The sequence below is a fragment of the Schistocerca serialis genome, unplaced genomic scaffold (assembly GCF_023864345.2).
Source record: "Schistocerca serialis cubense isolate TAMUIC-IGC-003099 unplaced genomic scaffold, iqSchSeri2.2 HiC_scaffold_849, whole genome shotgun sequence".
Classification (NCBI taxonomy): domain Eukaryota; kingdom Metazoa; phylum Arthropoda; class Insecta; order Orthoptera; family Acrididae; genus Schistocerca; species Schistocerca serialis.
In genome coordinates this window covers 4,347,622-4,491,800 of record NW_026048462.1, presented here as the reverse complement: position 1 = coordinate 4,491,800, position 144,179 = coordinate 4,347,622, and positions in this window count along the sequence as shown.

The window sequence follows — 144,179 nt, the reverse complement described above, 5'->3', positions numbered from 1 at the left end:
TGAACCTCTCCTGTGAGTCCAGTTTCAGATTTCGATGCTTCACCTCAGGTTTACTGTATACCTAGCACCTTCTTATTGACGATGAAACACAGAAATTGCATCCGAATTTAATACAAAAGGCACAATGCCGACTTAAGTGCAAGAGGACTGACATTCTAACTTTGTATGATTTGAACCTCTCCTGTGAGTCCAGTTTCAGATTCCGATGCTTCACTTTAGGTATACTGTATCCCTTGGACCTTCTTATTGACGAAGAAACACAGAAATTGCATCCGAATTTAATACAGGAGGCACAATGCCGACTTAAGTGAAAGAGGACTGACACACTCACTTTCTATGATTTGAACCTCTCCTGTGAGTCCAGTTTTAGATTTCGATGCTTCACTTCAAGTTTACTGTATACCTTGCATGTTCCTATTGACGACGGAACACAGAAATTGCATTCGAATTTAATACAAAAAGCACAATGCCGACTTCGGTACAAGAGGACTGACACTACCACTTTCTACGAATTGAACCTCTGCTGTGAGCCCAGTTTTTGATTCCGATGCTTCACATCAGGTTTACTGTTTACCTTGCACCTTCTTATTGACGATGAAACACAGCAATTGCATCCGAATTTAATACAAAAGGCACAATGCCGACTTAAGTACAAGAGGACTGACACAATCACTTTCTATGATTTGAACCTCTCCTCTGAGTCCAGTTTTAGATTCCGATGCTTCACTTCAGGTTTACTGTATACCTTGCAGGAACATATTGACGATGAAATACAGAAATTGCATCCGAATTTAATACAAAAGTCCCAATGCAAACTTAAGTACAAGAGGACTGACCCTCTCACTTTCAACGATTTGAACCTCTCTTGTGAGTCCAGTTTTAGATTCCGATGCTTCACTTCAGGTTTACTGTACACCTTGCACCTTCTTATTTGACGATGAAACAAAGAAATTGCATCCGAATTTAATACAAAAGGCACAATGCCGACTTAAGTACAAGTCGACTGACACTCTCACTTTCTATGATTTGAACCTCTCCTGTGATGCCAGTTTTAGATTCCGATGCTTCACTTCAGGTTTACTGTATACCTTGCACCGTCTTATTGACGATGAAACACGGACATTGCATCCGAATTAAATACAAAAGGCACAATACCGACTTAAGTGCAAGAGAACTGACACTCTAACTTTCTATGATTTGAACCTCTCCTGTGAGTCCATTATTAGATTCCGAGCTTTACTTTAAGATTACTTTATACCTTGCACCTTCTTAATGACGATGAAACACAGAAATTGCATCCGAATTTAATACAAAATACACAATGCCGACTTAAGTACAAGAGGACTGACACTCTCACTTCCTATGATTTGAACCTTTCCTGTGAGTCCAGTTTTAGATTCCGATGCTTCACTTCTGGTATAATGTACCCCTTGGACCTTCTTATTGACGATGAAACACAGAAATTGCATCCGAATTTAATACAAAAGGCGCAATGACGACTTAAGTAAAAGAGGACTGACACTCTAACTTTCTATGATTTGAACCTCTCCCGTGAGTCCAGTTTTAGATTCCGATGCTACACTTCAAGTTTACTGTATACCTTGCACCTTCTTATTGACGATGAAACACAGAAATTGCATCCGAATTTAATACAAAAGGCTCAATGCCGACTTAAGTACAAGAGGACCGACACTCTCACTTTCTATGATTTGAAAATTTTCTGTGGGTCCAGTTTTAGATTCCGATGCTTCACTTCAGGTTTACTGTATGCCTTGCACCTTCTTATTAACGATGAAACACAGAAATTGCATCCGAAATTAATACAAAGGGCACAATGCCGACTTAAGTACAAGAGGACTTACACTCTCACTTGCTACGATTTGAACCTCTCCTGTGAGTACAGTTTTAGATTCCGATGCTTCTTTTTTAAGATTACTGTATACCTTTCACCTTCTTATTGACGATGAAACACAGGAATTGTATCCGAATTTAATACAAAACGCACAATGCCGACTTTAGTACAAGAGGACTGACATTCGCACTTTCTATGATTTCAACATCTCCTGTGAGTCCAGTTTTAGATTCCGATGCTTCACTTCAGGTATACTGTATCCCTTGGACCTTCTTATTGACGATGAAACACAGAAATTGCATCCGAATTTAATACAAAAGGCGCAATGCCGACTTAAGTAAAAGAGGACTATCACTCTCACTTTGTATGATTTGAACCTCTCCTGTGGGTCCAGTTTCAGATTCCGATGCTTCACCTCAGGTTTACTGTATACCTTGCACCTTCTTATTGACGATGAAACACAGAAATTGAATCCGAATTTAATACAAAAGGCACAATGCCGACTTAAGTACAAGAGGACTGACACTCTCACTTTCTATGATTTGAACCTCTCCTGTGGGTCCAGTTTTAGATTCCGATGCTTCACTTCACGTTTACTGTATACCTTGCACCTTCTTATTGACGATGAAACACAGAAATTGCATCGGAATTTAATACAAAGGGATCAATGCCGACTTAAGTACAAGAGGACTGACACTCTCACTTTCAATGATTTGAACCTCTCCTGTGAGTCCAGTTTTAGATTCCGATGTTCTCTTCGAGATGACTGTATACCTTGCACCATCTTATTGACGATGAAACACAGAAATTGCATCCGAATTTAATACAAACGGCACAATGCCGATTTAAGTGCAAGAGGACTGACACTCTTACTTTCTATGATTTGAACCTCTCCTGTGAGTCCAGTTTTAGATTCCGATGCTTCACTTTAGGTATACTGTATCCCATGGACCTTCTTATTGACGAAGAAACACAGAAATTGCATCCGAATTTAATACAGGAGGCACAATGCCGACTTAAGTAAAAGAGGACTGACACACTCACTTTCTATGATTTGAACCTCTCCTCTGAGTCCAGTTTTAGATTCCGATGCTTCACTTCAGGTTTACTGTATACCTTGCAGGTACATATTGACGATGAAATACAGAAATTGCATCCGAATTTAATACAAAAGTCCCAATGCAAACTTAAGTACAAGAGGACTGACCCTCTCACTTTCAACGATTTGAACCTCTCTTGTGAGTCCAGTTTTAGATTCCGATGCTTCACTTCAGGTTTACTGTACACCTTGCACCTTCTTATTTGACGATGAAACAAAGAAATAGCATCCGAATTTAATACAAAAGGCACAATGCCGACTTAAGTACTAGTCGACTGACACTCTAACTTTCTATGATTTGAACCTCTCCTGTGAGTCCATTATTAGATTCCGATGCTTTACTTTAAGATTACTTTATACCTTGCACCTTCTTAATGACGATGAAACACAGAAATTGCATCCGAATTTAATACAAAATGCACAATGGCGACTTAAGTACAAGAGGACCGACACTCTCACTTCCTATGATTTGAACCTTTCCTGTGAGTCCAGTTTTAGATTCCGAATCTTCACTTCAGGTTTACTGTATACCTTGCACCTTCGTATTGACGATGAAACACAGAAATTTCATCCGAATTTAATACAAGAGGCACAATGCCGACTTAAGTACAAGAGGACTGAGAGTCTAACTTTCTATGATTTGAACCTCCACTGTGAGTCCAGTTTTAGATTCCGATGCTTCACTTCAGGTATACTGTATCCCTTGGACCTTCTTATTGACGATGAAACACAGAAATTGCATCCGAATTTAATACAAAAGGCACAATGACGACTTAAGTAAAAGAGGACTGACACTCTAACTTTCTATGATTTGAACCTCTCCCGTGAGTCCAGTTTTAGATTCCGATGCTTCACTTCAAGTTTACTGTATACCTTGCACCTTCTTATTGACGATGAAACACAGAAATTGCATCCGAAATTAATACAAAAGGCTCAATGCCGACTTAAGTACAAGAGGACCGACACTCTCACTTTCTATGATTTGAAAATTTTCTGTGGGTCCAGTTTTAGATTCCGATGCTTCACTTCAGGTTTACTGTATGCCTTGCACCTTCTTATTAACGATGAAACACAGAAATTGCATCCGAAATTAATACAAAGGGCACAATGCCGACTTAAGTACAAGAGGACTTACACTCTCACTTGCTACGATTTGAACCTCTCCTGTGAGTACAGTTTTAGATTCCGATGCTTCTTTTTTAAGATTACTGTATACCTTTCACCTTCTTATTGACGATGAAACACAGGAATTGTATCCGAATTTAATACAAAACGCACAATGCCGACTTAAGTACAAGAGGACGGCCACTCGCACTTTCTATGATTTCAACATCTCCTGTGAGTCCAGTTTTAGATTCCGATGCTTCACTTCAGGTATACTGTATCCCTTGGACCTTCTTATTGACGATGAAACACAGAAATTGCATCCGAATTTAATACAAAAGGCGCAATGCCGACTTAAGTAAAAGAGGACTATCACTCTCACTTTGTATGATTTGAACCTCTCCTGTGGGTCCAGTTTCAGATTCCGATGCTTCACCTCAGGTTTACTGTATACCTTGCACCTTCTTATTGACGATGAAACACAGAAATTGCATCCGTATTTAATACAAAAGGCACAATGCCGACTTAAGTACAAGAGGACTGACACTCTCACTTTCTATGATTTGAACCTCTCCTGTGGGTCCAGTTTTAGATTCCAATGCTTCACTTCAGGTTTACTGTATACCTTGCACCTTCTTATTGACGATGAAACACAGAAATTGCATCGGAATTTAATACAAAGGGCACAATGCCGACTTAAGTACAAGAGGACTGACACTCTCACATTCAATGATTTGAACCTCTCCTGTGAGTCCAGTTTTAGATTCCGATGTTCTCTTCGAGATGACTGTATACCTTGCACCATCTTATTGACGATGATACACAGAAATTGCATCCGAATTTAATACAAACGGCACAATGCCGATTTAAGTGCAAGAGGACTGACACTCTTACTTTCTATGATTAGAACCTCTCCTGTGAGTCCAGTTTTAGATTCCGATGCTTCACTTTAGGTATACTGTATCCCTTGGACCTTCTTATTGACGAAGAAACACAGAAATTGCATCCGAATTTAATACAGGAGGCACAATGCCGACTTAAGTAAAAGAGGACTGACACACTCACTTTCTATGATTTGAACCTCTCCTGTGAGTCCATTTTTAGATTTCGATGCTTCACTTCAAGTTTACTGTATACCTTGCATCTTCCTATTGACGATGGAACACAGAAATTGCATTCGAATTTAATACTAAAAGCACAATGGCGACTTAAGTACAAGAGGACTGACCCTCTCACTTTCATCGATTTGAACCTCTCTTGTGAGTCCAGTTTTAGATTCCGATGCTTCACTTCAGGTTTACTGTTTCCTTGCACCGTCTTATTGACGATGAAACACGGAAATTGCATCCGAATTAAATACAAAAGGCATAATACCGACTAAAGAGCAAGAGGACAGACACTCTAACTTTCTATGATTTGAACCTCTCCTGTGAGTCCAGTATTAGATTCCGATGCTTCACTTCAAGATTACTGTATACCTTGCACCTTCTTATTGACGATGAAACACAGAAATTGTATCCGAATTTAAAACAAAAGGCACAATGCTGACTTAAGTACAAGACGACTGACACTCTAACTTTCTTTGATTTGAACCTCTCCTGTGATGCCAGTTTTAGATTCCGATGCTACATTCTCAAGGTTACTGTATATTTTGCACCTTCTTATTGATTATGAAACACGGAAATTGCATCCGAATTATATACAAAAGGCACAATGCCGACTTAAGTACAAGAGGACTGAGAGTCCAACTTTCTATGATTTGAACCTCCACTGTGAGTCCAGTTTTAGATTCCGATGCTTCACTTCAGGTATACTGTATCCCTTGGACCTTCTAATTGACGATGAAACACAGAATTTGCATCCGAATTTAATACAAAAGGCACAATGCCGACTTAAGTAAAAGAGGACTGACACTCTCACTTTGTATGATTTGAACCTCTCCTGTGAGTCCAGTTTTAGATTCCGATGCTTCACTTCAAGTTTACTGTACACCTTGCACCTTCTTATTGACGATGAAACACAGAAATTGCATCCGAATTTAATACAAAAAGGCACAATGCCGACTTAAGTACAAGAGGACTGACACTCGCACTTTCTATGATTTGAACCTCTCCTGTGAGTCCAGTTTTAGATTCCGATTCATCACTTCAGGTTTACTGTATCCCTTGGACCTTCTTATTGACGAAGAAACACAGAAATTGCATCCGAATTTAATACAAAAAGGCGCAATGCCGACTGAAGTACAGGAGCACTGACACTCTCACTTTCTACGATTTGAACCTCTCCTGAGGGTCCAGTTTTAGATTCCGATGCTTCACTTCAAGATTATTGTATACCTTGCACCTTCTTATTGACGATTAATCACAGAAATTGCATCGGAATTTAATACAAAAAGGCGCAATTCCGACTTAAGTACAAGAGGACTGAGACTCTCACTTTCAACGATTTGATCCTCTCCTGAGAGTCCAGTTTTAGATTCCGATGCTTCACTTCAGGTTTACTGTAAACCTTGCACCTTCTTATTGACGACGAAACACAGAAATTGCATCGGAATTTAATACAAAAGGCACAATGCCATTTTAAGTACAAGAGGACAGACACACGCACTTTCTATGATTTGAACCTCTCCTGTGAGTCCAGTTTTAGATTCCGATGCTTCACTTCAAGATTACTGTATACCTTGCGCCTTCTTATTTACCGTGAAACACAGAAATTGCATCCGAATTTAATACAAAAGGCACAATGCCGACCTAAGTACAAGAGGACTGACACTCTCAATTTCTATGAGTTGAACCTCTCCTGTGAGTCCAGTTTTGGATTCCGATGCTTCACTTCAAGATTACTGTATACCATACACCTTCTTAATGACGATGAAACACAGATATTGCATCGGAATTTAATACAAGAGGCACAATGCCTACTTAAGTACAAGAGGACTGACACTCTCACTTTCAACGATTTGATCCCCTCCTCAGAGTCCAGTTTTAGATTCCGATGCTTCACTTCAGGTTTACTGTATACCTTGCACCTTCTTATTGACGATGAAACACCGATATTGAATTGGAATTTAATACAAAAGGCACAATGCCGACTTAAGTACAAGAGGACCGACACTCTCACTTTCTTTGATTTGAACCTCTCCTGTGAGTCCAGTTTTAGTTCCGATGCTTCACTTCAGGTTTACTGTATACCTTGCACCTTCTTATTGACGATGAAACACAGAAATTGCATCGGAATTTAATACAAGAGGCACAATGCCTACTTAAGTACAAGAGGACTGACACTCTCTCTTTCTACGATTTGAACCTCTGCTGTGAGTCCAGTTTTAGATTCCGATGCTTCACTTCAGGTATACTGTATACCTTGCACCTTCTTATTGACGATGAAACACAGATATTGCATTGGAATTTAATACAAAAGGCACAATGCAGACTTAAGTACAAGAGGACCGACACTCCCACTTTCAACGATTTGAACCTCTCCTGTGAGTCCAGTTTTAGATTCCGATGCTTCACTTCAGATTTACTGTATCCCTTGGACCTTCTTACTGACGATGAAACACAGAAATTGCATCCGATATTAATACTAAAGGCACAATGCCGACTGAAGTACAAGAGGACTGACACTCTCTTTCTACGATATGAACCACTCCTGTGAGTCCAGTTTTAGATTCCGATGCTTCACTTCAAGATTACTGTATACCTTTCACTTTCTTATTGACGATGACACACAGAAATAGCATCCGAATTCAATGCAAACGGCACAATGCCGACTTAAGTACAAGCGGACTCACACTCTCACTTTCTATGATTTGAACTTCTCCTGTGAATCCAGTTTTACTTTCCGATGCTACACTTCAGGTTTACTGTATACCTTGCACCTTTTATTGACGTGAAACACAGAAATTGCATCGGAATTTCATAAGAAAGGCACGATGCCATTTTAAGTACAAGAGGACAGACACACGCACTTTCTATGAATTGAACCTCTCCTGTGAGTCCAGTTTTAGATTCCGATGCTTCACTTCAAGATTACTGTATACCATGCACCTTCTTATTTACCGTGAAACACAGAAATAGCATCCGAATTTAATACAAAAGGCACAATGCCGACTTAAGTACAAGAGGACTGAGAGTCTAACTGTCTATGATTTGAACCTCCACTATGAGTCCAGTTTTATATTCCGATGCTTCACTTCAGGTATACTGTATCCCTTGGACCTTCTAATTGACGATGAAACACAGAATTTGCATCCGAATTTAATACAAAAGGCACAATGCCGACTTAAGTAAAAGAGGACTTACACTCTCACTTTGTATGATTTGAACCTCTCCTGTGAGTCCAGTTTTAGATTCCGATGCTTCACTTCAAGTTTACTGTACACCTTGCACCTTCTTATTGACGATGAAACACAGAAATTGCATCCGAATTTAATACAAAAGGCACAATGCCGACTTAAGTACAAGAGGACTGACACTCGCACTTTCTATGATTTGAACCTCTCCTGTGATTCCAGTTTTAGATTCCGATGCATCACTTCAGGTTTACTGTATCCCTTGGACCTTCTTATTGACGATGAAACACAGAAATTGCATCCGAATTTAATACAAAAAGGCGCAATGCCGACTGAAGTACAGGAGCACTGACACTCTCACTTTCTACGATTTGAACCTCTCCTGAGGGTCGAGTTTTAGATTCCGATGCTTTACTTCAAGATTATTGTATACCTTGCACCTTCTTAATGACGATGAAACACAGAAATTGCATGCGAATTTAATACAAAATGCACAATGCCGACTTAAGTACAAGAAGACTGACACTCTCACTTCCTATGATTTGAACCTCTCCTGTGAGCGCAGTTTTAGAATCCGATGCTTCACTTCAGGTTTACTGTATACCTTGCACCTTCGTACTGACGATGAAGCACAGAAATTGCATCCCAATTTAATACAAAGGGCACAATGCCGACTTAAGTACAAGAGGACTGACAGTCTAACTTTCTATGATTTGAACCTCTACTGTGAGACCAGTTTTAGATTCCGATCCTTCACTTCAGGTATACTGTATCCCTTGGACCTTCGTATTGACGATGAAACACAGAAATTGCATCCGAATTTAATACAAAAGGCACAATGCCGATTTAAGTAAAAGAGGACTGACACTCCCACTTTCTAAGATTTGAACCTCTCCTGTGAGTCCAGTTTTAGTTCCGATGCTTCACTTCAGGTTTACTGTATACCTTGCACCTTCTTATTGACGATGAAACACAGAAATTGCATCGGAATTTAATACAAAAGGCACAATGCCTACTTAAGTACAAGAGGACTGACACTCTCACTTTCAACGATTTGATCCTCTCCTGAGAGTCCAGTTTTAGAATTCGATGCTTCACATCAGGTTTACTGTATACCTTGCACCTTCTTATTGACGATTAATCACAGAAATTGCAACCGAAATTAAAACAAAAAGGCGCAATGCCGACTTAAGTACAAAAGGACTGACACTCTCACTTTCTATGATTTGAACCTCTCCTGTGAGTCCAGATTTAGATTCCGATGCTTCCCTTCAAGATTACTGTATACCTTGGACCTTCTTAATGACGATGAAACACAGATTAAGCATCCGAATTCAATACAAAATGCACAATGCCGACTTAAGTACAAGAGGACTGACACTCTCACTTCCTATGATTTGAACCTCTCCTGTGAGTCCACTTTTAGATTCCGATGCTTGACTTCAGGTATACTGTATACCTTGCACCTTCGTATTGACGATGAAACACAGAAATTGCATCCGAATTTAATACAAAAGGCACGACGCCGACTTAAGTACAAGAGGACTGAGAGTCTAACTTTCTATGATTTGAACCTCTAACGTGAGTCCAGTTTTAGATACCGATGCTTCACTTCAGGTATACTGTATCCCTTGGACCTTCTTATTGACGATGAAACACCGAAATTGCATCCGAATTTAAAACGAAAGGCACAATGCGGACTTAAGTAAAAGAGGACTGACACTCTCACTTTCTATGATTTGAACCTCTCCTGTGGGTCCAGTTTCCGATTCCGATGCTTCACTTCAGGTTTACTGTATACCTTGCACCTTCTTATTGACGATGAAACACAGATATTGCATTGGAATTTAATACAAAAGGCACAATCCCGACTTAGGTACAAGAGGACTGACACTCACACTTTCATCGATTTGAACCTCTCCTGTGAGTCCAGTTTTAGATTCCGATGCTTCACTTCAGATTTACTGTATCCCTTTTACCTTCTTACTGACGATGAAACAGAGAAATTGCATCTGATTTTAATACTAAAGGCACAATGCCGACTGAAGAACAAGAGGACTGACACTCTCTCTTTCTACGATTTGAACCTCTCCTGTGAGTCCAGTTTTAGATTCCGATGCTTCACTTCAAGATTACTGTATACCTTTCACTCTCTTATTGACGATGACACACAGAAATTGCATCCGAATTCAATGCAAACGGCACAATGCCGACTTAAGTACAAGAGGACTGACACTCACACTTTCTATGATTTGAACCTCTCCTGTGAGTGCAGTTTTAGATTCCGATGCTTCACTTCAAGATTACTGTATACCTTGCACCATCTTATTGACGATGAATCACTGAAATTGCATCCAAATTTAATACAAAAGGCACAATGCCGACTTAAGTAAAAGAGGACTGACACTCTCACTTTCTGTGATTTGAACCTCTCCTGTGAGTCCAGTTTTAGATTCCGATACATCAGGTTTCCTGTATACCTTGGACCTTCTTATTGACGATGAAACACAGAAATTGCATCTGAATTTAGTACAAAAGGCACAATGCCGACTTATTTACAAGAGGACTGACACACTCACCTTCTATCATTTGAACCTTTCCTGTGAGTCCAGTTTTAGATTCCGATGCGTCACTTCAGGTTTACTGTATACCTTGCACCTTCGTATTGACGATGAAGCACAAAAATTGAATCGGAATTAAATTCAAAAGGCACAATGCCGACTTAAGTACAAGAGGACTGACACTCTAACTTTCTATTATTTGAACCTCCCCTGTGAGTCCAGTTTTAGATTCCGATGGTTCACTTCTGGTTTACTGTATGCCTTGCACCTTCTTATTGACGATGAAACACAGAAATTGTATACGAATTTAATACAAAAGGCACAATGCCGAGTTAAGTACAAGAGGACTGACACATTTCCTTTCTATAATTTGAACCTCTCCTGTTTGTCCAGTTTTAGATTCCGATGCTTCACTTCAGGTTTAGTGTATCCCTTGGACCTTCTTATTGACGATGAAACACAGAAATTGGATCCGAATTTAATACTAAAGGCACAATGCCGACTTAAGTAAAAGAGGACTGATACTCTCTCTTTTTATGATTTGAACCTCTCCTGTGAGTCCAGTTTTAGATTCCGATGCTTCACTTCAGGTTAACTGTATACCTTGCACCTTCTTATTGTCGATGAAACACAGAAATTGCATCGGAATTTAATACAATAGGTACAATGCCGACCTAAGTACAAGAGGACTGACACTCTAACTTTCCATGATTTGAACCTCTCCTGTGAGTCCAGTTTAAGATTCCGATGCTTCACTTCAGGTTTACTGTATACCTTGCACCTTCGTATTGACGATGAAGCACAGAAATTGCATCCCAATTTAATACAAAGGGCACAATGCCGACTTAAGTACAAGAGGACTGACAGTCTAAATTTCTATGATTTGAACCTCTACTGTGAGTCCAGTTTTAGATTCCGATCCTTCACTTCAGGTATACTGTATCCCTTGGACCTTCTTATTGACGATGAAACACAGAAATTGCATCCGAATTTAATACAAAAGGCACAATGCCGACTTAAGTAAAAGAGGACTGACACTCTCACTTTCTAAGATTTGAACCTCTCCTGTGAGTCCAGTTTTAGTTCCGATGCTTCACTTCAGGTTTACTGTATACCTTGCACCTTCTTATTGACGATGAAACACAGAAATTGCATCGGAATTTAATACAAAAGGCACAATGCCGACTTAAGTACAAGAGGACTGACACTCTCCCCTCCTATGATTTGAACCTCTCCTGTGAGACGAGTTTCAGATTCCGATGGTTCACTTCAGGTTTAGTGTATCCCTTGGAACTTCTTCTTGACGATGAAAGACAGAAATTGCAACCAAATTTAATACAAAAGGCACAATGCCGACTTAAGTAAAAGAGTACTGACACTCACTCTTTCTATGTTTTGAACCTCTCCTGTGAGTTCAGTTTTAGATTCCGATGCTCCACTACAGGCTTATTGTATCACTTGGACCTTCTTATTGACGATGAAGCACAGAAATTTGCATCCGAATTTAATACAAAAGGCACAATGCCAACTTAAGTACATGAAGACTGAAACTCTAACTTTCTATGATTTGAACCTCTCCTGTTAGTCCACTTTTAGATTCCGATGCCCCACTTCAGGCTTACTGTATCCCTTGGACCTTCTTATTGACGATGAAACACAGAAATTGCATCCGAATTTAATACAAAAGGCCCAATGCCCACTTAAGTACAAAAGGACTAACACTCTCACTTTCTATGATTTGAACCTCTCCTGTGAGTCATATTTTAGATTCCGATGCTTCACTTCAGGTTTACTGTAACACTTGACCTTCTTATTGACGATGAAACTCAGAAATAGCATCCGATTTCAATACAAAAGGCACAAAGCCGACTTCAGTAAAAGAGGACTGACACTCTCACTTTCTATGATTTGAACCTCTCCTGTGAGTCCAGTTTTAGATTCCGATGCTTCACTTCAGGTTTACTGCATAGCTTGGACCTTCTTATTGACGATGAAACACAGAAATTGCATCCGAATTTATTACAAAAGGCACAATGCCGACTTAAGTAAAAGAGGACAGCCACTCTCAATTTCTATGATTTGAACCTCTCCTGTGAGTCCAGACTTAGATTCCGATGCTTCACTTCATGTCTACTGTATCCCTTGGACCTTCTTATTGACGATGAAACACAGAAACTGCATCCGAATTCAATACAAAAGGGAAAATGCCGACTTAAGTACAAGAGGACCGACACTCTAACTGTCTACGTTTTGAACCTCTCCTGTGAGTCCAGTTTTAGATTCCGAACCTTCACTTCAGTTCTTCTGTATCCCTTGGACCGTCTTATTTACGATGAAACCCTGAGTTCGCATCCGAATTTAATACAAAAGGCTCAATTGCGACTTAAGTAAAAGAGGACTGACACTCTCACTTTCTGTGATTTGAACCTCTCCTGTGAGTCTAGTTTTAGATTCCGTTACATCAGGTTTACTGTATACCTTGGACCTTCTTATTGACGATGAAACACAGAAATTGCATCTGAATTTAGTACAAAAGGCACAATGCCGACTTATTTACAAGAGGACTGACACACTCACCTTCTATCATTTGAACCTTTCCTGTGAGTCCAGTTTTAGATTCCGATGCGTCACTTCAGGTTTACTGTATACCTTGCACCTTCGTATTGACGATGAAACACAGAAATTGAATCGGAATTAAATTCAAAAGGCACAATGCCGACTTAAGTACAAGAGGACTGACACTCTAACTTTCTATTATTTGAACCTCTCCTGTGAGTTCAGTTTTAGATTCCGATGGTTCACTTCAGGTTTACTGTATACCTTGCACCTTCTTATTGACGATGAAACACAGAAATTGTATCCGAATTTAATACAAAAGGCACAATGCCGAGTTAAGTACAAGAGGACTGACACATTTCCTTTCTATAATTTGAACCTCTCCTGTGTGTCCAGTTTTAGATTCCGATGCTTCACTTCAGGTTTAGTGTATCCCTTGGACCTTCTTATTGACGATGAAACACAGAAATTGGATCCGAATTTAATACTAAAGGCACAATGCCGACTTAAGTAAAAGAGGACTGATACTCTCTCTTTCTATGATTTGAACCTCTCCTGTGAGTCCAGTTTTAGATTCCGATGCTTCACTTCAGGTTAACTGTATACCTTGCACCTTCTTATTGTCGATGAAACACAGAAATTGCATCGGAATTAAATACAATAGGTACAATGCCGACCTAAGTACAAGAGGACTGACACTCTAACTTTCTATGATTTGAACCTCTCCTGTGAGTCCAGTTTAAGATTCCGATGCTTTACTTCAGGTTTACTGTATACCTTGCACCTTCTTATTGACGATTAATCACAGAAATTGCATCCAATTTTAATACAAAAAGGCGCAATGCCGACTTAAGTACAATAGGACTGACACTCTCACTTTCTATGATTTGAACCTCTCCTGTGAGTCCAGATTTAGATTCCGATGCTTCACTTCAAGATTACTGTATACCTTGGACCTTCTTAATGACGATGAAACACAGAATATGCATCCGAATTCAATACAAAATGCACAATGCCGACTTAAGTACTAGAGGACTGGCACTCTCACTTCCTATGATTTGAACCTCTCCTGTGAGTCCACTTTTAGATTCCGATGCTTCACTTCAGGTATACTGTATACCTTGCGCCTTCGTATTGACGATGAAACACAGAAATTGCATCCGAATTTAATACAAAAGGCACAACGCCGACTTAAGTACAAGAGGACTGAGAGTCTAACTTTCTATGATTTGAACCTCTACTGTGAGTCCAGTTTTAGATACCGATGCTTCACTTCAGGTATACTGTATCCCTTGGACCTTCTTATTGACGATGAAACACAGAAATTGCATCCGAATTTAAAACGAAAGGCACAACGCGGACTTAAGTAAAAGAGGACTGACACTCTCTCTTTCTATGATTTGAACCTCTCCTGTCAGTCCAGTTTTAGATTCCGATGCTTCACTTTAGGTTTACTGTATACCTTGCAACTTCTTATTGACGATGAAACACAGAAATTGCATCTGATGTAATACAATAAAAACAATGCCGACTTAAGTGCAAGAGGACTGACACTCTCACTTTCAATGATTTGAACCTCTCCTGTGGGTCCAGTTTTCGATTCCGATGCTTCACTTCAGGTTTACTGTATACCTTGCACCTTCTTATTGACGATGAAACACAGATATTGCATTTGAATTTAATACAAAAGGCACAATGCCGACTTAAGTACAAGAGGACTGACACTCACACTTTCAACGATTTGAACCTCTCCTGTGAGTCCAGTTTTAGATTCCGATGCTTCACTTCAGATTTACTGTATCCCTTGGACCTTCATACTGACGATGAATCACAGAAATTGCATCCGATTTTAATACTAAAGGCACAATGCCGACTGAAGTAGTAGAGGTCTGACACTCTCTCTTTCTACGATTTGAACCTCTCCTGTGAGTCCAGTTTTAGATTCCGATGCTTCACTTCAAGATTACTGTATACCTTTCACTTTCTTATTGACGATGACACACAGAAATTGAATCCGAATTCAATGCAAACGGCACAATGCCGACTTAAGTACAAGCGGACACACACTCTCACTTTCTATGATTTGAACCTCTCCTGTGAGTCCAGTCTTACTTTCCGATGCTACACTTCAGGTTTACTGTATACCTTGCACCTTCTTATTGACGACGATACACAGAAATTGCTTCGGAATTTAATACAAAAATCACAATGCCAACTTAAGTACAAGACGACTGACACTCTCACTTCCAACGATTTGAACCTCTCCTGTGAGTCCAGTTTTAGATTCCGATGCTTCACTCCAAGATTACTGTATACCTTGCACCTTCGTATTGACGATGAAACACAGAAATTGCATCCGAATTTAATACAAATGGCACAATGCCGACTTAAGTACAAGAGGACTGACACTCGCACTTTCTATGATTTGAACCTCTCCTGTGAGTCCAGTTTTAGATTCCGATGCATCACTTCAAGATTACTGTATACCTTGCAACTTCTTAATGACGATGAAACACAGAAATTGCATCCGAATTTAATACAAAATGCACAATGCCGACTTAAGTACAAGAGGACTGACACTCTCACTTCCTATGATTTGAACCTCTCCTGTGAGCGCAGTTTGAGAATCCGATGCGTCACTTCAGGTTTACTGTATACCTTGCACCTTCGTATTGATGATGAAACACAGAAATTGCATCCGAATTTAAAACAAAGGGCATAATGCCGACTTAAGTACAAGAGGACTGACACTCTCACTTTCTATGATTTGAACCTCTCCTGTGGGTCCAGTTTCAGATTCCGATGCTTCACTTCAGGTTTACTGTATACCTTGCACCATCTTATTGACGATGAAACACAGAAATTGCATCGGAATTTAATACAAAAGGCACAATGCCTACTTAAATACATGAGGACTGACACTCTCACTTTCAACGATTTGATCATCTCCTGTGAGTCCAGTTTTAGATTCCGATGCTCCACTACAGGCTTATTGTATCACTTGGACCTTCTTATTGACGATGAAACACAGAAATTTGCATCCGAATTTAATACAAAAGGCACAATGCCAACTTAAGTACATGAAGACTGACACTCTAACTTTCTATGATTTGAACCTCTCCTGTTAGTCCACTTTTAGATTCCGATGCTCCACTTCAGGCTTACTGTATCCCTTGGACCTTCTTATTGACGATGAAACACAGAAATTGCATCCGAATTTAATACAAAAGGCCCAATGCCCACTTAAGTACAAAAGGACTAACACTCTCACTTTCTATGATTTGAACCTCTCCTGTGAGTCCAATTTTAGATTCCGATGCTTCACTTCAGGTTTACTGTAACACTTGACCTTCTTATTGACGATGAAACTCAGAAATAGCATCCGATTTCAATACAAAAGGCACAATGCCGACTTCAGTAAAAGAGGACTGACACTCTCACTTTCTATGATTTGAACCTCTTCTGTGAGTCCAGTTTTAGATTCCGATGCTTCACTTCAGGTTTACTGTATAGCTTGGACCTTCTTATTGACGATGAAACACAGAAATTGCATCCGAATTTATTACAAAAGGCACAATGCCGACTTAAGTAAAAGAGGACAGCCATTCTCAATTTCTATGATTTGAACCTCTCCTGTGAGTCCAGACTTAGATTCCGATGCTTCACTTCATGTCTACTGTATCCCTTGGACCTTCTTATTGACGATGAAACACAGAAACTGCATCCGAATTCAATACAAAAGGGAAAATGCCGACTTAAGTACAAGAGGACCGACACTCTAACTGTCTACGTTTTGAACCTCTCCTGTGAGTCCAGTTTTAGATTCCGAACCTTCACTTCAGTTCTTCTGTATCCCTTGGACCGTCTTATTTACGATGAAACCCTGAGTTCGCATCCGAATTTAATACAAAAGGCTCAATTGCGACTTAAGTAAAAGAGGACTGACACTCTCACTTTCTGTGATTTGAACCTCTCCTGTGAGTCTAGTTTTAGATTCCGATACATCAGGTTTACTGTATACCTTGCACCTTCGTATTGACGATGAAACACAGAAATTGAATCGGAATTAAATTCAAAAGGCACAATGCCGACTTAAGTACAAGAGGACTGACACTCTAACTTTCTATTATTTGAACCTCTCCTGTGAGTTCAGTTTTAGATTCTGATGGTTCACTTCAGGTTTACTGTATACCTTGTACCTTCTTATTGACGATGAAACACAGAAATTGTATCCGAATTTAATACAAAAGGCACAATGCCGAGTTAAGTACAAGAGGACTGACACATTTCCTTTCTATAATTTGAACCTCTCCTGTGTGTCCAGTTTTAGATTCCGATGCTTCACTTCAGGTTTAGTGTATCCCTTGGACCTTCTTATTGACGATGAAACACAGAAATTGGATCCGAATTTAATACTAAAGGCACAATGCCGACTTAAGTAAAAGAGGACTGATACTCTCTCTTTCTATGATTTGAACCTCTCCTGTGAGTCCAGTTTTAGATTCCGATGCTTCACTTCAGGTTCACTGTATACCTTGCACCTTCTTATTGTCGATGAAACACAGAAATTGCATCGGAATTAAATACAATAGGTACAATGCCGACCTAAGTACAAGAGGACTGACACTCTAACTTTCTATGATTTGAACCTCTCCTGTGAGTCCAGTTTAAGATTCCGATGCTTTACTTCAGGTTTACTGTATACCTTGCACCTTCTTATTGACGATTAATCACAGAAATTGCATCCAAATTTAATACAAAAAGGCGCAATGCCGACTTAAGTACAAAAGGACTGACACTCTCACTTTCTATGATTTGAACCTCTCCTGTGAGTCCAGATTTAGATTCCGATGCTTCACTTCAAGATTACTGTATACCTTGGACCTTCTTAATGACGATGAAACACAGAATATGCATCCGAATTCAATACAAAATGCCCAATGCCGACTTAAGTACAGGAGGACTGGCACTCTCACTTCCAATAATTTGAACCTCTCCTGTGAGTCCACTTTTAGATTCCGATGCTTCACTTCAGGTATACTGTATACCTTGCACCTTCGTATTGACGATGAAACACAGAAATTGCATCCGAATTTAATACAAAAGGCACAACGCCGACTTAAGTACAAGAGGACTGAGAGTCTAATTTTCTATGATTTGAACCTCTACTGTGAGTCCAGTTTTAGATACCGATGCTTCACTTCAGGTATACTGTATCCCTTGGACCTTCTTATTGACGATGAAACACAGAAATTGCATCCGAATTTAAAACGAAAGGCACAATGCGGACTTAAGTAAAAGAGGACTGACACTCTCTCTTTCTATGATTTGAACCTCTCCTGTCAGTCCAGTTTTAGATTCCGATGCTTCACTTCAGGTTTACTGTATACCTTGCAACTTCTTATTGACGATGAAACACAGAAATTGCATCTGATGTAATACAAAAAAAACAATGCCGACTTAAGTGCAAGAGGACTGACACTCTCACTTTCAATGATTTGAACCTCCCCTGTGGGTCCAGTTTTCGATTCCGATGCTTCACTTCAGGTTTACTGTATACCTTGCACCTTCTTATTGACGATGAAACACAGATATTGCATTGGAATTTAATACAAAAGGCACAATGCCGACTTAAGTAGAAGAGGACTGACACTCACACTTTCAACGATTTGAACCTCTCCTGTGAGTCCAGTTTTAGATTCCGATGCTTCACTTCAGATTTACTGTATCCCTTGGACCTTCTTACTGACGATGAATCACAGAAATTGCATCCGATTTTAATACTAAAGGCACAATGCCGACTGAAGTAGAAGAGGACTGACACTCTCTCTTTCTACGATTTGAACCTCTCCTGTGATTCCAGTTTTAGATTCCGATGCTTCACTTCAAGATTACTGTATACCTTTCACTTTCTTATTGACGATGACACACAGAAATTGCATCCGAATTCAATGCAAACGGCACAATGCCGACTTAAGTACAAGCGGACACACACTCTCACTTTCTATGATTTGAACCTCTCCTGTGAGTCCAGTTTTACTTTTCGATGCTACACTTCAGGTTTACTGTATACCTTGCACCTTCTTATTGACGACGATACACAGGAATTGCTTCGGAATTTAATACAAAAATCACAATGCCAACTTAAGTACAAGACGACTGACACTCTCACTTCCAACGATTTGAACCTCTCCTGTGAGTCCAGTTTTAGATTCCGTTGCTTCACTCCAAGATTACTGTATACCTTGCACCTTCGTATTGACGATGAAACACAGAAATTGCATCCGAATTTAATACAAATGGCACAATGGCGACTTAAGTACAAGAGGACTGACACTCGCACTTTCTATGATTTGAACCTCTCCTGTGAGTCCAGTTTTAGATTCCGATGCATCACTTCAAGATTACTGTATACCTTGCAACTTCTTAATGACGATGAAACACAGAAATTGCATCCGAATTTAATACAAAATGCACAATGCCGACTTAAGTACAAGAGGACTGACACTCTCACTTCCTATGATTTGAACCTCTCCTGTGAGCGCAGTTTGAGAATCCGATGCGTCACTTCAGGTTTACTGTATACCTTGCACCTTCGTATTGATGATGAAACACAGAAATTGCATCCGAATTTAAAACAAAAGGCATAATGCCGACTTAAGTACAAGAGGACTGACACTCTCACTTTCTATGATTTGAACCTCTCCTGTGGGTCCAGTTTCAGATTCCGATGCTTCACTTCAGGTTTACTGTATACCTTGCACCTTCTTATTGACGATGAAACACAGAAATGGCATCGGAATTTAATACAAAAGGCACAATGCCTACTTAAATACATGAGGACTGACACTCTCACTTTCAACGATTTGATCATCTCCTGTGAGTCCAGTTTTAGATTCAGATGCTTCACTTCAGGTTTACTGTATACCTTGCACATACTTATTGAGGATGAATCACAGAAATTGCATCCGAATTTAATACAAAAGGCACAATGCCGACTTAAGTACAAGAGGACTGACACTCTCACTTTCTATGATTTGAACCTCCCCTGTGAGTCCAGTTTTAGATTCCGATGTTTCACTTCAGGTTTACTCTTTCCCTTGGACCTTCTTATTGACGATGAAACACAGAAATTGCATCCGAATTTAATACGAAAAGGAGCAATGCCGACTTAAGTACAAGAGGACTGACACTCTCACTTTCTATGATTTGAACCTCTCCTGTGAGTCCAGTTTTAGATTCCGATGCTTCACTTCAAGATTACTGCATACCTGGCACCTTCTTAATGACGATGAAACTCAGGAATTGCATCCGAATTGAATACAAATAGGCGCAATGCCGACTAAACTACAGGAGCACTGACACTCTCACTTTCTACGATTTGAACATCTCCTGTGAGTCCAGTTTTCGATTCCGATGCTTCACTTCAAGATTACTGTATTCCTTGCACCTTGTTATTGACGATGAAACACAGAAATTGCATTCGAATTTAATACAAAATGCACACTGCCGACTTAAGTACAAGAGGACTGACACTCACACTTTCTATGATTTGAACCTCTCCTGTGAGTCCAGTTTTAGATTCCGATGCTTCACTTCAAGATTACTGTATACCTTGCACCTTCTTATTGACGATGAAACACAGAAATTGCATCCGAATTTAATACAAAAGGCACAATGCCGACTGAAGTATAAGAGGACTGACACTCTCACTTTCTACGATTTGAACCTCTCCTGTGAGTGCAGTTTTAGATTCCGATGCTTCACTTCAAGATTACTGTATACCTTGCACCATCTTATTGACGATGAATCACAGAAATTGCATCCGAATTTAATACAAAATGCACAATGCCAACTTAAGTACAAGAGGTCTGACACTCTCACTTTCTATGATTTGACCATCTTCTGTGAGTCCAGTTTTAGATTCCGATGCTTCACTTCAAGGTTACTGTATACCTTGCACCTTCTTATTGACGATGAAACTCAGAAATTGCATTAGAATTTAATACAAAAGGAACAATTCCGACTTAAGTACAAGAGGACTGACACTCACACTTTCAACAATTTGAACCTCTCCTGTGAGTCCAGTCTTAGATTCCGATGCTTCACTTCAAGATTACTGTATACCCTGCCCTTCTTAATGACGATGAAACACAGAAATTGCATCCGAATGTAATACAAAATGCACAATGATGACTTAAGTACAAGAGGACTGACACTCTCACTTCCTATGATTTGAATCTCTCCTGTGAGTCCAGTTTCAGATTCCGATGCTTCACTTCAGGTTTACTGTATCCCTTGGACATTCTTATTGACGATGAAACACAGAAATTGCATCCGAATTTAATACAAAAGGCCCAATGCCGACTTAAGTAAAAGAGGACTGACTTTCTCACTTTCTGTGATTTGAACCTCTCCTGTGAGTCCAGTTTTAGATTCCGATGCTTCACGTCACGTTTACTGCATACCTTGCACATTCTTATTGACGAAGGAACACAGAAATTGCATCGGAATTGAATTCAAAAGGCACAATGCCGACTTAAATACAAGAGGACTGACACTCTAACTTTCTATGATTTGAACCTCTCCTGTGAGTCCAGTTTTAGATTCCGATACTTCACTTCAGGTATATTGTATCCCTTGGACGTTCTTATTGACGTTGAAACACAGAAATTTCATCCGAATACAATACAAAAGGCACAATGCCGACTTAAGTACAAGTGGACTGAGAGTCTAACTTTCTATGATTTGAACCTCCACTGTGAATCCAGTTTTAGATTCCGATGCTTCACTTCAGGTTTACTGTATACCTTGCACCTTCTTAATGACGATGAAACACAGAAATTGCATCCGAATTTAATACAAAATGCACAATGCCGACTTAAGTACAAGAGGACTGACACTCTCACTTTCTATGATTTGAACCTTTCCTGTGAGGTCAGTTCTAGATTCCGATACTTCACTTCAGGTTTACCGTATACCTTGCACCTTCGTATTGACGATGAAACACAGAAATTTTTTCCGAATTTAATACAAAAGGCACAATGCCGACTTAAGTACAAGAGGACTGAGAGTCTAACTTTCTATGATTTGAACCTCCACTGTGAGTCCAATTTTAATTTCCGATGTTTCACTTCAGGTATACTGTATCCCTTGGACCTTCTATTTGACGATGAAACACAGAATTTGCATCCGAATTTAATACAAAAGGCACAATGCCGACTTAAGTAAAAGAGGACTCACACTCTCACTTTCTCTGATTTGAACCTCTCCTGTGAGTCCAGTTTTAGATTCCGATGCTTCACTTCAAGTTTTCTGCACACCTTGCACCTTCTTATTGACGATGAAACACAGAAATTGCATCCGAATTTAATACAAAAGGCACAATGCCGACTTAAGTACAAGAGGACTTACACTCGCACTTTCTATGATTTGAACCTCTCCTGTGAGTCCAGTTTTAGATTCCGATGCATCACTTCAGGTTTACTGTATCCCTTGGACCTTCTTATTGACGATGAAACACAGAAATTGCATCCGAATTTAATACAACAAGGCGCAATGCCGGCTGAAGTACTGGAGCACTGACACCCTCACTTTCTACGATTTGAACCTCTCCTGAGAGTCCAGTTTTAGATTCCGATGCTTCACTTCAAGATTATTGTATACCTTGAACCTTCTTAATGACGATGAAACACAGAAATTGCATCGGAATTTAGTACAAAAGGCACAATGCCGACTTAAGTACAAGAGGACTGACACTCTCCCCTCCTATGATTTGAACCTCTCCTATGAGACCAGTTTTAGATTCCGATGCTTCACTTCAGGTTTAGTGTATCCCTTGGAACTTCTTCTTGACGATGAAACACAGAAATTGCAACCAAATTTAATACAAAAGGCACAATGCCGACTTAAGTAAAAGAGTACTGACACTCTCTCTTTCTATGATTTGAACCTCTCCTGTGAGTTCAGTTTTAGATTCCGATGCTTCACTTCAGGTTTACTGTATACCTTGCACCTTCTTATTGACGATGAAACACAGAAATTGCATCGGAATTTAATACAAAAGGCACAATGCCGACCTAAGTACAAGAGGACTGACACTCTAACTTTCTATGATTTGAACCTCTCCTGTGAGTCCAGTTTTAGATTCCGATGCTCCACTTCAGGCTTACTGTATCCCTTGGACCTTCTTATTGACGATGAAACACAGAAATTGCATCCGAATTTAATACAAAAGGCACAATGCCCACTTAAGTACAAAAGGACTAACACTCTCACTTTCTATGATTTGAACCTCTCCTTTGAGTCCAATTTTAGATTCCGATGCTTCACTTCAGGTTTATTGTAACCCTTGACCGTCTTATTGACGATGAAACTCAGAAATAGCATCCGATTTTAATATAAAAGGCACAATGCCGACTTAAGTAAAAGAGGACTGACACTCTCACTTTCTATGATTTGAACCTCTCCTGTGAGTTCAGTTTTAGATTCCGATGCTTCACTTCAGGTTTACTGTATACCTTGCACCTTCTTATTGACGATGAAACACAGAAATTGCATCGGAATTAAATTCAAAAGGCACAATGCCGACTTAAGTACGAGAGGACTGACACTCTGATTTTCTATTATTTGAACCTCTCCTGTGAGTGCAGTTTTAGATTCCGATGGTTCACTTCAGGTTTACTGTATACCTTGCACCTTCTTATTGACGATGAAATACAGAAATTGCTTCGGAATTAAATTCAACAGGCACAATGCCGACTTAAGTACAAGAGGACTGACACTCTAACTTTCTGAGATTTGCACCTCTCCTGTGAGTCCAGTTTTAGATTCCGAGGCTTCAATTCAGGTTTACTGTATCCCTAGGAACTTCTAATTGACGATGAAAAACAGAAATTGCAATTGAATTTAATACAAAAGGCACAATCCCGACTTAAGTACAAGAGGACTGACACTCTAACTTTCTATTATTTGAACCTCGCATGTGAATCCAGTTTTAGATTCCGATGGTTCACTTCAGGTTTACTGTCTACCTTGCACCTTCTTATTGACGATGAAACACAGAAATTGGATCGGAATTAGTTTCAAAAGACACAATGCAGACTTAAGTACAAGAGGACTGAGACACTAACTACCTATGAATTAAACCTCTGCTGTGAGACCAGTTTTAGATTCCGATGCTTCATTTCAGGTTCACTGTATCCCTTGGACCATCTTATTGACGAAGAAACACAGATATTGCATCCGAATTTAATACAAAAGGCACAATGCAGACTTAAGTAAAAGAGGACTGACACTCTCTCCTTCTATGATTTGAACCTCTCCTGTTAGTCCAGTTTTAGATTCCGATGCTTCACTTAAGGGTTACTGTATACCTTGCATCTTCTTATTGACGATGAAACACAGAAATTGCATCGGAATTAAATTCAAAAGGCACAATGCCGACTTAAGTACAAGAGGACTGACACTCTAAGTCTCTATGATTTGAACCTCTCCTGTGAGTCCAGCTTTAGATTCCGATGCTACTTTTCAGGTTCATTAAGAGGACTGACACTCTCTCCTTCTATGATTTGAACCTCTCCTGTTAGTCCAGTTTTAGATTCCGATGCTTCACTTAAGGGTTACTGTATACCTTGCATCTTCTTATTGACGATGAAACACAGAAATTGCATCGGAATTAATTTCAAAAGGCACAATGCCGACTTAAGTACAAGAGGACTGACACTCTAAGTCTCTATGATTTGAACCTCTCCTGTGAGTCCAGCTTTAGATTCCGATGCTACTTTTCAGGTTTTCTGTATCCCTTGGACCTTCTTATTGAAGATGAAACACAGAAATTGCATCCGAATTTAATACAAAAGGCACAATGCCGACTTAAGTAAAAGAGGACTGTCACTCTCTCTTTCTATGATTTGAACCTCTCCTGTGATTCCAGTTTTAGTTCTGATGCTTCACTTCATGTTTACTGTATACTTTGCACCTTTTTATTGACGATGAAACACTGTAATTGCATCGGAATTAAATTGAAATGGCACAATGCCGACTTAAGTATAAGAGGACTGACACTCTAACTATCAATGATTTGAACCCCTCCTGTGAGTCCTGTTTTAGATTTCGATGCTTCACTTCAGGTTTACTGTATCCCTTGGACCTTCTCATTGACGATGAAACACAGAGTTTGGATCTGAATTTAATACAAAAGGCACAATGCTGTCCTAAGTACAAGAGGACTAACACTCTATCTTTCTATGATTTTAACCTCTCCTGTGAGTCCAGTTTCAGATTCCGTTGCTTCACTTCAGGTTTACTGTATCCCTTGGACTTTCTTATTGACGATGAAACACAGAAATTGCATTCGAATTTAATACAAAAGTCCCATTGCCGACTTAAGTAAAAGAGGACTGACATTCTCACTTTCTGTGATTTGAACCTCTCCTGTGAGTCCAGTTTTAGATTCCGATGCTTCACGTCACGTTTACTGTATACCTTGCACATTCTTATTGACGAAGGAACACAGAAATTGCATCGGAATTGAATTCAAAAGGCACAATGCCGACTTAAATACAAGAGGACTGACACTCTAACTTTCTATGATATGAACCTCTCCTGTGTGTCCAGTTTTAGATTCCGATACTTCACTTCAGGTTTACTGTATCACTTGAACCTTCTTATTGACGATGAAACACAGAAATTGCTTCCAAATTTAATACAAAAGACACATTGCCGACTTAAGTACTAGAGGACTGACACTCTCACTTTCTATGATTTGAACCTCTCTTGTGGGTCCAGTTTTGGATTCCGATACTTCACTTCAGGTTTACTGTACACCTTGCACCTTCTTATTGACGATGAAACACAGAAATTGCATCGGAATTTAATACAATATCCACAATGCCGACTGAAGTACAAGAGGACTGTCACTCTCTCTTACTATGATTTGAACCCCTCCTGTGAGTCCAGTTTTAGATTCCGATGCTTCACTTCAGGTTTACTGTATCCTTTGGACCTTCTTATTGACAATGAAATACAGAAATTGTATCCGAATTTAATACAAAAGGCACAATGCCGACTTAAGTAAAAGAGGACTGACACTCTCTCTTTCTATGATTTGAACCTCTGCTGTGAATCCAGTTTAAGATACCGATGCTTCACTTCAGGTTTACTGTATCCCTTGGACCTTCTTATTGACGATGAAACACAGAAATTGCATCCGAATTAAATAAAAAGTCACAATGCATACTTAACTAAAAGAGGACTGTCACTCACTCTTTCCATGATTTGAACCTCTCCCGTGAGTCCAATTTTAGATTCCGATGCTTCACTTCACGTTAACTGTGTCCATTGGACCTTCTTATTTACGATGAAACACAGAAAATGCATCGGAATTAAATACAAAAGGCACAATGCCGACTTAAGTACAAGAGGACTGACACTGTCACTTACTATGATTTGAACCTCTCCTGTGAGTCCAGTTTTAGATTCCGATGCTTCACTTCAGGTTTACTGTATCCTTTGGACCTTCTTATTGACGATGAAATACAGAAATTGCAGCCGAATTTAATACAAAAGGCACAATGCCGACTTAAGTAAAAGAGGACTGACACTCTCTCTTTCTATGATTTGAACCTCTCCTGTGAGTACAGTTTTAGATTCCGATGCTTCACTTCAGTTTTACTGTATACCTTGCACCTTCTTATTGACGATGAAACACAGAAATTGCATCGGAATTTAATACGAAGGGCACAATGCCGACTTAAGTACAAGAGGACTGACACTCTCACTTTTTATGATTTGAACCTCTCCTGTTAGTTCAGTTTTAGATTCCGATGCTTCACTTCAGGTTTACTGTATACCTTGGACCTTCTTATTGACGATGAAACACAGAAATTGCATCCGAATTTATTACAAAAGGCACAATGCCGACTTAAGTAGAAGAGGACAGCCACTCTCACTTTCTATGATTTGAACCTCTCCTGTGAGTCCAGATTTAGATTCCGATGCTTCACTTCAAGTTTACTGTATCCCTTGGACCTTCTTATTAACGATGAAACACAGAAATTGCATCCGAATTCAATACAAAAGGCACAATGAAGACTTAAGTAAAAGAGGACTGACACTCTCACTTTCTGTGATTTGAACCTCTCCTATAAGTCCGGTTTTAGATTCCGATGCTTTACTTCAGGTTTACTAGATACCTTGCACCTTCTTATTGACGATGAAACACAGAAATTGCATCGGAATTAATTTTAAAAGGCACAATGCCGACTTAAGTACAAGAGGACTGACACTCTAACTTTCTAAGATTTGATCCTATCCTGTGAGTCCAGTTTTAGATTCCGATACTTCAGGTTTACTGTATACCTTGGAACTTCTTATTGACAATGAAACACAGAAATTGCATCTGAATATAGTACAAAAGGCACAATGCCGACTTATTTACAAGCGGACTGACACACTCACCTACTATCATTTGAACCTTTCCTGTGAGTCCAGTTTTAGATTCCGATGCGTCACTTCAGATTTACTGTATACCTTGCACCTTCGTTTTGACGATGAAACACAGATATTGGATCCGAATTTAATACTAAAGGCACAATGCCGACTTAAGTAAAAGAGGACTGATACTCTCCCTTTCTATGATTTGAACCTCTCCTGTGAGTCCAGTTTTAGATTCCGATGCTTCACTTCAGGTTCACTATATACCTTCCACCTTCGTATTGACGATGAAACAAAGAAATTGTATCGGAATTAAATTCAAAAGGCACAATGCCGACTTAAGTACAAGAGGACTGACACTCTAAGCCTCTATGATTTGAACCTCTCCTGTGAGTCCAGCTTTAGATTCCGATGCTACTTTTCAGGTTTTCTGTATCCCTTGGACCTTCTTATTGACGATGAAACACAGAAATTGCATCCGAATTTAATACAAAAGGCATAATGCCGACTTAAGTAAAAGAGGACTGTCACTCTCTCTTTCTATGATTTGAACCTCTCCTGTGATTCCAGTTTTTGTTCCGATGCTTCACTTCATGTTTACTGTATACTTTACACCTTCTTATTGACGATGAAACACAGTAATTGCATCGGAATTAAATTGAAATGGCACAATGCCGACTTAAGTATAAGAGGACTGACACTCTAACTATCAATGATTTGAACCCCTCCTGTGAGTCCTGATATAGATTGCGATGCTTCACTTCAGGTTTACTGTATTCCTTGGACCTTCTCATTGACGATGAAACTTAGAGTTTGGATCCGAATTTAATACAAAAGGCACAATGCCGTCTTAAGTACAAGAGGACTAACACTCTATCTCTCTATGATATCAACCTCTCCTGTGAGTCCAGTTTCAGATTCCGATGCTTCACTTCAGGTTTACTGTATCCCTTGGACTTTCTTATTGACGATGAAACACAGAAATTGCATCCGAATTTAATACAAAAGGCCCAATGCCGACTTAAGTAAAAGAGGACTGACATTCTGACTTTGTGTGATTTGAACTTCTCCTGTGAGTCCAGTTTTAGATTCCGGTGCTTCACGTCACGTTTACTGTATACCTTGCACATTCTTATTGACGAAGGAACACAGAAATTGCATCGGAATTGAATTCAAAAGGCACAATGCCGACTTAAATACAAGAGGACTGACACTCTAACTTTCTATGATTTGAACCTCTTCTGTGAGTCCAGTTTTCGATTCCGATACTTCACTTCAGGTTTACTGTATCACTTGAACCTTCTTATTGACGATGAAACACAGAAATTGCATCCAAATTTAATACAAAAGACACATTGCCGACTTAAGTACAAGAGGACTGACACTCTCACATTCTATGATTTGAACCTCTCCTGTGAGTCCAGTTTTAGATTCCGATACTTCACTTCAGGTTTACTGTACACCTTGCACCTTCTTATTGATGATGAAACACAGAAATTGCATCGGAATTTAATACAAAAGGCACAATGCCGACTTAAGTAAAAGAGGACTGACACTCTCTCTTTCTATGATTTGAACCTCTCCTGTGAATCCAGTTTAAGATACCGATGCTTCACTTCATGTTTACTGTATCCCTTGGACCTTCTTATTGACGATGAAACACAGAAATTGCATCGGAATTTAATACAAAAGGCACAATGCCGACTTAAGTACAAGAGGACCGACACTCTCCCTTTCTATGATTTGAACCTCTCCTGTGAGACCAGTTTTAGATTCCGATGCTTGACTTCAGGTTTACTGTATCACTTGGACCTTCTTATTGACGATGAAACACAGTAATTGCATCCGAATTAAATAAAAAGTCACAATGCCCACTTAACTAAAAGAGGACTGTCACTCACTCTTTCCATGATATGAACCTCTCCCGTGAGTCCAATTTTAGATTCCGATGCTTCACTTCACCTTAACTGTATCCATTGGACCTTCTTATTTACGATGAAACACAGAAAATGCATCGGAATTAAATACAAAAGGCACAATGCAGACTTAAGTACAAGAGGACTGACACTGTCACTTACTATGATTTGAACCTCTCCTGTGAGTCCAGTTTTAGATTCCGATGCTTCACTTCAGGTTTACTGTATCCTTTGGACCTTCTTATTGACGATGAAATACAGAAATTGCAGCCGAATTTAATACAAAAGGCACAATGCCGACTTAAGTAAAAGAGGACTGACACTCTCTCTTTCTATGATTTGAACCTCTCCTGTGAGTACAGTTTTAGATTCCGATGCTTCACTTCAGTTTTACTGTATACCTTGCACCTTCTTATTGACGATGAAACACAGAAATTGCATCGGAATTTAATACAAAGGGCACAATGCCGACTTAAGTACAAGAGGACTGACACTCTCACTTTTTATGATTTGAACCTCTCCTGTTAGTTCAGTTTTAGATTCCGATGCTTCACTTCAGGTTTACTGTATACCTTGGACCTTCTTATTGACGATGAAACACAGAAATTGCATCCGAATTTATTACAAAAGGCACAATGCCGACTTAAGTAGAAGAGGACAGCCACTCTCACTTTCTATGATTTGAACCTCTCCTGTGAGTCCAGATTTAGATTCCGATGCTTCACTTCAAGTTTACTGTATCCCTTGGACCTTCTTATTGACGATGAAACACAGAAATTGCATCCGAATTCAATACAAAAGGCACAATGAAGACTTAAGTAAAAGAGGACTGACACTCTCACTTTCTGTGATTTGAACCCCTCCTATAAGTCCGGTTTTAGATTCCGATGCTTTACTTCAGGTTTACTAGATACCTTGCACCTTCTTATTGACGATGAAACACAGAAATTGCATCGGAATTAATTTTAAAAGGCACAATGCCGACTTAAGTACAAGAGGACTGACACTCTAACTTTCTAAGATTTGATCCTATCCTGTGAGTCCAGTTTTAGATTCCGATACATCAGGTTTACTGTATACCTTGGAACTTCTTATTGACAATGAAACACAGAAATTGCATCTGAATATAGTACAAAAGGCACAATGCCGACTTATTTACAAGCGGACTGACACACTCACCTACTATCATTTGAACCTTTCCTGTGAGTCCAGTTTTAGATTCCGATGCGTCACTTCAGATTTACTGTATACCTTGCACCTTCGTTTTGACGATGAAACACAGAAATTGGATCCGAATTTAATACTAAAGGCACAATGCCGACTTAAGTAAAAGAGGACTGATACTCTCCCTTTCTATGATTTGAACCTCTCCTGTGAGTCCAGTTTTAGATTCCGATGCTTCACTTCAGGTTTACTGTATACCTTGGACCTTCTTATTGACGATGAAACACAGAAATTGCATCCGAATTTATTACAAAAGGCACAATGCCGACTTAAGTAAAAGAGGACTGACACTCTCACTTTCTGTGATTTGAACCTCTCCTGCAAGTCAGGTTTTAGATTCCGATGCTTCACTTCAGGTTTACTATGTACCTTGCACCTTCTTATTGACGATGAAACACAGAAAATGCATCGGAATTAAATTCGAAGGGCACAATGCCGACTTAAGTACAAGAGGACTGACACTCTAACTTTCTAAGATCTGATCCTCTCCTGTGAGTCCAGTTTTAGATTCCGATACTTCAGGTTTACGGTATACCTTGGACCTTCTTATTGACGATGAAACACAGAAATTGCATCTGAATTTAGTAAAAAAGGCACAATGCCGACGTATTTACAAGACGACTGACACAGTCACCTTCTATCATTTGAACGTTTCCCGTGAGTCCAGTTTTAGATTCCGATGCGTCACTTCAGGTTTACTGTATACCTTCCACCTTCGTATTGACGATGAAACAAAGAAATTGTATCGGAATTAAATTCAAAAGGCACAATGCCGACTTAAGTACAAGAGGACTGACACTCTAAGCCTCTATGATTTGAACCTCTCCTGTGAGTCCAGCTTTAGATTCCGATGCTACTTTTCAGGTTTTCTGTATCCCTTGGACCTTCTTATTGACGATGAAACACAGAAATTGCATCCGAATTTAATACAAAAGGCATAATGCCGACTTAAGTAAAAGAGGACTGTCACTCTCTCTTTCTATGATTTGAACCTCTCCTGTGATTAAAGTTTTTGTTCCGATGCTTCACTTCATGTTTACTGTATACTTTACACCTTCTTATTGACGATGAAACACAGTAATTGCATCGGAATTAAATTGAAATGGCACAATGCCGACTTAAGTATAAGAGGACTGACACTCTAACTATCAATGATTTGAACCCCTCCTGTGAGTCCTGATATAGATTGCGATGCTTCACTTCAGGTTTACTGTATTCCTTGGACCTTCTCATTGACGATGAAACTTAGAGTTTGGATCCGAATTTAATACAAAAGGCACAATGCCGTCTTAAGTACAAGAGGACTAACACTCTATCTCTCTATGATATCAACCTCTCCTGTGAGTCCAGTTTCAGATTCCGATGCTTCACTTCAGGTTTACTGTATCCCTTGGACTTTCTTATTGACGATGAAACACAGAAATTGCATCCGAATTTAATACAAAAGGCCCAATGCCGACTTAAGTAAAAGAGGACTGACATTCTGACTTTGTGTGATTTGAACTTCTCCTGTGAGTCCAGTTTTAGATTCCGATGCTTCACGTCACGTTTACTGTATACCTTGCACATTCTTATTGACGAAGGAACACAGAAATTGCATCGGAATTGAATTCAAAAGGCACAATGCCGACTTAAATACAAGAGGACTGACACTCTAACTTTCTATGATTTGAACCTCTCCTGTGAGTCCAGTTTTCGATTCCGATACTTCACTTCAGGTTTACTGTATCACTTGAACCTTCTTATTGACGATGAAACACAGAAATTGCATCCAAATTTAATACAAAAGACACATTGCAGACTTAAGTACAAGAGGACTGACACTCTCACATTCTATGATTTGAACCTCTCCTGTGAGTCCAGTTTTAGATTCCGATACTTCACTTCAGGTTTACTGTACACCATGCACCTTCTTATTGACGATGAAACACAGAAATTGCATCGGAATTTAATACAATAGCCACAATGCCGACTGAAGTACAAGAGGACTGTCATTCTCACTTACTATGATTTGAACCTCTCCTGTGAGACCAGTTTTAGATTCCGATGCTTCACTTCAGGTTTACTGTATCCTTTGGACCTTCTTATTGACAATGAAATACAGAAATTGCATCCGAATTTAATACAAAAGGCACAATGCCGACTTAAGTAAAAGAGGACTGACACTCTCTCTTTCTATGATTTGAACCTCTCCTGTGAATCCAGTTTAAGATACCGATGCTTCACTTCATGTTTACTGTATCCCTTGGACCTTCTTATTGACGATGAAACACAGAAATTGCATCGGAATTTAATACAAAAGGCACAATGCCGACTTAAGTACAAGAGGACCGACACTCTCCCTTTCTATGATTTGAACCTCTCCTGTGAGACCAGTTTTAGATTCCGATGCTTGACTTCAGGTTTACTGTATCACTTGGACCTTCTTATTGACGATGAAACACAGTAATTGCATCCGAATTAAATAAAAAGTCACAATGCCCACTTAACTAAAAGAGGACTGTCACTCACTCTTTCCATGATATGAACCTCTCCCGTGAGTCCAATTTTAGATTCCGATGCTTCACTTCACCTTAACTGTATCCATTGGACCTTCTTATTTACGATGAAACACAGAAAATGCATCGGAATTAAATACAAAAGGCACAATGCAGACTTAAGTACAAGAGGACTGACACTGTCACTTACTATGATTTGAACCTCTCCTGTGAGTCCAGTTTTAGATTCCGATGCTTCACTTCAGGTTTACTGTATCCTTTGGACCTTCTTATTGACGATGAAATACAGAAATTGCAGCCGAATTTAATACAAAAGGCACAATGCCGACTTAAGTAAAAGAGGACTGACACTCTCTCTTTCTATGATTTGAACCTCTCCTGTGAGTACAGTTTTAGATTCCGATGCTTCACTTCAGTTTTACTGTATACCTTGCACCTTCTTATTGACGATGAAACACAGAAATTGCATCGGAATTTAATACAAAGGGCACAATGCCGACTTAAGTACAAGAGGACTGACACTCTCACTTTTTATGATTTGAACCTCTCCTGTTAGTTCAGTTTTAGATTCCGATGCTTCACTTCAGGTTTACTGTATACCTTGGACCTTCTTATTGACGATGAAACACAGAAATTGCATCCGAATTTATTACAAAAGGCACAATGCCGACTTAAGTAGAAGAGGACAGCCACTCTCACTTTCTATGATTTGAACCTCTCCTGTGAGTCCAGATTTAGATTCCGATGCTTCACTTCAAGTTTACTGTATCCCTTGGACCTTCTTATTGACGATGAAACACAGAAATTGCATCCGAATTCAATACAAAAGGCACAATGAAGACTTAAGTAAAAGAGGACTGACACTCTCACTTTCTGTGATTTGAACCCCTCCTATAAGTCCGGTTTTAGATTCCGATGCTTTACTTCAGGTTTACTAGATACCTTGCACCTTCTTATTGACGATGAAACACAGAAATTGCATCGGAATTAATTTTAAAAGGCACAATGCCGACTTAAGTACAAGAGGACTGACACTCTAACTTTCTAAGATTTGATCCTATCCTGTGAGTCCAGTTTTAGATTCCGATACTTCAGGTTTACTGTATACCTTGGAACTTCTTATTGACAATGAAACACAGAAATTGCATCTGAATATAGTACAAAAGGCACAATGCCGACTTATTTACAAGCGGACTGACACACTCACCTACTATCATTTGAACCTTTCCTGTGAGTCCAGTTTTAGATTCCGATGCGTCACTTCAGATTTACTGTATACCTTGCACCTTCGTTTTGACGATGAAACACAGAAATTGGATCCGAATTTAATACTAAAGGCACAATGCCGACTTAAGTAAAAGAGGACTGATACTCTCCCTTTCTATGATTTGAACCTCTCCTGTGAGTCCAGTTTTAGATTCCGATGCTTCACTTCAGGTTTACTGTATACCTTGGACCTTCTTATTGACGATGAAACACAGAAATTGCATCCGAATTTATTACAAAAGGCACAATGCTGACTTAAGTAAAAGAGGACTGACACTCTCACTTTCTGTGATTTGAACCTCTCCTGCAAGTCAGGTTTTAGATTCCGATGCTTCACTTCAGGTTTACTATATACCTTGCACCTTCTTATTGACGATGAAACACAGAAAATGCATCGGAATTAAATTCGAAGGGCACAATGCCGACTTAAGTACAAGAGGACTGACACTCTAACTTTCTAAGATCTGATCCTCTCCTGTGAGTCCAGTTTTAGATTCCGATACTTCAGGTTTACGGTATACCTTGGACCTTCTTATTGACGATGAAACACAGAAATTGCATCTGAATTTAGTAAAAAAGGCACAATGCCGACGTATTTACAAGACGACTGACACAGTCACCTTCTATCATTTGAACGTTTCCCGTGAGTCCAGTTTTAGATTCCGATGCGTCACTTCAGGTTTACTGTATACCTTCCACCTTCGTATTGACGATGAAACAAAGAAATTGTATCGGAATTAAATTCAAAAGGCACAATGCCGACTTAAGTACAAGAGGACTGACACTCTAAGCCTCTATGATTTGAACCTCTCCTGTGAGTCCAGCTTTAGATTCCGATGCTACTTTTCAGGTTTTCTGTATCCCTTGGACCTTCTTATTGACGATGAAACACAGAAATTGCATCCGAATTTAATACAAAAGGCATAATGCCGACTTAAGTAAAAGAGGACTGTCACTCTCTCTTTCTATGATTTGAACCTCTCCTGTGATTAAAGTTTTTGTTCCGATGCTTCACTTCATGTTTACTGTATACTTTACACCTTCTTATTGACGATGAAACACAGTAATTGCATCGGAATTAAATTGAAATGGCACAATGCCGACTTAAGTATAAGAGGACTGACACTCTAACTATCAATGATTTGAACCCCTCCTGTGAGTCCTGATATAGATTGCGATGCTTCACTTCAGGTTTACTGTATTCCTTGGACCTTCTCATTGACGATGAAACTTAGAGTTTGGATCCGAATTTAATACAAAAGGCACAATGCCGTCTTAAGTACAAGAGGACTAACACTCTATCTCTCTATGATATCAACCTCTCCTGTGAGTCCAGTTTCAGATTCCGATGCTTCACTTCAGGTTTACTGTATCCCTTGGACTTTCTTATTGACGATGAAACACAGAAATTGCATCCGAATTTAATACAAAAGGCCCAATGCCGACTTAAGTAAAAGAGGACTGACATTCTGACTTTGTGTGATTTGAACTTCTCCTGTGAGTCCAGTTTTAGATTCCGATGCTTCACGTCACGTTTACTGTATACCTTGCACATTCTTATTGACGAAGGAACACAGAAATTGCATCGGAATTGAATTCAAAAGGCACAATGCCGACTTAAATGCAAGAGGACTGACACTCTAACTTTCTATGATTTGAACCTCTCCTGTGAGTCCAGTTTTCGATTCCGATACTTCACTTCAGGTTTACTGTATCACTTGAACCTTCTTATTGACGATGAAACACAGAAATTGCATCCAAATTTAATACAAAAGACACATTGCCGACTTAAGTACAAGAGGACTGACACTCTCACATTCTATGATTTGAACCTCTCCTGTGAGTCCAGTTTTAGATTCCGATACTTCACTTCAGGTTTACTGTACACCTTGCACCTTCTTATTGACGATGAAACACAGAAACTGCATCGGAATTTAATACAATAGCCACAATGCCGACTGAAGTACAAGAGGACTGTCATTCTCACTTACTATGATTTGAACCTCTCCTGTGAGACCAGTTTTAGATTCCGATGCTTCACTTCAGGTTTACTGTATCCTTTGGACCTTCTTATTGACAATGAAATACAGAAATTGCATCCGAATTTAATACAAAAGGCACAATGCCGACTTAAGTAAAAGAGGACTGACACTCTCTCTTTCTATGATTTGAACCTCTCCTGTGAATCCAGTTTAAGATACCGATGCTTCACTTCATGTTTACTGTATCCCTTGGACCTTCTTATTGACGATGAAACACAGAAATTGCATCGGAATTTAATACAAAAGGCACAATGCCGACTTAAGTACAAGAGGACCGACACTCTCCCTTTCTATGATTTGAACCTCTCCTGTGAGACCAGTTTTAGATTCCGATGCTTGACTTCAGGTTTACTGTATCACTTGGACCTTCTTATTGACGATGAAACACAGTAATTGCATCCGAATTAAATAAAAAGTCACAATGCCCACTTAACTAAAAGAGGACTGTCACTCACTCTTTCCATGATATGAACCTCTCCCGTGAGTCCAATTTTAGATTCCGATGCTTCACTTCACCTTAACTGTATCCATTGGACCTTCTTATTTACGATGAAACACAGTAAATGCATCGGAATTAAATATAAAAGGCACAATGCAGACTTAAGTACAAGAGGACTGACACTGTCACTTACTATGATTTGAACCTCTCCTGTGAGTCCAGTTTTAGATTCCGATGCTTCACTTCAGGTTTACTGTATCCTTTGGACCTTCTTATTGACGATGAAACACAGAAATTGCATCCGAATTTAATACAAAAGGCACAATGCCGACTTAAGTAAAAGAGGACTGACACTCTCTCTTTCTATGATTTGAACCTCTCCTATGAGTACAGTTTTAGATTCCGATGCTTCACTTCAGTTTTACTGTATACCTTGCACCTTCTTATTGACGATGAAGCACAGAAATTGCATGGGAATTTAATACAAAGGGCACAATGCCGACTTAAGTACAAGAGGACTGACACTCTCACTTTTTATGATTTGAACGTCTCCTGTTAGTCCAGTTTTAGATTCCGATGCTTCACTTCAGGTTTACTGTATACCTTGGACCTTCTTATTGACGATGAAACACAGAAATTGCATCCGAATTAATTACAAAAGGTACAATGCCGACTTAAGTAAAAGAGGACAGCCACTCTCACTTTCTATGATTTGAACCTCTCCTGTGAGTCCAGATTTAGATTCCGATGCTTCACTTAAAGTTTACTGTATCCCTTGGACCTTCTTATTGATGATGAAACACAGAAATTTGATCCGAATTTAATACTAAAGGCACAATGCCGACTTAAGTAAAAGAGGACTGATACTCTCCCTTTCTATGATTGGAACCTCTCCTGTGAGTCCAGTTTTAGATTCCGATGCTTCACTTCAGGTTTACTGTATACCTTGGACCTTCTTATTGACGATGAAACACAGAAATTGCATCCGAATTTATTACAAAAGGCACAATGCCGACTTAAGTAAAAGAGGACTGACACTCTCACTTTCTGTGATTTGAACCTCTCCTGCAAGTCCGGTTTTAGATTCCGATGCTTCACTTCAGGTGTACTATATACCTTGCACCTTCTTATTGACGATGAAACACAGAAATTGCATCGGAATTAAATTCAAAAGGCACAATGCCGACTTAAGTACAAGAGGACTGACACTCTAACTTTCTAAGATTTGAACCTCTCCTGTGAGTCCAGTATTAGATTCCGATACTTCAGGTTTACTGTATACCTTGGACCTTCTTATTGACGATGAAACACAGAAATTGCATGTGAATTTAGTACAAAAGGCACAATGCAGACTTATTTACAAGAGGACTGACACACTCACCTTCTATCATTTGAACCTTTCCCGTGAGTCCAGTTTTAGATTCCGATGCGTCACTTCAGGTTTACTGTATACCTTGCACCTTCGTATTGACGATGAAACAAAGAAATTGTATCGGAATTAAATTCAAAAGGTACAATGTCGACTTAAGTACAAGAGGACTGACAATCTAACTTTCTATTATTTGAATCTCTCCTGTGAGTCCAGTTTTAGATTCCGATGGTTCACTTCAGGTTTACTGTATACCTTGCACCTTCTTATTGATGATGAAACACAGAAATTGTATCCGAATTTAATACAAAAGGCACAATGCCGAGTTAAGTACAAGAGGACTGACACATTTCCCTTCTATGATTTGAACCTCTCCTGTGAGTCCAGTTTTAGATTCCGATGCTTCACATCAGGTTAACTGTATACCTTGCACCTTCTTATTGACGATGAAACACAGAAATTGCATTGGAATTTAATACAAAAGTACAATGCCGACCTTAGTACATGAAGACTGACACTCTAACTTTCTATGAATTGAACCTCTCCTGTGAGTCCAGTTTCAGATTCCGATGCTTCACGTTCGGCTTACTGTATACCTTGGACCTTCTTATTGACGATGAAACACAGAATTTGCATCCGAATTTAATAGAAAAGGCACAATGCTGACATAAGTAAAAGAGGACTGAGACTTTCACTTTCTGTGATTTGAACCTCTCCTGTGAGTCCAGTTTAAGATTCCGATGCTTCACTTCAGGTTTACCATATACCTTGCACCTTCTTCTTGACGATGAAACACAGAAATTGCATCGGAATTAAATTCAAAAGGCACAATGCCGACTTAAGTACAGGAGGACTGACACTCTAACTTTCTAAGATTTGCACCTCTCCTGTGAGGCCAGTTTTAGATTCCGATGCTTCACTTCATGTTTACTGTATACCTTGCACCTTCTTATTGACGATGAAACATAGAAATAGAATCGGAATTAAATTCAAAAGTCTCAATGCCGACTTAAGTACAAGAGGACTGACACTCTAACTTTCTATTATTTGAACCTCTCCTGTGAGTCCAGTTTTAGATTTCGATGGTTCACTTCAGGTTTGCTGTATACCTTGCACCTTCTTATTGACGATGAATCACAGAAATTGGATCGGACTTAGTTTCAAAAGACACAATGCCGACTTAAGTACAAGAGGACTGAGACACTAACTACCTATGAATTAAACCTCTGCTGTGAGTCCAGTTTTAGATTCCGATGCTTCATTTCAGGTTCACTGTATCCCTTGGACCTTCTTATTGACGATGAAACACGGAAATTCCATCTGAATTTAATACAAAAGGCACAATGCCGACTTAAGTACAAGAGGACCGACACTCTCCCTTTCTATGATTTGAACCTCTCCTGTGAGACCAGTTTTAGATTCCGATGCTTCACTTCAGGTTTACTGTATCACTTGAAATTCTTATTGACGATGAAACACAGTAATTGCATCCGAATTAAATAAAAAGTCACAATGCCCACTTAACTAAAAGAGGACTGTCACTCACTCTTTCCATGATTTGAACCTCTCCTGTGAGTCCAGTTTTAGATTCCGATGCTTCACTTCACGTTAACTGTATCCATTAAACCTTCTTATTGACGATGAAACACAGAAAATGCATCGGAATTAAATACAAAAAGCACAATGCCGACTTAAGTACAAGAGGACTGACACTGTCACTTACTATGATTTGAACCTCTCCTGTGAGTCCAGTTTTAGATTCTGATGCTTCACTTCAGGTTTACTGTATCCTTTTGACCTTCTTATTGACGATGAATCACAGAAATTGCATCCGAATTTAATACAAAAGGCACAATGCCGACTTAAGTAAAAGAGGACTGACACTCTCTCTTTCAATGATTTGAACTTGTCCTGTGAGTCCAGTTTTAGATTCCGACGCTTTACTTCAGGTTTACTGTATACCTCGCACCATCTTATTGACGATGAAACATAGAAATTGCATCCAAATTTAATACAAAAGGCACAATGCCGACTTAAGTAAAAGAGGACTGACACACCCCATTTCTATGATTTGAACCTCTCCTGTGAGTCCAGTTTTAGATTCCGATGCTTCACTTCAGGTTTGCTGTATCCCTTGGACTTTCTTATTGACGATGAAACACAGAAATTGCATCCGAATTTAATACTAAAGGCACAATGCCGAATTAAGTACATGAGGACTGACACTCCCCCTTTCTATGATTTGAACCTCTCTTGTGAGTCCAGTTTTAGATTCCGATACTTCACTTCAGGTTTACTGTATCCCTTGGACCCTCTTATTGACGATGAAACACAGAATTTGTATCCGAATTTAATACAAAAGGCACAATGCCGACTTACGTAAAAGAGGACTGTCACTCTCTCTTTCTATGATTTCAACCCCTCCTGTGAGTCTAGTTTTAGATTCCGATGCTTCACTTTTGGTTTACTGTATATCTTGCACCTTCTTATTGACGATGAAACACAGAAATTGCATCAGAATTTAATACAAAAGGCACAATGCCGACTTAAATAAAAGCGGACTGACACTCTCACTTTCCATGATTTGAACTTCTCCTGTGAGTGCAGTTTTAGATTCCGATGCTTCACATCAGGTTTTCTGTATCCCTTGGACCTTCTCATTGACATTGAAACATAGAGTTTGCATCCGAATTTAATACAATAGGCACAATGCCGAATTAAGTACAAGAGGTCTGACACTCTAACTTTCTACGATTTGAACCTCTCCTGTGAGTCCAATTTTAGATTCCGATGCTTCATATCAGGTTAAGTGTAACAATTGGACCTTCTTATTCACAATGAAACACAGAAATTGCATCCGAATTTAATACTAAAGGCACAATCTCGACATAAGTAAAAGATTACTGACACTCTCTCTTTCTATGATATCAACCTCTCCTGTGAGTCCAGTTTTAGATTCCGATGCTTCACTTCAGGTTTACTGTATACTTTGCACCTTCTTATTGACGATGAAACACAGAAATTGCATCGGCATTAAATTCAAAAGGCACAATGCCGACATAAGTACAAGAGGACTGACACTCTACCTCTCTATGATTTGAACCTCTCCAGTGAGTCCAGATTCAGATTTCGATGCTTCACTTCATGTTTACTGTATACCTTGCACCTTCTTATTGACGATGAAACACAGAAATTGCATCGGAATTAAATTCAAAAGGCACAATGCCGACTTAAGTACAAGAGGACTCACACTCTAACATTCTATGATTTGAAATTCTCCTGTGAGTCCAGTTTTAGATTCCGATGCTTCACTTTAGGTTTACTGTATACCTTGCACCTTCTTATTGACGATGAAACACAGAAATTGCATCCGAATTTAATACAAAAGGCACAATGCAGACTTAAGTACAAGAGGACTGACACTCTCACTTTCTATGATTTGAACCTCTCCTGTGAGTCCAGTTTTGATTCCGATGCGTCAATTCAGGTTTACTGTATACCTTGGACCTTCTTATTGACGATGAAACACAGAAGTTGCATCCGAATTTAATACAAAAGGCACAATGCCGACTTAAGTAAAAGAGGACTGTCACTCTCTCTTTCTATGATTTGAACCTCTCCTGTGAGTCCAGTTTTAGATTCCGATGCTTCACTTCATGTTTACTGTATACTTTGCACCTTCTTATTGACGATGAAACACAGTAATTGCATCGGAATTAAATTCAAAGGGCACAATGCCGACTTAAGTATAAGAGGACTGACACTCTAATTATCGATGATTTAAACCCCTCCTGTGAGTCCAGTCTTAGATTCCGATGCTTCTTTTCAGGTTTTCTGTATCCCTTGGACCTTCTTATTGACGATGAAACACAGAAATTGCATCCGAATTTAATACAAAAGGCCCAATGCCGACTTAAGTAAAAGAGGACTGACATTCTCACTTTCTGTGATTTGAACCTCTCCTGTGAGTCCAATTTTAGATTCCGATGCTTCACTTCACGTTTACTGTATACCTTGCACATTCTTACTGACGAAGAAACACAGAAATTGCATCGGAATTAAATTCAAAAGGCACAATGCCAACTTAAATACAAGAGGTCTGACACTCTAACTTTCTATGATTTGAACCTCTCCTGTGAGTCCAGTTTTAGATTCCGATACTTCACTTCAGGTTTACTGTATCACTTGCACCTTCTTATTGACGATGAAACACAGAAATTGCATCCAAATGTATTACAAAAGACACAATGCCATCGTAAGTACAAGCGGACTGACACTCTCACTTTCTATGATTTGAACCTCTCCTGTGAGTCCAGTCTTAGATTCCGATGCTTCACTTCAGGTTTACTGTACCAATTGGACCTTCTTATTGACGATGAAAAACGGAAATCGCATCCGAATTTAATACAAAAGGCACAATGCCGACTTAAGTACAAGAGGACTAACACTCTCCCTTTCTATGATTTGAACATCTCCTGTGAGTCCAATTTTAGATTCCGATGCTTCACTTCAGATTTACTGTATCCCTTGGACTTTCGTATTGACGATGAAACACAGAAATTGCATCCGAATTTAATACAAAAGGGACAACGCCGACTTAAGTAAAAGAGGACTGTCACTCTCTCTTTCTATGATTTGAACTTTTCCTGTGAGTCCAGTTTTAGATTCCGATGTTTCACTTACGGTTTACTGTACACCTTGCACCGTCTTATTGACGATGAAACACAGAAGTTGCATCGGAATTTAATACAATAGGCACAATGCCGACTTAAGTACAAGAGGACTGACACTCTCACTTACTATGATTTGAACCTCTCCTGTGAGTCCTGTTTTAGATTCCGATGCTTCACTTCACGTTAACTGTATCCATTGGACCTTCTTATTGACGATGAAACACAGAAAATGCATCGGAATTAAATACAAAAGGCACAATGTCGACTTAAGTACAAGAGGACTGACTCTGCCACTTACTATGATTTGAACCTCTCCTTTGAGTCCAGTTTTAGATTCCGATGCTTCACTTCAGGTTTACTGTATCCTTTGGACCTTCTTATTGACGATGAAACATAGAAATTGCATCCGAATTTAATACAAAAGGCACAATGCAGACTTAAGTAAAAGAGGACTGACACTCTCTCTTTCTATGATTTGAACCTCTCCTGTGAGTACAGTTTTAGATTCCGAACTTCACTTCAGTTTTACTGTATACCTTGCACCTTCTTATTGACGATGAAACACAGAAATTGCATCGGAATTTAATACAAAGTGCACAATGCCGACTTAAGTACAAGAGGACAGACACTATCACTTTTTAAGATTTGAACCTCTCCTGTGAGTCCAATTTTAGATTCCCATGCTTCACCTCAGGTTTACTGTATCCCTTGGACCTTCTTAATGACGATGAAATACAGAAATTGTATCCGAATTTAATACAAAAGGCACAATGCCGACTTAAGTAAAAGAGGACTGACACTCTCTCTTTCTATGATTTGAACCTCTCCTGTGAGTCCAGTTTTAGTTTCCGACGCTTTACTTCAGGTTTACTAGATACCTCGCACCTTCTTATTGACGATGAAACACAGAAATTGCATCCGAATTTAATATAAAAGGCACAATGCCGACTTAAGTACAAGAGGGCTGACACTCCCCCTTTCTATGATTTGAACCTCTCCTGTGAGTCCAGTTTTAAATTCCGATGTTTCACTTCAGGTTTACTGTATCCCTTGGACTTTCTTATTGACGATGAAACACAGAAATTGCATCCGAATTTAATACAAAAGGCACAATGCCGACTGAAGTACAAGAGGACTGACACTCCCCCTTTCTATGATTTGAACCTCTTCTGTGACTCCAGTTTTAGTTTCCGAAACTTCAATTCAGGTATACTGTATCCCTTGCACCCTCTTATTGACGATGAAACACAGAATTTGTATCCGAATTTAATACAAAAGGCACAATGCCTACTTAAGTAAAAGAGAACTGTCACTCTATCTTTCTATGATATTAACCTCCCCTGTGAGTCTAGTTTTAGATTCCGATGCTTCACTTCTGGTTTACTGTATACCTTGCACCTTCTTATTGACGATGAAACACAGAATTTGCATCGGAATTTAATACAAAAGGCACAATGCCGCCTTAAGTAAAAGAGGACTGACCCTCTCACTTTCCATGATTTCAACCTCCCCTGTGAGTGCAGTTTTAGATTCCGATGCTTCACTTCAGATTTTCTGTATCCCTTGGACCTTCTCATTGACGATGAAACACAGAGTTTGCATCCGAATTTAATACAAAAGGCACAATGCCGAATTAAGTACAAGAGGACTGACACTCTAACTTTCTATGATTTGAAATTCTCCTGTGAGTCCAGTTATAGATTCCGATGCTTCACTTCAGGTTTACTGTATCCCATCGACCTTCTTATTGCAGATGAAACACAGAAATTGCATCCGAATTTAATACAAAAGCACAATGCCGACTTAAGTAAAAGAGGACTGTCACTCTCTCTTTCTATGATATTAACCTCTCCTGTGAGTCTAGTTTTAGATTCCGATGCTTCACTTCAGGTTTACTGTATACCTTGCACCTTCTTATTGACGATGAAACACAGAAATTGCATCCGAATTTAATACAAAAGCTACAATGCCGACTTAAGTACAAGAGGTATGACACTCTCCCTTTCTATGATTTGAACCACTCCTATGATTCCAGTTTTAGATTCTGATGCTTCACTTTGGGTTTACTGTATACCTTGGACCTTCTTATTGACAATGAAACACAGAAATTGCATCGGAATTAAATTCAAAATGCACAATGCCGACTTAAGAGGACTAACACTCTATCTCTCTATGATTTTAACCTCTCCTGTGAGTCCAGTTTTAGATTCCGATGCTTCACTTCAGGTTTCCTGTATACCTTGCACTTTCTTATTGACGATGAAACAAAGAAATTGCATCGGAATTAAATTCAAACGGCAAATTGCTGATATAAGTACAAGAGGGTGGACACTCTAACTTTCTAAGATTTGATCCTCTCCTGTGAGTCCGGTTTTAGATTTCGATGCTTCACTTCAGGTTTACTGTATACCTTAGACCTTCTTATTGACGTTGAAACACAGAAATTGTATCGGAATTTAATAAAAAAGGCACAATGCCGGCTTAAGTACAAGAGGCCTGACACTCTCACTTTCTATGATTTGAACCTCTCCTGTGAGTCCAGTTTTAGATTCCGATGCTTCACTTCAGGTTTACTCTATCATTAGGACCTTCTTATTGACGATGAAAGACAGAAATTGCATCCAAATTTAATACAAAAGGCACAAGGCCGACTTAAGTACAGGAGGACTGAGACTCTCACTTTCTATGATTTGAACCTCTCCTGTGAGTCCAGTTTTAGATTCCAATGCTTCACTTCAGGTTTACTGTATCCCTTGGACCTTCTTATTGACGATGAAACACAGAAATAGCATACGAATTTAATACAAAAGGCAATATTCCGACTTAAGTAATAGAGGACTGACTCACTTTCTATGATTTGAACCCCTCCTGTGAGTCCAGTTTTAGATTCCGATGCTTCACTTCAGGTTTACTGTATACCTTGCATCTTCTTATTGACGATGAAACACAGAAATTGCATCGGAATTAAATTCAAAAGGCACAGTGCCGACTTAAGTACAAGAGGACTGACACTCTACCTCTCTATGATTTGAACCTCTCCTGTGAGTCCAGTTTTAGATTCCGATGCTTCACTTCAGGTTTACTGTATGTCTTGCACCTTCTTATTGACGATGAAACACAGAAATTGCATCCGAACTTAGTACAAAAGGCACAATGCCGACTTAAGTAAAAGAGGACTGACACTCTCACTTTCTATGATTTGAACCTCTCCTGTGAGTCCAGTTTTAGATTCCGATGCGTTAATTCAGGTTTACTGTATAACTTGCACCTTCGTATTGACGCTGAAACACAGAAATTGCATCGGAATTAAATTCAAAAGGCACAATGCCGACTTAAGTAAAAGAGGACTGACACTCTAACTATCTATGATTTGAACCTCTCCTGTGAGGCCAGTTTTAGATTCCGAGGCTTCACTTCAGGTTTACTGTATCCCTTGGAACTTCTAATTGACGATGAAAATCAGAAATTGCAATTGAATTTAATACAAAAGGCACAATGCAGACTTAAGTACAAGAGGACTGACATTCTAACTTTCTATTATTTGAACCTCTCCTGTGAGTCCAGTTTTAGATTCTGATGGTTCACTTCAGGTTTACTGTATACATTGCACCTTCTTATTGACGATGAAACACAGAAATTGCATCGGAATTAGTTTCAAAAGACACAATGCCGACTTAAGTACAAGAGGACTGAGACACAAACGACCTATGAATTAAAACTCTGCTGTTAGTCCAGTTTTAGATTCCGATGCTTCATTTCAGGTTGACTGTATCCCTTGTACCTTCTTATTGATGATGAAACACAGATATTGCATCCGAATTTAATACAAAAGGCACAATGCAGACTTAAGTAAAAGAGGACTGACACTCTCTCCTTCTATGATTTGAACCTCTCCTGTTAGTCCAGTTTTAGATTATGATGCTTCACTTCATGTTTACTGTATACTTTGCACCTTCTTATTGACGATGAAACACAGTAATTACATCGGAATTAAATTCAAAGGGCACAATGCCGACTTAAGTATAAGAGGACAGACACTCTAATTATCTATGATTTAAACCCCTCCTGTGAGTCCTGCTTTAGATTCCGATGCTTCACTTCAAGTTTACTGTATCCCTTGGACTTTCTTATTGACAATGAAACCCAGAGTTTGCATCCGAATTTAATACAAAAGGTACAATGCCGACTTAAGTACAAGAGGACTAACACTCTATCTTTCTATGATTTTAACCTCTCCTGTGAGTCCAGTTTCAGTTTCAGATGCTTCACTTCAGGTTTACTGTATCCCTTGGACTTTCTTATTGACGATGAAACACAGAAATTGCATCCGAATTTAATACAAAAGGCCCAATGCCGACTTAAGTAAAAGAGGACTGACATTCTCACTTTCTGTGATTTGAACCTCTCCTGTGAGTCCAGTTTTAGATTCGATGCTTCACTTCACGTTTACTGTATACCTTGCACATTCTTATTGACGAAGAAACACAGAAATTGCATCGGAATTAAATTCAAAAGGCACAATGCCGACATAAGTACAAGAGGGCGGACACTCTAACTATCTAAGATTTGATCCTCTCCTGTGAGTCCGGTTTTAGATTCCGATGCTTCACATCAGGTTTACTGTATACCTTAGACCTTCTTATTGACATTGAAACACAGAAATTGTATCGGAATTTAATAAAAAAGGCACAATGCCGGCTTAAGTACAAGAGGACTGACACTCTCACTTTCATTGATTTGAACCTCTCCTGTGAGTCCAGTTTTAGATTCCGATGCTTCACTTCAGGTTTACTCTATCCCTAGGACCTTCTTATTGACGATGAAAGACAGAAATTGCATCCAAATTTAATACAAAAGGCACAAGGCCGACTTAAGTACAGGAGGACTGACACTCTCACTTTCTATGCTTTGAACCTCTCCTGTGAGTCCAGTTTTAGATTCCAATGCTTCACTTCAGGTTTACTGTATACCTTGCACATTCTTATTGACGAAGAAACACAGAAATTGCATCGGAATTAAATTCAAAAGGCACAATGCCGACTTAAATACAAGAGGTCTGACACTCTAACTTTCTATGATTGGAACCTCTCCTGTGAGTACAGTTTTAGATTCCGATACTTCACTTCAGGTTTACTGTATCACTTGCACCTTCTTATTGACGATGAAACACAGAAATTGCATCCAAATTCAATACAAAAGACACAATGCCGAGTTAAGTACAAGAGGACTGTCACTCACTCTTTCCATGATTTGAACCTCTCCTGTGAGTCCAGTTTTAGATTCCGATGCTTCACTTCACGTTAACTGTATACATTGGACCTTCTTATTGACGATGAAACACAGAAAATGCATCGGAATTAAATACAAAAGGCACAATGTCGACTTAAGTACAAGAGGACTAACACTGCCACTTACTATGATTTGAACCTCTCCTTTGAGTCCAGTTTTAGATTCCGATGCTTCACTTCAGGTTTACTGTATCCTTAGGACCTTCTTATTGACGATGAAACATAGAAATTGCATCCGAATTTAATACAAAAGGCACAATGCAGACTTAAGTAAAAGAGGACTGACACTCTCTCTTTCTATGATTTGAACCTCTCCTGTGAGTACAGTTTTAGATTCCGATGCTTCACTTCAGTTTTACTGTATACCTTGCACCTTCTTATTGACGATGAAACACAGAAATTGCACCGGAATTTAATACAAAGGGCACAATGCCGACTTAAGTACAAGAGGACAGGCACTATCACTTTTTATGATTTGAACCTCTCCTGTGAGTCTAATTTTAGATTCCCATGCTTCACCTTAGGTTTACTGTATCCCTTGGACCTTCTTAATGACGATGAAATACAGAAATTGTATCCGAATTTAATACAAAATGCACAATGCCGACTTAAGTAAAAGAGGACTGACACTCTCTCTTTCTATGATTTGCACCTCTCCTGTGAGTCCAGTTTTAGATTCCGACGCTTTACTTCAGGTTTACTAGATACCTCGCACCTTCTTATTGACGATGAAACACAGAAATTGCATCCGAATTTAATATAAAAGGCACAATGCCGACTTAAATACAAGCGGACTGACACTCCCCCTTTCTATGATTTGAACCTCTCCTGTGAGTCCAGATTTAGATTCCGATGTTTCACTTCAGGTTTACTGTATCCCTTGGACTTTCTTATTGACGATGAAACACAGAAATTGCATCCGAATTTAATACAAAAGGCACAATGCCGACTGAAGTACAAGAGGACTGACACTCCCCCTTTCTATGATTTGAACCTCTCCTGTGAGTCCAGTTTTAGTTTCCGAAACTTCACTTCAGGTATACTGTATCCCTTGGACCCTCTTATTGACGATGAAACACAGAATTTGTATCCGAATTTAATACAAAAGGCACAATGCCAACTTAAGTAGAAGAGGACTGTCACTCTCTCTTTCTATGATATTAACCTCCCCTGTGGGTCTAGTTTTAGATTCCGATGCTTCACTTCTGGTTTACTGTATACCTTGCACCTTCTTATTGACGATGAAACACAGAATTTACATCGAAATTTAATACAAAAGGCACAATGCCGCCTTAAGTAAAAGAGGACTGACACTCTCACTTTCCATGATTTGAACCTCCCCTTTGAGTGCAGTTTTAGATCCCGATGCTTCACTTCAGGTTTTCTGTATCCCTTGGACCTTCTCATTGACGATGAAACACAGAGTTTGCATCCGAATTTAATACAAAAGGCACAATGCCGAATTAAGTAAAAGAGGACTAACACTCCAACTTTCTATGATTTGAAATTCTCCTGTGAGTCCAGTTAGAGATTCCGATGCTTCACTTCAGGTTTACTGTATCCCATCGACCTTCTTCTTGCCGATGAAACACAGAAATTGCATCCGAATTTAATACAAAAGGCACAATGCCGACTTATGTAAAAGAGGACTGTCACTCTCTATTTCTATGATATTAACCTCTCCTGTGAGTCTAGTTTTAGTTCCGATGCTTCACTTCAGGTTTACTGTATACCTTGCACCTTCTTATTGACGATGAAACACAGAAATTGCATCCGAATTTAATACAAAAGCCACAATGCCGACTTAAGTACAAGAGGTATGACACTCTCCCTTTCTATGATTTGAACCACTCCTATGATTCCAGTTTTAGATTCTGATGCTTCACTTTGGGTTTACTGTATCCCTTGGACCTTCTTATTGACGATGAAACACAGAAATTGCATCGGAATTAAATTCAAAATGCACAGTGCCGTCTTAAGAGGACTAACACTCTATCTCTCTATGATTTGAACCTCTCCTGTGAGTCCAGTTTTAGATTCCGATGCTTCACTTCAGGTTTCCTGTATACCTTGCACCTTCTTACTGACGATGAAACAAAGAAATTGCATCGGAATTAAATTCAAAAGGCACAATGCCGACATAAGTACAAGAAGGCGGACACTCTAACTATCTAAGATTTGATCCTCTCCTGTGAGTCCGGTTTTAGATTCCGATGCTTCACATCAGGTTTACTGTATACCTTAGACCTTCTTATTGACATTGAAACACAGAAATTGTATCGGAATTTAATAAAAAAGGCACAATGCCGGCTTAAGTACAAGAGGACTGACACTCTCACTTTCATTGATTTGAACCTCTCCTGTGAGTCCAGTTTTAGATTCCGATGCTTCACTTCAGGTTTACTCTATCCCTAGGACCTTCATATTGACGATGAAAGACAGAAATTGCATCCAAATTTAATACAAAAGGCACAAGGCCGACTTAAGTACAGGAGGACTGACACTCTCACTTTCTATGCTTTGAACCTCTCCTGTGAGTCCAGTTTTAGATTCCAATGCTTCAATTCAGGTTTACTGTATCCCTTGGACCTTCTTATTGACGATGAAACACAGAAATTGCATACGAATTTAATACATAAGGCACAATTCCGACTTAAGTAATAGAGGACTGACTCACTTTCTATGATTTGAACCCCACCTGTGAGTCCAGTTTTAGATTCCGATGCTTCACTTCAGGTTTACTGTATACCTTGCATCTTCTTATTGACGATGAAACACAGAAATTGCATCGGAATTAAATTCAAAAGGCACAGTGCCGACTTAAGTACAAGAGGACTGACACTCTAACTCTCTATGATTTGAACCTCTCCTGTGAGTCCAGTTTTAGATTCCGATGCTTCACTTCAGGTTTACTGTATGTCTTGCACCTTCTTATTGACGATGAAACACAGAAATTGCATCCGAACTTAATACAACAGGCACAATGCCGACATAAGTAAAAGAGGACTGACACTCTCACTTTCTATGATTTGAACCTCTCCTGTGAGTCCAGTTTTAGATTCCGATGCGTTAATTCAGGTTTACTGTATACCTTGCACCTTCGTATTGACGCGGAAACACAGATATTGCATCGGAATTAAATTCAAAAGGCACAATGCCGACTTAAGTACAAGAGGATTGACACTCTAACTATCTATGATTTGAACCTCTCCTGTGAGGCCAGTTTTAGATTCCGAGGCTTCACTTCAGGTTTACTGTATCCCTTGGAACTTCTAATTGACGATGAAAAACAGAAATTGCAATTGAATTTAATACAAAAGGCACAATGCCGACTTAAGTGCAAGAGGACTGACATTCTAACTTTCTATTATTTCAACCTCTCCTGTGAGTCCAGTTTTAGATTCTGATGGTTCACTTCAGGTTTACTGTATACCTTGCACCTTCTTATTGACGATGAAACACAAAAATTGCATCGGAATTAGTTTCAAAAGACACAATGCCGACTTAAGTACAAGAGGACTGAGACACAAACGACCTATGAATTAAACCTCTGCTGTTAGTCCAGTTTTAGATTCCGATGCTTCATTTCAGGTTGACTGTATCCCTTGTACCTTCTTGTTGATGATGAAACATAGATATTGCATCCGAATTTTATACAAAAGGCACAATGCAGACTTAAGTAAAAGAGGAATGACACTCTCTCCTTCTATGATTTGAACCTCTCCTGTTAGTCCAGTTTTAGATTCCGATGCTTCACTTCAGGTTTTCTGTATACCTTGCATCTTCTTATTGACGATGAAACACAGGAATTGCATCGGAATTAAATTCAAAAGGCACAATGCCGACTTAAGTACAAGAGGACTGACACTCTAACTCTCTGTGATTTGAATCTCTCCTGTGAGTCCAGTTTTAGATTCCGATGCTTCATTTCTGGTTCTCTGTATCCCTTGGACCTTCTTATTGACGATGAAACACAGAGTTTGCATCCGAATTTAATACAAAAGGTACAATGCCGACTTAAGTACAAGAGGACTAACACTCTATCTTTCTATGAATTTAACCTCTCCTGTGAGTCCAGTTTCAGTTTCAGATGCTTCACTTCAGGTTTACTGTATCCCTTGGACTTTCTTATTGACGATGAAACACAGAAATTGCATCCGAATTTAATACAAAAGGCCCAATGCCGACTTAAGTAAAAGAGGACTGACATTCTCACTTTCTGTGATTTGAACCTCTCCTGTGAGTCCAGTTTTAGATTCGATGCTTCACTTCACGTTTACTATATACCTTGCTCATTCTTATTGACGAAGAAACACAGAAATTGCATCGGAATTAAATTCAAAAGGCACAATGCCGACTTAAATACAAGAGGTCTGTCACTCTAACTTTCTATGATTTGAACTTCTCCTGTAAGTCCAGTTTTAGATTCCGATGCTTCACTTCAGGTTTACTCTATCCCTTGGACCTTCTTATTGATGATGAAACACAGATATTGCATCCGAATTTAATACAAAAGGCACAATGCAGACTTAAGTAAAAGAGGACTGACACTCTCTCCTTCTATGATTTGAACCTCTCCTGTTAGTCCAGTTTTAGATTCCGATGCTTCACTTCAGGTTTACTGTATACCTTGCATCTTCTTATTGACGATGAAACACAGAAATTGCATCGGAATTAAATTCAAAAGGCACAATGTCGACTTAAATACAAGCGGTCTGACACTCTAACTTTCTATGATTTGAACCTCTCCTGTGAGTCCAGTTTTAGATTCCGATGCTTCACTTCAGGTTTACTGTATCCTTTGGACCTTCTTATTGACGATGAAACACAGAAATTGCATTAGAATTTAATACAAAAGGCACAATGCAGACTTAAGTAAAAGAGGACTGACACTCTCTCTTTCTATGATTTGAACCTCTCCTGTGAGTACAGTTTTAGATTCCGATGCTTCACTTCAGTTTTACTGTATACCTTGAACCTACTTATTGACGATGAAACACAGAAATTGCATCGGAATTTAATACAAAGATCACAATGCCGACTTAAGTACAAGAGGACTGACACTATCACTTTTTATGATTTGAACCTCTCCTGTGAGTCCAATTTTAGATTCCGATGCTTCACCTCAGGTTTACTGTATCCCTTGGACCTTCTTAATGACGATGAAATACAGAAATTGAATCCGAATTTAATACAAAAGGCACAATGCAGACTTAAGTAAAAGAGGACTGACACTCTCTCCTACTTTGATTTGAACCTCTCCTGTTAGTCCAGTTTTAGATTCCGATGCTTCACTTCAGGTTTACTGTATACCTTGCATCTTCTTATTGACGATGAAACACAGAAATTGCATCGGAATTAAATTCAAAAGGCACAATGCCGACTTAAGTACAAGAGGACTGACACTCTAACTCTCTGTGATTTGAACCTCTCCTGTGAGACCAGTTTTAGATTCCGATGCTTCTTTTCAGGTTTTCTGTATCCCTTGGACCTTCTTATTGACGATGAAACACAGAAATTGCATCCGAATTTAATACAAGAGGCACAATGCAGACTTAAGTAAAAGAGGACTGTCACTCTCACTTTCTATGATTTGAACCTTTCCTGTGAGTCCAGTTTTAGATTCCGATGCTTCACTTCATGTTTACTGGATACTTTGCACCTTCTTATTGACGATGAAACACAGTAATTGCATCGGAATTAAATTCAAAGGGCACAATGCTGACTTGAGTATAAGAGGACTGACACTCTAATTATCTATGATTTAAACCCCTCCTGTGAGTCCTGTTTTAGATTCCGATGCTTCACTTCAGGTTTACTGTATCCCTTGGACCTTCATATTGACGATGAAACGTAGAGTTTGCATCCGAATTTAATACAAAAGGCACAATGCCAACTTAAGTACAAGAGGACTAACACTCTATCTTTCTATGATTTTAACCTCTCCTGTGAGTCCAGTTTCAGTTTCAGATGCTTCACTTCTGGTTTACTGTATCCCTTGGACTTTCTTATTGACGATGAAACACAGAAATTGCATCCGAATTTAATACAAAAGGCCCAATGCCGACTTAAGTAAAAGAGGACTGACATTCTCACTTTCTGTGATTTGAACCTCTCCTGTGAGTCCAGTTTTAGATTCCGATGCTGCACTTCACGTTTACTGTATACCTTGCACATTCTTATTGACGAAGAAACACAGAAATTGCATCGGAATTAAATTCAAAAGGCACAATGCCGACTTAAATACAAGAGGTCTGACACTCTAACTTTCTATGATTTGAACCTCTCCTGTGAGTCCAGTTTTAGATTCCGATGCTTCACTTCAGGTTTACTGTACCAATTGGACCTTCTTAATGACGATGAAAAACGGAAACTGCATCCGAATTTAATACAAAAGGCACAATGCCGACTTAAGTACAAGAGGACTGACACTCTCCCTTTCTATGATTTTAACATCTCCTGTGAGTCCAATTTTAGATTCCGATGCTTCACTTCAGATTTACTGTATCCCTTGGACTTTCGTATTGACGATGAAACTCAGAAATTGCATCCGAATTTAATACAAAAGGGACAACGCCGACTTAAGTAAAAGAGGACTGTCACTCTCTCTTTCTATGATTTGATCTTCTCCTGTGAGTCCTGTTTTAGATTCCGATGTTTCACTTACGGTTTACTGTACACCTTGCACCGTCTTATTGACGATGAAACACAGAAATTGCATCGGAATTTAATAAAATAGGCACAATGCCGACTTAAGTGCAAGAGGACTGACACTCTCACTTACTATGATTTGAACCTCTCCTGTGAGTCCAGTTTTAGATTCCGATGCTTCACTTCAGGTTTACTTTATCCTTTGGACCTTCTTATTGACAATGAAATACAGAAATTGCATCCGAATTTAATACAAAAGGCAAAATGCCGACTTAAGTAAAAGAGGACTGACACTCTCTCTTTCTATGATTTGAACCTCTCCTGTGAGTACAGTTTAAGATACCGATGCTTCACTTCAGGTTTACTATATCCCCTGGACCTTCTTATTGACGATGAAACACAGAAATAGCATAGGAATTTAATACAAAAGGCACAATGCCGACTTAAGTACAAGAGGACCGACACTCTCTCTTTCTATGAGTTGAACCTCTCCTGTGAGACCAGTTTTAGATTCCGATGCTTCACTTCAGGTTTACTGTATCACTTGGACCTTCTTATTGTCGATGAAACACAGTAATTGCATCCGAATTAAATAAAAAGTCACAATGCCCACTTAACTAAAAGAGGACTGTCACTCACTCTTTCCATGATTTGAACCTCTCCTGTGAGTCCAGTTTTAGATTCCGATGCTTCACTTCACGTTAACTGTATCCATTGGACCTTCTTATTGACGATGAAACACAGAAAATGCATCGGAATTAAATACAAAAAGCACAATGCCAACTTAAGTACAAGAGGACTGACACTGTCACTTACTATGATTTGAACCTCTCCTGTGAGTCCAGTTTTAGATTCCGATGCTTCACTTCAGGTTTACTGTATCCTTTGGACCTTCTTATTGACGATGAAACACAGAAATTGCATCCGAATTTAATACAAAAGGCACAATGCAGACTTAAGTAAAAGAGGACTGACACTCTCTCTTTCTATGATTTCACCCTCTCCTGTGAGTACAGTTTTAGATTCCGATGCTTCACTTCAGTTTTACTGTATACCTTGAACCTTCTTATTGACGATGAAACACAGAAATTGCATCGGAATTTAATACAAAGGGCACAATGCCGACTTAAGTAAAAGAGGACTGACACTATCACTTTTTATGATTTGAACCTCTCCTGTGAGTCCAATTTTAGATTCCGATGCTTCACCTCAGGTTTACTGTATCCCTTGGACCTTCTTAATGACGATGAAATACAGAAATTGTATCCGAATTTAATACAAAAGGCACAATGCCGACTTAAGTAAGAGAGGACTGACACTCTCTCTTTCTATGATTTGAACCTCTCCTGTGAGTCCAGTTTTAGATTCCGACGCTTTACTTCAGGTTTACTAGATACCTCGCACCATCTTATTGACGATGAAACACAGAAATTGCATCCGAATTTAATATAAAAGGCACAATGCCGACTTAAGTACAAGAGGACTGACACTCCCCCTTTCTATGATTTGAACCTCTCCTGTGAGTCCAGTTTTAGATTCCGATGTTTCACTTCAGGTTTACTGTATCCCTTGGACTTTCTTATTGATGATGAAACACAGAAATTGCATCCGAATTTAATACAAATGGCACAATGCCGACTTAAGTACAAGAGGACTGACACTCACCCTTTCTATGATTTAACCTCTCCTGTGAGTCCAGTTTTAGTTTCCGAAACTTCACTTCAGGTTTACTGTATCCCTTGGATCCTCTTATTGACGATGAAACACAGAATTTGTATCCGAATTTAATACAAAAGGCACAATGCCTACTTAAGTAAAAGAGGACTGTCACTCTCTCTTTCTATGATATTAACCTCTCCTGTGAGTCTAGTTTTAGATTCCGATGCTTAACTTCTGGTTTACTGTATACCTTGCACCTTCTTATTGACGATGAAACACAGAAATTGCATCGGAATTTAATACAAAAGGCACAATGCCGACTTAAGTAAAAGAGGACTGACACTCTCACTTTCCATGATTTGAACCTCCCCTGTGAGTGCAGTTTTAGATTCCGATGCTTCACTTCAGGTTTTCTGTATCCCTTGGACCTATTCATTGACGATGAAACACAGAGTTTGCATCCGAATTTAATACAAAAGGCACAATGCCGATTTAAATACAAGAGGAGTGACACTCTAACTTTCTTTGATTTGAAATTCTCCTGTGAGTCCAGTTATAGATTGCGATGCTTCACTTCAGGTTTACTGTAACCCATCGACCTTCTTATTGCCGATGAAACACATCAATTGCATCCGAATTTAATACAAAAGGCACAATGCAGACTTAAGTACAAGAGGACTGACACTCTCACTTTCTATGATTTGAACCTCTCCTGTGAGTCCAGTTTTAGATTCCGATACTTCACTTCAGGTTTACTGTATCACTTGCACCTTCTTATTGACGATGAAACACAGAAATTGCATCCAAATTTAATACAAAAGACACAATGCCGACTTAAGTACATGAGGACTGACACTCTCACTTTCTATGATTTGAACCTCTTCTGTGAGTCCAGTTTTAGATTCCGATGCTTCACTTCAGGTTTACTGTACCAATTGGACCTTCTTATTGACGATGAAAAACGGAAACTGCATCCGAATTTAATACAAAAGGCACAATGCCGACTTAAGTACAAGAGGACTGACACTCTCCCTTTCTATGATTTGATCATCTCCTGTGAGTCCAATTTTAGATTCCGATGCTTCACTTCAGATTTACTGTATCCCTTGGACTTTCGTATTGACGATGAAACTCAGAAATTGCATCCGAATTTAATACAAAAGGGACAACGCCGACTTAAGTAAAAGAGGACTGTCACTCTCTCTTTCTATGATTTGAACTTCTCCTGTGAGTCCAGTTTTAGATTCCGATGTTTCACTTACGGTTTACTGTACACCTTGCACTGTCTTATTGACGATGAAACACAGAAATTGCATCGGAATTTAATACAATAGGCACAATGCCGACTTAAGTGCAAGAGGACTGACACTCTCACTTACTATGATTTGAACCTCTCCTGTGAGTCCAGTTTTAGATTCCGATGCTTCACTTCAGGTTTACTTTATCCTTTGGACCTTCTTATTGACAATGAAATACAGAAATTGCATCCGAATTAAATACAAAAGGCAAAATGCCGACTTAAGTAAAAGAGGACTGACACTCTCTCTTTCTATGATTTGAACCTCTCCTGTGAGTCCAGTTTAAGATACCGATGCTTCACTTCAGGTTTACTATATCCCCTGGACCTTCTTATTGACGATGAAACACAGAAATTGCATCGGAATTTAATACAAAAGGCACAATGCCGACTTAAGTACAAGAGGACCGACACTCTCTCTTTCTATGATTTGAACCTCTCCTGTGAGACCAGTTTTAGATTCCGATGCTTCACTTCAGGTTTACTGTATCACTTGGACCTTCTTATTGTCGATGAAACACAGTAATTGCATCCGAATTAGATAAAAAGTCACAATGCCCACATAACTAAAAGAGGACTGACACTCACTCTTTCCATGATTTGAACCTCTCCTGTGAGACCAGTTTTAGATTCCGATGCTTCACTTCACGTTAACTGTATCCATTGGACCTTCTTATTGACGATGAAACACAGAAAATGCATCGGAATTAAATACAAAAAGCACAATGCCGACTTAAGTACAAGAGGACTGACACTGTCACTTACTATGATTTGAACCTCTCCTGTGAGTCCAGTTTTAGATTCCGATGCTTCACTTCAGGTTTACTGTATCCTTTGGACCTTCTTATTGACGATGAAACACAGAAATTGCATCCGAATTTAATACAAAAGGCACAATGCAGACTTAAGTAAAAGAGGACTGACACTCTCTCTTTCTATGATTTGAACCTCTCCTGTGAGTACAGTTTTAGATTCCGATGCTTCACTTCAGTTTTACTGTATACCTTGAACCTTCTTATTGACGATGAAACACAGAAATTGCATCGGAATTTAATACAAAGGGCACAATGCCGACTTAAGTACAAGAGGACTGACACTATCACTTTTTATGATTTGAACCTCTCCTGTGAGTCCTATTTTAGATTCTGATGCTTCACCTCAGGTTTACTGTATCCCTTGGACCTTCTTAATGACGATGAAATTCAGAAATTGTATCCGAATTTAATACAAAAGGCACAATGCCGACTTAAGTAAAAGAGGACTGACACTCTCTCTTTCTATGATTTGAACCTCTCCTGTGAGTCCAGTTTTAGATTACGACGCTTTACTTCAGGTTTACTAGATACCTCGCACCATCTTATTGACGATGAAACACAGAAATTGCATCCGAATTTAATATAAAAGGCACAATGCCGACTTAAGTACAAGAGGACTGACACTCCCCCTTTCTATGATTTAACCTCTCCTGTGAGTCCAGTTTTAGTTTCCGAAACTTCACTTCAGGTTTACTGTATTGCTTGGACCCTCTTATTGACGATGAAACACAGAATTTGTATCCGAATTTAATACAAAAGGCACAATGCCTACTTAAGTAAAAGAGGACTGTCACTCTCTCTTTCTCTGATATTAACCTCTCATGTGAGTCTAGTTTTAGATTCCGATGCTTCACTTCTGGTTTACTGTATACCTTGCATCTTCTTATTGACGATGAAACACAGAAATTGCATCGGAATTTAATACAAAAGGCACAATGCCGACTTAAGTAAAAGAGGACTGACACTCTCACTTTCCATGATTTGAACCTCCCTTGTGAGTACAGTTTTAGATTCCGATGCTTCACTTCAGGTTTTCTGTATCCCTTGGACCTTCTCATTGACGATGAAACACAGAGTTTGCATCCGAATTTAATACAAAAGGCACAATGCCGAATTAAATACAAGAGGACTGACACTCTAATTTTCTATGATTTTAAATTCTCCTGTGAGTCCAGTTATGGATTGCGATGCTTCACTTCAGGTTTACTGTATCCCATCGACCTTCTTATTGCCGATGAAACACAGAAATTGCATCCGAATTTAATACAAAAGGCACAATGCAGACTTAAGTACAAGAGGACTGACACTCTCACTTTCTATGATTTGAACCTCTCCTGTGAGTCCAGTTTTAGATTCCGATACTTCACTTCAGGTTTCCTGTATCACTAGCACCTTCTTATTGACGATGAAACACAGAAATTGCATCCAAATTTAATACAAAAGACACAATGCCGACTTAAGTACAAGAGGACTGACACTCTCACTTTCTATGATTTGAACCTCTCCTGTGAGTCCAGTTTTAGATTCCGATGCTTCAATTCAGGTTTACTGTACCAATTGGACCTTCTTATTGACGATGAAAAACGGAAACTGCATCCGAATTTAATACAAAAGGCACAATGCCGACTTAAGTACAAGAGGACTGACACTCTCCCTTTCTATGATTTGATCATCTCCTGTGAGTCCAATATTAGATTCCGATGCTTCACTTCAGATTTACTGTATCCCTTGGACTTTCGTATTGACGATGAAACTCAGAAATTGCATCTGAATTTAATACAAAAGGGACAACGCCGACTTAAGTAAAAGAGGACTGTCACTCTCTCTTTCTATGATTTGAACTTCTCCTGTGAGTCCAGTTTTAGATTCCGATGTTTCACTTACGGTTTACTGTACACCTTGCACTGTCTTATTGACGATGAAACACAGAAATTGCATCGGAATTTAATACAATAGGCACAATGCCGACTTAAGTGCAAGAGGACTGACACTCTCACTTACTATGATTTGAACCGCTCCTGTGAGTCCAGTTTTAGATTCCGATGCTTCTCTTCAGGTTTACTTTATCCTTTGGACCTTTTATTGACAATGAAATACAGAAATTGCATCCGAATTTAATACAAAAGGCAAAATGCCGACTTAAGTAAAAGAGGACTGACACTCTCTCTTTCTATGATTTGAACCTCTCCTGTGAGTCCAGTTTAAGATACCGATGCTTCACTTCAGGTTTACTGTATCCCTTGGACCTTCTCATTGACGATGAAACACAGAAATTGCATCGGAATTTAATACAAAAGGCACAATGCCGACTTAAGTACAAGAGGACCGACACTCTCTCTTTCTATGATTTGAACCTCTCCTGTGAGACCAGTTTTAGATTCCGATGCTTCACTTCAGGTTTACTGTATCACTTGGACCTTCTTATTGACGATGAAACACAGTAATTGCATCCGAATTAAATAACAAGTCACAATGCCCACTTAACTAAAAGAGGACTGTCACTCACTCTTTCCAAGATTTGAACCTCTTCTGTGAGTCCAGTTTTAGATTCCGATGCTTCACTTCACGTTAACTGTATCCATTGGACCTTCTTATTGACGATGGAACACAGAAAATGCATCGGAATTAAATACAAAAGGCACAATGCCGACTTAAGTACATGAGGACTGACACCGTCACTTACTATGATTTGAACGTCTCCTGTGAGTCCAGTTTTAGATTCCGATGCTTCACTTCAGGTTTACTGTATCCTTTGGACCTTCTTATTGACGATGAAACACAGAAATTGCATCCGAATTTAATACAAAAGGCACAATGCAGACTTAAGTAAAAGAGGACTGACACTCTCCCTTTCTATGATTTGAACCTCTCCTGTGAGTACAGTTTTAGATTCCGATGCTTCACTTTTGTTTTACTGTCTACCTTGAACCTTCTTATTGATGATGAAACACAGAAATTGCATCCGAATTTAATACAAAAGGCACAATGCCGACTTAAGTACAAGAGGACTGACACTCCCCCTTTCTATGATTTGAACCGCTCCTGTGAGTCCAGTTTTAGTTTCCGAAACTTCACTTCAGGTTTACTGTATCCCTTGGACCCTCTTATTGACGATGAAACACAGAATTTGTATCCGAATTTAATACAAAAGGCACAATGCCGACTTAAGTAAAAGAGGACTGTCACTCTCTCTTTCTATGATATTAACCTCTCCTGTGAGTCTAGTTTTAGATTCCGATGCTTCACTTCTGGTTTACTGTATACCTTGCACCTTCTTATTGACGATGAAACACAGAAATTGCATCGGAATTTAATACAAAAGGCACAATGCCGACTTAAGTAAAAGAGGACTGACACTCTCACTTTCCATGATTTGAACCTCCCCTGTGAGTGCAGTTTTAGATTCCGATGCTTCACTTCAGGTTTTCTGTATCCCTTGGACCTTATCATTGACGATGAAACACAGAGTTTGCATCCGAATTTAATACAAAAGGCACAATGCCGAATTAAGTACAAGAGGACTGACACTCTAACTTACTATGATTTGAAATTCTCCTGTGAGTCCAGTTATAGATTCCGATGCTTCACTTCAGGTTTACTGTATCCCATCGACCTTCTTATTGCCGATGAAACACAGAAATTGCATCCGAATTTAATACAAAAGGCACAATGCAGACTTAAGTACAAGACGTATGACACTCTCCCTTTCTATGATTTGAACCACTCCTATGATTCCAGTTTTAGATTCTGATGCTTACCTTTGGGTTTACTGTATCCCTTGGACCTTCTTATTGTCGATGAAACACAGAAATTGCATCGAAATTAAATTCAAAATGCACAGTGCCGACTTAAGTGGACTAACACTCTATCTCTCTATGAATTGAACCTGTCCTGTGAGTCCAGTTTTGGATTCCGATGCTTCACTTCAGGTTTCCTGTATACCTTGCACCTTCTTATTGACGATGAAACACAGAAATTGCATCGGAATTAAATTCAAAAGGCACAATGCCGACATAAGTAAAAGAGGGCGGACACTCTAACTTTCTAAGATTTGAACCTCTCCTGTGAGTCCGGTTTTAGATTCCGATGCTTCACTTCAGGTTTACTGTATACCTTAGACCTTCTTATTGACGTTGAAACACAGAAAATGCATCGGAATTAAATTTAAAGTCACATTGCCGACTTAAGTGCAAGAGGACTGACACTCAAACTTTCTATGATTTGAACCTCTCCTGTGAGTCCAGTTTTAGATTCCGATGCTTCACTTCAGGTTTACTGTATCCCTTGGACCTTCTTATTGACGATGAAACACAGAGTTTGCATCCGAATTTAATACAAAAGGCACAATGCCGACTTAAGTACAAGAGGACTAACACTCTATCTTTCTATGATTTTAACCTCTCCTGTGTGTCCAGTTTCAGTTTCAGATGCTTCACTTCAGGTTTACTGTATCCCTTGGACTTTCTTATTGACGATGAAACACAGAAATTGCATCCGAATTTAATACAAAAGGCCCAATGCCGACTTAAGTAAAAGAGGACTGACATTCTCACTTTCTGTGATTTGAACCTCCCCTGTGAGTCCGGTTTTAGATTCCGATGCTTCACTTCAGGTTTACTGTATACCTTAGACCTTCTTATTGACGTTGAAACACAGAAAATGCATCGGAATTAAATTTAAAGTCACATTGCCGACTTAAGTGCAAGAGGACTGACACTCAAACTTTCTATGATTTGAACCTCTCCTGTGAGTCCAGTTTTAGATTCCGATGCTTCACTTCAGGTTTACTGTATCCCTTGGACCTTCTTATTGACGATGAAACACAGAGTTTGCATCCGAATTTAATACAAAAGGCACAATGCCGACTTAAGTACAAGAGGACTAACACTCTATCTTTCTATGATTTTAACCTCTCCTGTGTGTCCAGTTTCAGTTTCAGATGCTTCACTTCAGGTTTACTGTATCCCTTGGACTTTCTTATTGACGATGAAACACAGAAATTGCATCCGAATTTAATACAAAAGGCCCAATGCCGACTTAAGTAAAAGAGGACTGACATTCTCACTTTCTGTGATTTGAACCTCCCCTGTGAGTCCAGTTTTAGATTCCGATGCTTCACTTCACGTTTACTGTATACCTTGCACATTCTTATTGACGAAGAAACACAGAAATTGCATCGGAATTATTTTCAAAAGGCACAATGCCGACTTAAATACAAGAGGTCTGACACTCTAACTTTCTATGATTTGAACCTCTCCTGTGAGGCCAGTTTTAGATTCTGATACTTCACTTCAGGTTTACTGTATCACTTGCACCTTCTTATTGACGATGAAACACAGAAATTGCATCCAAATTTAATACAAAAGACACAATGCCGACTTAAGTACAAGAGGACTGACACTCTCACTTTCTATGATTTGAACCTCTCCTGTGAGTCCAGTTTTAGATTCCGATGCTTCACTTCAGGTTTACTGTACCAATTGGACCTTCTTATTGACGATGAAAAACGGAAATTGCATCCGAATTTAATACAAAAGGCACAATGCCGACTTAAGTACAAGAGGACTGACACTCTCCCATTCTATGATTTGAACATCTCCTGTGAGTCCAATTTTAGATTCCGATGCTTCACTTCAGATTTACTGCATCCCTTGGACTTTCGTATTGACGATGAAACACAGAAATTGGATCCGAATTTAATACAAAAGGGACAACGCCGACTTAAGTAAAAGAGGACGGTCACTCTCTCTTTCTATGATTTGAACTTCTCCTGTGAGTCCAGTTTTAGATTCCGATGTTTCACTTACGGTTTACTGTACACCTTGCACCGTCTTATTGACGATGAAACACAGAAATTGCATCGGAATTTAATACAATAGGCACAATGCCGACCTAAGTACAAGAGGACTGACACTCTCACTTACTATGATTTGAACCTCTCCTGTGAGTCCAGTTTTAGATTCCGATGCTTCACTTCAGGTTTACTTTATCCTTTGGACGTTCTTATTGACAATGAAATACAGAAATTGCATCCGAATTTAATACAAAAGGCAAAATGCCGACTTAAGTAAAAGAGGACTGACACTCTCTCTTTCTATGATTTGAACCTCTCCTGTGAGTCCATTTTAAGATACCGATGATTCACTTCAGGTTTACTGTATCCCCTGGACCTTCTTATTGACGATGAAACACAGAAATTGCATCGGAATTTAATACAAAAGGCACAATGCCGACTTAGGTACAAGAGGACCGACACTCTCTCTTTCTATGATTTGAACCTCTCCTGTGAGACCAGTTTTAGATTCCGATGCTTCACTTCAGGTTTACTGTATCACTTGGGCCTTCTTATTGACGATGAAACACAGTAATTGCATCCGAATTAAATAAAAAGTCACAATGCCCACTTAACTAAAAGAGGACTGTCACTCACTCTTTCCATGATTTGAACTTCTCCTGTGAGTCCAGTTTTAGATTCCGATGCTTCACTTCACGTTAACTGTATCCATTGGACCTTCTTATTGACGATGAAACACAGAAAATGCATCGGAATTAAATACAAAAGTCACAATGCCGACTTAAGTACAAGAGGACTGACACTGTCACTTACTATGATTTGAACCTCTCCTGTGAGTCCAGTTTTAGATTCCGATGCTTCACTTCAGGTTTACTGTATCCTTTGGACCTTCTTATTGACGATGAAACACAGAAATTGCATCCGAATTTAATACAAAAGGCACAATGCAGACTTATGTAAAAGAGGACTGACACTCTCTCTTTCTATGATTTGAACCTCTCCTGTGAGTACAGTTTTAGAGTCCGATGCTTCACTTCAGTTTTACTGTATACCTTGAACCTTCTTATTGACGATGAAACACAGAAATTGCATCGGAATTTAATACAAAGGGCACAATGCCGACTTAAGTAAAAGAGGACTGACACTCTCTCTTTCTATGATTTGAACCTCTCCTGTGAGTCCAGTTTTAGATTCCGACGCTTTACTTCTGGTTTACTAGGTACCTCGCACCTTCTTATTGACGATGAAACACAGAAATTGCATCCGAATTTTATATAAAAGGCACAATGCCGACTTAAGTACAAGAGGACTGACACTCTCCCTTTCTATGATTTGAACCTCTCCTGTGAGTCCCGTTTTCGATTCCGATGTTTCACTTCAGGTTTACTGTATCCCTTGGACTTTCTTATTGATGATGAAACAAAGTAATTGCATCCGAATTTAATACAAAAGGCACAATGCCGACTTAAGTACAAGAGGACTGACACTCACCCTTTCTATGATTTGAACCTCTCCTGTTAGTCCAGTTTTAGTTTCCGAAACTTTACTTCAGGTTTACTGTATCCCTTGGACCCTCTTATTGATGGTGAAACACAGAATTTGTATCCGAATTTAATACAAAAGGCGCAATGCCGACTTAAGTAAAAGAAGACTGTCACTCTCTCTTTCTATGATATTAACCTCTCCTGTGAGTCTAGTTTTAGATTCCGATGCTTCACTTCTGGCTTACTGTATACCTTGCAACTAGTTATTGACGATGAAACACAGAAATTGCATCGGAATTTAATACAAAAGGCACAATGCCGAATTAAGTACAAGAGGACTGACACTCTAACTTTCTATGATTTATAATTCTCCTGTGAGTCCAGTTATAGATTCCGATGCTTCACTTCAGGTTTACTGTATCCCATCGACCTTCTTATTGCCGATGAAACACAGAAATTGCATCCGAATTTAATACAAAAGGCACAATGCAGACTTAAGTACAAGACGTATGACACTCTCCCTTTCTATGATTTGAACCACTCCTATGATTCCAGTTTTAGATTCTGATGCTTACCTTTGGGTTTACTGTATCCCTTGGACCTTCTTATTGTCGATGAAACACAGAAATTGCATCGGAATTAAATTCAAAATGCCCAGTGCCGACTTAAGTGGACTAACACTCTATCTCTCTATGAATTGAACCTCTCCTGTGAGTCCAGTTTTGGATTCCGATGCTTCACTTCAGGTTTCCTGTATACCTTGCACCTTCTTATTGACGATGAAACACAGAAATTGCATCGGAATTAAATTCAAAAGGCACAATGCCGACATAAGTAAAAGAGGGCGGACACTCTAACTTTCTAAGATTTGAACCTCTCCTGTGAGTCCGGTTTTAGATTCCGATGCTTCACTTCAGGTTTACTGTATACCTTAGACCTTCTTATTGACGTTGAAACACAGAAAATGCATCGGAATTAAATTTAAAGTCACATTGCCGACTTAAGTGCAAGAGGACTGACACTCAAACTTTCTATCATTTGAGCCGCTCCTGTGAGTCCAGTTTTAGATTCCGATGCTTCACTTCAGGTTTACTGTATCCCTTGGACCTTCTTATTGACGATGAAACACAGAGTTTGCATCCGAATTTAATACAAAAGGCACAATGCCGACTTAAGTACAAGAGGACTAACACTCTATCTTTCTATGATTTTAACCTCTCCTGTGTGTCCAGTTTCAGTTTCAGATGCTTCACTTCAGGTTTACTGTATCCCTTGGACTTTCTTATTGACGATGAAACACAGAAATTGCATCCGAATTTAATACAAAAGGCCCAATGCCGACTTAAGTAAAAGAGGACTGACATTCTCACTTTCTGTGATTTGAACCTCCCCTGTGAGTCCAGTTTTAGATTCCGATGCTTCACTTCACGTTTACTGTATACCTTGCACATTCTTATTGACGAAGAAACACAGAAATTGCATCGGAATTATTTTCAAAAGGCACAATGACGACTTAAATACAAGAGGTCTGACACTCTAACTTTCTATGATTTGAACCTCTCCTGTGAGTCCAGTTTTAGATTCCGATACTTAACTTCAGGTTTACTGTATCACTTGCACCTTCTTATTGACGATGAAACACAGAAATTGCATCCAAATTTAATACAAAAGACACAATGCCGACTTAAGTACAAGAGGACTGACACTCTCACTTTCTATGATTTGAACCTCTCCTGTGAGTCCAGTTTTAGATTCCGATGCTTCACTTCAGGTTTACTGTACCAATTGGACCTTCTTATTGACGATGAAAAACGGAAATTGCATCCGAATTTAATACAAAAGGCACAATGCCGACTTAAGTACAAGAGGACTGACACTCTCCCATTCTATGATTTGAACATCTCCTGTGAGTCCAATTTTAGATTCCGATGCTTCACTTCAGATTTACTGAATCCCTTGGACTTTCGTATTGACGATGAAACACAGAAATTGGATCCGAATTTAATACAAAAGGGACAACGCCGACTTAAGTAAAAGAGGACGGTCACTCTCTCTTTCTATGATTTGAACTTCTCCTGTGAGTCCAGTTTTAGATTCCGATGTTTCACTTACGGTTTACTGTACACCTTGCACCGTCTTATTGACGATGAAACACAGAAATTGCATCGGAATTTAATACAATAGGCACAATGCCGACTTAAGTACAAGAGGACTGACACTCTCACTTACTATGATTTGAACCTCTCCTGTGAGTCCAGTTTTAGATTCCGATGCTTCACTTCAGGTTTACTTTATCCTTTGGACGTTCTTATTGACAATGAAATACAGAAATTGCATCCGAATTTAATACAAAAGGCAAAATGCCGACTTAAGTAAAAGAGGACTGACACTCTCTCTTTCTATGATTTGAACCTCTCCTGTGAGTCCATTTTAAGATACCGATGATTCACTTCAGGTTTACTGTATCCCCTGGACCTTCTTATTGACGATGAAACACAGAAATTGCATCGGAATTTAATACAAAAGGCACAATGCCGACTTAGGTACAAGAGGACCGACACTCTCTCTTTCTATGATTTGAACCTCTCCTGTGAGACCAGTTTTAGATTCCGATGCTTCACTTCAGGTTTACTGTATCACTTGGGCCTTCTTATTGACGATGAAACACAGTAATTGCATCCGAATTAAATAAAAAGTCACAATGCCCACTTAACTAAAAGAGGACTGTCACTCACTCTTTCCATGATTTGAACCTCTCCTGTGAGTCCAGTTTTAGATTCCGATGCTTCACTTCACGTTAACTGTATCCATTGGACCTTCTTATTGACGATGAAACACAGAAAATGCATCGGAATTAAATACAAAAGTCACAATGCCGACTTAAGTACAAGAGGACTGACACTGTCACTTACTATGATTTGAACCTCTCCTGTGAGTCCAGTTTTAGATTCCGATGCTTCACTTCAGGTTTACTGTATCCTTTGGACCTTCTTATTGACGATGAAACACAGAAATTGCATCCGAATTTAATACAAAAGGCACAATGCAGACTTATGTAAAAGAGGACTGACACTCTCTCTTTCTATGATTTGAACCTCTCCTGTGAGTACAGTTTTAGAGTCCGATGCTTCACTTCAGTTTTACTGTATACCTTGAACCTTCTTATTGACGATGAAACACAGAAATTGCATCGGAATTTAATACAAAGGGCACAATGCCGACTTAAGTACAAGAGGACTGACACTATCACTTTTTATGATTTGAACCTCTCCTGTGAGTCCAGTTTTAGATTCTGATACTTCACTTCAGGTTTACTGTATCACTTGCACCTTCTTATTGACGATGAAACACAGAAATTGCATCCAAATTTAATACAAAAGACACAATGCCGACTTAAGTACAAGAGGACTGACACTCTCACTTTCTATGATTTGAACCTCTCCTGTGAGTCCAGTTTTAGATTCCGATGCTTCACTTCAGGTTTACTGTACCAATTGGACCTTCTTATTGACGATGAAAAACGGAAATTGCATCCGAATTTAATACAAAAGGCACAATGCCGACTTAAGTACAAGAGGACTGACACTCTCCCATTCTATGATTTGAACATCTCCTGTGAGTCCAATTTTAGATTCCGATGCTTCACTTCAGATTTACTGCATCCCTTGGACTTTCGTATTGACGATGAAACACAGAAATTGGATCCGAATTTAATACAAAAGGGACAACGCCGACTTAAGTAAAAGAGGACGGTCACTCTCTCTTTCTATGATTTGAACTTCTCCTGTGAGTCCAGTTTTAGATTCCGATGTTTCACTTACGGTTTACTGTACACCTTGCACCGTCTTATTGACGATGAAACACAGAAATTGCATCGGAATTTAATACAATAGGCACAATGCCGACCTAAGTACAAGAGGACTGACACTCTCACTTACTATGATTTGAACCTCTCCTGTGAGTCCAGTTTTAGATTCCGATGCTTCACTTCAGGTTTACTTTATCCTTTGGACGTTCTTATTGACAATGAAATACAGAAATTGCATCCGAATTTAATACAAAAGGCAAAATGCCGACTTAAGTAAAAGAGGACTGACACTCTCTCTTTCTATGATTTGAACCTCTCCTGTGAGTCCATTTTAAGATACCGATGATTCACTTCAGGTTTACTGTATCCCCTGGACCTTCTTATTGACGATGAAACACAGAAATTGCATCGGAATTTAATACAAAAGGCACAATGCCGACTTAGGTACAAGAGGACCGACACTCTCTCTTTCTATGATTTGAACCTCTCCTGTGAGACCAGTTTTAGATTCCGATGCTTCACTTCAGGTTTACTGTATCACTTGGGCCTTCTTATTGACGATGAAACACAGTAATTGCATCCGAATTAAATAAAAAGTCACAATGCCCACTTAACTAAAAGAGGACTGTCACTCACTCTTTCCATGATTTGAACCTCTCCTGTGAGTCCAGTTTTAGATTCCGATGCTTCACTTCACGTTAACTGTATCCATTGGACCTTCTTATTGACGATGAAACACAGAAAATGCATCGGAATTAAATACAAAAGTCACAATGCCGACTTAAGTACAAGAGGACTGACACTGTCACTTACTATGATTTGAACCTCTCCTGTGAGTCCAGTTTTAGATTCCGATGCTTCACTTCAGGTTTACTGTATCCTTTGGACCTTCTTATTGACGATGAAACACAGAAATTGCATCCGAATTTAATACAAAAGGCACAATGCAGACTTATGTAAAAGAGGACTGACACTCTCTCTTTCTATGATTTGAACCTCTCCTGTGAGTACAGTTTTAGAGTCCGATGCTTCACTTCAGTTTTACTGTATACCTTGAACCTTCTTATTGACGATGAAACACAGAAATTGCATCGGAATTTAATACAAAGGGCACAATGCCGACTTAAGTAAAAGAGGACTGACACTCTCTCTTTCTATGATTTGAACCTCTCCTGTGAGTCCAGTTTTAGATTCCGACGCTTTACTTCAGGTTTACTAGGTACCTCGCACCTTCTTATTGACGATGAAACACAGAAATTGCATCCGAATTTTATATAAAAGGCACAATGCCGACTTAAGTACAAGAGGACTGACACTCTCCCTTTCTATGATTTGAACCTCTCCTGTGAGTCCCGTTTTCGATTCCGATGTTTCACTTCAGGTTTACTGTATCCCTTGGACTTTCTTATTGATGATGAAACAAAGTAATTGCATCCGAATTTAATACTAAAGGCACAATGCCGACTTAAGTACAAGAGGACTGACACTCACCCTTTCTATGATTTGAACCTCTCCTGTTAGTCCAGTTTTAGTTTCCGAAACTTTACTTCAGGTTTACTGTATCCCTTGGACCCTCTTATTGACGATGAAACACAGAATTTGTATCCGAATTTAATACAAAAGGCGCAATGCCGACTTAAGTAAAAGAAGACTGTCACTCTCTCTTTCTACGATATTAACCTCTCCTGTGAGTCTAGTTTTAGATTCCGATGCTTCACTTCTGGCTTACTGTATACCTTGCAACTAGTTATTGACGATGAAACACAGAAATTGCATCGGAATTTAATACAAAAGGCACAATGCCGAATTAAGTACAAGAGGACTGACACTCTAACTTTCTATGATTTGAAATTCTCCTGTGAGTCCAGTTATAGATTCCGATGCTTCACTTCAGGTTTACTGTATCCCATCGACCTTCTTATTGCCGATGAAACACAGAAATTGCATCCGAATTTAATACAAAAGGCACAATGCAGACTTAAGTACAAGACGTATGACACTCTCCCTTTCTATGATTTGAACCACTCCTATGATTCCAGTTTTAGATTCTGATGCTTACCTTTGGGTTTACTGTATCCCTTGGACCTTCTTATTGTCGATGAAACACAGAAATTGCATCGGAATTAAATTCAAAATGCCCAGTGCCGACTTAAGTGGACTAACACTCTATCTCTCTATGAATTGAACCTCTCCTGTGAGTCCAGTTTTGGATTCCGATGCTTCACTTCAGGTTTCCTGTATACCTTGCACCTTCTTATTGACGATGAAACACAGAAATTGCATCGGAATTAAATTCAAAAGGCACAATGCCGACATAAGTAAAAGAGGGCGGACACTCTAACTTTCTAAGATTTGAACCTCTCCTGTGAGTCCGGTTTTAGATTCCGATGCTTCACTTCAGGTTTACTGTATACCTTAGACCTTCTTATTGACGTTGAAACACAGAAAATGCATCGGAATTAAATTTAAAGTCACATTGCCGACTTAAGTGCAAGAGGACTGACACTCAAACTTTCTATCATTTGAGCCGCTCCTGTGAGTCCAGTTTTAGATTCCGATGCTTCACTTCAGGTTTACTGTATCCCTTGGACCTTCTTATTGACGATGAAACACAGAGTTTGCATCCGAATTTAATACAAAAGGCACAATGCCGACTTAAGTACAAGAGGACTAACACTCTATATTTCTATGATTTTAACCTCTCCTGTGTGTCCAGTTTCAGTTTCAGATGCTTCACTTCAGGTTTACTGTATCCCTTGGACTTTCTTATTGACGATGAAACACAGAAATTGCATCCGAATTTAATACAAAAGGCCCAATGCCGACTTAAGTAAAAGAGGACTGACATTCTCACTTTCTGTGATTTGAACCTCCCCTGTGAGTCCAGTTTTAGATTCCGATGCTTCACTTCACGTTTACTGTATACCTTGCACATTCTTATTGACGAAGAAACACAGAAATTGCATCGGAATTATTTTCAAAAGGCACAATGCCGACTTAAATACAAGAGGTCTGACACTCTAACTTTCTATGATTTGAACCTCTCCTGTGAGTCCAGTTTTAGATTCCGATACTTCACTTTAGGTTTACTGTATCACTTGCACCTTCTTATTGACGATGAAACACAGAAATTGCATCCAAATTTAATACAAAAGACACAATGCCGACTTAAGTACAAGAGGACTGACACTCTCACTTTCTATGATTTGAACCTCTCCTGTGAGTCCAGTTTTAGATTCCGATGCTTCACTTCAGGTTTACTGTACCAATTGGACCTTCTTATTGACGATGAAAAACGGAAATTGCATCCGAATTTAATACAAAAGGCACAATGCCGACTTAAGTACAAGAGGACTGACACTCTCCCATTCTATGATTTGAACATCTCCTGTGAGTCCAATTTTAGATTCCGATGCTTCACTTCAGATTTACTGCATCCCTTGGACTTTCGTATTGACGATGAAACACAGAAATTGGATCCGAATTTAATACAAAAGGGACAACGCCGACTTAAGTAAAAGAGGACGGTCACTCTCTCTTTCTATGATTTGAACTTCTCCTGTGAGTCCAGTTTTAGATTCCGATGTTTCACTTACGGTTTACTGTACACCTTGCACCGTCTTATTGACGATGAAACACAGAAATTGCATCGGAATTTAATACAATAGGCACAATGCCGACTTAAGTACAAGAGGACTGACACTCTCACTTACTATGATTTGAACCTCTCCTGTGAGTCCAGTTTTAGATTCCGATGCTTCACTTCAGGTTTACTTTATCCTTTGGACGTTCTTATTGACAATGAAATACAGAAATTGCATCCGAATTTAATACAAAAGGCAAAATGCCGACTTAAGTAAAAGAGGACTGACACTCTCTCTTTCTATGATTTGAACCTCTCCTGTGAGTCCATTTTAAGATACCGATGATTCACTTCAGGTTTACTGTATCCCCTGGACCTTCTTATTGACGATGAAACACAGAAATTGCATCGGAATTTAATACAAAAGGCACAATGCCGACTTAGGTACAAGAGGACCGACACTCTCTCTTTCTATGATTTGAACCTCTCCTGTGAGACCAGTTTTAGATTCCGATGCTTCACTTCAGGTTTACTGTATCACTTGGGCCTTCTTATTGACGATGAAACACAGTAATTGCATCCGAATTAAATAAAAAGTCACAATGCCCACTTAACTAAAAGAGGACTGTCACTCACTCTTTCCATGATTTGAACCTCTCCTGTGAGTCCAGTTTTAGATTCCGATGCTTCACTTCACGTTAACTGTATCCATTGGACCTTCTTATTGACGATGAAACACAGAAAATGCATCGGAATTAAATACAAAAGTCACAATGCCGACTTAAGTACAAGAGGACTGACACTGTCACTTACTATGATTTGAACCTCTCCTGTGAGTCCAGTTTTAGATTCCGATGCTTCACTTCAGGTTTACTGTATCCTTTGGACCTTCTTATTGACGATGAAACACAGAAATTGCATCCGAATTTAATACAAAAGGCACAATGCAGACTTATGTAAAAGAGGACTGACACTCTCTCTTTCTATGATTTGAACCTCTCCTGTGAGTACAGTTTTAGAGTCCGATGCTTCACTTCAGTTTTACTGTATACCTTGAACCTTCTTATTGACGATGAAACACAGAAATTGCATCGGAATTTAATACAAAGGGCACAATGCCGACTTAAGTACAAGAGGACTGACACTATCACTTTTTATGATTTGAACCTCTCCTGTGAGACCAATTTTAGATTCCGATGCTTCACCTCAGGTTTACTGTATCCCTTGGACCTTCTTAATGACGATGAAATACAGAAATTGTATCCGAATTTAATACAAAAGGCACAATGCCGACTTAAGTAAAAGAGGACTGACACTCTCTCTTTCTATGATTTGAACCTCTCCTGTGAGTCCAGTTTTAGATTCCGACGCTTTACTTCAGGTTTACTAGGTACCTCGCACCTTCTTATTGACGATGAAACACAGAAATTGCATCCGAATTTTATATAAAAGGCACAATGCCGACTTAAGTACAAGAGGACTGACACTCTCCCTTTCTATGATTTGAACCTCTCTTGTGAGTCCCGTTTTCGATTCCGATGTTTCACTTCAGGTTTACTGTATCCCTTGGACTTTCTTATTGATGATGAAACAAAGTAATTGCATCCGAATTTAATACAAAAGGCACAATGCCGACTTAAGTACAAGTGGACTGACACTCACCCTTTCTATGATTTGAACCTCTCCTGTTAGTCCAGTTTTAGTTTCCGAAACTTTACTTCAGGTTTACTGTATCCCTTGGACCCTCTTATTGACGATGAAACACAGAATTTGTATCCGAATTTAATACAAAAGGCGCAATGCCGACTTAAGTAAAAGAAGACTGTCACTCTCTCTTTCTATGATATTAACCTCTCCTGTGAGTCTAGTTTTAAATTCCGATGCTTCACTTCTGGCTTACTGTATACCTTGCAACTAGTTATTGACGATGAAACACAGAAATTGCATCGGAATTTAATACAAAAGGCACAATGCCGAATTAAGTACAAGAGGACTGACACTCTAACTTTCTATGATTTGAAATTCTCCTGTGAGTCCAGTTATAGATTCCGATGCTTCACTTCAGGTTTACTGTATCCCATCGACCTTCTTATTGCCGATGAAACACAGAAATTGCATCCGAATTTAATACAAAAGGCACAATGCAGACTTAAGTACAAGAGGACTGACACTCTCACTTTCTATGATTTGAACCTCTCCTGTGAGTCCAGTTTTAGATTCCGATGCTTCACTTCAGGTTTACTGTATACCTTGCACCTTCTTATTGACGATGAAACACAGAAATTGCATCGGAATATAATACAAAAGCCACAATGCCGACTTAAGTACAAGAGGTATGACACTCTCCCTTTCTATGATTTGAACCACTCCTATGATTCCAGTTTTAGATTCTGATGCTTACCTTTGGGTTTACTGTATCCCTTGGACCTTCTTATTGTCGATGAAACACAGAAATTGCATCGGAATTAAATTCAAAAAGCACAGTGCCGACTTAAGTGGACTAACACTCTATCTCTCTATGATTTGAACCTCTCCTGTGAGTCCGGTTTTAGATTCCGATGCTTCACTTCAGGTTTACTGTATACCTTAGACCTTCTTATTGACGTTGAAACACAGAAATTGTATCGGAATTTAATACAAAAGGCACAATGCCGGCTTATGTACAAGAGGACTGACACTCTCACTTTCTATGATTTGAACCTCTCCTGTGAGTCCAGTTTTAGATTCCGATGCTTCACTTCAGGTTTACTCTATCCCTAGGACCTTCTTATTGACGATGAAAGACAGAAATTGCATCCAAATTTAATACAAAAGGCCTAAGGCCAACTTAAGTACAAGAGGACTGACACTCTCACTTTCTATGATTTGAACCTCTCCTGTGAGTCCAGTTTTAGATTCCAATGCTTCACTTCAGGTTTACTGTATCCCTTGGACCTTCTTATTGACGATGAGACACAGAAATTGCATACGAATTTACTACTAAAGGCACAATGCCGACTTAAGTAATAGAGGACTGACTCACTTTCTATGATTTGAGCCACTCCTGTGAGTCCAGTTTTAGATTCCGATGCTTCACTTCAGGTTTACTGTATACCTTGCATCTACTTATTGACGATGAAACACAGAAATTGCATCGGAATTAAATTCAAAAGGCACAGTGCCGACTTAAGTACAAGAGGACTGACACTCTAACTCTCTATGATTTGAACCTCTCCTGTGAGTCCAGTTTTAGATTCCGATGCTTCACTTCAGGTTTACTGTATATCTTGCACCTTTTTATTGACGATGAAACACAGACATTGCATCCGAACTTAATACAAATGGCACAATGCCGACTTAAGTAAAAGAGGACTGACACTCTCTCTTTCTATGATTTGAACCTCTCCTATGAGTCCAGTGTTATATTCCGATGCTTCACTTCAGGTTTACTGTATACCTTAGATCATCTTATTGACGTTGAAACACAGAAATTGTATCGGATTTAATACAAAAGGCACAATGCCGACTTAAGTACAAGAGGACTGACACTCTCACTTTCTATGATTTGAACCTCTCCTGTGGGTCCAGTTTTAGATTCCGATGCTTCACTTCAGGTTTACTCTATCCCTTGGACTTTCTTATTGACGATGAAAGACAGAAATTGCATCCAAATTTAATACAAAAGGCACAATGTCGACTTAAGTACAAGAGGACTGACACTCTCACTTTCTATGATTTGAACCTCTCCTGTGAGACCAGTTTTAGAATCCGATGCTTCACTTCAGGTTTACTGTATCCCTTGGACCTTCTTATTGACGATGAAATACAGAAATTGCATCCGAATTTAATTCAAATGGCACAATGCCGACTTAAGTAAAAGATGACTGACACTCTTTCTTTCTATGATTTGGACCTCTCCTATGAGTCCAGTTTTAGATTCTGATGGTTCACTTCAGGTTTACTGTATCCCTTGGACCTTCTTATTGACGATAAGACACAGAAATTGCATCCGAATTTAATACAAAACGCACAATGCCGACTTAAGTACAAGAGCACTGAAACTCTCACTTTCTATGATTTGAACCTCTCCTGTGAGTCCAGTTTTGGATTCCGATGCTTCACTTCATGTTTATTGTATACCTTGCACCGTTTTATTGACGATGAAACACACAAATTGCATCGGAATTAAATTCAAACGTCACAATGCCGTCTTAAGTAAAAGAGGCCTGACACTCTAACTTTCTATGATTTGAACCTCTCCTGTGAGTCCAGTTTTAGATTCCCATACTTTACGTCAGGTTTACTGTATCCCTTGGACCTTCTTATTGACGATGAAACACAGAAATTGCAACCGAATTTAATTCAAAATGCACAATGCCGACTTAAGTACAAGAGGACTGACACTCTTACTTTCTAAGATTTGAACCTCTCCTGTGAGTCCAGTTTTAGATTCCGATGCTTCACTTTAGGTTTACTGTATCCCTTGGACTTCTTATTGCGATGAAACACAGAAATTGCGTCCGAATTTAATTCAAAACGCACAATGCCGCTTAAGTAAAAGAGGACTGACACTCTTACTATCTATGATTTGAACCTCTCCTTTGAGTCCAGTTTTAGATTCCGATGCTTCCCTTTAGGTTTACTGTAGCCCTTGGACCTTCTTATTGACGATGAAATACAGAAATTGCATCCGAATTAAATACAAAAGGCACAATGCCGACTTAAGTAAAAGATGACTGACACTCTCTCTTTCTATGATTTGAACCTCTCCTGTGGGTCCAGTTTTAGATTCCGATGCTTCACTTCAGGTTTACTCTATCCCTTGGACTTTCTTATTGACGATGAAAGACAGAAATTGCATCCAAATTTAATACAAAAGGCACAATGCCGACTTAAGTACAAGAGGCCTGACACTCTCACGTTCTATGATTTGAACCTCTCCTGTGAGACCAGTTTTAGAATCCGATGCTTCACTTCAGGTTTACTGTATCCCTTGGACCTTCTTATTGACGATGAAATACAGAAATTGCATCCGAATTTAATTCAAAAGGCACAATGCCGACTTAAGTAAAAGATGACTGACACTCTCTCTTTCTATGATTTGGACCTCTCCTATGAGTCCAGTTTTAGATTCTGATGGTTCACTTCAGGTTTACTGTATCCCTTGGACCTTCTTATTGACGATAAGACACAGAAATTGCATCCGAATTTAATACAAAACGCACAATGCCGACTTAAGTACAAGAGCACTGAAACTCTCACTTTCTATGATTTGAACCTCTCCTGTGAGTCCAGTTTTGGATTCCGATGCTTCACTTCATGTTTATTGTATACCTTGCACCGTTTTATTGACGATGAAACACACAAATTGCATCGGAATTAAATTCAAACGTCACAATGCCGTCTTAAGTAAAAGAGGCCTGACACTCTAACTTTCTATGATTTGAACCTCTCCTGTGAGTCCAGTTTTAGATTCCCATACTTTACGTCAGGTTTACTGTATCCCTTGGACCTTCTTATTGACGATGAAACACAGAAATTGCAACCGAATTTAATTCAAAATGCACAATGCCGACTTAAGTACAAGAGGACTGACACTCTTACTTTCTAAGATTTGAACCTCTCCTGTGAGTCCAGTTTTAGATTCCGATGCTTCACTTTAGGTTTACTGTATCCCTTGGACTTCTTATTGCGATGAAACACAGAAATTGCGTCCGAATTTAATTCAAAACGCACAATGCCGCTTAAGTAAAAGAGGACTGACACTGTTACTATCTATGATTTGAACCTCTCCTTTGAGTCCAGTTTTAGATTCCGATGCTTCCCTTTAGGTTTACTGTAGCCCTTGGACCTTCTTATTGACGATGAAATACAGAAATTGCATCCGAATTTAATACAAAAGGCACAATGCCGACTTAAGTACAAGAGCACTGAAACTCTCACTTTCTATGATTTGAACCTCTCCTGTGAGTCCAGTTTGGGATTCCGATGCTTCACTTCATGTTTATTGTATACCTTGCACCGTTTTATTGACGATGAAACACACAAATTGCATCGGAACTAAATTCAAACGTCACAATGCCGTCTTAAGTAAAAGAGGCCTGACACTCTAACTTTCTATGATTTGAACCTCTCCTGTGAGTCCAGTTTTAGATTCCCATACTTTATACGTCAGGTTTACTGTATCCCTTGGACCTTCTTATTGACGATGAAACACAGAAATTGCAACCGAATTTAATTCAAAATGCACAATGCCGACTTAAGTACAAGAGGACTGACACTCTTAATTTCTAAGATTTGAACCTCTCCTGTGAGTCCAGTTTTAGATTCCGATGCTTCACTTTAGGTTTACTGTATCCCTTGGACTTCTTATTGCGATGAAACACAGAAATTGCGTCCGAATTTAATTCAAAACGCACAATGCCGCTTAAGTAAAAGAGGACTGACACTCTTACTATCTATGATTTGAACCTCTCCTTTGAGTCCAGTTTTAGATTCCGATGATTCCCTTTAGGTTTACTGTAGCCCTTGGACCTTCTTATTGACGATGAAATAACGAAATTGCATCCGAATTTAATACAAAAGGCACAATGCCGACTTAAGTAAAAGATGACTGACACTCTCTCTTTCTATGATTTGAACCTCTCCTATGAGTCCAGTTTTAGATTCTGATGCTTCACTTCAGGTTTACTGTATACCTTGCACCTTCTTATTGACGATGAAACACAGAAATTTCATCGGAATTTAATACAAAAGGCACAATGCTGACTTAAGTACAAGAGGTCTGACACTCTCACTTTCTATGATATAAACCACTCCTGTAAGTCCAGTTTTAGATTCCGATGCTTCACTTCAGGTTTACTCTATCCCTTGGACTTTCCTATTGACGATGAAAGACAGAAATTGCATCCAAATTTAATACAAAACGCACAATGCCGACTTAAGTACAAGAGGACTGACACTCTCACGTTCTATGATTTGAACCTCTCCTGTGAGACCAGTTTTAGAATCCGATGCTTCACTTCAGGTTTACTGTATCCCTTGGACCTTCTTATTGACGATGAAATACAGAAATTGCATCCGAATTTAATTCAAAAGGCACAATGCCGACTTAAGTAAAAGATGACTGACACTCTCTCTTTCTATGATTTGGACCTCTCCTATGAGTCCAGTTTTAGATTCTGATGGTTCACTTCAGGTTTACTGTATCCCTTGGACCTTCTTATTGACGATAAGACACAGAAATTGCATCCGAATTTAATACAAAACGCACAATCCCGACTTAAGTACAAGAGCACTGAAACTCTCACTTTCTATGATTTGAACCTCTCATGTGAGTCCAGTTTTGGATTCCGATGCTTCACTTCAGGTTTATTGTATACCTTGCACCGTTTTATTGACGATGAAACACACAAATTGCATCGGAATTAAATTCAAACGTCACAATGCCGTCTTAAGTAAAAGAGGCCTGACACTCTAACTTTCTATGATTTGAACCTCTCCTGTGAGTCCAGTTTTAGATTCCCATACTTTACGTCAGGTTTACTGTATCCCTTGGACCTTCTTATTGACGATGAAACACAGAAATTGCAACCGAATTTAATTCAAAATGCACAATGCCGACTTAAGTACAAGGGGACTGACACTCTTACTTTCTAAGATTTGAACCTCTCCTGTGAGTCCAGTTTTAGATTCCGATGCTTCACTTTAGGTTTACTGTATCCCTTGGACTTCTTATTGCGATGAAACACAGAAATTGCGTCCGAATTTAATTCAAAACGCACAATGCCGCTTAAGTAAAAGAGGACTGACACTCTTACTATCTATGATTTGAACCTGTCCTTTGAGTCCAGTTTTAGATTCCGATGCTTCCCTTTAGGTTTACTGTAGCCCTTGGACCTTCTTATTGACGATGAAATACAGAAATTGCATCCGAATTTAATACAAAAGGCACAATGCCGACTTAAGTAAAAGATGACTGACACTCTCTCTTTCTATGATTTGAACCTCTCCTATGAGTCCAGTTTTAGATTCTGATGCTTCACTTCAGGTTTACTGTATACCTTGCACCTTCTTATTGACGATGAAACACAGAAATTTCATCGGAATTTAATACAAAAGGCACAATGCTGACTTAAGTACAAGAGGTCTGACACTCTCACTTTCTATGATATAAACCACTCCTGTAAGTCCAGTTTTAGATTCCGATGCTTCACTTCAGGTTTACTGTATACCTTGCACCATAGTATTGACGATGAAACACTGAAATTGCATCGGAATTAAATTCAAAAGGCACAATGCCGACATAAGTACAAGAGGGCGGACACTCTACTTTCTAAGATTTGAACCTCTCCTGTGAGTCCGGTTTTAGATACCGATGCTTCACTTCAGGTTTACTGTATACCTTAGACCTTCTTATTGACGTTGAAACACAGAAATTGTATCGGAATTTAATACAAAAGGCACAATGCCGGCTTAAGTACAAGAGGACTGACAGTCTCACTTTCTATGATTTGAACCTCTCCTGTGAGTCCAGTTTTAGATTCCGATGCTTCACTTCAGGTTTACTCTATCCCTAGGACCTTCTCATTGACGATGAAAGACAGAAATTGCATCCAAATTTAATACAAAAGGCACAAGGCTGACTTAAGTACAAGAGGACTGACACTCTCACTTTCTATGATTTGAACCTCTCCTGTGAGTCCAGTTTCAGATTCCAATGCTTCACATCATGTTTACTGTATCCCTTGGACCTTCTTATTGACGATGAAACACAGAAATTGCATACGAATTTAATACAAAAGGCACAATGCCGACTTAAGTAATAGAGGACTGACTCACTTTCTATGATTTGAACCCCTCCTGTGTGTCCAGTTTTAGATTACGATGCATCACTTCAGGTTTACTGTATACCTTGCATCTTCTTATTGACGATGAAACACAGAAATTGCATCGGAATTAAATTCAAAAGGCACAGTGCCGACTTAAGTACAAGAGGACTGTCACTCTAACTCTCTATGATTTGAACCTCTCCTGTGAGTCCAGTTTTAGATTCCGATGCTTCACTTCAGGTTTACTGTATATCTTGCACCTTCTTATTGACGATGAAACACAGAAATTGCAACCGAATTTAATACAAAAGGCACAATGCCGACTTAAGTAAAAGAGGACTGACACTCTCTCTTTCTATGATTTCAACCTCTCCTATGAGTCCAGTTTTATATTCCGATGCTTCACTTCAGGTTTACTGTATACCTTAGACCTTCTTATTGACGATGAAACACAGAAATTGCAACCGAATTTAATACAAAAGGCACAATGCCGACTTAAGTAAAAGAGGACTGACACTCTCACTTTCTATGATTTGAACCCCTCCTGTGTGTCCAGTTTTAGATTACGATGCATCACTTCAGGTTTACTGTATCCCTTGGACCTTCTTATTGACGATGAAATACAGAAATTTCATCCGAATTTAATTCAAAAGGCACACGCCGACTTAAGTACAAGAGGACTGAAACTCTCACTTTCTATGATTTGAAACTCTCCTGTGAGTCCAGTTTTAGATTCCGATGCTTCTCTTCAGGTTTATTGTATACCTTGCACCGTCTTATTGACGATGAAACACACAAATTGCATCGGAATTAAATTCAAACGTCACAATGCCGTCTTAAGTAAAAGAGGCCTGACACTCTAACTTTCTATGATTTGAACCTCTCCTGTGAGTCCAGTTTTAGATTCCCATGCTGTAGGTCAGGTTTACTGTATCCCTTGGACCTTCATATTGACGATGAAACACAGATATTGCATCGGAATTTAATTCAAAAGGCACAATGCCGACTTAAGTGCAAGAGGACTGACACTCTAACTTTCTATGATTTGAACCTCTCTTGTGAGTCCAGTTTTAGATTCCGTTGCCTCACTTCATGTTTACTATATCCCTTGGACCTTCTTATTGACGATGAAACACAGAAATTGCAACCGAATTTAATTCAAAATGCACAATGCCGACTTAAGTACAAGAGGACTGACACTCTTACTTTCTAAGATTTGAACCTCTCCTGTGCGTCCAGATTTAGATTCCTTTAGGTTTACTGTATCCCTTGGATTTCTTATTGGCGATGAAACACAAAAATTGCGTCCGAATTTAATTCAAAACGCACAATGTCGCTTAAGTAAAAGAGGACTGACACTCTTACTATCTATGTTTTGAACCTCTCCTTTGAGTCCAGTTTTAGATTCCGATGCTTCCCTTTAGGTTTACTGTATCCCTTGGACTTTTTATTGACGATGAAATACAGAAATTGCATCCGAATTTAATACAAAAGGCACAATGAGGACTTAAGTAGAAGATGACTGACACTCTCTCTTTCTATGATTTGAACCTCTCCTATGAGTCCAGTTTTAGATTCTGATGCTTCACTTCAGGTTTACTGTATACCTTGCACCTTCTTATTGACGATGAAACACAGAAATTGCATCTTAATTTAATACAAAAGGCACAATGCCGACTTAAGTACAAGAGGTATGACAGTCTCCCTCTCTATGATTTGAAGCTCTCCTGTGCTCCAGTTTTAGATTCCGATGCTTCACTTCGGGTTTACTGTATGCCTTAGACCTTCTTATTGACGATGAAGCACAGAAATTGCAACCGAACTTAATACAAAAGGCACAATGCCGACTTAAGTAAAAGAGGACTGACACTCTCTCTTTTTCTATGATTTGAACCTATCCTGTGAGTCCAGTTTTAGATTCCGATGCTTCACTTCAGGTTTACTGTATACCTTGGACCTTTTTATTGACGATGAAACACAGAAATTGCATCGGAATTTAATACAAGAGGCACAATGCCGACTTAAGTACAAGAGGACTGACACTCTCACTTTCTATGATTTGAACCACTCCTGTGAGTCCAGTTTTAGATTCCGATGCTTCACTTCAGGTTTACTGTATCCCTTGGACCTTCTTATTGACGATGAAATACAGAAATTGCATCCGAATTTTATACAAAACGCACAATGCTGACTTAAGTAAAAGATAACTGACACTCTCTCTTTCTATGATTTGAACCTCTCCTGTGAGTCCAGTTTTAGATTCTGATGCTTCACTTCAGGTTTACTGTATCCCTTGGACCTTCTAATTGACGATGAAACCCATAACATTGCATCGGAATTAAATTCAAAAGGCACAATGCCAACTTAAGTACAAGAGAACTAACACTCTAACTCTCTATGATTTGAACCTCTCCTGTGAGTCCAATTTTAGATTCCGATGCTTCACTTCAGGTTTACTGTATACCTTGCACCTTCTAATTGACGATGAAACATAGAAATTGCATTGGAATTAAATACAAAAGTCAGAATGCCGTCTTAAGTACAAGAGGACTGACACACTAACTTTCTATGATTTGAACCCCCCCTGTTGGTCCGGTTTCAGATTCCGATGCTTCACTTCAGGTTTACTGTATACCTTAGACCTCCTTATTGACGATAAAACACAGAAATTGTATCGGAATTTAATACAAAAGGCACAATGCCGACTTAAGTACAAGAGGACTGACACTCGAGCTTTCTATTATTTGAACCTCTCCTGTGAGACCAGATTAAGATTCCGACGCTTCACTTCAGGTTTACTGTATCCCTTGGACCTTCTTATTGACGATGAAATACAGAAATTGCATCCGAAATTAATACAAAAGGCACAATGCCGACTTAAGTAAAAGATGACTGACACTCTCTCTTTCTATGATTTGAACCTCTCCTATGAGTCCAGTTTTAGATTCTGATGCTTCACTTCAGGTTTACTGTATATCTTGCACCTTCTTATTGACGATGAAACACAGAAATTTCATCGGAATTTAATACAAAAGGCACAATGCTGACTTAAGTACAAGAGGTCTGACACTCTCACTTTCTATGATATAAACCACTCCTGTAAGTCCAGTTTTAGATTCCGATGCTTCACTTCAGGTTTACTGTATACCTTGCACCATCGTATTGACGATGAAACACTGAAATTGCATCGGAATTAAATTCAAAAGGCACAATGCCGACATAAGTACAAGAGGGCGGACACTCTACTTTCTAAGATTTGAACCTCTCCTGTGAGTCCGGTTTTAGATTCCGATGCTTCACTTCAGGTTTACTGTATACCTTAGACCTTCTTATTGACGTTGAAACACAGAAATTGTATCGGAATTTAATACAAAAGGCACAAAGCCGGCTTAAGTACAAGAGGACTGACAGTCTCACTTTCTATGATTTGAACCTCTCCTGTGAGTCCAGTTTTAGATTCCGATGCTTCACTTCAGGTTTACTCTATCCCTAGGACCTTCTCATTGACGATGAAAGACAGAAATTGCATCCAAATTTAATACAAAAGGCACAAGGCTGACTTAAGTACAAGAGGACTGACACTCTTACTTTCTATGATTTGAACCTCTCCTGTGAGTCCAGTTTTAGATTCCAATGCTTCACTTCATGTTTACTGCATCCCTTGGACCTTCTTATTGACGATGAAACACAGAAATTGCATACGAATTTAATACAAAAGGCACAATGCCGACTTAAGTAATAGAGGACTGACTCACTTTCTATGATTTGAACCCCTCCTGTGTGTCCAGTTTTAGATTACGATGCATCACTTCAGGTTTACTGTATACCTTGCATCTTCTTATTGACGATGAAACACAGAAATTGCATCGGAATTAAATTCAAAAGGCACAGTGCCGACTTAAGTACAAGAGGACTGTCACTGTAACTCTCTATGATTTGAACCTCTCCTGTGAGTCCAGTTTTAGATTCCGATGCTTAACTTCAGGTTTACTGTATATCTTGCACCTTCTTATTGACGATGAAACACAGACATTTCAACCGAATTTAATACAAAAGGCACAATGCCGACTTAAGTAAAAGAGGACTGACACTCTCTCTTTCTATGATTTCAACCTCTCCTATGAGTCCAGTTTTATATTCCGATGCTTCACTTCAGGTTTACTGTATACCTTAGACCTTCTTATTGACGATGAAACACAGAAATTGCAACCGAATTTAATACAAAAGGCACAATGCCGACTTAAGTAAAAGAGGACTGACACTCTCACTTTCTATGATTTGAACCCCTCCTGTGTGTCCAGTTTTAGATTACGATGCATCACTTCAGGTTTACTGTATCCCTTGGACCTTCTTATTGACGATGAAATACAGAAATTTCATCCAAATTTAATTCAAAAGGCACACGCCGACTTAAGTAAAAGATGACTGACACTCTCTCTTTCTATGATTTGAACCTCTCCTATGAGTCCAGTTTTAGATTCTGATGCTTCACTTCAGGTTTACTGTATCCCTTGGACCTTCTTATTGACGATAAAACACAGAAATTGCATCCGAATTTAATACAAAACGCACAATGCCGACTTAAGTACAAGAGGACTGAAACTCTCACTTTCTATGATTTGAAACTCTCCTGTGAGTCCAGTTTTAGATTCCGATGCTTCACTTCAGGTTTATTGTATACCTTGCACCGTCTTATTGACGATGAAACACACAAATTGCATCGGAATTAAATTCAAACGTCACAATGCCGTCTTAAGTAAAAGAGGCCTGACACTCTAACTTTCTATGATTTGAACCTCTCCTGTGAGTCCAGTTTTAGATTCCCATGCTGTACGTCAGGTTTACTGTATCCCTTGGACCTTCTTATTGACGATGAAACACAGATATTGCATCGGAATTTAATTCAAAAGGCACAATGCCGACTTAAGTGCAAGAGGACTGACACTCTAACTTTCTATGATTTGAACCTCTCCTGTGAGTCCAGTTTTAGATTCCGTTGCCTCACTTCATGTTTACTGTATCCCTTGGACCTTCTTATTGACGATGAAACACAGAAATTGCAACCGAATTTAATTCAAAATGCACAATGCCGACTTAAGTACAAGAGGACTGACACTCTTACTTTCTAAGATTTGAACCTCTCCTGTGCGTCCAGATTTAGATTCCTTTAGGTTTACTGTATCCCTTGGATTTCTTATTGGCGATGAAACACAAAAATTGCGTCCGAATTTAATTCAAAACGCACAATGTCGCTTAAGTAAAAGAGGACTGACACTCTTACTATCTATGTTTTGAACCTCTCCTTTGAGTCCAGTTTTAGATTCCGATGCTTCCCTTTAGGTTTACTGTATCCCTTGGACTTTTTATTGACGATGAAATACAGAAATTGCATCCGAATTCAATACAAAAGGCACAATGCCGACTTAAGTAGAAGATGACTGACACTCTCTCTTTCTATGATTTGAACCTCTCCTATGAGTCCAGTTTTAGATTCTGATGCTTCACTTCAGGTTTACTGTATACCTTGCACCTTCCTATTGACGATGAAACACAGAAATTGCATCTTAATTTAATACAAAAGGCACAATGCCGACTTAAGTACAAGAGGTATGACAGTCTCCCTCTCTATGATTTGAAGCTCTCCTGTGATTCCAGTTTTAGATTCCGATGCTTCACTTCGGGTTTACTGTATCCCTTAGACCTTCTTATTGACGATGAAGCACAGAAATTGCAACCGAACTTAATACAAAAGGCACAATGCCGACTTAAGTAAAAGAGGACTGACACTCTCTCTTTCTATGATTTGAACCTATCCTGTGAGTCCAGTTTTAGATTCCGATGCTTCACTTCAGGTTTACTGTATACCTTGGACCTTTTTATTGACGATGAAACACAGAAATTGCATCGGAATTTAATACAAGAGGCACAATGCCGACTTAAGTACAAGAGGACTGACACTCTCACTTTCTATGATTTGAACCACTCCTGTGAGTCCAGTTTTAGATTCCGATGCTTCACTTCAGGTTTACTGTATCCCTTGGACCTTCTTATTGACGATGAAATACAGAAATTGCATCCGAATTTTATACAAAACGCACAATGCCGACTTAAGTAAAAGATAACTGACACTCTCTCTTTCTATGATTTGAACCTCTCCTGTGAGTCCAGTTTTAGATTCTGATGCTTCACTTCAGGTTTACTGTATCCCTTGGACCTTCTAATTGACGATGAAACACAAAACATTGCATCGGAATTAAATTCAAAAGGCACAATGCCAACTTAAGTACAAGAGAACTAACACTCTAACTCTCTATGATTTGAACCTCTCCTGTGAGTCCAATTTTAGATTCCGATGCTTCACTTCAGGTTTACTGTATACCTTGCACCTTCTTATTGACGATGAAACATAGAAATTGCATTGGAATTAAATACAAAAGTCAGAATGCCGTCTTAAGTACAAGAGGACTGACACACTAACTTTCTATGATTTGAACCCCCCCTGTTGGTCCGGTTTCAGATTCCGATGCTTCACTTCAGGTTTACTGTATACCTTAGACCTCCTTATTGACGATAAAACACAGAAATTGTATCGGAATTTAATACAAAAGGCACAATGCCGACTTAAGTACAAGAGGACTGACACTCGAGCTTTCTATTATTTGAACCTCTCCTGTGAGACCAGATTAAGATTCCGACGCTTCACTTCAGGTTTACTGTATCCCTTGGACCTTCTTATTGACGAGGAAACACAGAAATTGCATCCGAATTTAATACAAAATTCACAATGCCGACTTATGTACAGGAGGACTGACACTCTCACTTTCTATGATTTCAACCTCTCCTGTGAGTCCAGTTTTAGATTCCGATGCTCCCCTTCAGGTTTACTGTATCCCTTGGACCTTCTTATTGACGATGAAACACAGAAGTTGCATCCGAATTTAATACAAAAGGCACAATGCCGACTTAAGTAATAGAGGACTGACTCACTTTCTATGATTTGAACCCCTCCTGTAAGTCCTATCATAGATTTCGATGCTTCACTTCAGATTTACTGTATACCTTGCAGCTTCTTATTGACGATGAAACACAGAAATTGCATCGGAATTTAATACAAGAAGCACAATGCCGACTTCAGTACAAGAGGACTGACACTCTCCGTTTCTATGATTTGAACCACTCCTGTGAGTCCAGTTTTAGATTCCGATGCTTCTCTTCAGATTTACTGTCTCCCTTATACCTTCTTATTGACGATGAAATACAGAAATTGCATCCGAATTATATACAAAAGGCACAAAACCGACATAAGTAAAATAGGACTGACACTCTCTCTTTCTATGATTTCAACCTCTCCTGTGAGTCCAGTTTTAGATTCCGATGCTTCACTTCAGGTTTACTGTATACCTTGCACCTTCTTATTGACGTTGAAACACAGAAATTGCATCGGAATTAAATACAAAAGGCACAATGCCGACTTAAGTACAAGAGGACTGACACTCTAACTCTATGTTTGAACCTCTCCTGTGAGTCCAGTTTTAGTTTCCGATGCTTCACTTCAGGTTTACTGTATACCTTGCATTTGTTATTGACGATGAAACACAGAAATTGCATCGGAATTAAATTCAAAAGGCACAATGCCGACTTAAGTACAAGAGGACTGACACTATACCTTTCTATGATTTGAACCTCTCCTGTGATTCCAATTTTAGATTCCGGTGCTTCACTTTGGGTTTACTCTATCCCTTGGACCTTCTTATTGACGATGAAACACAGAAATTGCATCCGAATTTAATACAAAACGCACAATGCCGACTTAAGTACAGGAGGACTGGCACTCTCATTTTCTACGAATTGAACCTCTCCTGTGAGTCCAGTTTTAGATTCCGATGCTTCACTTCAAGATTACTGTTTACTTTGCACCTTTTAATTGACGATGAAACACGGGAATTGCTTCGGAATTTAATACAAAAGGCACATTGCCGACTTAAGTACAAGAGGACTGACACTCTCCCTTTCTATGATTTGAACCTCTCTTGTGAGTCCAGTTTTAGATTCCGATGCTTCACTTCAGGTTTACTGTATCCCTTGGACCATCTTATTGACGATGAAACACAGAAATTGCATCCGAATTTAATATAAAAGGCACAGTGCTGACTTAAGTACAAGAGGACTGACACTCTCACTTTCTATGATATGAACCTCTCCTGTGAGTCCAGGTTTAGATTCCGATGCTTCACTTCAGGTTTTCTGTATCCCTTGGACTTTCTTATTAACAATGAAATACAGAAATTGCATCCGAAGTTAATAGAAAAGGCACAATGCCGACTTAAGTTAAAGATGACTGACACTTTCTCTTTCTATGATTTAAACCTCTCCTGTGAGTCCAGTTTTAGATTCCAATGCTTCACTTCAGGTTTACTGTATACCTTGCACCCTCTTATTGACGATGAAACACATAAATTGCATCAGTATTTAATACAAAAGGCACAATGCCGACTTAAGTACAAGCGGACTGACACTCTAACTTTCTATGATTTGAACCTCTCCTGTGAGTCCAGTTTTAGATTCCGACGCTTCACTTCAGGTTTACTGTATCGCTTAGACTTTCTTATTGACGATGAAACACAGAAATTGCATCCGAACTTCATACTAATGGCACAATGCCGACATAAGTAAAAGAGGACTGATACTCTCTTTTTCGATGATTTGAACCTCTCCTGTGAGTCCAGTTTTAGATTCCGATGCTTCACTTCAGGTTAATGTATACCTTGCACCTTCTTATTGACGATGAAACACAAAAAAATGCATCGGAATTAAATTCAATAGAGACAATGCCGATTTAAGTACAAGAGGACTGACTCTTTAACTCTCTATGATTTGAACCTCTCCTGTGAGTCCAGTTTTAGATTCCGACGCTTCATTTCAGGTTTACTGTATCCCTTGGACCTTCTTATTGACGATGAAACACAGAAATTGCATCCGAATATAATACAAAAGGCACAATGCCGACTTAAGTACAAGAGGACTGACACTCTCACTTTCTATGATTTGAACCTCTCATGTGAGTCCAGGTTTAGATTCCGATGCTTCACTTCAGGTTTACTGTATCCTTGGACCTTCTTATTGACGATGAAACACAGAAATTGCATATGAATTTAATACTAAAGGCACAATGCCGACTTAAGTAATAGAGGACTGACACTCTCACTTTCTATGATTTGAACCTCTCCTGTGACTCCAGTTTTAGATTCCGATGCTGCAATCCAGGTTTACTGTATCCCTTGGACCTTCTAATTGACGATGAAACACAAAACATTGCATCGGAATTAAATTCAAAAGGCACAATGCCAACTTAAGTACAAGAGAACTAACACTCTAACTCTCTATGATTTGAACCTCTCCTGTGAGTCCAATTTTAGATTCCGATGCTTCACTTCAGGTTTACTGTATACCTTGCACCTTCTTATTGACGATGAAACATAGAAATTGCATTGGAATTAAATACAAAAGTCAGAATGCCGTCTTAAGTACAAGAGGACTGACACACTAACTTTCTATGATTTGAACCCCCCCTGTTGGTCCGGTTTCAGATTCCGATGCTTCACTTCAGGTTTACTGTATACCTTAGACCTCCTTATTGACGATAAAACACAGAAATTGTATCGGAATTTAATACAAAAGGCACAATGCCGACTTAAGTACAAGAGGACTGACACTCGAGCTTTCTATTATTTGAACCTCTCCTGTGAGACCAGATTAAGATTCCGACGCTTCACTTCAGGTTTACTGTATCCCTTGGACCTTCTTATTGACGAGGAAACACAGAAATTGCATCCGAATTTAATACAAAATTCACAATGCCGACTTAAGTACAGGAGGACTGACACTCTCACTTTCTATGATTTCAACCTCTCCTGTGATTCCAGTTTTAGATTCCGATGCTCCCCTTCTGGTTTACTGTATCCCTTGGACCTTCTTATTGACGATGAAACACAGAAGTTGCATCCGAATTTAATACAAAAGGCCCAATGCCGACTTAAGTAATAGAGGACTGACTCACTTTCTATGATTTGAACCCCTCCTGTAAGTCCTATCATAGATTTCGATGCTTCACATCAGATTTACTGTATACCTTGCAGCTTCTTATTGACGATGAAACACAGAAATTGCATCGGAATTTAATACAAGAAGCACAATGCCGACTTCAGTACAAGAGGACTGACACTCTCCGTTTCTATGATTTGAACCACTCCTGTGAGTCCAGTTTTAGATTCCGATGCTTCTCTTCAGATTTACTGTCTCCCTTATACCTTCTTATTGACGATGAAATACAGAAATAGCATCCGAATTATATACAAAAGGCACAAAACCGACATAAGTAAAATAGGACTGACACTCTCTCTTTCTATGATTTCAACCTCTCCTGTGAGTCCAGTTTTAGATTCCGATGCTTCACTTCAGGTTTACTGTATACCTTGCACCTTCTTATTGACGTTGAAACACAGAAATTGCATCGGAATTAAATACAAAAGGCACAATGCCGACTTAAGTACAAGAGGACTGACACTCTAACTCTATGTTTGAACCTCTCCTGTGAGTCCAGTTTTAGTTTCCGATGCTTCACTTCAGGTTTACTGTATACCTTGCATTTGTTATTGACGATGAAACACAGAAATGGCATCGGAATTAAATTCAAAAGGCACAATGCCGACTTAAGTACAAGAGGACTGACACTATACCTTTCTATGATTTGAACCTCTCCTGTGATTCCAATTTTAGATTCCGGTGCTTCACTTTGGGTTTACTCTATCCCTTGGACCTTCTTATTCACGATGAAACACAGAAATTGCATCCGAATTTAATACAAAACGCACAATGCCGACTTAAGTACAGGAGGACTGGCACTCTCATTTTCTACGATTTGAACCTCTCCTGTGAGTCCAGTTTTAGATTCCGATGCTTCACTTCAAGATTACTGTTTACTTTGCACCTTCTTATTGACGATGAAACACGGGAGTTGCTTCGGAATTTAATACAAAAGGCACAATGCCGACTTAAGTACAAGAGGACTGACACTCTCCCTTTCTATGATTTGAACCTCTCTTGTGAGTCCAGTTTTAGATTCCGATGCTTCACTTCAGGTTTACTGTATCCCTTGGACCATCTTATTGACGATGAAACACAGAAATTGCATCCGAATTTAATATAAAAGGCACAGTGCTGACTTAAGTACAAGAGGACTGACACTCTCACTTTCTATGATATGAACCTCTCCTGTGAGTCCAGGTTTAGATTCCGATGCTTCACTTCAGGTTTTCTGTATCCCTTGGACTTTCTTATTAACAATGAAATACAGAAATTGCATCCGAAGTTAATAGAAAAGGCACAATGCCGACTTAAGTTAAAGATGACTGACACTTTCTCTTTCTATGATTTAAACCTCTCCTGTGAGTCCAGTTTTAGATTCCAATGCTTCACTTCAGGTTTACTGTATACCTTGCACCATCTTATTGACGATGAAACACAGAAATTGCATCAGAATTTAATACAAAAGGCACAATGCCGACTTAAGTACAAGCGGACTGACACTCTAACTTTCTATGATTTGAACCTCTCCTGTGAGTCCAGTTTTAGATTCCGACGCTTCACTTCAGGTTTACTGTATCGCTTAGACTTTCTTATTGACGATGAAACACAGAAATTGCATCCGAACTTCATACTAATGGCACAATGCCGACATAAGTAAACGAGGACTGATACTCTCTTTTTCGATGATTTGAACCTCTCCTGTGAGTCCAGTTTTAGATTCCGATGCTTCACTTCAGGTTAATGTATACCTTGCACCTTCTTATTGACGATGAAACACAAAAAAATGCATCGGAATTAAATTCAATAGAGACAATGCCGATTTAAGTACAAGAGGACTGACTCTTTAACTCTCTATGATTTGAACCTCTCCTGTGAGTCCAGTTTTAGATTCCGACGCTTCACTTCAGGTTTACTGTATCCCTTGGACCTTCTTATTGACGATGAAACACAGAAATTGCATCCGAATATAATACAAAAGGCACAATGCCGACTTAAGTACAAGAGGACTGACACTCTCACTTTCTATGATTTGAACCTCTCCTGTGAGTCCAGGTTTAGATTCCGATGCTTAACTTCAGGTTTACTGTATCCTTGGACCTTCTTATTGACGATGAAACACAGAAATTGCATATGAATTTAATACTAAAGGCACAATGCCGACTTAAGTAATAGAGGACTGACACTCTCACTTTCTATGATTTGAACCTCTCCTGTGACTCCAGTTTTAGATTCCGATGCTTCAATCCAGGTTTACTGTATCCCTTGGACCTTCTTATTGATGATGAAATACAGAAATTGCATCCGAATTTAATACAAAAGGCACAATGCCACATAAGTAAAAGAGGACTGACACTCTCCATTTTTATGATTTGAACCTCTCCTGTGAGTCCAGTTTTAGATTCCGGTGCTTCACTTCGGGTTTACTCTATCCCTTGGACCTTCATATTGACGATGAAACACAGAAATTGCATCCTAATTTAATACAAACGGCACAATGTCGAGTTAAGTACAAGAGGACTGACACTATACCTTTCTCTGATTTGAACCTCTCCTGTGATTCCAATTTTAGATTCCGGTGCTTCACTTTGGGTTTACTCTATCCCTTGGACCTTCTTATTGATGATGAAACACAGAAATTGCATCCGAATTTAATACAAAACGCACAATGCCGACTTAAGTACAGGAGGACTGGCACTCTCACTTTCTACGATTTGAACCTCTCCTGTGAGTCCAGTTTTTGATTCCGATGCTTCACTTCAAGACTACTGTTTACTTTGCACCTTCTTATTGACGATGAAACACGGGAATTGCTTCGGAATTTAATACAAAAGGCTCAATGCCGACTTAAGTACAAGAGGACTGACACTCTCCCTTTCTATGATTTGAACCTCACTTGTGAGTCCAGTTTTAGATTCCGATGCTTCACTTCAGGTTTACTGTATCCCTTGGACCATCTTATTGACGATGAAACACAGAAATTGCATCCGAATTTAATACAAAAGGCACAGTGCCGACTTAAGTACAAGAGGACTGACACTCTCACTTTCTATGATATGAACCTCTCCTGTGAGTCCAGGTTTAGATTCCGATGCTTCACTACAGGTTTTCTGTATCCCTTGGACTTTCTTATTAACAATGAAATACAGAAATTGCATCCGAAGTTAATAGAAAAGGCACAATGCCGACTTAAGTTAAAGATGACTGACACTTTCTCTTTCTATGATTTAAACCTCTCCTGTGAGTCCAGTTTTAGATTCCAATGCTTCACTTCAGGTTTACTGTATACCTTGCACCTTCTTATTGACGATGAAACACAGAAATTGCATCAGAATTTAATACAAATGGCACAATGCCGACTTAAGTACAAGCGGACTGACACTCTAACTTTCTATGATTTGAACCTCTCCTGTGAGTCCAGTTTTAGATTCCGACGCTTCACTTCAGGTTTACTGTATCGCTTAGACTTTCTTATTGACGATGAAACACAGAAATTGCATCCGAACTTCATACTAATGGCACAATGCCGACATAAGTAAAAGAGGACTGATACTCTCTTTTTCTATGATTTGAACCTCTCCTGTGAGTCCAGGTTTAGATTCCGATGCTTCACTTCAGGTTAATGTATACCTTGCACCTTCTTATTGACGATGAAACACAAAAAAATGCATCGGAATTAAATTCAATAGAGACAATGCCGATTTAAGTACAAGAGGACTGACTCTCTAAGTCTCTATGATTTGAACCTCTCCTGTGAGTCCAGTTTTAGATTCCGATGCTTCACTTCAGGTTTACTGTATCACTTGGACCTTCTTATTGACGATGAAACACAGAAATTGCATCCGAATTTAATACAAAAGGCACAATGCCGACTTAAGTACAAGAGGACTGACACTCTCACTTTCTATGATTTGAACCTCTCCTGTGAGTCCAGGTTTAGATTCCGATGCTTCACTTCAGGTTTACTGTATCCCTTGGACCTTCTTATTGACGATGGAACACAGAAATTGCATCTGAATTTAATACAAAAGGCACAATGCCGACTTAGGTAATAGAGGACTGACACTCTCACTTTCTCTGATTTGAACCTCTCCTGTGAACCCCGGTTTTAGATTCCGATGCTTCTCTTCAGGTTTACTGTATACCTTGCTCCTTCTTATTGACAATGAAAGACAGAAATTACATCGGAATTTAATACAAAAGGCACAATGCTGACCTATGTAAAAGAGGACTGACACTCTCACTTTCTATGATTTAAACCTCTTCTGTGAGTCCAGTTTTAGATTCCAATGCTTCACTTCAGGTTTACTGTATACCTTGCACATTCTTATTGACGATGAAACACAGAAATTGCATCCGAATTTAATACAAAAGGCACAATGCCGACTTAAGTACAAGAGGACTGACACTCTAACTTTCTATGATTTGAACCTCTCCTGTGAGTCCAGTATTAGATTCCGACGCTTCACTTCAGGTTTACTGTATCGCTTAGACTTTCTTATTGACGATGAAACACAGATATTGCATCCGAACTTCATACAAATTGCACAATGCCGACATAAGTAAAAGAAGACTGATACTCTCTTTTTCTATGATTTGAACCTCTCCTGTGAGTCCAGTTTTAGATTCCGATGCTTCACTTCAGGTTAATGTATACCTTGCACCTTCTTATTGACGATGAAACACAAAAAAATGCATCGGAATTAAATTCAATAGAGACAATGCCGACTTAAGTACAAGAGGACTGACTCGCTAACTCTCTATGTTTTGAACCTCTCCTGTGAGCCCAGTTTTAGATTCCGATGCTTCACTTCAGGTTTACTGTATCCCTTGGACCTTCTTATTGACGATGGAACACAGAAATTGCATCTGAATTTAATACAAAAGGCACAATGCCGACGTAGGTAATAGAGGACTGACACTCTCACTTTCTCTGATTTGAACCTCTCCTGTGAACCCCGGTTTTAGATTCCGATGCTTCTCTTCTGGTTTACTGTATACCTTGCTCCTTCTTATTGACAATGAAAGACAGAAATTGCATCGGAATTTAATACAAAAGGCACAATGCTGACCTAAGTAAAAGAGGACTGACACTCTCACTTTCTATGATTTGAACCTCACCTGTGACTCCAGTTTTAGATTCCGATGCTTCACTTCAGGTTTACTGTATCCCTTGGACCTTCTTATTGATGATGAAATACAGAAATTGCATCCGAATTTAATACAAAAGGCACAATGCCGACATACGTAAAAGAGGACTGACACTCTCTCTTTTTATGATTTGAACCTCTCCTGTGAGTCAAGTTTTAGATTTCGGTGATTCACTTCGGGTTTACTCTATCCCTTGGACCTTCTTATTGACGATGAAACACAGAAATTGCGTCCGAATTGAATACAAAAGGCACAATGTCGACTTAAGTACAAGAGGACTGACACTCTCACTTTCTATGATTTGAACCTCTCCTGTGAGTCAGGCTTTAGATTCCGATGCTTCTCTTCAGGTTTACTGTATACCTTGCTCCTTCTTATTGACAATGAAATACAGAAATTGCATCCAAAGTAAATACAAAAGGCACAATGCCGACTTAAGTTTAAGATAACTGACACTCTCTCTTTCTATGATTTGAAGCTCTCCTGTGAGTCCAGTTTTAGATTACGATGCTTCACTTCAGGTTTACTGTACCCCTTGGACCTTCTTATTGACGATGAAACACAGAAATTGCATCCGAATTTAATACAAAAGGCACAATGCCGACTTAAGTATAAGAGGAATGACACTCTAACTTTCTATGATTTGAACCTCTCCTGTGAGTCCAGTTTTAGATTCTGATGCTTCACTTCAGGATTACTGTATCCCTTGGACCTTCTAATTGACGATGAAACACAAAAAATTGCATCGGAATTAAATTCAAAAGGCACAATGCCGACTTAAGTACAAGGGAACTAACACTCTAACTCTCTATGATTTGAACCTCTCCTGTGAGTCCAGTTTTAGATTCCGGTGCTTCACTTCGGGTTTACTCTATCCCTTGGACCTTCTTATTGACGATGAAACACGGAAATTGCATACGAATTTAATACAAAAGGCACAGTGCCGTCTTAAGTACAAGAGGACTGACACTCTCACTTTCTATGATATGAACCTCTCCTGTGAGTCCAGGTTTAGATTCCGATGCTTCACATCAGGTTTACTGTATCCCTTGGACTTTCTTATTGACAATGAAATACAGAAATTGCATCCAAAGTAAATACAAAAGGCACAATGCCGACTTAAGTAATAGAGGACTGACACTCTCACTTTCTATGATTTGAACCTCTCCTGTGAGTCAGGATTTAGATTCCGATGCATCTCTTCAGGTTTACTGTATACCTTGCTCCTTCTTATTGACAATGAAAGACAGAAATTGCATCGCAATTTAATACAAAAGGCACAATGCTGACATAACTAAAGAGGACTGACACTCTCACTTTCTATGATTTGAACCTCTCCTGTGACTCCAGTTCTAGATTCCGATGCTTCACTTCAGGTTTACTGTATCCCTTGGACCCTCTTATTGATGATGAAATATAGAAATTGCATCCGAATTTAATACAAAAGGCACAATGCCGACATAAGTAAAAGCGGACTGACACTCTCTCTTTCTATGATTTGAACCTCTCCTGTGAGTCCAGTTTTAGATTCCGATGCTTCATTTTCAAGATTACTTTATACCTTGCGCCTCCTTATTGACGATGAAACACAGAAATTGCATCCGAATTTAATACAAAATTCACAATGCCGACTTAAGTACAAGAGGACTGACACTCTCTCTTTCTATGATTTCAACCTCTCCTGTGAGTCCAGTTTTAGATTCCGATGCTTCACTTCAGGATTACTGTATACCTTGCACCTTCTTATTGACGATGAAACACAGAAATTGCATCGGAATCAAAATTCAAAAGGCACAATGCCGACTTAAGTACAAGAGGACGGACACTCTAACTCTATGTTTGAACCTCTCCTCTGAGTCCAGTTTTAGATTCCGATGCTTCACTTCAGGTTTACTGTATACCTTGCACCTTGTTATTGAGGATGAAACACAGAAATTGTATCGGAATTAAATTCAAAAGGCACAATGCCGATTTAAGTACAAGCGGACTGACACTCTAAATTTCTATTAATTGAAATTCTCCTGTAAGTCCAGTTTTAGATTCCGATGCTTCACTTCAGGTTTATGTATCCCTTGGACCTTCTTATTGACGATGAAACACAGAAATTGCATCGGAATTAAATTCAATAGAGACAATGCCGACTTAAGTACAAGGGGACTGACACTCTAACTCTCTATGATTTGAACCTCTCCTGTGAGTTCAGGTTTAGATTCCGATACTTCACTTCAGGTTTACTGTATGCCTTGCACCTTCTTATTGACGATGAAACACAGAAATTGCATCGGAATTTAATACAAAAGGCACAATGCCGACTTAAGTACAAGAGGTCTGACACTCTCTCTTTCTATGATTTAAACCACTCCTGTAAGTCCAGTTTTAGATTCCGATGCTTCACTTCAGGTTTACTGTATCCCTTGGACCTTCTTATTGACGATGAAATACAGAAATTGCATACGAATGTAATACAAAAGGCACAATGCCGACTTAAGTAAACGATGACTGACACTCTCTCTTTCTATGATTTGAACCACTCCTATGAGTCCAGTTTTAGATTCTGATGCTTCACTTCAGGTTTACTGTATCCCTTGGACCGTCTTATTAACGATAAGACACAGAAATTGCATCCGAATTTAATACAAAACGCACAATGCCGACTTAAGTACAAGAGGACTGAAACTCTCACTTTTTATGATTTGAACCTCTCCTGTGAGTCCAGTTTTAGATTCCGATGCTTCACTTCAGGTTTACTGTATCCCTTGGACCTTCTTATTGACGATGAAATACAGAAATTGCATCCGAATTTAATACAAAAGGCACAATGCGGACTTAAGTAAAAGATGACTGACACTCTCTCTTTCTAACATTTGAAGCTCTCCAGTGAGTCCAGTTTTAGATTACGATGCTTCACTTCAGGTTTACTGTACCCCTTGGACCTTCTTATTGACGATGAAACACAGAAATTGCATCCGAATTTAATACAAAAGGCACAATGCCGACTTAAGTATAAGAGGAATGACACTCTAACTTTCTATGATTTGAACCTCTCCTGTGAGTTCGGTTTTATATTCTGATGCTTCACTTCAGGAATACTGTATCACTTGGACCTTCTAATTGACGATGAAACACAAAAAATTGCATCGGAATTAAATTCAAAAGGCACAATGCCGACTTAAGTACAAGAGAACTAACACTCTAACTCTCTATGATTTGAACCTCTCCTGTGAGTCCAGTTTTAGATTTTAATGCTTCACTTCAGGTTTACTGTATACCTTGCACCATCTTATTGACGATGAAACACCGAAATTGCATCGGAATTAAATACAAAAGGCAGAATGCCGACTTAAGTACAAGAGATCTGACACTCTCACTTTCTATGATTTGAACCTCTCCTGTGAGTCCAGTTTTAGATTCCGATGCTTCACTTCAGGTTAATGTATACCTTGCACCTTCTTGTTGACGATGAAACACAAAAAAATGCATCGGAATTAAATTCAATAGAGACAATGCCGATTTAAGTACAAGAGGACTGACTCTCTAACTCTCTATGATTTGAACCTCTCCTGTTAGTCCAGTTTTAGATTCCGATGCTGCACTTCAGGTTTACTGTATCCCTTGGACCTTCTTATTGACGATGAAACACAGAAATTGCATCTGAATTTAATACAAAAGGCACAATGCCGACTTAAGTAATAGAGGACTGACACTCTCACTTTCTATGATTTGAACCTCTCCTGTGAGTCCGGTTTTAGATTCCGAAGCTTCTCTTCAGGTTTACTGTATACCTTGCTCCTTCTTATTGACAATGAAAGACAGAAATTGCATCGGAATTTAATACAAAAGGCACAATGCTGAATTAAGTAAAAGAGGGCTGACACTCTCACTTTCTATGATTTGAACCTCTCCTGTGACTCCAGTTTTAGATTCCGATGCTTCACTTCAGGTTTACTGCATCCCTTGGACCTTCTTATTGATGATGAAATACAGAAATTGCATCCGAATTTAATACAAAAGGCACAATGCCGACATAAGTGAAAGAGGACTGACACTCTCTCTTTCTATGATTTGAACCTCTCCTGTGAGTCCAGTTTTAGACTCCGGTGCTTCACTTCGGGTTTACTCTATCCCTTGGACCTTCTTATTGACGATGAAACACAGAAATTGCATCCGAATTTAATACAAAAGGCACAGCGCCGACTTGAGTACAAGAGGACTGACACTCTCACTTTCTATGATATGAACCTCTCCTGTGAGTCCAGGTTTAAATTCCGATGCTTCACTTCAGGTTTACTGTATACCTTCCACCTTCTTATTGACGATGAAACACAGAAATTGCATCGGAATTTAATACAAAAGGCACAGTGCCAACTTAAGTACAAGAGTACTGACACTCTCACTTTCTATGATTTAAACCACTCCTGTAAGTCCAGTTTTAGATTCCGATGCTTCACTTCAGGTTTACTGTATCCCTTGGACCTTCTTATTGACGATGAAATACAGAAACTGCATACGAATTTAATACAAAAGGCACAATGCCGACTTAAGTAAAAGATGACTGACAGTCTCTCTTTCTATGATTTGAACCACTCCTATGAGTCCAGTTTTAGATTCTTTTGCTTCACTTCAGGTTTACTGTATCCCTTGGACCGTCTTATTAACGATAAGACACAGAAATTGCATCCGAATTTAATACAAAACGCACAATGCCGACTTAAGTACAAGAGGACTGAAACTACCACTTTCTATGATTTGAACCTCTCCTGTGAGTCCAGTTTTAGATTCCGATGCTTCACTTCAGGTTTAATGTATCCCTTGGACCTACTTATTGACGATGAAATACAGAAATTGCATCCGAATTTAATACAAAAGGCACAATGCGGGCTTAGGTAAAAGATGACTGACACTCTCTCTTTCTATGATTTGAAGCTCTCCTGTGAGTCCAGTTTTAGATTACGATGCTTCACTTCAGGTTTACTGTACCCCTTGGACCTTCTTATTGACGATGAAACACAGAAATTGCATCCGAATTTAATACAAAAGGCACAATGCCGACTTAAGTATAAGAGGAATGGCACTCTAACTTTCAATGATTTGAACCTCTCCTGTGAGTCCAGTTTTAGATTCTGATGCTTCACTTCAGGATTACTGTATCCCTTGGACCTTCTAATTGACGATGAAACACAAAAAATTGCATCGGAATTAAATTCAAAAGGCACAATGCCGACTTAAGTACAAGAGAACTAACACTCTAACTCTCTATGATTTGAACCTCTCCTGTGAGTCCAGTTTTAGATTTTGATGCTTCACTTCAGGTTTACTGTATACCTTGCACCTTCTTATTGACGATGAAACACCGAAATTGCATCGGAATTAAATACAAAAGGCAGAATGCCGACTTAAGTACAAGAGGACTGACACTCTAACTTTCTATGATTTGAACCTCTCCTGTGAGTCCAGTTTTAGATTCCGATGCTTCACTTCAGGTTAATGTATACCTTGCACCTTCTTATTGACGATGAAACACAAAAAAATGCATCGGAATTTAATTCAATAGAGACAATGCCGATTTAAGTACAAGAGGACTGACTCTCTAACTCTCTATGATTTGAACCTCTCCTGTGAGTCCAGTTTTAGATTCCGATGCTTCACTTCAGGTTTACTGTATCCCTTGGACCTTCTAATTGACGATGAAACACAGAAATTGCATCCGAATTTAATACAAAAGGCACAATTCCGACTTAAGTACAAGAGGACTGACACTCTCACTTTCTATGATTTGAACCTCTCCTGTGAGTCAAGGTTTAGATTCCGATGCTTCACTTCAGCTTTACTGTATCCCTTGGACCTTCTTATTGACGATGAAACACAGAAATTGCATCTGAATTTAATACAAAAGGCACAATGCCGACTTAAGTAATAGAGGACTGACACTCTCACTTTATATGATTTGAACCTCTCCTGTGAGTCCGGTTTTAGATTCCGATGCTTCTCTTCAGGTTTACTGTATACCTTGCTCCTTCTTATTGACAATGAAAGACAGAAATTGCATCGGAATTTAATACAAAAGGCACAATGCTGAATTAAGTAAAAGAGGACTGACAATCTCACTTTCTATGATTTGAACCTCTCCTGTGAGTCCAGTTTTAGACTCCGGTGCTTCACTTCGGGTTTACTCTATCCCTTGGACCTTCTTATTGACGATGAAACACAGAAATTGCATCCGAATTTAATACAAAAGGCACAGTGCCGACTTGAGTACAAGAGGACTGACACTCTCACTTTCTATGATATGAACCTCTCCTGTGAGTCCAGGTTTAAATTCCGATGGTTCACTTCAGGTTTACTGTATACCTTCCACCTTCTTATTGACGATGAAACACAGAAATTGCATCGGAATGTAATACAAAAGGCACAATGCGGGCTTAAGTAAAAGATGACTGACACTCTCTCTTTCTATGATTTGAAGCTCTCCTGTGAGTCCAGTTTTAGATTATGATGCTTCACTTCAGGTTTACTGTACCCCTTGGACCTTCTTATTGACGATGAAACACAGAAATTGCATCCGAATTTAATACAAAAGGCACAATGCCGACTTAAGTATAAGAGGAATGACACTCTAACTTTCAATGATTTTAACCTCCCCTGTGAGTCCAGTTTTAGATTCTGATGCTTCACTTCAGGATTACTGTATCCCTTGGACCTTCTAATTGACGATGAAACACAAAAAATTGCATCGGAATTAAATTCAAAAGGCACAATGCCGTCTTAAGTACAAGAGAACTAACACTCTAACTCTCTATGATTTGAACCTCTCCTGTGAGTCCAGTTTTAGATTTTGATGCTTCACTTCAGGTTTACTGTATACCTTGCACCTTCTTATTGACGATGAAACACCGAAATTGCATCGGAATCAAATACAAAAGGCAGAATGCCGACTTAAGTACAAGAGGACTGACACTCTAACTTTCTATGATTTGAACCTCTCCTGTGAGTCCAGTTTTAGATTCCGATGCTTCACTTCAGGTTAATGTATACCTTGCACCTTCTTATTGATGATGAAACACAAAAAAATGCATCGGAATTAAATTCAATAGAGACAATGCCGATTTAAGTACAAGAGGACTAACTCTCTAACTCTCTATGATTTGAACCCCTCCTGTGAGTCCAGTTTTAGATTCCGATGCTTCACTTCAGGTTTACTGTATCCCTTGGACCTTCTTATTGACGATGAAACACAGAAATTGCATCCGAATTTAATACTAAAGGCACAATGCCGACTTAAGTACAAGAGGACTGACACTCTCACTTTCTATGATTTGAACCTCTCCTGTGAGTCCAGGTTTAGATTCCGATGCTTCACTTCAGGTTTACTGTATCCTTTTGACCTTCTTATTGACGATGAAACACAGAAATTGCATCTGAATTTAATACAAAAGGCACAATGCCGACTTAAGTAATAGAGGACTGACACTCTCACTTTATATGATTTGAACCTCTCCTGTGAGTCCGGTTTTAGATTCCGATGCTTCTCTTCAGGTTTACTGTATACCTTGCTCCTTCTTATTGACAATGAACGACAGAAATTGCATCGGAATTTAATACAAAAGGCACAATGCTGAATTAAGTAAAAGAGGACTGACAATCTCACTTTCTATAATTTGAACCTCTCCTGTGACTCCAGTTTTAGATTCCGATGCTTCACTTCAAGTTTACTGTATCCCTTGGACCTTCTTATTGATGATGAAATACAGAAATTGCATCCGAATTTAATACAAAAGGCACAATGCCGACATTTGTAAAAGAGGACTGACACTCTCTCTTTCTATGATTTGAACCTCTCCTGTGAGTCCAGTTTTAGATTCCGGTGCTTCACTTCGGGTTTACTCTATCCCTTGGACCTTCTTATTGACGATGAAACACAGAAATTGCATCCGAATTTAATACAAAAGGCACAGTGCCGACTTAAGTACAAGAGGACTGACACTCTCACTTTCTATGATATGAACCTCTCCTGTGAGTCCAGGTTTAGATTCCGATGCTTCACTTCAGGTTTACTGTATCCCTTGGACTTTCTTATTGACAATGAAATACAGAAATTGCATCCGAAGTTAATACAAAAGGCACAATGCCGACTTAAGTTAAAGATGACTGACACTCTCTCTTTCTATGATTTAAACCTCTCCTGTGAGTCCAGTTTTAGAATCCAATGCTTCACTTCAGGTTTACTGTATACCTTGCACCTTCTTATTGACGATGAAACACAGAAATTGCATCAGAATTTAATACAAAAGGCACAATGCCGACTTAAGTACAAGAGGACTGACACTCTAACTTTCTATGATTTGAACCTCTCCTGTGAGTCCTGGTTTAGATTCCGACGCTTCACTTCAGGTTTACTGTATTGCTTAAACTTTCTTATTGACGATGAGACACAGAAATTGCATCCGAACTTCATACAAATGGCACAATACCGACATAAGTAAAAGAGGACTGATACTCTCTTTTTCTACGATTTGAACCTCTCCTGTGAGTCCAGTTTTAGATTCCGATGCTTCACTTCAGGTTAATGTATACCTTGCACCTTCTTATTGACGATGAAACACAAAAAAATGCATTGGTATTAAATTCAATAGAGACAATGCCGACTTAAGTACAAGAGGACTGACTCTCTAACTCTCTATGATTTGAACCTCTCCTGTGAGTCCAGTTTTAGATTCCGATGCTTCACTTCAGGTTTACTGTATCCCTTGGACCTTCTAATTGACGATGAAACACAAAAAATTGCATCGGAATTAAATTCAAAAGGCACAATGCCGACTTAAGTACAAGAGAACTAACACTCTAACGCTCTATGATTTGAACCTCTCCTGTGAGTCCAGTTTTAGATTTTGATGCCTCACTTCAAGTTTACTGTATACCTTGCACCTTCTTATTGAACATGAAACACCGAAATTGCATCGGAATTAAATGCAAAAGGCAGAATGCCGACTTAAGTACAAGAGGACTGACACTCTAACTTTCTATGATTTGAACCCCTCCTGTTAGTCCGGTTTCAAATTCCGATGCTTCACTTCAGGTTTACTGTATACCTTAGACCTCCTTATTGACGATGAAACACAGAAATTGTATCGGAATATAATACAAAAGGCACAATGCCGACTTAAGTACAAGAGGACTGACACTCAAACTTTCTATAATTTGAACCTCTCCTGTGAGACCAGATTTAGATTCCGACGCTTCACTTCAGGTTTACTGTATCCCTTGGACCTTCTTATTGACGATGAAACACAGAAATTGCATCCGAATTTAATACAAAATTCACAATGCCGACTTAAGTACAGGAGGACTGGCACTCTCACTTTCTATGATTTCAACCTCTCCTGTGAGTCCAGTTTTAGATTCTGATGCTCCCCTTCAGGTTTACTGTATCCCTTGGACCTTCTTATTGACGATGAAACACAGAAGTTGCATCCGAATTTAATACAAAAGGCACAATGCAGACTTAAGTAAAAGATGACTGACACTCTCTCTTTCTATGATTTGAACCACCCCTATGAGTCCAGTTTTAGATTCTGAGGCTTCACTTCAGGTTTACTGTATCCCTTGGACCGTCTTATTGACGATAAGACACAGAAATTGCATCCGAATTTAATACAAAACGCACAATGCCGACTTAAGTACAAGAGGACTGAAACTCTCACTTTCTATGATTTGAATCTCTCCTGTGAGTCCAGTTTTAGATTCCGATGCTTCACTTCAGGTTTACTGTATCCCTTGGACCTTCTTATTGACGATGAAATACAGAAATTGCATCCGAATTTAATACAAAAGGCACAATGCGGACTTAAGTAAAAGATGACTGACACTCTCTCTTTCTAAGATTTGAAGCTCTCCTGTGAGTCCAGTTTTAGATTACGATGCTTCACTTCAGGTTTACTGTACCCCTTCCACCTTCTTATTGACGATGAAACACAGAAATTGCATCCGAATTTTATACAAAAGGCACAATGCCGACTTAAGTATAAGAGGAATGACACTCTAACTTTCTATGATTTGAACCTCTCCTGTGAGTCCAGTTTTAGATTCTGATGCTCACTTCAGGATTACTGTATCCCTTGGACCTTCTAATTGACGATGAAACACAAAAAATTGCATCGGAATTAAATTCAAAAGGCACAATGCCGACTTAAGTACAAGAGAACTAACACTCTAACTCTCTATGATTTGAACCTCTCCTGTGAGTCCAGTTTTAGATTTTGATGCTTCACTTCAGGTTTACTGTATACCTTGCACCTTCTTATTGACGATGAAACACCGAAATTGCATCGGAATTAAATACAAAAGGCAGAATTCCGACTTAAGTACAAGAGGACAGACACTCTAACTTTCTATGATTTGAACCCCTCCTGTTAGTCCGGTTTCAGATTCCGATGCTTCACTTCAGGTTTACTGTATCCCTTGGACCTTCTTATTGACGATGAAACACAGAAATTGCATCCGAATTTAATACAAAATTCACAATGCCGACTTAAGTACAGGAGGACTGGCACTCTCACTTTCTAAGATTTCAACCTCTCCTGCGAGTCCAGTTTTAGATTCCGATGCTCCCCTTCAGGTTTACTGTATCCCTTGGACCTTCTTATTGACGATGAAACACAGAAGTTGCATCCGAATTTAATACAAAAGGCACAATGCAGACTTAAGTAAAATAGGAATGACACTCTCTCTTTCTATGATTTGAACCTCTCCTGTGAGTCCAGTTTTAGATTCCGATGCTTCACTTCAGGTTTACTGTATACCTTGCACCTTCTCGTTGACGATGAAACACAGAAATTGCATCCGAATTGAATTCAAAATGCACAATGCCGACTTAAGTACAAGAGGACTGACTCGCTAACTCTCTATGATTTGAACCTCTCCTGTGAGACCAGTTTTAGATTCCGATGCTTCACTTCAGGTTTACTGTATACCTTGAACCTTCTTATTGACGATAAAACACAGAAATTGCATCCGAATTTAATACAAAATTCACAATGCCGACTTAAGTACAAGAGGACTGACACTCTCTCTTTCTATGATTTCAACCTCTCCTGTGAGTCCAGTTTTAGATTCCGATGCAACACTTCAGGTTTACTATATACCTTGCACCTTCTTATTGACGATGAAACACAGAAATTGCATCGGAATTAAATTCAAAAGGCACAATGCCGACTTAAGTACAAGAGGACTGACACTCTAACTCTATGATTGAACCTCTCCTCTGAGTCCAGTTTTAGATTCCGATGCTTCACTTCAGGTTTACTGTATACCTTGCACCTTGTTATTGACGATGAAACACAGAAATTGTATCGGAATTAAATTCAAAAGGCACAATGCCGACTTAAGTACAAGAGGACTGACACTCTAAATTTCTATTAATTGAAATTCTCCTGTAAGTCCAGTTTTAGATTCCGATGCTTCACTTCAGGTTTACTGTATCCCTTGGACCTTCTTATTGACGATGAAACACAGAAATTGCATCGGAATTAAATTCAATAGAGACAATGCCGACTTAAGTACAAGGGGACTGACACTCTAACTCTCTATGATTTGAACCTCTCCTGTGAGTTCAGGTTTAGATTCCGATACTTCACTTCAGGTTTACTGTATAACTTGCACCTTCTTATTGTCGATGAAACACAGAAATTGCATCGGAATTTAATACAAAAGGCACAATGCCGACTTAAGTACAAGAGGTCTGACACTCTCACTTTCTATGATTTAAACCACTCCTGTAAGTCCAGTTTTAGATTCGGATGCTTCACTTCAGGTTTACTGTATCCCTTGGACCTTCTTATTGACGATGAAATACAGAAATTGCATCCGAATTTAATACAAAAGGCACAATGCGGACTTAAGTAAAAGATGACTGACACTCTCTCTTTCTATGATTTGAAGCTCTCCTGTGAGTCCAGTTTTAGATTACGATGCTTCACTTCAGGTTTACTGTACCCCTTGGTCCTTCTTATTGACGATGAAACACAGAAATTGCATCCGAATTTAATACAAAAGGCACAATGCCGACTTAAGTATAAGAGGAATGACACTCTAACTTTCTATGATTTGAACCTCTCCTGTGAGTCCAGTTTTAGATTCTGATGCTTCCCTTCAGGATTACTGTATCCCTTGGACCTTCTAATTGACGATGAAACACAAAAAATTGCATCGGAATTAAATTCAAAAGGCACAATGCCGACTTAAGTACAAGAGAACTAACACTCTAACTCTCTATGATTTGAACCTCTCCTGTGAGTCCAGTTTTAGATTTTGATGCCTCACTTCAGGTTTACTGTATACCTTGCACCTTCTTATTGACGATGAAACACCGAAATTGCATCGGAATTAAATACAAAAGGCAGAATGCCGACTTAAGTACAAGAGGACTGACACTCTAACTTTCTATGATTTGAACCCCTCCTGTTAGTCCGGTTTCAGATTCCGATGCTTCACTTCAGGTTTACTGTATACCTTAGACCTCCTTATTGACGATGAAACACAGAAATTGTATCGGAATATAATACAAAAGGCACAATGCCGACTTAAGTACAAGAGGACTGACACTCAAACTTTCTATAATTTGAACCTCTTCTGTGAGACCAGATTTAGATTCCGACGCTTCACTTCAGGTTTACTGTCTCCCTTGGACCTTCTTATTGACGATGAAACACAGAAATTGCATCCGAATTTAATACAAAATTCACAATGCCGACTTAAGTACAGGAGGACTGGCACTCTCACTTTCTATGATTTCAACCTCTCCTGTGAGTCCAGTTTTAGATTCCGATGCTCCCCTTCAGGTATACTGTATCCCTTGGACCTTCTTATTGACGATGAAACACAGAAGTTGCATCCGAATTTAATACAAAAGGCACAATGCAGACTTAAGTAAAAGATGACTGACACTCTCTCTTTCTATGATTTGAACCACTCCTATGAGTCCAGTTTTAGATTCTGACTCTTCACTTCAGGTTTACTGTATTCCTTGGACCGTCTTATTGGCGATAAGACACAGAAATTGCATCCGAATTTAATACAAAACGCACAATGCCGACTTAAGTACAAGAGGACTGAAACTCTCACTTTCTATGATTTGAACCTCTCCTGTGAGTCCAGTTTTAGATTCCGATGTTTCACTTCAGGTTTACTGTATCCCTTGGACCTTCTTATTGACGATGAAATACAGAAATTGCATCCGAATTTAATACAAAAGGCACAATGCGGACTTAAGTAAAAGATGACTGACACTCTCTCTTTCTAAGATTTGAAGCTCTCCTGTGAGTCCAGTTTTAGATTACGATGCTTCACTTCAGGTTTACTGTACCCCTTGGACCTTCTTATTGACGATGAAACACAGAAATTGCATCCGAATTTAATACAAAAGGCACAATGCCGAATTAAGTATAAGAGGAATGACACCCTAACTCTCTATGATTTGAACCTCTCCTGTGAGTCCAGTTTTAGATTTTGATGCTTCACTTCAGGTTTACTGTATACCTTGCACCTTCTTATTGACGATGAAACACCGAAATTGCATCGGAATTAAATACAAAAGGCAGAATGCCGACTTAAGTGCAAGAGGACAGACACTCTCTCTTTCTAAGATTTGAAGCTCTCCTGTGAGTCCAGTTTTAGATTACGATGCTTCACTTCAGGTTTACTGTACCCCTTGGACCTCCTTATTGACGATGAAACACAGAAATTGCATCCGAATTTAATACAAAAGGCACAATGCCGACTTAAGCATAAGAGGAATGACACTCTAACTTTCTATGATTTGAACCTCTCCTGTGAGTCCAGTTTTAGATTCTGATTCTCACTTCAGGATTACTGTATCCCTTGGACCTTCTAATTGACGATGAAACACAAAAAATTGCATCGGAATTAAATTCAAAAGGCACAATGCCGACTTAAGTACAAGAGAACTAACACTCTAACTCTCTATGATTTGAACCTCTCCTGTGAGTCCAGTTTTAGATTTTGATGCTTCACTTCAGGTTTACTGTATACCTTGCACCTTCTTATTGCCGATGAAACACCGAAATTGCATCGGAATTAAATACAAAAGGCAGAATGCCGACTTAAGTACAAGAGGACGGACACTCTAACTTTCTATGATTTGAACCCCTCCTGTTAGTCCGGTTTCAGATTCCGATGCTTCACTTCAGGTTTACTGTATCCCTTGGACCTTCTTATTGACGATGAAACACAGAAATTGCATCCGAATTTAATACAAAATTCACAATGCCGACTTAAGTACAGGAGGACTGGCACTCTCACTTTCTAAGATTTCAACCTCTCCTGCGAGTCCAGTTTTAGATTCCGATGCTCCCCTTCAGGTTTACTGTATCCCTTGGACCTTCGTATTGACGATGAAACACAGTAGTTGCATCCGAATTTAATACAAAAGGCACAATGCAGACTTAAGTAAAATAGGAATGACACTCTCACTTTCTATGATTTCAACCTCTCCTGTGAGTCCAGTTTTAGATTCCGATGCTTCACTTCAGGTTTACTGTATACCTTGCACCTTCTTATTGACGTTGAAACACTGAAATTGCATCGGAATTAAATTCAAAAGGCACAACGCCGACTTAAGTACAAGAGGACTGACACTCTAACTCTATGATTTGAACCTCTCCTGTGAGTCCAGTTTTAGATTCCGATGCTTCACATCAGGTTTACTGTATACCTTGCACCTTCTTATTGACGATGAAACACAGAAAATGCATCCGAATTTAATACAAAACGCACAATGCCGACTTAAGTACAGGAGGACTGGCCCTATCACTTTCTACGATTTGAACCTCTCCTGTGAGTCCAGTTTTAGATTCCGATGCTTCACTTCAAGATTACTGTTTACTTTGCACCTTCTTATTGACGATGAAACACGGGAATTGCTTCGGAATTTAATACAAAAGCCACAATGCCGACTTAAGTACAAGAGGACTGATACTCTCACTTTCTATGATTTGAACCTCTCCTGTGAGTCCAGTTTTAGATTCCGATGCTTCACTTCAGGATTACTGTATCCTTTGGACCTTCTTATTGACGATGAAACACGGAAATTGCATCCGAATTTAATACAAATGGTACAATGCCGACTTAAGTACAAGAGGACTGACACTCTCCCTTTCTATGATTTGAACCTCTCTTGCGAGTCCAGTTTTAGATTCCGTTGCTTCACTTCAGGTTTACTGTATCCCTTGGACCATCTTATTGACGATGAAACACAGAAATTGCATCCGAATTTAATACAAAAGGCACAGTGCCGACTTAAGTACAAGAGGACTGACACTTTCCCTTTCTATGATATGAACCTGTCCTGTGAGTCCAGGTTTAGATTCCGACGCTTCACTTCAGGTTTACTGTATCGCTAAGACTTTCTTATTGACGATTAAACACAGAAATTGCATCCGAACTTCATACAAATGGCACAATGCCGACATAAGTAAAAGAGGGCCGATACTCTCTTTTTCTATGATTAGAACCTCTCCTGTGTGTCCAGTTTTAGATTCCGATGCTTCACTTCAGGTTAATGTATACCTTGCACCTTCTTATTGACGATGAAACACAAAAAAATGCATCGGAATTAAATTCAATAGAGACAATGCCGACCTAAGTACAAGAGGACTGACTCTCTAACTCTCTATGATTTGAACCTCTCCTGTGAGTCCAGTTTTAGATTCCGTCGCTTCACTTCAGATTTACTGTATACCTTGCTCCTTCTTATTGACAATGAAAGACAGAAATTGCATCGGAATTTAATACAACAGGCACAATGCCGACTTAAGTACAAGAGGACTGACACTCAAACTTTCTATAATTTGAACCTCTTCTGTGAGACCAGATTTAGATTCCGACGCTTCACTTCAGGTTTACTGTATCCCTTGGACCTTCTTATTGACGATGAAACACAGAAATTGCATCCGAATTTAATACAAAATTCACAATGCCGACTTAAGTACAGGAGGACTGGCACTCTCACTTTCTATGATTTCAACCTCTCCTGTGAGTCCAGTTTTAGATTCCGATGCTCCCCTTCAGGTTTACTGTATCCCTTGGACCTTCTTATTGACGATGAAACACAGAAGTTGCATCCGAATTTAATACAAAAGGCATAATGCAGACTTAAGTAAAAGATGACTGACACTCTCTCTCTCTATGATTTGAACCACTCCTATGAGTCCAGTTTTATATTCTGAGGCTTCACTTCAGGTTTACTGTATCCCTTGGACCGTCTTATTGACGATAAGACACAGAAATTGCATCCGAATTTAATACAAAACGCACAATGCCGACTTAAGTACAAGAGGACTGAAACTCTCACTTTCTATGATTTGAACCTCTCCTGTGAGTCCAGTTTTAGATTCCGATGCTTCACTTCAGGTTTACTGTATCCCTTGGACCTTCTTATTGACGATGAAATACAGATATTGCATCCGAATGTAATACAAAAGGCACAATGCAGACTTAAGTAAAAGATGACTGACACACTCTCTTTCTAAGATTTGAAGCTCTCCTGTGAGTCCAGTTTTAGATTACGATGCTTCACTTCAGGTTTACTGTACCCCTTGGACCTTCTTATTGACGATGAAACACAGAAATTGCATCCGAATTTAATACAAAAGGCACAATGCCGACTTAAGTATAAGAGGAATGACACTCTAACTTTCTATGATTTGAACCTCTCCTGTGAGTCCAGTTTTAGATTCTGATGCTCACTTCAGGATTACTGTATCCCTTGGACCTTCTAATTGACGATGAAACACAAAAAATAGCATCGGAATTAAATTCAAAAGGCACAATGCCGACTTAAGTACAAGAGAACTAACACTCTAACTCTCTATGATTTGAACCTCTCCTGTGAGTCCAGTTTTAGATTTTGATGCTTCACTTGAGGTTTACTGTATACCTTGCACCTTCTTATTGACGATGAAACACCGAAATTGCATCGGAATTAAATACAAAAGGCAGAATGCCGACTTAAGTACAAGAGGACAGACACTCTAACTTTCTATGATTTGAACCCCTCCTGTTAGCCCGGTTTCAGATTCCGATGCTTCACTTCAGGTTTACTGTATCCCTTGGACCTTCTTATTGACGATGAAACACAGAAATTGAATCCGATTTAATACAAAATTCACAATGCCGACTTAAGTACAGGAGGACTGGCACTCTCACTTTCTAAGATTTCAACCTCTCCTGCGAGTCCAGTTTTAGATTCCGTTGCTCCCCTTCAGGTTTACTGTATCCCTTGGACCTTCGTATTGACGATGAAACACAGAAGTTGCATCCGAATTTAATACAAAAGGCACAATGCAGACTTTAGTAAAATAGGAATGACACTCTCTCTTTCTATGATTTCAACCTCTCCTGTGAGTCCAGTTTCAGATTCCGATGCTTCACTTCAGGTTTACTGTATACCTTGCACCTTCTTATTGACGTTGAAACACTGAAATTGCATCGGAATTAAATTCAAAAGGCACAATGCCGACTTAAGTACAAGAGGACTGACACTCTAACTCTATGATTTGAACCTCTCCTGTGAGTCCAGTTTTAGATTCCGATGCTTCACATCAGGTTTACTGTATACCTTGCACCTTCTTATTGACGATGAAACACAGAAAATGCATCCGAATTTAATACAAAACGCACAATGCCGACTTAAGTACAGGAGGACTGGCCCTATCACTTTCTACGATTTGAACCCCTCCTGTGAGTCCAGTTTTAGATTCCGATGCTTCGCTTCAAGACTACTGTTTACTTTGCACCTTCTTATTGACGATGAAACACGGGAATTGCTTCGGAATTTAATACAAAAGCCACAATGCCGACTTAAGTACAAGAGGACTGATACTCTCACTTTCTATGATTTGAACCTCTCCTTTGTGTCCAGTTTTAGATTCCGATGCTTCACTTCAGGTTAATGTATACCTTGCACCTTCTTATTGACGATGAAACACAAAAAAATGCATCGGAATTAAATTCAATAGAGACAATGCCGACCTAAGTACAAGAGGACTGACTCTCTAACTCTCTATGATTTGAACCTCTCCTGTGAGTCCAGTTTTAGATTCCGATGCTTCACTTCAGATTTGCTGTATACCTTGCTGCTTCTTATTGACAATGAAAGACAGAAATTGCATCGGAATTTAATACAAAAGGCACAATGCTGACTTAAGTACAAGAGGACTGACACTCTCACTTTCTATGATTTGAACCTCTCCTGTGCCTCCAGTTTTGGATTCCGATGCTTCACTACAGGTCTCCTGTGTCCCTTGGACCTTCTTATTGATGATGAAATACAGAAATTGCATCCGAATTTAATACAAAAGGCACAATGCAGACTTAAGTAAAAGATGACTGACACTCTCTCTTTCTATGATTTGAACCACTCCTATGAGTCCAGTTTTAGATTCTGAGGCTTCACTTCAGGTTAACTGTATCCCTTGGACCGTCTTATTGACGATAAGACACAGAAATTGCATCCAAATTTAATACAAAACGCACAATGCCGACTTAAGTACAAGAGGACTGAAACTCTCACTTTCTATGATTTGAACCTCTCCTGTGAGTCCAGTTTTAGATTCCGATGCTTCACTTCAGGTTTACTGTATCCCTTGGACCTTCTTATTGACGATGAAATACAGAAATTGCATCCGAATTTAATACAAAAGGCACAATGCGGACTTAAGTAAAAGATGACTGACACTCTCTCTTTCTAAGATTTGAAGCTCTCCTGTGAGTCCAGTTTTAGATTACGATGCTTCACTTCAGGTTTACTGTACCCCTTGGACCTTCTTATTGACGATGAAACACAGAAATTGCATCCGAATTTAATACAAAAGGCACAATGCCGACTTAAGTATAAGAGGAATGACACTCTAACTTTCTATGAGTTGAACCTCTCCTGTGAGTCCAGTTTTAGATTCTGATTCTCACTTCAGGATTACTGTATCCCTTGGACCTTCTAATTGACGATGAAACACAAAAATTTGCATCGGAATTAAATTCCAAAGGCACAATGCCGACTTAAGTACAAGAGAACTAACACTCTAACTCTCTATGATTTGAACCTCTCCTGTGAGTCCAGTTTTAGATTTTGATGCTTCACTTCAGGTTTACTGTATACCTTGCACCTTCTTATTGACGATGAAACACCGAAATTGCATCGGAATTAAATACAAAAGGCAGAATGCCGACTTAAGTACAAGAGGACAGACACTCTAACTTTCTATGATTTGAACCCCTCCTGTTAGTCCGGTTTCAGATTCCGATGCTTCACTTCAGGTTTACTGTATCCCTTGGACCTTCTTATTGACGATGAAACACAGAAATTGCATCCGAATTTAATACAAAATTCACAATGCCGACTTAAGTACAGGAGGACTGGCACTCTCACTTTCTAAGATTTCAACCTCTCCTGCGAGTCCAGTTTTAGATTCCGATGCTCCCCTTCAGGTTTACTGTATCCCTTGGACCTTCGTATTGACTATGAAACACAGAAGTAGCATCCGAATTTAATACAAAAGGCACAATGCAGACTTAAGTAAAATAGGAATGACACTCTCTCTTTCTATGATTTCAACCTCTCCTGTGAGTCCAGTTTTAGATTCCGATGCTTCACTTCAGGTTTACTGTATACCTTGCACCTTCTTATTGACGATGAAACACAGAAAATGCATCCGAATTTAATACAAAACGCACAATGCCGACTTAAGTACAGGAGGACTGGCCCTATCACTTTCTACGATTTGAACCCCTCCTGTGAGTCCAGTTTTAGATTCCGATGCTTCACTTCAAGATTACTGTTTACTTTGCACCTTCTTATTGACGATGAAACACGGGAATTGCTTCGGAATTTAATACAAAAGCCACAATGCCGACTTAAGTACAAGAGGACTGATACTCTCACTTTCTATGATTTGAACCTCTCCTGTGAGTCCAGTTTTAGATTCCGATGCTTCACTTCAGGATTACTGTATCCTTTGGACCTTCTCATTGACGATGAAACACAGAAATTGCATCCGAATTTAATACAAATGGTACAATGCCGACTTAAGTACAAGAGGACTGACACTCTCCCTTTCTATGATTTCAACCTCTCTTGCGAGTCCAGTTTTAGATTCCGTTCCTTCACTTCAGGTTTACTGTATCCCTTGGACCATCTTATTGACGATGAAACACAGAAATTGCATCCGAATTTAATACAAAAGGCACAGTGCCGACTTAAGTACAAGAGGACTGACACTTTCACTTTCTATGATATGAACCTGTCCTGTGAGTCCAGGTTTAGATTCCGACGCTTCACTTCAGGTTTACTGTATCGCTTAGACTTTCTTATTGACGATTAAACACAGAAATTGCATCCGAACTTCATACAAATGGTACAATGCCGACATAAGTAAAAGAGGGCCGATACTCTCTTTTTCTATGATTTGAACCTCTCCTGTGTGTCCAGTTTTAGATTCCGATGCTTCACTTCAGGTTAATGTATACCTTGCACCTTCTTATTGACGATGAAACACAAAAAAATGCATCGGAATTAAATTCAATAGAGACAATGCCGACCTAAGTACAAAAGGACTGACTCTCTAACTCTCTATGATTTGAACCTCTCCTGTGAGTCCAGTTTTAGATTCCGATGCTTCACTTCAGATTTGCTGTATACCTTGCTCCTTCTTATTGACAATGAAAGACAGAAATTGCATCGGAATTTAATACAAAAGGCACAATGCTGACTTAAGTACAAGAGGACTGACACTCTCACTTTCTATGATTTGAACCTCTCCTGTGCCTCCAGTTTTGGATTCCGATGCTTCACTACAGGTCTCCTGTGTACCTTGGACCTTCTTATTGATGATGAAATACAGAAATTGCATCCGAATTTAATACAAAAGGCACAATGCAGACTTAAGTAAAAGATGACTGACACTCTCTCTTTCTATGATTTGAACCACTCCTATGAGTCCAGTTTTAGATTCTGAGGCTTCACTTCAGGTTAACTGTATCCCTTGGACCGTCTTATTGACGATAAGACACAGAAATTGCATCCGAATTTAATACAAAACGCACAATGCCGACTTAAGTACAAGAGGACTGAAACTCTCACTTTCTATGATTTGAACCTCTCCTGTGAGTCCAGTTTTAGATTCCGATGCTTCACTTCAGGTTTACTGTATCCCTTGGACCTTCTTATTGACGATGAAATACAGAAATTGCATCCGAATTTAATACAAAAGGCACAATGCGGACTTAAGTAAAAGATGACTGACACTCTCTCTTTCTAAGATTTGAAGCTCTCCTGTGAGTCCAGTTTTAGATTACGATGCTTCACTTCAGGTTTACTGTACCCCTTGGACCTACTTATTGACGATGAAACACAGAAATTGCATCCGAATTTAATACAAAAGTCACAATGCCGACTTAAGTATAAGAGGAATGACACTCTAACTTTCTATGATTTGAACCTCTCCTGTGAGTCCAGTTTTAGATTCTGATTCTCACTTCAGGATTACTGTATCCCTTGGACCTTCTAATTGACGATGAAACACAAAAATTTGCATCGGAATTAAATTCAAAAGGCACAATGCCGACTTAAGTACAAGAGAACTAACACTCTAACTCTCTATGATTTGAACCTCTCCTGTGAGTCCAGTTTTAGATTTTGATGCTTCACTTCAGGTTTACTGTATACCTTGCACCTTCTTATTGACGATGAAACACCGAAATTGCATCGGAATTAAATACAAAAGGCAGAATGCCGACTTAAGTACAAGAGGACAGCCACTCTAACTTTCTATGATTTGAACCCCTCCTGTTAGTCCGGTTTCAGATTCCGATGCTTCACTTCAGGTTTACTGTATCCCTTGGACCTTCTTATTGACGATGAAACACAGAAATTGCATCCGAATTTAATACAAAATTCACAATGCCGACTTAAGTACAGTAGGACTGGCACTCTCACTTTCTAAGATTTCAACCTCTCCTGCGAGTCCAGTTTTAGATTCCGATGCTCCCCTTCAGGTTTACTGTATCCCTTGGACCTTCGTATTGACTATGAAACACAGAAGTTGCATCCGAATTTAATACAAAAGGCACAATGCAGACTTAAGTAAAATAGGAATGACACTCTCTCTTTCTATGATTTCAACTTCTCCTGTGAGTCCAGTTTTAGATTCCGATGCTTCACTTCAGGTTTACTGTATACCTTGCACCTTCTTATTGACGTTGAAACACTGAAATTGCATCGGAATTAAATTCAAAAGGCACAATGCCGACTTAAGTACAAGAGGACTGACACTCTAACTCTATGATTTGAACCTCTCCTGTGAGTCCAGTTTTAGATTCCGATGCTTCACATCAGGTTTACTGTATACCTTGCACCTTCTTATTGACGATGAAACACAGAAAATGCATCCGAATTTAATACAAAACGCACAATGCCGACTTAAGTACAGGAGGACTGGCCCTATCACTTTCTACGATTTGAACCTCTCCTGTGAGTCCAGTTTTAGATTCCGATGCTTCACTTCAAGATTACTGTTTACTTTGCACCTTCTTATTGACGATGAAACACGGGAATTGCTTCGGAATTTAATACAAAAGCCACAATGCCGACTTAAGTACAAGAGGACTGATACTCTCACTTTCTATGATTTGAACCTCTCCTGTGAGTCCAGTTTTAGATTCCGATGCTTCACTTCAGGATTACTGTATCCTTTGGACCTTCTTATTGACGATGAAACACAGAAATTGCATCCGAATTTAATACAAATGGTACAATGCCGACTTAAGTACAAGAGGACTGACACTCACCCTTTCTATGATTTGAACCTCTCTTGCGAGTCCAGTTTTAGATTCCGTTGCTTCACTTCAGGTTTACTGTATCCCTTGGACCATCTTATTGACGATGAAACACAGAAATTGCATCCGAATTTAATACAAAAGGCACAGTGCCGACTTAAGTACAAGAGGACTGACACTTTCACTTTCTATGATATGAACCTGTCCTGTGAGTCCAGGTTTAGATTCCGACGCTTCTCTTCAGGTTTACTGTATCGCTTAGACTTTCTTATTTACGATTAAACACAGAAATTGCATCCGAACTTCATACAAATGGCACAATGCCGACATAAGTAAAAGAGGGCCGATACTCTCTTTTTCTATGATTTGAACCTCTCCTGTGTGTCCAGTTTTAGATTCCGATGCTTCACTTCAGGTTAATGTATACCTTGCACCTTCTTATTGACGATGAAACACAAAAAAATTCATCGGAATTAAATTCAATAGAGACAATGCCGACCTAAGTACAAGAGGACTGACTCTCTAACTCTCTATGATTTGAACCTCTCCTGTGAGTCCAGTTTTAGATTCCGATGCTTCACTTCAGATTTACTGTATACCTTGCTCCTTCTTATTGACAATGAAAGACAGAAATTGCATCGGAATTTAATACAAAAGGCACAATGCTGACTTAAGTACAAGAGGACTGACACTCTCACTTTCTATGATTTGAACCTCTCCTGTGACTCCAGTTTTGGATTCCGATGCTTCACTACAGGTCTCCTGTGTCCCTTGGACCTTCTTATTGATGATGAAATACAGAAATTGCATCCGAATTTAATACAAAAGGCACAATGCCGACATAAGTAAAAGAGGACTGACACTCTCTCTTTCTATGATATGAACCTCTCCTGTGAGTCCAGTTTTAGATTCCGATGCTTCACTTCAGGTTTACTGTATACCTTGCACCTTCTCGTTGACGATGAAACACAGAAATTGCATCCAAATTAAATTCAAAATCACAATGCCGACTTAAGTACAAGGGGACTGACACTCTAATTCTCTGTGATTTGAACCTCGCCTGTGAGTCCAGTTTTAGATTCCAATGCTTCACTTCAGGTTTACTGTATGCCTTGCACCTTCTTATTGACGATGAAACACAGAAATTGCATCGGAATTAAATTCAAAAGGCACAATGCCGACATAAGTACAAGAGGTCTGACACTCTAACTTTCTAAGATTTGAACCTCTCCTGTGAGTCCGGTTTTAGATTCCGATGATTCACTTCCGGTTTACTGTATACCTTAGACCTTGTTATTGACGATAAAACACAGAAATTGTATCGGAATTTTATACAAAAGGCACAATGCCGACATAAGTACAAGAGGGCTGACACTCGAACTTTCTATGATTTGAACATCTCCTGTGAGACCAGTTTTAGATTCCGATGCTTCACTTCAGGTTTACTGTATACCTTGGACCTTCTTATTGACGATAAAACACAGAAATTGCATCCGAATTTAATACAAAATTCACAATGCCGACTTAAGTACAAGAGGACTGCACTCTCTGTTTCTATGATTTCAGCCTTTCCTGTGAGTCCAGTTTTCGATTCCGATGCATCACTTCAGGTTTACAGTATACCTTGCACCTTCTTATTGACGATGAAACACAGAAATTGCATCGGAATTAAATTCAAAAGGCACAATGCCGACTTAAGTACAAGAGAACTAACACTCTAACTCTCTATGATTTGAACCTCTCCTGTGAGTCCAGTTTTAGATTTTGATGCTTCACTTCAGGTTTACTGTATACCTTGCACCTTCTTATTGACGATGAAACACCGAAATTGCATCGGAATTAAATACAAAATTCACAATGCCGACTTAAGTACAGGAGGACTGGCACTCTCACTTTCTATGATTTCAACCTCTCCTGTGAGTCCAGTTTTAGATTCCGATGCTCCCCTTCAGGTTTACTGTATCCCTTGGACCTTCTTATTGACGATGAAACACAGAAGTTGCATCCGAATTTAATACAAAAGGCACAATGCAGACTTAAGTAAAAGATGACTGACACTCTCTCTTTCTATGATTTGAACCACTCCTATGAGTCCAGTTTTAGATTCTGATGCTACACTTCAGGTTTACTGTATCCCTTGGACCGTCTTATTGACGATAAGACACAGAAATTGCATCCGCATTTAATACAAAACGCACAATGCCGACCTAAGTACAAGTGGACTGAAACTCTCACTTTCTATGATTTGAACCTCTCCTGTGAGTCCAGTTTTAGATTCCGATGCTTCACTTCAGGTTTACTGTATACCTTGCACCCTCTTATTGACGATGAAACACCGAAATTGCATCGGAATTAAATACAAAAGGCAGAATGCCGACTTAAGTACAAGAGGACTGACACTCTAACTTTCTATGATTTGAACCCCTCCTGTTAGTCCGGTTTCAGATTCCGATGCTTCACTCAGGTTTACTGTATCCCTTGGACCTTCTTATTGACGATGAAACACAGAAATTGCATCCGAATTTAATACAAAATTCACAATGCCGACTTAAGTACAGGAGGACTGGCACTCTCACTTTCTATGATTTCAACCTCTCCTGTGAGTCCAGTTTTAGATTCCGATGCTCCCCCTCAGGTTTACTGTATCCCTTGGACCTTCTTATTGACGATGAAACACAGAAGTTGCATCCGAATTTAATACAAAAGGCACAATGCAGACTTAAGTAAAATAGGAATGACACTCCCTCTTTCTATGATTTCAACCTCTCCTGTGAGTCCAGTTTTAGATTCCGATGCTTCACTTCAGGTTTACTGTATACCTTGCACCTTCTTATCGACGTTGAAACACAGAAATTGCATCGGAATTAAATTCAAAAGGCACAATGCCGACTTAAGTACAAGAGGACTGACACTCTAACTCTATGATTTGAACCTCTCCTGTGAGTCCAGTTTTAGATTCCGATGCTTCACTTCAGGTTTACTGTATACCTTGCACCTTGTTATTGACGATGAAACACAGAAAATGCATCCGAATTTAATACAAAACGCACAATGCCGACTTAAGTACAGGAGGACTGGCACTATCACTTTCTACGATATGAACCTCTCCTGTGAGTCCAGTTTTAGATTCCGATGCTTCACTTCAAGATTACTGTTTACTTTGCACCTTCTTATTGACGATGAAACACGGGAATTCCTTCGGAATTTAATACAAAAGGCCCAATGCCGACTTAAGTACAAGAGGACTGATACTCTCACTTTCTATGATTTGAACCTCTCCTGTGAGTCCAGTTTTAGATTCCGATGCTTCACTTCAGGATTACTGTATCCTTTGGACTTTGTTATTGACGATGAAACACAGAAATTGCATCCGAATTTAATACAAATGGTACAATGCCGACTTAAGTACAAGAGGACTTACACTCTCCCTTTCTATGATTTGAACCCCTCTTGCGAGTCCAGTTTTAGATTCCGTTGCTTCTCTTCAGGTTTACTGTATCCCTTGGACCATCTTATTGACGATAAAACACAGAAATTGCATCCGAATTTAATACAAAAGGCACAGTGCCGACTTAAGTACAAGAGGACTGGCACTCTCACTTTCTATGATTTAAACCTCTCCTGTGAGTCCAGTTTTAGATTCCGATGCTTCACTTCAGGTTAATGTATACCTTGCACCTTCTTATTGACGATGAAACACAAAAAAATACATCGGAATTAAATTCAATAGAGACAATGCCGACTTAAGTACAAGAGGACTGACTCTCTAACTCTCTATGATTTGAACCTCTCCTGTGAGTCCAGTTTTAGATTCCGATGCTTCACTTCCGATTTACAGTATACCTTGCTCCTTCTTATTGACAATGAAAGACAGAAATTGCATCGGAATTTAATACAAAAGGCACAATGCTGACTTAAGTACAAGAGGACTGACACTCTCACTTTCTATGATTTGAACCTCTCCTGTGACTCCAGTTTTGGATTCCGATGCTTCACTACAGGTCTCCTGTGTCCCTTGGACCTTCTTATTGATGATGAAAAACAGAAATTGCATCCGAATTTAATACAAAAGGCACAATGCCGACATAAGTAAAAGAGGACTGACACTCTCCCTTTCTATGATATGAACCATTCCTGTGAGTCCAGTTTTAGATTCCGATGCTTCACTTCAGGTTTACTGTATACCTTGCACCTTCTCGTTGACGATGAAACACAGAAATTGCATCCGAATTAAATTCAAAATCACAATGCCGACTTAAGTACAAGGGGACTGACACTCTAATTCTCTATGATTTGAACCTCGCCTGTGAGTCCAGTTTTAGATTCCGATGCTTCACTTCAGGTTTACTGTATACCTTGCACCTTCTTATTGACGATGAAACACAGAAATTGCAACGGAATTAAATTCAAAAGGCACAATGCCGACATAAGTACAAGAGGTCTGACACTCTAACTTTCTAAGATTTGAACCTCTCCTGTGAGTCCGGTTTTAGATTCCGATGATTCACTTCAGGTTTACTGTATACCTTAGACCTTCTTATTGACGATAAAACACAGAAATTGTATCTGAATTTTATACAAAAGGCACAATGCCGACTTAAGTACCAGAGGGCTGACACTCGAACTTTCTATGATTTGAACCTCTCCTGTGAGTCCAGTTTTAGATTCCGATGCATCACTTCAGGTTTACTGTATACCATGCACCTTCTTATTGACGATGAAACACAGAAATTGCATCGGAATTAAATTCAAAAGGCACAATTCCGACTTAAGTACAACAGGACTGACACTCTAACTCTATGTTTGAACCTCTGCTCTGAGTCCAGTTTTAGATTCCGATGCTTCACTTCAGGTTTACTGTAAACCTTGCAACATGTTATTGACGATGAAACACAGAAATTGTATCGGAATTAAATTCAAAAGGCACAATGCCGACTTAAGTACAAGAGGACTGACACTCAAAATTTCTATTATTTGAAATTCTCCTGTAAGTCCAGTTTTAGATTCCGATGCTTCACTTCAGGTTTACTGTATCCCTTGGACCTTTTTATTGACGACGAAACACAGAAATTGCATCGGAATTAAATTCATAGAGACAATGCCTACTTAAGTACAAGATGACTGACACTCTAAGTCTCTATGATTTGAACATCTCCTGTGAGTCCAGTTTTAGATTCTGATGCTTCACTTCAGGATTACTGTATCCCTTGGACCTTCTAATTGACGATGACACACAAAAAATTGCATCGGAATTAAATTCAAAAGGCACAATGCCGACTTAAGTACAAGAGATCTAACACTCTAACTCTCTATGATTTGAACCTCTCCTGTGAGTCCAGTTTTAGATTTTGATGCTTCACTTCAGGTTTACTCTATACCTTGCACCTTCTTATTGACGATGAAACACCGAAATTGCATCGGAATTAAATACAAAATGCAGAATGCCGACTTAAGTACAAGAGGACTGACACTCTAACTTTCTATGATTTGAATCCCTCCTGTTAGTCCGGTTTCAGATTCCGATGCTTCACTTCAGGTTTACTGAAACCTTAGACCTCCTTATTGACGATAAAACACAGAAATTGTATCGGAATTTAATACAAAAGGCACAATGCCGACTTAAGTACAAGAGGACTGACACTCGAACTTTCTATAATTTGAACCTCTCCTGTGAGACCAGATTTAGATTCCGACGCTTCACTTCAGGTTTACTGTATCCCTTGGACCTTCTTATTGACGATGAAACACAGAAATTGCATCCAAATTTAATACAAAATTCACAATGCCGACTTAAGTACAGGAGGACTGGCACTCTCACTTTCTAAAATTTGAACCTCTCCTGTGAGTCCACTTTTAGATTCCGATGCTCCCCTTCAGGTTTACTGTATCCCTTGGACCTTCTTATTGACGATGAAACACAGAAGTGGCATCCGAATTTAATACAAAAGGCACAATGCAGACTTAAGTAAAAGATGACTGACACTCTCTCTTTCTATGATTTGAACCACTCCTATGAGTCCAGTTTTAGATTCTGATGCTTCCCTTCAGGTTTACTGTATCCCTTGGACCGTCTTATTGACGATAAGACACAGAAATTGCATCCGAATTTAATACAAAACGCACAATGCCGACTTAAGTACAAGAGGACTGAAACTCTCACTTTCTATGATTTGAACCTCTCCTGTGAGTCCAGTTTTAGATTCCGATGCTTCACTTCAGGTTTACTGTATCCCTTGGACCTTCTTATTGACGATGAAATACTGAAATTGCATCCGAATTTAATACAAAAGGCACAATGCGGACTTAAGTAAAAGATGACTGACACTCTCTCTTTCTATGATTTGAAGCTCTCCTGTGAGTCCAGTTTTAGATTACGATGCTTCACTTCAGGTTTACTGTACCCCTTGGACCTTCTTATTGACGATGAAACACAGAAATTGCATCCGAATTTAATACAAAAGGCACAATGCCGACTTAAGTATAAGAGGAATGACACTCTAACTTTCTATGATTTGAACCTCTCCTGTGAGTCCAGTTTTAGATTCTGATGCTTCACTTCAGGATTACTGTATCCCTTGGACATTCTAATTGACGATGAAACACAAAAAATTGCATCGGAATTAAATTCAAAAGGCACAATGCCAACTTAAGTACAAGAGAACTAACACTCTAACTCTCTGTGATTTGAACCTCTCCTGTGAGTCCAGTTTTAGATTTTGATGCTTCACTTCAGGTTTACTGTATACCTTGCACCTTCTTATTGACGATGAAACACCGAAATTGCATCGGAATTAAATACAAAAGTCAGAATGCCGACTTAAGTACAAGAGGACTGACACTCTAACTTTCTATGATTTGAACCCCTCCTGTTAGTCCGGTTTCAGATTCCGATGCTTCACTTCAGGTTTACTATATCCCTTGGACCTTCTTATTGACGATGAAACACAGAAATTGCATCCAAATTTAATACAAAATTCACAATGCCGACTTAAGTACAGGAGGACTGGCACTCTCACTTTCTATGATTTCAACCTCTCCTGTGAGTCCAGTTTTAGATTCCGATGCTCCCCTTCAGGTTTACTGTATCCCTTGGACCTTCTTATTGACGATGAAACACAGAAGTTGCATCCGAATTTAATACAAAAGGCACAATGCAGACTTAAGTAATAGAGGACTGACTCACTTTCTATGATTTCAACACCTCCTGTGAGTCCAGTCATAGATTCCGATGCTTCACTTCAGATTTACTGTATAACTTGCAGCTTCTTATTGACGATGAAATACAGAAATTGCATCGGAATTTAATACAAGAAGCACAATGCCGACTTCAGTACAAGAGGACTGACACTCTCCGTTTCTATGATTTGAACCACCCCTGTGAGTCCAGTTTTAGATTCCGATACTTCGCTTTAGATTTACTGTATCCCTTATACCTTCTTATTGACGATGAAATACAGAAATTGCATCCGAATTATATACAAAAGGCACAAAACCGACATAAGTAAAATAGGAATGACACTCTCTCTTTCTATGATTTCAACCTCTCCTGTGAGTCCAGTTTTAGATTCCGATGCTTCACTTCAGGTTTACTGTATACCTTGCACCTTCCTATTGACGTTGAAACACAGAAATTGCATCGGAAGTAAATTCAAAAGGCACAATGCCGACTTAAGTACAAGGGGACTGACACTCTAACTCTATGATTTGAACCTCTCCTGTGAGTCCAGTTTTAGATTCCGATGCTTCACTTCAGGTTTACTGTATACCTTGCACATGCTTATTGACGATGAAACACAGAAAATGCATCCGAATTTAATACAAAACGCACAATGCCGACTTAAGTACAGGAGGACTGGCACTATCACTTTCTACGATTTGAACCTCTCCTGTGAGTCCTGTTTTAGATTCCGATGCTTCACTTCAAGATTACTGTTTACTTTGCACCTTCTTATTGACGATGAAACACGGGAATTGCTTCGGAATTTAATACAAAAGGCACAATGCCGACTTAAGTACAAGAGGACTGATACTCTCACTTTCTATGATTTGAACCTCTCCTGTGAGTCCAGTTTTAGATTCCGATGCTTCACTTCAGGATTACTATATCCTTTGGACCTTCTTATTGACGATGAAACACAGAAATTGCATCCGAATTTAATACAAATGCTACAATGCCGACTTAAGTACAAGAGGACTGACACTGTCCCTTTCTATGATTTGAACCTCTCTTGCGAGTCCAGTTTTAGATTGCGTTGCTTCACTTCAGGTTTACTGTATCCCTTGGACCTTCTTATTGACGATGAAACACAGAAATTACATCCGAATTTAATACAAAAGGCACAGTGCCGACTTAAGTACAAGAGGACTGACACTTTCACTTTCTATGATATGAACCTCTCCTGTGAGTCCAGGTTTAGATTCCGACGCTTCACTTCAGGTTTACTTTATCGCTTAGACTTTGTTATTGAAGATTAAACACAGAAATTGCATCCGTACTTCATACAAATGGCACAAATCCGACTTAAGTAAAAGAGGACCGATACTCTCTTTTTCTATGATTTGAACCTCTCCTGTGAGTCCAGTTTTAGATTCCGATGCTTCACTTCAGGTTAATGTATAACTTGCACCTTCTTATTGACGATGAAACACAAAAAAATGCATCGGAATTAAATTCAATAGAGACAATGCCGACTTAAGTACAAGAGGACTGACTCTCTAACTCTCTATGATTTGAACCTCTCCTGTGAGTCCAGTTTTAGATTCCGATGGTTCACTTCAGATTTACTGTATACCTTGCTCCTTCTTATTGACAATGAAAGACAGAAATTGCATCGGAATTTAATACAAAAGGCACAATGCTGACTTAAGTACAAGAGGACTGACACTCTCACTTTCTATGATTTGAACCTCTCCTGTGACTCCAGTTTTGGATTCTGATGCTTCACTACAGGTCTCCTGTGTCCCTTGGACCTTCTTATTGATGACGAAATACAGAAATTGCATCCGAATTTAATACAAAAGGCACAATGCCGACATAAGTAAAAGATAACTGACACTCTCTCTTTCTATGATATGAACCTCTCCTGTGAGTCCATTTTTAGATTCCGAAGCTTCACTTCACGTTTACTGTATACCTTGCACCTTCTCGTTGACGATGAAACACAGAAATTGCATCCGAATTAAATTCAAAATCACAATGCCGACTTAAGTGCAAGGGGACTGACACTCTCTGTTTCTATGATTTCAACCTCTCCTGTGAGTCCAGTTTTAGATTCCGATGCATCACTTCAGGTTTACTGTATACCTTGCACCTTCTTATTGACGATGAAACACAGAAATTGCATCGGAATTAAATTCAAAAGGCACAATGCCGACATAAGTACAAGAGGTCTGACACTCTAACTTTCTAAGATTTGAACCTCTCCTGTTAGTCCGGTTTTAGATTCCGATGATTCACTTCAGGTTTACTGTATACCTTAGACCTTGTTATTGACGATAAAACACAGAAATTGTATCGGAATTTTATACAAAAGGCACAATGCCGACTTAAGTACAAGAGGGCTGACACTCGAACTTTCTATGATTTGAACCTCTCCTGTGGGACCAGTTTTAAATTCCGATGCTTCACTTCAGGTTTACTGTATACCTTGGACCTTCTTATTGACGATAAAACACAGAAATTGCATCCGAATTTAATACAAAATTCACAATGCCGACTTAAGTACAAGAGGACTGCACTCTCTGTTTCTATGATTTCAACCTCTCCTGTGAGTCCAGTTTTAGATTCCGATGCATCACTTCAGGTTTACAGTATACCTTGCACCTTCTTATTGACGATGAAACACAGAAATTGCATCGGAATTAAATTCAAAAGGCACAATGCCGACTTATGTACAAGAGAACTAACACTCTAACTCTCTATGATTTGAACCTCTCCTGTGAGTCCAGTTTTAGATTTTGATGCTTCACTTCAGGTTTACTGTATACCTTGCACCTTCTTATTGACGATGAAACACCGAAATTGCATCGGAATTAAATACAAAATTCACAATGCCGACTTAAGTACAGGAGGACTGGCACTCTCACTTTCTATGATTTCAACCTCTCCTGTGAGTCCAGTTTTAGATTCCGATGCTCCCCTTCAGGTTTACTGTATCCCTTGGACCTTCTTATTGACGATGAAACACAGAAGTTGCATCCGAATTTATATAGAAGGCACAATGCAGACTTAAGTAAAAGATGACTGACACTCTCTCTTTCTATGATTTGAACCACTCCTATGAGTCCAGTTTTAGATTCTGATGCTACACTTCAGGTTTACTGTATCCCTTGGACCGTCTTATTGACGATAAGACACAGAAATTGCATCCGAATTTAATACAAAACGCACAATGCCGACCTAAGTACAAGTGGACTGAAACTCTCACTTTCTATGATCTGAACCTCTCCTGTGAGTCCAGTTTTAGATTCCGATGCTTCACTTCAGGTTTACTGTATCCCTTGGACCTTCTTATTGACGATGAAATACAGAAATTGCATCCGAATTTAATACAAAGGGCACAATGCCGACTTAAGTAAAAGATGACTGACACTCTCTCTTTCTATGATTTGAAGCTCTCCTGTGAGTCCAGTTTTAGATTACGATGCTTCACTTCAGGTTTACTGTACCCCTTGGACCTTCTTATTGACGATGAAACACAGAAATTGCATCCGAATTTAATACAAAAGGCACAATGCCGACTTAAGTATAAGAGGAATGAGACTCTAACTTTCTATGATTTGAACCTCTCCTGTGAGTCCAGTTTTAGATTTTGATGCTTCACTTCAGGTTTACTGTATACCTTGCACCTTCTTATTGACGATGAAACACCGAAATTGCATCGGAATTAAATACAAAAGGCAGAATGCCGACTTAAGTACAAGAGGACTGACACTCTAACTTTCTATGATTTGAACCCCTCCTGTTAGTCCGGTTTCAGATTCCGATGCTTCCCTTCAGGTTTACTGTATCCCTTGGACCTTCTTATTGACGATGAAACACAGAAATTGCATCCGAATTTAATACAAAATTCACAATGCCGCCTTAAGTACAAGAGGACTGGCACTCTCACTTTCTATGATTTCAACCTCTCCTGTGAGTCCAGTTTTAGATTCCGATGCTCCCCTTCAGGTTTACTGTATCCCTTGGACCTTCTTATTGACGATGAAACACAGAAGTTGCATCCGAATTTAATACAAAAGGCACAATGCAGACTTAAGTAAAATAGGAATGACACTCTCTCTTTCTATGATTTCAACCTCTCCTGTGAGTCCAGTTTTAGATTCCGATGCTTCACTTCAGGTTCACTGTATACCTTGCACCTTCTTATCGACGTTGAAACACAGAAATTGCATCGGAATTAAATTCAAAAGGCACAATGCCGACTTAAGTACAAGAGGACTGACACTCTAACTCTATGATTGGAACCTCTCCTGTGAGTCCAGTTTTAGATTCCGATGCTTCACTTCAGGTTTACTGTATACCTTGCACCTTCTTATTGACGATGAAACACAGAAAATGCATCCGAATTTAATACAAAACGCACAATGCCGACTTAAGTACAGGAGGACTGGCACTATCACTTTCTACGATTTGAACCTCTCCTGTGAGTCCAGTTTTAGATTCCGATGCTTCACTTCAAGATTACTGTTTACTTTGCACCTTCTTATTGACGATGAAACACGGGAATTGCTTCGGAATATAATACAAAAGGCACAATGCCGACTTAAGTACAAGGGGACTGATACTCTCACTTTCTATGATTTGAACCTCTCCTGTGAGTCCAGTTTTAGATTCCGATGCTTCACTTCAGGATTACTGTATCCTTTGGACTTTCTTATTGACGATGAAACACAGAAATTGCATCCGAATTTAATACAAATGGTACAATGCCGACTTAAGTACAAGAGGACTTACACTCTCCCTTTCTATGATTTGAACCTCTCTTGCGAGTCCAGTTTTAGATTCCGTTGCTTCACTTCAGGTTTACTGTATCCCTTGGACCATCTTATTGACGATGAAACACAGAAATTGCATCCGAATTTAATACAAAAGGCACAGTGCCGACTTAAGTACAAGAGGACTGGCACTCTCACTTTCTATGATTTCAACCTCTCCTGTGAGTCTAGTTTTAGATTCCGATGCTTCACTTCAGATTTACTGTATACCTTGCTCCTTCTTATTGACAATGAAAGACAGAAATTGCATCGGAATTTAATACAAAAGGCACAATGCTGACTTAAGTACAAGAGGACTGACACTCTCACTTTCTATGATTTGAACCTCTCCTGTGACTCCAGTTTTGGATTCCGATGCTTCACTACAGGTCTCCTGTGTCCCTTGGACCTTCTTATTGATGATGAAATACAGAAATTGCATCCGAATTTAATACAAAAGGCACAATGCCGACATAAGTAAAAGAGGACTGACACTCTCCCTTTCTATGATATGAACCTCTCCTGTGAGTCCAGTTTTAGATTCCGATGCTTCACTTCAGGTTTACTGTATACCTTGCACCTTCTCGTTGACGATGAAACACAGAAATTGCATCCGAATTAAATTCAAAATCACAATCCCGACTTAAGTACAAGGGGACTGACACTCTAATTCTCTATGATTTGAACCTCGCCTGTGAGTCCAGTTTTAGATTCCGATGCTTCACTTCAGGTTTACTGTATACCTTGCACCTTCTTATTGACGATGAAACACAGAAATTGCAACGGAATTAAATTCAAAAGGCACAATGCCGACATAAGTACAAGAGGTCTGACACTCTAACTTTCTAAGATTTGAACCTCTCCTGTGAGTCCGGTTTTAGATTCCGATGATTCACTTCAGGTTAACTGTATACCTTAGACCTTCTTATTGACGATAAAACACAGAAATTGTATCTGAATTTTATACAAAAGGCACAATGCCGACTTAAGTACCAGAGGGCTGACACTCGAACTTTCTATGATTTGAACCTCTCCTGTGAGTCCAGTTTTAGATTCCGATGCATCACTTCAGGTTTACTGTATACCATGCACCTTCTTATTGACGATGAAACACAGAAATTGCATCGGAATTAAATTCAAAAGGCACAATTCCGACTTAAGTACAAGAAGACTGACACTCTAACTCTATGTTTGAACCTCTGCTCTGAGTCCAGTTTTAGATTCCGATGCTTCACTTCAGGTTTACTGTATACCTTGCAACATGTTATTGACGATGAAACACAGAAATTGTATCGGAATTAAATTCAAAAGGCACAATGCCGACTTAAGTACAAGAGGACTGACACTCAAAATTTCTATTATTTGAAATTCTCCTGTAAGTCCAGTTTTAGATTCCGTTGCTTCACTTCAGGTTTACTGTATCCCTTGGACCATCTTATTGACGATGAAACACAGAAATTGCATCCGAATTTAATACAAAAGGCACAGTGCCGACTTAAGTACAAGAGGACTGGCACTCTCACTTTCTATGATTTCAACCTCTCCTGTGAGTCTAGTTTTAGATTCCGATGCTTCACTTCAGATTTACTGTATACCTTGCTCCTTCTTATTGACAATGAAAGACAGAAATTGCATCGGAATTTAATACAAAAGGCACAATGCTGACTTAAGTACAAGAGGACTGACACTCTCACTTTCTATGATTTGAACCTCTCCTGTGACTCCAGTTTTGGATTCCGATGCTTCACTACAGGTCTCCTGTGTCCCTTGGACCTTCTTATTGATGATGAAATACAGAAATTGCATCCGAATTTAATACAAAAGGCACAATGCCGACATAAGTAAAAGAGGACTGACACTCTCCCTTTCTATGATATGAACCTCTCCTGTGAGTCCAGTTTTAGATTCCGATGCTTCACTTCAGGTTTACTGTATACCTTGCACCTTCTCGTTGACGATGAAACACAGAAATTGCATCCGAATTAAATTCAAAATCACAATCCCGACTTAAGTACAAGGGGACTGACACTCTAATTCTCTATGATTTGAACCTCGCCTGTGAGTCCAGTTTTAGATTCCGATGCTTCACTTCAGGTTTACTGTATACCTTGCACCTTCTTATTGACGATGAAACACAGAAATTGCAACGGAATTAAATTCAAAAGGCACAATGCCGACATAAGTACAAGAGGTCTGACACTCTAACTTTCTAAGATTTGAACCTCTCCTGTGAGTCCGGTTTTAGATTCCGATGATTCACTTCAGGTTAACTGTATACCTTAGACCTTCTTATTGACGATAAAAGACAGAAATTGTATCTGAATTTTATACAAAAGGCACAATGCCGACTTAAGTACCAGAGGGCTGACACTCGAACTTTCTATGATTTGAACCTCTCCTGTGAGTCCAGTTTTAGATTCCGATGCATCACTTCAGGTTTACTGTATACCATGCACCTTCTTATTGACGATGAAACACAGAAATTGCATCGGAATTAAATTCAAAAGGCACAATTCCGACTTAAGTACAAGAAGACTGACACTCTAACTCTATGTTTGAACCTCTGCTCTGAGTCCAGTTTTAGATTCCGATGCTTCACTTCAGGTTTACTGTATACCTTGCAACATGTTATTGACGATGAAACACAGAAATTGTATCGGAATTAAATTCAAAAGGCACAATGCCGACTTAAGTACAAGAGGACTGACACTCAAAATTTCTATTATTTGAAATTCTCCTGTAAGTCCAGTTTTAGATTCCGATGCTTCACTTCAGGTTTACTGTATCCCTTGGACCTTTTTATTGACGACGAAACACAGAAATTGCATCGGAATTAAATTCATAGAGACAATGCCTACTTAAGTACAAGATGACTGACACTCTAACTCTCTATGATTTGAACCTCTCCTGTGAGTCCAGTTTTAGATTCTGATGCTTCACTTCAGGATTACTGTATCCCTTGGACCTTCTAATTGACGATGAAACACAAAAAATTGCATCGGAATTAAATTCAAAAGGCACAATGCCGACTTAAGTACAAGAGATCTAACACTCTAACTCTCTATGATTTGAACCTCTCCTGTGAGTCCAGTTTTAGATTTTGATGCTTCACTTCAGGTTTACTCTATACCTTGCACCTTCTTATTGACGATGAAACACCGAAATTGCATCGGAATTAAATACAAAATGCAGAATGCGGACTTAAGTACAAGAGGACTGACACTCTAACTTTCTATGATTTGAATCCCTCCTGTTAGTCCGGTTTCAGATTCCGATGCTTCACTTCAGGTTTACTGAAACCTAAGACCTCCTTATTGACGATAAAACACAGAAATTGTATCGGAATTTAATACAAAAGGCACAATGCCGACTTAAGTACAAGAGGACTGACACTCGAACTTTCTATAATTTGAACCTCTCCTGTGAGACCAGATTTAGATTCTGACGCTTCACTTCAGGTTTACTGTATCCCTTGGACCTTCTTATTGACGATGAAACACAGAAATTGCATCCGAATTTAATACAAAATTCACAATGCCGACTTAAGTACAGGAGGACTGGCACTCTCACTTTCTAAAATTTGAACCTCTCCTGTGAGTCCACTTTTAGATTCCGATGCTCCCCTTCAGGTTTACTGTATCCCTTGGACCTTCTTATTGACGATGAAACACAGAAGTTGCATCCGAATTTAATACAAAAGGCACAATGCAGACTTAAGTAAAAGATGACTGACAGTCTCTCCTTCTATGATTTGAACCACTCCTATGAGTCCAGTTTTAGATTCTGATGCTTCACTTCAGGTTTACTGTATCCCTTGGACCGTCTTATTGACGATAAGACACAGAAATTGCATCCGAATTTAATACAAAACGCACAATGCCGTTTTAAGTACAAGAGGACTGAAACTCTCACTTTCTATGATTTGAACCTCTCCTGTGAGTCCAGTTTTAGATTCCGATGCTTCACTTCAGGTTTACTGTATCCCTTGGACCTTCTTATTGCCGATGAAATACTGAAATTGCATCCGAATTTAATACAAAAGGCACAATGCGGACTTAAGTAAAAGATGACTGACACTCTCTCTTTCTATGATTTGAAGCTCTCCTGTGAGTCCAGTTTTAGATTACGATGCTTCACTTCAGGTTTACTGTACCCCTTGGACCTTCTTATTGACGATGAAACACAGAAATTGCATCCGAATTTAATACAAAAGGCACAATGCCGACTTAAGTATAAGAGGAATGACACTCTAACTTTCTATGATTTGAACCTCTCCTGTGAGTCCAGTTTTAGATTCTGATGCTTCACTTCAGGATTACTGTATCCCTTGGACATTCTAATTGACGATGAAACACAAAAAATTGCATCGGAATTAAATTCAAAAGGCACAATGCCAACTCAAGTACAAGAGAACTAACACTCTAACTCTCTGTGATTTGAACCTCTCCTGTGAGTCCAGTTTTAGATTTTGATGCTTCACTTCAGGTTTACTGTATACCTTGCACCTTCTTATTGACGATGAAACACCGAAATTGCATCGGAATTAAATACAAAAGGCAGAATGCCGACTTAAGTACAAGAGGACTGACACTCTAACTTTCTATGATTTGAACCCCTCCTGTTAGTCCGGTTTCAGATTCCGATGCTTCACTTCAGGTTTACTATATCCCTTGGACCTTCTTATTGACGATGAAACACAGAAATTGCATCCGAATTTAATACAAAATTCACAATGCCGACTTAAGTACAGGAGGACTGGCACTCTCACTTTCTATGATTTCAACCTCTCCTGTGAGTCCAGTTTTAGATTCCGATGCTCCCCTTCAGGTTTACTGTATCCCTTGGACCTTCTTATTGACGATGAGACACAGAAGTTGCATCCGAATTTAATACAAAAGGCACAATGCAGACTTAAGTAATAGAGGACTGACTCACTTTCTATGATTTGAACACCTCCTGTGAGTCCAGTCATAGATTCCGATGCTTCACTTCAGATTTACTGTATACCTTGCAGCTTCTTATTGACGGTGAAATACAGAAATTGCATCGGAATTTAATACAAGAAGCACAATGCCGACTTCAGTACAAGAGGACTGACACTCTCCGTTTCTATGATTTGAACCACCCCTGTGAGTCCAGTTTTAGATTCCGATACTTCGCTTTAGATTTACTGTATCCCTTATACCTTCTTATTGACGATGAAATACAGAAATTGCATCCGAATTATATACAAAAGGCACAAAACCGACATAAGTAAAATAGGAATGACACTCTCTCTTTCTATGATTTCAACCTCTCCTGTGAGTCCAGTTTTAGATTCCGATGCTTCACTTCAGGTTTACTGTATACCTTGCACCTTCTTATTGACGTTGAAACACAGAAATTGCATCGGAATTAAATTCAAAAGGCACAATGCCGACTTAGGTACAAGGGGACTGACACTCTAACTCTATGATTTGAACCTCTCCCGTGAGTCCAGTTTTAGATTCCGATGCTTCACTTCAGGTTTACTGTAAACCTTGCACATTCTTATTGACGATGAAACACAGAAAATGCATCCGAATTTAATACAAAACGCACAATGCCGACTTAAGTACAGGAGGACTGGCACTATCACTTTCTACGATTTGAACCTCTCCTGTGAGTCCAGTTTTAGATTCTGATGCTTCACTTCAAGATTACTGTTTACTTTGCACCTTCTTATTGACAATGAAACACGGGAATTGCTTCGGAATTTAATACAAAAGGCACAATGCCGACTTAAGTACAGGAGGACTGATACTCTCACTTTCTATGATTTGAACCTCTCCTGTGAGTACAGTTTTAGATTCCGATGCTTCACTTCAGGATTACTATATCCTTTGGACCTTCTTATTGACGATGAAACACAGAAATTGCATCCGAATTTAATACAAATGGTACAATGCCGACTTAAGTACAAGAGGACTGACACTGTCCCTTTCTATGATTTGAACCTCTCTTGCGAGTCCAGTTTTAGATTGCGTTGCTTCACTTCAGGTTTACTGTATCCCTTGGACCATCGTATTGACGATGAAACACAGAAATTACATCCGAATTTAATACAAAAGGCACAGTGCCGACTTAAGTACAAGAGGACTGACACTTTCACTTTCTATGATATGAACCTCTCCTGTGAGTCCAGGTTTAGATTCCGACGCTTCACTTCAGGTTTACTTTATCGCTTAGACTTTGTTATTGACGATTAAACACAGAAATTGCATCCGTACTTCATACAAATGGCACAAATCCGACTTAAGTAAAAGAGGACCGATACTCTCTTTTTCTATGATTTGAACCTCTCCTGTGAGTCCAGTTTTAGATTCCGATGCTTCACTTCAGGTTAATGTATAACTTGCACCTTCTTATTTACGATGAAACACAAAAAATGCATCGGAATTAAATTCAATAGAGACAATGCCGACTTAAGTACAAGAGGCCTGACTCTCTAACTCTCTATGATTTGAACATCTCCTGTGAGTCCAGTTTTAGATTCCGATGGTTCACTTCAGATTTACTGTATACCTTGCTCCTTCTTATTGACAATGAAAGACAGAAATTGCATCGGAATTTAATACAAAAGGCACAATGCTGACTTAAGTACAAGAGGACTGACACTCTCACTTTCTATGATTTGAACCTCTCCTGTGACTCCAGTTTTGGATTCTGATGCTTCACTACAGGTCTCCTGTGTCCCTTGGACCTTCTTATTGATGATGAAATACAGAAATTGCATCCGAATTTAATACAAAAGGCACAATGCCGACATAAGTAAAAAAGGACTGACACTCTCTCTTTCTATGATATGAACCTCTCCTGTGAGTCCAGTTTTAGATTCCGAAGCTTAACTTCAGATTTACTGTATACCTTGCACCTTCTCGTTGACGATGAAACACAGAAATTGCATCCGAATTAAATTCAAAATCACAATGCCGACTTAAGTACAAGGGGACTGACACTCTAATTCTCTATGATTTGAACCTCGCCTGTGAGTCCAGTTTTAGATTCCGATGCTTCACTTCAGGTTTACTGTATACCTTGCACCTTCTTATTGACGATGAAACACAGAAATTGCATCGGAATTAAATTCAAAAGGCACAATGCCGACATAAGTACAAGAGGTCTGACACTCTAACTTTCTAAGATTTGAACCTCTCCTGTTAGTCCGGTTTTAGATTCCGATGATTCACTTCAGGTTTACTGTATACCTTAGACCTTCTTATTGACGATAAAACACAGAAATTGTATCGGAATTTTATACAAAAGGCACAATGCCGACTTAAGTACAAGAGGGCTGACACTCGAACTTTCTATGATTTGAACCTCTCCTGTGAGACCAGTTTTAGATTCCGATGCTTCACTTCAGGTTTACTGTATACCCTGGACCTTCTTATTGACGATAAAACACAGAAATTGCATCCGAATTAAATACAAAATTCACAATGCCGACTTAAGTACAAGAGGACTGCACTCTCTCTTTCTATGATTTCAACCTCTCCTGTGAGTCCAGTTATAGATTCCGATGCATCACTTCAGGTTTACTGTATACCTTGCACCTTCTTATTGACGATGAAACACAGAAATTGCATCGGAATTAAATTCAAAAGGCACAATGCCGACTTAAGTACAAGAGGACTGACACTCTAACTCTATGTTTGAACCTCTGCTCTTAATCCAGTTTTAGATTCCGATGCTTCACTTCAGGTTTACTGTATACCTTGCAACTTGTTATTGACGATAAAACACAGAAATTGTATCGGAATTAAATTCAAAAGGCACAATGCCGACTTAAGTACAAGAGGACTGACACTCTAAATTTCTATTATTTGAAATTCTCCTGTAAGTCCAGTTTTAGATTCCGATGCTTCACTTCAGGTTTACTGTTTCCCTTGGACCTTTTTATTGACGACGAAACACAGAAATTGCATCGGAATTAAATTCATACAGACAATGCCTACTTAAGTACAAGATGACTGACACTCTAACTCTCTATGATTTGAACCTCTCCTGTGAGACCAGTTATAGATTCCGATGCTTCACTTCAGGTTTACTGTATCCCTTGGACCTTCTTATTGACGATGAAACACAGTAATTGCATCCGAACTTAATACAAAAGGCACAATGCCGACATAAGTAAAAGAGGACTGACACTCTCTCTTTCTATGATATGAACCTCTCCTGTGAGTCCAGTTTTAGATTCCGATGCTTCACTTCAGGTTTACTGTATACCTTGCACCTTCTCGTTGACGATGAAACACAGAAATTGCATCCGAATTAAATTCAAAATGACAATGCCGACTTAAGTACAAGGGGACTGACACTCTAATTCTCTATGATTTGAACCTCGCCTGTGAGTCCAGTTTTAGATTCCGATGCTTCACTTCAGGTTTACTGTATACCTTGCACCTTCTTATTGACGATGAAAGACAGAAATTGCATCGGAATTAAATTCAAAAAGCACAATGCCGACATAAGTACAAGAGGTCTGACACTCTAACTTTCTAAGATTTGAACCTCTCCTGTGAGTCCGGTTTTAGATTCCGATGATTCACTTCAGGTTTACTGTATACCTTAGACCTTCTTATTGACGATAAAACACAGAAATTGTATCGGAATTTTATACAAAAGGCACAATGCCGACTTAAGTACCAGAGGGCTGACACTCGAACTTTCTATGATTTGAACCTCTCCTGTGAGACCAGTTTTAGATTCCGATGCTTCACTTCAGGTTTACTGTATACCTTGGACCTTCTTATTGACGATAAAACACAGAAATTGCATCCGAATTTAATACAAAATTCACAATGCCGACTTAAGTACAAGAGGACTGCACTCTCTCTTTCTATGATTTCAACCTCTCCTGTGAGTCCAGTTTTAGATTCCGATGCATCACTTCAGGTTTACTGTATACCATGCACCTTCTTATTGACGATGAAACACAGAAATTGCATCGGAATTAAATTCAAAAGGCACAATTCCGACTTAAGTACAAGAGGACTGACACTCTAACTCTATGTTTGAACCTCTGCTCTGAGTCCAGTTTTAGATTCCGATGCTTCACTTCAGGTTTACTGTATACCTTGCAACATGTTATTGACGATGAAACACAGAAATTGTATCGGAATTAAATTCAAAAGGCACAATGCCGACTTAAGTACAAGAGGACTGACACTCAAAATTTCTATTATTTGAAATTCTCCTGTAAGTCCAGTTTTAGATTCCGATGCTTCACTTCAGGTTTACTGTATCCCTTGGACCTTTTTATTGACGACGAAACACAGAAATTGCATCGGAATTAAATTCATAGAGACAATGCCTACTTAAGTACATGATGACTGACACTCTAACTCTCTATGATTTGAACCTCTCCTGTGAGTCCAGTTTTAGATTCTGATGCTTCACTTCAGGATTACTGTATCCCTTGGACCTTCTAATTGATGATGAAACACAAAAAATTGCATCGGAATTAAATTCAAAAGGCACAATGCTGACTTAAGTACAAGAGATCTAACACTCTAACTCTCTATGATTTGAACCTCTCCTGTGAGTCCAGTTTTAGATTTTGATGCTTCACTTCAGGTTTACTCTATACCTTGCACCTTCTTATTGACGATGAAACACCGAAATTGCATCGGAATTAAATACAAAATGCAGAATGCCGACTTAAGTACAAGAGGACTGACACTCTAACTTTCTATGATTTGAACCCCTCCTGTTAGTCCGGTTTCAGATTCCGATGCTTCACTTCAGGTTTACTGAAACCTTAGACCTCCTTATTGACGATAAAACACAGAAATTGTATCGGAATTTAATACAAAAGGCACAATGCCGACTTAAGTACAAGAGGACTGACACTCGAACTTTCTATAATTTGAACCTCTCCTGTGAGACCAGATTTAGATTCCGACGCTTCACTTCAGGTTTACTGTATCCCTTGGACCTTCCTATTGACGATGAAACACAGAAATTGCATCCGAATTTAATACAAAATTCACAATGCCGACTTAAGTACAGGAGGACTGGCACTCTCACTTTCAAAAATTTGAACCTCTCCTGTGAGTCCACTTTTAGATTCCGATGCTCCCCTTCAGGTTTACTGTATCCCTTGGACCTTCTTATTGACGATGAAACACAGAAGTTGCATCCGAATTTAATACAAAAGGCACAATGCAGACTTAAGTAAAAGATGACTGACACTCTCTCTTTCTATGATTTGAACCACTCCTATGAGTCCAGTTTTAGATTCTGATGCTTCACTTCAGGTTTACTGTATCCCTTGGACCGTCTTATTGACGATAAGACTCAGAAATTGCATCCGAATTTAATACAAAACGCACAATGCCGACTTAAGTACAAGAGGACTGAAACTCTCACTTTCTATGATTTGAACCTCTCCTGTGAGTCCAGTTTTAGATTCCGATGCTTCACTTCAGGTTTACTGTATCCCTTGGACCTTCTTATTGACGATGAAATACTGAAATTGCATCCGAATTTAATACAAAAGGCACAATGCGGACTTAAGTAAAAGATGACTGACACTCTCTCTTTCTATGATTTGAAGCTCTCCTGTGAGTCCAGTTTTAGATTACGATGCTTCACTTCAGGTTTACTGTACCCCTTGGACCTTCTTATTGACGATGAAACACAGAAATTGCATCCGAATTTAATACAAAAGGCACAATGCCGACTTAAGTATAAGAGGAATGACACTCTAACTTTCTATGATTTGAACTTCTCCTGTGAGTCCAGTTTTAGATTCTGATGCTTCACTTCAGGATTACTGTATCCCTTGGACATTCTAATTGACGATGAAACACAAAAAATTGCATCGGAATTAAATTCAAAAGGCACAATGCCAACTTAAGTACAAGAGAACTACCACTCTAACTCTCTGTGATTTGAACCTCTCCTGTGAGTCCAGTTTTAGATTTTGATGCTTCACTTCAGGTTTACTGTATACCTTGCACCTTCTTATTGACGATGAAACACCGAAATTGCATCGGAATTAAATGCAAAAGGCAGAATGCCGACTTAAGTACAAGAGGACTGACACTCTAACTTTCAATGATTTGAACCCCTCCTGTTAGTCCGGTTTCAGATTCCGATGCTTCACTTCAGGTTTACTATATCCCTTGGACCTTCTTATTGACGATGAAACACAGAAATTGCATCCGAATTTAATACAAAAATCACAATGCCGACCTAAGTACAGGAGGACTGGCACTCTCACTTTCTATGATTTCAACCTCTCCTGTGAGTCCAGTTTTAGATTCCGATGCTCCCCTTCAGGTTTACTGTATCCCTTGGACCTTCTTATTGACGATGAAACACAGAAGTTGCATCCGAATTTAATACAAAAGGCACAATGCAGACTTAAGTAATAGAGGACTGACTCACTTTCTAAGATTTGAACACCTCCAGTGAGTCCAGTTTTAGATTCCGATGCTTCACTTCAGGTTTACTGTATATCTTGCACCTTCTTATTGACGTTGAAACACAGAAATTGCATCGGAATTAAATTCAAAAGGCACAATGCCGACTTAAGTACAAGAGATCTAACACTCTAACTCTCTATGATTTGAACCTCTCCT